The 144179-nt window shown below is 35.7% G+C and overlaps 2 protein-coding genes across 2 annotated transcripts in view; one reads left to right on the forward strand and one right to left on the reverse strand.

Annotated features, from left to right (window-relative positions):
- Nucleotides 1-13253: 13253 nt before the first annotated feature.
- Nucleotides 13254-118992, reverse strand: ARAP2 (ArfGAP with RhoGAP domain, ankyrin repeat and PH domain 2; the record flags this gene model as incomplete). The annotated part of the gene is given in 33 exon segments (XM_084204247.1): nt 13254-13604; nt 16132-16263; nt 20778-20841; nt 21326-21361; nt 22743-22825; nt 27302-27441; nt 32716-32844; nt 37269-37386; nt 38410-38484; nt 40712-40780; nt 41466-41613; nt 43460-43565; nt 45165-45377; nt 46775-46938; nt 54540-54603; nt 56627-56825; nt 57469-57571; nt 59818-59962; nt 63545-63679; nt 65196-65370; nt 67076-67258; nt 67947-68032; nt 68813-69012; nt 70185-70300; nt 93354-93535; nt 96244-96364; nt 102168-102237; nt 104939-105295; nt 106080-106162; nt 110769-110848; nt 111783-111853; nt 118076-118959; nt 118963-118992. Coding segments are annotated over 33 exon segments (5112 nt in total).
- Nucleotides 118993-134048: 15056 nt separating this feature from the next.
- DTHD1 (death domain containing 1) overlaps nt 134049-144179 on the forward strand; it is a gene marked incomplete at both ends in the record, with an annotated part of 14905 nt that continues 4774 nt past the window's right edge. The window contains 10 exon segments of the mRNA XM_084203995.1: nt 134049-134329; nt 135886-135961; nt 137881-138072; nt 139200-139469; nt 139472-139528; nt 140174-140353; nt 141192-141306; nt 141309-141435; nt 142261-142424; nt 143090-143341. Of these exon segments, the coding sequence (XP_084060121.1) occupies nt 134049-134329; nt 135886-135961; nt 137881-138072; nt 139200-139469; nt 139472-139528; nt 140174-140353; nt 141192-141306; nt 141309-141435; nt 142261-142424; nt 143090-143341 (1714 nt within the window).

A 144179-nucleotide genomic window follows, 5' to 3' on the forward strand; every position in this document is an offset into this window, starting at 1 on the left:
ATCCAAGAAGCTATTTTCCACAGGGGTGAGCTAGGATTGATGAGTCACCCTTGCCAGCACACCTAATCATGGTAGGACATCATTATCTCACCTTCATTCATTATTTATAAAGTAAAACTAGATGAAAACCTCTTTGCATGTAAGACTTTGCAAAACACAAATTTCATGCCTGTGATGTATTAAATATGACCATAACCTGAATGCACATTACAATCTGCAGCTGGAAATTTGCACTATAATTGCCTCAAAATATTTTATACACCACTTTCTCTGGTGGTTTACAGACCTTCTTTGCACTTCAGGATTATTTGCCTAATGCATGTGGAATGATGAGACTACCTGTGAAGCAATAGGGTGTTACTATAAATAATGTTTAGGCATATTTTTTCTAAAATATTTTAAACACCTGTGCTATCCATTTTAATATTAGAATATTACACTGTTTTTATACTTACTGTACTTACTGATTTTGTCAAGGGGGAATGGAGTAGGATAATATTACTTAGCTTTGCAATAGCTGAATCACCTCCAGCTCAAAACCTGGCAGAATATCTTGTCCATTAACCATCCATTTTGTGGTGGAGAAATTAAGTAGCTGGGAAAGGTATTTCCTTGTAACAGTGGTGCAGCATTAAAGGAAAAAAACCAGAAAAAGAAAATACTAACTGTTTAGTGTCCAGATTAGCTATGGAAAATGGAGAAATTCTACATTGCTCATATTAGCAGTGGATGAACTCCACTTATCTGCATCTGTTACTGTTTAAATAAGAGCAGAGAAATCTAGGAAATAATCTTCTGCTGTACAGGAGCAGACTGCCAGTATTCCAAGTCTAGATAATATTTCTTGGCTGAAGGTAAGATCAGGACATTCAGCATAAAAGAAAGGAACTGTTTGAAAGCTTAAGTTTCCAAGTGACTCAATTATCCTGAACTATCTGTTGAGAGAGTTGAGAAAATATGTTTTAAAATAGCCCTTCACCATAAAATAAATTGATTCCTGGCAGTAACTACATACAGTGGAAACAACCTTTTGTAACTTTACATAAGCCTTCCTTTAAGGTTATGAATTTGCAGACAAAGTAGAAAATATACATCAGATAAGCAGCACAGAGGAACACGCGTCAGCTTCAGCCCTTCACTTTAATGCCTTCCAAAAGCTAAGTCATTATTTTTTCCCTGCTGAAGTGGTCTTTTCTATCTAGATTGCTCCACATTCAGACCTCACTGGTATTAGGTCACAGCAAGGCACCACAAGAGATGAATGTGTTGTAAAGCAACTCTAATAAAGTAAAAAAATTTTATCGACATTCCATCTTCAAATACTTACCACCAGGTCTCCAAATTACATTGCAGGGATTAAGAAAAAAAGGTTTATCTAGTAATTCCATTCCATTTTTCCCTTGACCTGATTTTAATAGGATGCTCGTAATTTTCTGTAAGTTAAGATACAATTTTTTTTTTGTTGAACTTGAATTTAACACGTATATGTATATAAAAAATGTGATTTCACTTTGGTACATGGTGCTGATACTGGACTTCCATTTAGATTTAAGGTTTGATCTGTGCCAATTTTAATTTTTGAAGAAAATAGCTTGAAAATGAAAATTACTTAAATATTTTTTCCATTAAACTTTAAGCAGTAATTTATAATTCAACAACTACTGAAATAATGCTGTGTTCAACTACTAACTACTGATTAATTGTTCTTCTATAATACCTTAAAACAGGACTTAACACTCCTGGAGAACTGAGACAAATTTTTTTACAATGTTTCATAAGCAATCACTGCTTTTTACAGGCAGGGGAATTTGTGTGGGGGTGGTGGTGTTTCAGTTAATATATTTAGTTCTTCTCCACTACTGCATTAATGATGGTAAACTTTTTTTCCTATCTCCCTGTCACCCACAAATCAACAAAAATCTCTATGGCATGAAAAACATCAGTTGCATCCTTGACTCGTTTTCTGGTGAAGAAATTCAAGAAACTATAAAAAGAAAATGAAGGCACTTGTCTCTCATCTCTGCACTGCTGTTTTAAAAATATCACTAGTGTTTGACACCCATAATGTTCCCACCAATGTTTTGGTTAACTGAGGTGTGTGACCATTTCTCAGTCTGTGTAGAACAGAGAGGTCCTAAAGTAATCTGTCACTAGAAATGTGTCAGTGGGACTGAAGGAAGCTCTCCCCCTGTAATTCTAGGAAGCATGGGTAGGAGGAGCTTGAAGAAAGGGAAAAAATGGAGCCAGAGTAGCAAAGGTCAGGTTGGCATTCCTGGGCAATGCAATCCACTGGGCTTCAACAGCACGCCTGCTATCAGCTTAACCACAAGGCAACAAGAGCAGCTTTGAAATATATTTAATATACACGTGCATAGCAACTCACAGCAGCAGGAGGGGCATCAGCATTAGAGAAAAAAATTGATGAACTGCAAAGAGAAGTGCATGACTAAATATTTTCAATATAATATTCAAACTATTTATACAAAATATTTAGTTATGTAAGCACAAAAGTGTGTGTCCCCAGTCTGCTAAACAACCGTTTTCATAAAGTTTATAGTAGACATACAATAGTGGGCTGCCATTTATTTACACTTACAGACAGCTTTGTTGTAGTCAGGAGCCCAAAAGTTGTCCTCCAATTAAGCTGAATCCATACTTATTTAAGTTTTTCTCTACTTTAAAATTCATTTTTATTTGAATCTGTATGGAAAAATGTATCAAAATAAGACATCCTAGCTGCCAGATTGCTGCATGGACCTAGATTCAACCTTCATGTAATTTCCAGGGGCAGGTGATAAATGAAGGGATGAAAAAAGAGAACTGGTACAGAATTCTGATGAGCAAGCCCTTTCTAACTTCAATCACAAAAAATGAAAACTCTATTTGATTTCCATGAAACAGACTGTATATTATAAGCAGCAGCTGGAAAAGAGCTTATTAAAAACATAACTGTTAAAAGATGACACTTATGGTATCTATTTTCTGTGAGGGCTGAGACTCCCTGACCTGTCTCACTGAAAATTCTTTAAACTCAGTAAAGCTTACAAGGGAAGCAGGATTAAATACAAAATAACAGCAGTAAAATAATAAAGTGAGAAAATCTTTATTTCTTTAATCACAGTTGTCAAATACCATAATACTAAGCCAGCATTTTGCACTGCAAAGTAGAGCCTGGTACAAAAGATTATAAAAAACAAACAGGAATTTTTGATTCTCTAATCTAAATCAAATCTCTGCCTAGTGAACCTGATATTTAGTTTTCTGGAAAATCAGCCCATACTTAAAATTGGAAGAATAAAAATCTCACTTGGTAGAGTCCCTCAATATAAAGTGAACAAGCTATAAAACTTAATGTTTGTGCTTCATAATTTTACTAGATGTTACAAGTATCAACAACTTTTCTCTTGGTAAAAGGTCACAAAGACCATCTGTAAGACATTTGGATATTAAGAACAATCATTTTAGAGATGTATATTTGTAAAACAGTCTAATACAATCAGTTGAAAATCTTGCCATCTATTATTCACTATGGTTTGGTGTGGAAAAAACAAACAAAAAAAAACTACTTGATATCTTTTCTCTGTAGAATTTGTTCATTGTTTCTGGGTTTTATGCTTAAATGAGGTGAGATGCCTGGTAGATTTTTCCCTCACAGCTTCAAGTTAATGCAAAGTTGTGAGATCCAGAGACCACAAGGGGCAAAAATAAGCAACCTATAATAGCTTGCTTACATTATTCAGCATGTGGTATATAAGCACACATTATTTACAAGATTCATTTTACATGCACATTAATTATGGAAAATTAGAGACACCAAGAGAGAGTCATTAAGTGTCGATTAGACACTAAGAACAAGAATGCTGGCAGTGCTAGTAATGAGAAACCTAGATTACTTCCAAAGGGAAGGCAGTTCATTAATATTTTGCTTCTCAACAGTTCAATTATACCATGCCTAATGTGCTGGACATTAGCCTTTGGGGGCCTGAATCAAATTGTAGATCAGGGTGAGATGATGTTACTTGTTTCTTGAAGATGCAGATGCAGCTTCCTGGGGAACTTTTATTGCTGTCAAACCAGTTGTTTGATCGATCACCTTATTCTGAAACCTCTTTAAAGCAACGCACCTTCTTCACCTGTAAATGCTTAGGGCAACACCAAATAAACTGATGAGAAGTTCTTCTCTTCCACCAGAAACTGGAGCTCCACAACTTAAAATAAAGTGGAAACAAATATCAGGGAACACAAGAACAAGCACTTGGTCTTAAAAAGGAACACAAAAAGTGGCAATATGTCTCTTTTTTCAATTGTGTAAAATGTCTGGCACACTGAATGGGGGAGGTGTCAGCCTTCATGGGAAAGCTTTCTGTGGTTCAGTTAATTGCCCATTAAGTTGAGCTAACTGATTGTAAAACAAATTAAAAAATGCTTTTAAAATAGAAATCCAGTTTGTTTCTAGAAATCCACGGCAAAAAGTTCTGATTCAGGGAAAGAAAACAGTTTCTAGTCTACATATTAGTTCAAAAGTTGTTACTGAAAGCAGATGGTGATGTGAACTCTAGTTTCTTCATAAACTACAGTTATTGTCTGAAAATGGAATATATAAATAGCAATGTTCATGAGACATTTTTACTCAGAATAAAGCCTATATAATTTTGCTTGCATTCAGAATTTTTACTCTGGTTGGCCTACTAGACATTTCATCTTGATAATAAAAGTATAGTGGGAGAAAGTAAGTAATTTCTCCAATCCAAGTAGCATATAAACTGGCCTTCTGTTTAAGACCTAATCATAAATACAGCTACATTCTTTCACTGTGCAATTTCTTTTCACAGTTCATTAATTGCAAAGAGATAACTTGAATGGTGAGTTTACAATTTTATAATAGGGTCCTGTAAGGGCATGAGGGAAGGATCCACTTTTATGTGTTCATCTCACTAATGATGCATTAGGGAATAGAAAAGTGAATATCAAGAGCTAAAGCTGAAAACATTTATAAAAAGAGGCAGTATATACCATACTGTACTTTTGGAAGCAACAGACCTGTCTTTAATTTTTACCACTTATTTTTCATCTCCGAACAGCTGACAAGAGGCCAGAAAAGGATTCTCTTCATAATAACAAGGAGCATGAGTGCACCAGAAAAGAATTTGACCACTCTTTATTTAACAAATTTTGAAAAAAAATTAAAGGTGTTGAAAACTGAGGTGTTAGGGTAAAATAACCTATTTACAACAACATTTCTTATCCATTCATTGCTTTTGCTTAGTGCCATCAGGATAAAAGCTGTACCTGCTTAAAAAGCCCAAACAAAAACTTGAAAGTAAAACTTAAATGCCTAATGTTAGTTGATTTGTAAAATATCTATGAATCACTTTTTAATTGTAATGAAATTTTTAGTATGAAAACCAAAGTGATGTAAGAGCATCATCAAAAAAGGTTACCAACAGGTAACACATGGCATGAATTAACACTTTCTGGTTTGTTACCAAACATACCAGTGTTACCTTCAAACATACCAGGTTATGTTTACCAGAGATCCAATATCTGGCTGTATGACGGGCCTAATTTGCCAAAAAAACACCAAATCACATCAAACCTCCAGTATCTGTGAGGATGGAGGTTCTATTTAAGCTAAACATTCAAAAGGAGATTTCACCACTGTTATAGTTAATGAAAATCTGGAAAAAAATCCAAACAAAACACTTTGTCCATTTAAAACATGGCTGCTCATTTCAGAATATATCAAAAAAAGAAATTAGGTTAGTTCCATGAAAAAATAACTATCTATTTGGCTATAGACTTCATTAGTCTCTCTCAAAAAGTCCGTAGTGACAACAAACCCACAAACTGTAAGAAAACCTACTTACTAATAAGATATGCTTTTGATATGGCTCAGGAGTGCAAGTCTCAGGTACAGGTCAGAGCACTTGCTCAAAAGTGGAAAACCACTGTGTTCTGTACAGAACTACAGTGTCCATAGGCTGGAAGAGAATTATAGAGTCCTAAATTCTACCTTAAACCACATCAGGATATCTACAATAACTGAAATAAAAATTTGATGAAACCATGTAGACAACATTCACCTTTGAGGTCCTCAGCAAAACACAGGTGCAACATCTTCCCATTGAATTCTGATCTCAAGTCAAGTACTTTGAAACATTTGCTTGATCACCATAACCCATCTGAAGGAAAAGAATGATTCTAAGGCAAATAGCATCCATCTTCTGCAAAACTGATTTGAATTTCAGCAAGGGTGTCCTCCCTCTGTTTGGATAAATGACTCTCAAAAATAATTCAATAAAGGAAGCTTTTGAAAACACGTTAAAGAGGAAGATTATTTGTTGTAGGTGGTGCGTGGTTTTATTTTTTTGTAATAGAATTTTCAAGAAGAATTTCTGGCTTTACATTTTGAAGTCTAAGCTAGCATCTTTTTTTGAAACCTAAGAAGCCTGGAGAAAGAGGAGATGGCTGCCAGAGACTCAACCGGAAATAAATTAACCACTAACTGCAGAAATATCAGATTTACTGTAACTAATTTCTCATCATTGTCCATAACCAATCAAGGTTGCATTACTAAAGTAAACAACACATTGAGGGCTGTTGAATCTCAACAGCAATATTTTATGTAATACTGTCAGGTTATTTTTACAAACCCCAAAAGTACATGGTAAATAATGTAAACTTGAGTTTTTTATTAATTCAGTCATAGGTGGAAAACTTTTGAATTTTTTTTCATAACTGACATTAAAAAGATCAATGATCATCACAAGATATGCATTTATCCCAGAAATACTATTCAGAGAGAACTAAAGTTAATGCTGCTATAATATAGCTAGCATAAAAGAAAGCAAGGCTTCATACAAGGTCCTTTTAAAAAAATTATCTCTAGTACTTTTTTTGGTACTAGAGATTTATGTTTTGAAAAATAAACAAGATTTATGTTTTGAAAAATAAACTTTCTAAATTAGACTTGGTGACTAATACTGAAAATCCATAGAAAGCTCAAGCTACTGAGAACTTTTCTCTAAAATCTGGAAGGAAAAAACCAGTGAAAACGCATTTGTTATTTAATGAAATAGCAGAAACTTTCTTAACTATTGGTTAGATTTATTGCTATTTTAGAGATGCTTTATTTTTGGCTTTCTGTGTTCTAGTTCTTAGAACAGATCCTATGCAAACATTTTCAAAACTCATTTATCTGGCCAAGCTGCACCATATGAGATACAGGAAGTGACAGAAAGGGAACCAATCCTACTGTCTCCCCATTATGGACAAAGTGTACTCTTGTTCTACTCAGTGATTTAACCAAGACTCAAAGATATATCCTCCTACATCAAAGTTCTGTAATCTCTCATGAAACCTGATTTCCTCTGGAAAGAAAAGCTTGTAAGGATTCTCATGTGAAAAATGTTCTACCTGTAACAGCCTGGGAAGACCACAGAATTGTTATATGCAGTTTAAAATATTTATCATCTAATGAGCTTTAACAGTCCCAATACATAGGATGAATGAGTAAACAGTGGGAAAAAGAGACAATCTGAAAGCAAATGTACGTGCTGAACACAATAAACTAAAGGCTAATGGCTACAATCTATTTGAAGAAATGATATTTTAATCATGCTGTTATTTAAATAGATATATAAAGCCAATACAGTCAAATACAAAGAAATTATCTGCTTTTAAATGAAACATATTGTAAATGTGGACAGGGAGAAAACAATGTAATAAAACTCATACCCAGAGCAAACCTCAACCTATTAGTTCTAAAACTGTCTGCAGTACTGGACAAACCAATGTTAATTAAATTCTGAAAGAAAACACTTTATGTAGCCAAAGGTATAATCTGCAAGAAACTGTTATTACCAGGCACAAGAAATTATTAGAGGATCATTAAAGAACTGAACTAAAATAATTTTAAAAGGCAAAGAGAGTACATTTGCTTTAGCTTGCCTTCTGATTGGCCGAGGAATACAAATGTAAGTATGTAGAAGATTTTCAGAGGCATTTATAGGAATGGGTCACAGAACTTTGGAAGACCTATTGGCCAACATCCAAATCTCTCTCTCTCTCTCTCAGATACTTCAGCAAAATCCTTTTCTTTATGGTGGCACTGAGAACAGCTCTAACAGGACTTAAGAAAAGGGTTAAGGCAACCCTGACATTGTGTCTTGACCGTAATGCACATACTATCTGCAAACAGAGGCAAAAAAATATTCAGAGATGGCATGGGATCTAACCAGAAATGGCTAGAGTTTGAACCAGACATTAGACCAGACTGGGAGCGTGTATATAAGATACCTTAAAGATTAGGATATTCCAGAATCTAAGACACAGAATAGGGTCTAGAGCAAAAAGAGGCAGGGCTCAAGTAAGGTCAGGCAGACTAAGCAAAAGTCTGAACTGCAGTGAAAGAACAGGTAAGCAGGAAGATGCAGTTGTCTGTTTGGCATGAACATCCACATCCTCCTTCCTCATCAGTACAACAGTTCATAATGAATTTGTAGCGAAAAATGAGTGGCAAAGCATAACGGGACTATTCTCAAAGAAATTTCAGCAAAGACAATAATTAAACCATTAAGCTTCAGGAGTGGTAAGAGCTAAAAGAGCAGGATTGGTTTTCCCCTTAACTGAGCTGCAGATGTGTCCCATTTTAATGAAGCCACAACTAAAGCAGTGTAATCTCCAAACTGACCGTGAACCACTGAAAAAAATTTGTGAGGTTTTCTGCCTTTCTACATAGAACAGTCTAATCTCAAGAAACAGTGAGCTGGACAAATACATCATTTTTTTAACAGCACAGAGAATCTCTCCAGTGGTTCAGAAGACGGAATTGGAGAATCCTGACTCCTCCCAGGCAATCTTGCCACATCTTGCTCAGTTTTGCAAGTTGGTACATATTGCAAACAATTCCACTTGGAATACACTCAACCCATCTATCAAGGTAGTCTGTTTCTATACAGTTCAGTCCCAATGTAACTTACTGAATCCACAAATTTCTCTTAAGTAGCCCAAATCAAAATAATTTTTTAGAGCATTCTATGCTCCAAACAGGGACTCAAGTCAGGTTTTTTTTCTTTTTTTTGTTTCCATTTGGACTCAAGCAGAACTGAAGCTGCTCTAGTCCAAATTCAAGTAAAGTCTGATAGCTGACTCTCCCACTGAAACAGACTGCACTGGAAAACAGGATATAAAAATCAGAGAGGTGACATGACAGGATAGGCCTATTACAAAGTATCATAGCCAGTGAGAGATGCACCCCTTACTTCCTTACTCCTGCAGATACCAACCCTGTCCCCAGCAGAGCATGTAAATTATTTCTTAGATTTCTTCATCTGGAATTTGAGCTGTGGAGATGGTGGAAAGCTGGCAGCACTCATAGGAACACAAACTGTGCCAGCACTGTTATCAGGGGAGAGAAAAATCATTGCAGTGAGATAAAATTCCTGTAAATTTTACTCTCAGATAAACCCTCCAGAGCAGTCTAAAACTACCCCAATACATGACAGCAAAAGACACCCCAGGGGTGCCTCTGGCAGACAGAGCTGCAGGCATCCTAACAACTTGCCTTAGGCAGAACAGCCCAGAGCTCTTCCCAAGGAAGAAACAAAAATCAATGATATGGCCAAACCTTCCCCATTAACGGAAGAAATCTTTGGGGATATCCTTTCCCCACTGGACAGATTCTCGGATAACATTTGCAAAACCTTTTAATGCAAAAATTGCATCTCAACCCCAGTAACACAGTAAAGGCAAGGTCTGTATGAATACACAGCGTAGATCCCAGCTGGTGAAACTGATCCCACACTAAGGCAGTCTCTGCTGAGGCACAAAACCTATTAGTCAAACTGCTTTTTGAACTGGCATCCCAAAATAGTACCTCAGAAAGAGATCTGTTTTGAAGAAAAATTCTAAAATAGCAGACAATATCCAGCTCAAGTAAAGAAAAAGAAAATGAAGAATCTAGTTCATATTTCTTCTTGGGTTTTCACTTGTTTCCCTCACCCATCCTGATAAATGTGAAAAAAACCCACACACAAACAGAACACGGGCATCATATTAACAACAAAAACAATGGTTACATGTCAACGTTACACCTACCTATCATAATTATAAAAGTTTAACAAGGCAATGATGAACCTGAGATTTACTAAGATTTATTAAGATATTAATCTTAGTCTTCTAACTGTTATAGGCCCATACATAAAATACCAGTCTCCCATTTAACTTCATTTTGCAGATGAGAAAGTAAGCTCTTACCAGGTTATTCAACAGATTTCATATGGGCAGACCCAGATTATTTTTTTTAACATTCTTACTGTTTTTTTTCTGAAAAAATCCATCACCTAGTTCTGAGAAATAGCATTTATTCAATTACAATTCTCTAAAAATTACGCTTTACCAGTCTTCAACATGGCACAGGAACAATAAAAGATCAGCAGCCATTAAGATATTGCAACAAACCACATTTATTCTGCAGGTCTTAGATCAGTCTGAAACATGTAGTGCAACAACAATGTGTCAGATGTTTTGTTCAAAACTTTGATACCTATTTAAAAGAATTAATTTCAAATTTCATTTCAACTCCCCCAAATAAACTTTACTTGTGTTAACATTGTCACCATTCAGTGTGCTTCTGTGAATGTGCACATAAATGTGTTTGTGTATGAATACATACAACATCAAATTTAAACACATTTTATTAAACATCTTCTTGATTTTTATGGCCTGTTAGCAGCAGTTATACAGATATTTTACCTGTGAGATGGCTTTGAAATAGAACAAATGTTTCTGTAGTCCTTAGACTACAGAATAATAAAAATACACAAACCATTTTCTTTGTGGATATATTCACTCCAATGCACAAAACCCTTCCACTGCTCCATTTATTCCATTAGTGTAGTGGCTTAAATGATGCATGAAGCATCATTTCAGCAGTGAAGTGAATGTCATTCTTAAGGTCCCAATAAAAAGATAAACAATGTAAGACCCATAACTCAATACTGAGAAATATCTGCAAATAAAAATACAACTGTAAATGCTACATTCAAGTCCAGCCTGACAGAAAATAAAGCAATTTCTCCTGCTGGCATTAGTCCCCATTTCAAATCAGCATTTAAGAATGTGTTTATTAACATTAAGCACCAGCTTTAATCAATAAAATTTGAGTTCAGGCTGATATGCTTCCTTGAGACAGAGCCTCAATGATTAGAAGAGGCTCAATTTCAAAGTGAATGTAGCAAAACAGTCAATAGTGCACTGGGAAAATTAAAATCTACAAACTTGTTTCAGTTTTAACAACTGGTCAAATAAGGTAGGTGCAAAGTCTGAAAGACTAGACTTGCTTTGTCAGTGCTACATTCCAGATTAATAAATACTACTATAAAATATTTGAGCTTGATCTCATTTTCTCTGCGCTTCCTAGCAGAGTTTCCAGATTCATTATTTGAGTCACTTGTCTAATTTCTTCAATCAAACAAATTATTTTTCCAATTAAGCTGCTCAATGTAATCAGGAATAGAAGTAAATGATGTGAGAAATGTTAGGGCACCTGTGACTACCAAAAATAGAAGAGGGAGTAAGCGAGCATACTGCTTCTGTGCTTCCTCTCCTACTCTAAGAGATCTGGCCAATTCCAATCAAACACTAAAGGCAACACTAAGTTCTTAAAAGGCTGGTGAAAATCTGTGGCAGTCTGACTAGTCAGACCACAAAAGGGACAGCAGCAAAAACGAGCAGATGCCCTTATTAATGCCTTCCTTGAAGCAAAGTGCCTTGTGAGTTCATGAGAGCTCACGTCTGTCAGTCCTGCTGCTCAACGAGGCAGCATCCACAACACCTGAAAACAGCCTCAGCACAGCAGTGCCTTCTGCCCATCCAGGTGCTATGGGACAAAGTCAAATCAGCAGTCCCAAGGGATATGTGACGATAAAATCTACAAAACAACTGAAAATAATTTCATTCCTTGAATAGGTTTTGTTTTGAAAGGCAATGCTGAATTTTAAATTTAAAGAACTCTGGGCCTAAAAAATCAAAGTAGCTGTACTGTGCCAAATCACTGTCTTCAGGAACTGCTACCTACACCCTCAGCAGGCAGCAAGCGAGGCTGTTCTCTCAACCCTGGGACCAGCCTTCACTCTCAGAAGAGCAGTGGTAAAGTTGTAGGACAAGCATTTGCTAGTCCCTGCAAACAGAATATTATTACCTTTATCCTCATGGTAAAGAGAGGGGTAAATCTCTTCCTCTGTTTAGGATTTGGCACTTCTTAACACTTGGTGTGTTGGTACCATTCTGATTTATTTGTGTGGGCACCGTTTTTTATTTAAGGAATTAATTTCTCATTTAAATACTAAATATTTATGGGAGGTCAGCAACTTTGTTAGCACCGAGCAAGCTCTATCCAAAGAGCAATAGAAAAGCCTGCCTTTGTCACCCTGAGCTGAGCAAGGCCTGTTAAGAAAAGTGCTTCAGCCCTCTGACATAGTGCTTTGCTTCCCATTAGACGTTGCTTTGAAGACTTTTTTTGTCCTCCTCAATAGTCTCATTAATTGGATGTAATAATCCAGTGTACACCCTAGAGACACAGTTTCAAGATCCAAGAATTAATACATTGTCTTATCTAATACATTTCTCTCCCTTTTGATTCCTTCACATGATGCCTTGTCAGAGGACAATTCTATGGAAGCAAATACTAATTTTCTCCTTAAAAAACCCCACAAAGTAAAAAAACCAAACCAACAAAAACAACAAAAAATCAATTTCAAATCAGATGTTACTAATTTTAAAATGTTAGACAATTAAAAATATTGCAGGCCAATTGCATGAATTTCAGAATATATCTTGTCTTTTAAAAATCTCTCCAGTATTTACAAGGTGGTACAGAGTATAAACACCAAAAGCTTTTGGTGTTTATACCAAATCCTTAAAATCCTTGTATCAAACAAAATCTGAAACAAACAACAACAAAATAGGAAAAACCCTGGTGTCCTCACACTGCACAGAAAAACTTCCAAACTTCAGGAGTTTTACATAATCAGTTCTCCCATTTCAGTTGTAAATTATAACATGGGGCATACACATATACAAAATCAATAGCTGCATATAAACAAATCATATTTCCTTATTTCCTCTGCACTGTACAAACTAGATACATCAAAACAGAACGCTTTTGAACAGAAAATACACACACAAATATATATATACACATATATAACACAAGAATATACATATAAGTACTACACTTCAGGCTCAGGAAGTCAGCTGGAGGTTTCATGAAGTGCTCTGTTCTTCTGCAGCACTGTATTTAGTTCCTGAATCACATCTGATGGCAATTTACTATCTTGTTCCAAAGTAGTTTTGTTTGTTTTGTTTTTATTTTTCTTCAGTGTCTTATGTGGTATTTGGTGTAATTCAGTCACTCCTGAGCCTGCATCATCCTCCGAAATCAAGTTTCGATGTGGTTTTGCATGATTTCGCCCTTTCTCCTCCTTTCTTTCCAAACATTGTGCCACAATAGAGGCTTTTTCTTTCAAGTTTTTTCTTTCTTCCAGAAGTTCATTATCATGATGTTCATGAAATCTTGATTTTCCAGCTTGTAGTTCCATATTCTTACCAAACAAGCAAAGAGAAATAAGGTCATTCACACCATATTAAAAAAATGTTTAGATTGCAATTTTTTCTCATTAGTTTCACATAAGTTTTAAAGGAAAAAAATTAATTTTACTCAAGAGCTGAGACAGCAAAGTCAGTTTTAAATTACCACAATTTTCATATTATTATTTAGTAATCATTTTTAGTGAGCAAATTCTTAATTAGCTATACTTCTGAAATTTACATAAATCATGCACCATGCCAATGAAGACATGAAGATTTATTTTCATATAATCACAATTTGATTTTTCATTCTACCACAGCAGACTAAATTTTAGCATTTTACAGCAGATCACTGTACTCTTAAAGACCTAGAATTGTTTGGTGGAATTAATACAATTGTGTATATTACAGTTTTGATAATCTAATGACTGAGCAACATGAATATGAAGATAATTTTAAACAATCACATAAAAATTTTCAGAAGCTTTTAAATACTAACTCATATGTTATAAAGACTGGCTTCTTTTTTAATTTTCATATTGGTGGGCTGTTTTCAAGTTCTTAAGCTGTAGAAAATGAAAGGTAAACCAGATGCAGCATCTAAATTTGGGTTATTGTATTCTGGCTACTCAGGTGGTGCAGCATTAGGTAGAACATTCCTTTTGTGAAAAACCCTGGTAGTTCTAAAGGAAAATTAGGTCCTGGAATACTTTTTCCATGTATGCCATCTTTCTTGACAACCAGAAGGTGGAGAAAACTGAGGGAGACTTTGGGTCTTTTTGTATTTCCTGTGTGAAACTTGTTCAGTTTGACTGCATTTTTTATGGAGTTATTCATCCACAGCATATGAACAACTGGTTCCTTGGAATCTTAATACCTCCTATATGTTAAAACAAACATTAAAAACTACTCAAACACTAGGGAGGAGCTAGTTTAGATACACAGAATTATAGAATGGTTTGGGCCTTTCTTGTATGACCTATTCTAAGTCAGTATGCTATTTGATCGTGCTTGAAAGAAAAGGTTTTTCCTCAGTCCTCAGCCTTCTTGTGTTTTGAAATAAAATCAAATACTTACTGCAGACACACAGCAATATATTTCTATTTCTATTAAATAATTCTATATGAGAAATATGCATATTTCAAATGCATTGTCCACATGTGCAACAAGTGGCATAGAAATAACCAAAATGTTTTGATTCTATTTGTTATTGGGATTCTCAGTTATTGAGCCTTTCAAGCCTTTGGTATTGCACATTTATCTTGCTAACACACAATAAAACTGCTTCCAATGATGAGGAAAAATCAGACATTCAATATAGACATTTTAGCAAAAAATATTAATATTAAACTCAGTTTCTGGGTATCTTTGAGCTTATAGTGGTTTGGATTTTTCACCCCCTCAGTCATCTTTCTCTTTCAAAGATATCATTTTTTTCACTGTTTGGAAAACTTTTAGTCTCTTTTCCTGCCTGTATAAATTGATGACATTTCTACTACATGTTCATTGATCTGTAAGGGACTTTCATTTTCCATAAACCAGCTTACTTCAGAAAATGCTTGTTCCTGGTATTACTTTCTAATGCTTTAAAACTGAGATATTCTTGCATGTTGGAAGAGTACTCAAATTCATGGAAAGACTGAAGGCATGGTCTCCCAATGGTACTTTTTTTTAACCGACTCCGCTGGGGTATAATATATCTTCTTAATAAACTGTATCATATATATACTTTCTACCACTATTTTACTGTTCATTCCAGTTTTAGCTTTCCATGTAAAAAAAGCATTAATTTTTATTTTTCATTATGCATTGTGTTAACCTTCCTAAAGTATGCAAATACCTTTTTCATAAAAAATTCTCTGGATTTAATCATGGCATAAATAATGAAAATGTTGGATTTCTGATTTGAAGTTTAAATGCAGACCTCCTCAGAGTTGCAATGTACAAAACATCACTAGTGCCCTAGTGCAGGAATGTAGTGACAAAGCTCAGTCAATTCAAAGAGTTGTAACTAAAGCCTCTCATTCGTCTTTGAGACTAATAATAGTACAAATTAAATGTCTCAACATTACAACATTAGCTCCATCTGAGCTTTTTTATTATATTCACAGAGTAGATAACTAAAACCATGCAGTTATTTTAGACAGAAGAAAAATATTTTAAGATATGCATGCAGGACAGTTTTCAAGGATCTTATTAAAAATAAAACCCATACTGTAAAAATGTGCATAATATTTCCAGCTAGAAGTCTGATTTACTCCTAATGAACAATCTGTACTCAAAAAAACAAAACCAAGCACAAATAAAAGTCCATTACGATTTACTGAACAGCCAGAGAAGTTATGCAACTTGAGACTACAATAGCTTTTTTAAATTAAATTTTCCTAAATGTTCCTTTAATGACAAAATATTGGAAGAGGCATTGATAATAACAGCACCTGCATTCTATATTAATCCAGCTCAAGGGAGTTCATTATTACTGGACTACTTATTTACAGCATTGTGGTTGAAACTTCTACATCAAGTTTAAACCCCATTTACCTCTGTATTGCCTCGGATTTTACAAGTGTGCTTCTCCTGATGAATGGGAATTAGTGGTAAGCCTCTGATCTTGGGACTTTTAGTTATGGATTGTTTTCTTGCTTTCCCAGCAGGTGGCCATATATCTGCATGCTGAAGAAAAAAATGATTCCTTATTTTCCATGTACAATTTCATAAATACATAAGATTCTTTGGTATGCAAAACTCCCTTGGAAAAAGCAATATACTGCACAATACCATGACCTCCTATTGTGGGAAAAAGGGAAAAACACTAGGATGCTTAAAATTATGTTAATACTTTGTAAGTGCTGCACAATGTTGAGTGGAAAGAACCAAAATGTCTCTACGTAATTGTCATGTATCAAACATCTTCCTTCCTTAATATTATTCTCATTATCCCCAAAAAGTAGAAAATATCATCAAACATGACATACATTTTGAATTGTTTCACAATTTCAAAATTCCACAGAAGCATGCTTTCATGAGTCCCAACAAAAGTTTCTGAAATAAGATAAAATACCTCAATGTGCAAGCGCTTTTAAATGTGTTTCTTGTTGAGGTTCAAGACCAAATTGCAGGGTACAACACTTGGGCCACAACAACCCCAGGCAGTGCTACAGGCTGGGGAAGAGTGGCTGGAATGTGGCCCAGTGGAAAAGGACCTGAGAGTGCTGGCTGAGAGCTGCTGAACCTGAGCCAGTGTGTGCCCAGGTGGCAAAGGAGGCCAATGGCATCCTGACCTGTGTCAGAAATAGGGTGGCCAGCAGGACCAGGGCAGTGATTGCTCCCTTGTACCTGGCACTGGTGAGGCCACACCTCAACTCCTGTGTCCAGTTCTGGGCTCCCGACTGCAAGAAAAACATTGAGGGGCTGGAGCGTGTCCAGAGAAGGGCAAGGGAGCTGGGGAAGGGTCTGGAGCACAGGGCTTGTGGGGAGCAGCTGAGGGAGCTCAGCTGGAGAAAAGGAGGCTCAGGGGAAACTGACTGGTCTCTACGATTGCCTGAAAGGAGGCTGGAGCCAGGTGGGGATGGGCTTCTTCTCCCAGGAACCAGCGACAGAGGGAGAGGAAATAGCCTTAAACTGCACCAGGGGAGTCTGCTGTTGGATATTAGGATGAGTTTCTTCCCAAAAAGGGTGATTAGACATTGGAATGTCATCAGTCACCATGCCTGGAGGTGTTTAAGAAAAGTGTACATGTGACACTCAGTGCCATGGTCTGGTTGACAAGATGGTGTCAGGTCATAGCTTTGACTCATTGATCTCAAAGGTCCTCTCCAAACTAATTGATTCTGTGATTCTCTGAAAATTTGTATTAATAATTTAGAGAAAATAATTGCTTAACATATGATAACGACATGTGTTATCCGAAACACAATCTACAAATATGCAGATCTGGTTTCAACAGTAGTCTGCTTTTGCTCAATGAAGTAGGTCAGTTTTGGGGAAAAATGTGAAGTTCCACTCTGAGTGAAAAACAAGACTGGGAAGAGAAAGGAAGTAAAAAACCATAAATTACTTACTGAACATTTCAAATTTGAGCACATGAGCTCACAGTCCTCAAGTAATGCTAATAAAACCCAGAAAGACAGATTTGAGGACAAGGTATTTCAAGACTATTTTACTGAAAAATCATCAACATGAGATTCTGTGAATCAAAGCAAATATCCAAGGCCGACAGCTAAATCTGCAAAACTTTGAAGGAAACTGGAAAGCCAGGACTGCAAATCCATGAAGCAAGTCTCTTAAAGACTGTATTTAAAAAAACAGTTGTAATCTATGAGGAGCTATGATCATACTTGCACATGATCTGCAAGTAAAAACAGCACTACCATTAAAACCCATCAGAATCAGAGATTACTGACTCATGATGGCTGACTAGAAATTGAAAGCCTTGGTTCCAAATTTAGAAGAAGTATTTTATAGACTCATATCTTGATGGAGTAAAAAATTCTCACACATGGTGTGACCAGAGTGATGCAAAAGTGTGTGATAAGTGTCTCTCCAGTGAAGAGGAGAGTTCTTTCCATTAAGAACACGTTCTTCCAATGAAATGAGAAATTATTATCTGAAAGAACAGCCCTTGCCAAACAAAAACAGTTTATTGTGGATCAAGATACAACAAACAAACACAATCCAGAAAGTGATGGAGAAACTTTAATCAGCTTCTGAAGAAAACTATCTGCCTTAAATCCCAGCAAGCCTAAGGACACCATCCCTGACAGCTAAGCAGCCTGATTTCCCTTTTGTGCCTGCAATTTTTCTTAAAATAGAACTGAGAAAGTATATCAGAAATAGTAGCAATGTATTAGGCCACATAAAAAATGTATTTATTCATAGTTTTGACCCCTCTGTTCAACTGCACCTCATGGTAGTATAATGTGCCTCTAGATGATCAAAGACAAGGAAGAAAACTATTGTGTCCATCTTCCTATGAATTAATTACTTCCAACTGAATTCTATACATGCTCTTAAGAGATTTTGTACAGAACTATTATAGAATTCAAGAATCATGCTTTTCAGGATGGTTTTGCATAGAACTGAAAGAAACATTGGTCCTACTTCAAACACTTATTATGTACCAGTTTGAAATGGAAGATTAATAACCTCTGGGTTAACCTGATTGCCTGTATCAAAGTACTCTTGTACCTAGATTACAGCGGTACCTACACTTTGCTATTTATATACTCTGCACTGTTTATGCTACAGGAATAAACATTATCAGATGCCAGGAAAAAAAACAGTAATAGTACTACCATCTTACTGATATTAATTACTAATAAAACTTGAGTCTGCCCAAGCACTGAGGAATGCAGTAATATTGGTTTATGTTCCTCTTAATTGCACAAGATCATTAAACGCCAATGTCTTTACACTTCAAAACCAATTTTACAGTATTTTTCAATTTCCAATCTAAGTTATTCCACTCACAAAGAAGATGCGCTGCTGGAAGTTTCTCTAACATGTGTGTTCAAATACAGTGACAATATATGCAGTAAAAAAACAAGCTAAAGATGGCCTCAACTTGAAAATTCTAACTAGAAATAATCTCAGTTGACATTTACAGATTTCTGGTTTAGAAATGGGATAATGTGGTAATAACCGTCTGCCGGTGTATGATGCAGGACTTTTTAGAGATCTTACAGCAAACTTTACCAATATAAGGCTTTGCATTCTTAAGGAAACTTTCTCTGTAACGAAGTAGTAGATTGCAATAAGAACAATACACTAAATCTGCATCATTAGCACATAATTTCTCATGTAGTCTATAGACTGACAACTTTACTGATGTCCAGAATGCTTATAAAAAAAGAATCAAATCAAGCCAAACCACATTGCTGTATTCATTCACTGGAAGAAAGTTTTAAAATTAACAGTATGAATTCATAGCAATTTTTTTAATGTACATGAAATTATTTAGTCTTTTTTTTCTGTTAGGAAAATTTATCCTGGACAGTGAGCAATGACTCCCAGTTTTTTATCTATATTGTCAAAGGAACATTGTACATCTGCCTGAGCAGCATTGTAAGACTGTCCTTCATTGTGATTTTATGTCAAAAGGACTTCAACAGTTACCAACCTTGCAAGAGTTACTTCTAAGTTTCCTATATCAATAACCTCTGAGCCTATTTGCTGTGACACTGCTCATGTTATGCCCATGAGATGTATGCCAGCTGTTTCCATAGAAACAACAATTGTCATTTCAGTTAAGAGACCTGAATAAGACGAGAATTTAGAAGTCTTACTTTCAAGGCATGCATTATACTTCTAGCACTACTATCTATGAAAGTCAGATTCTGTTTTAGGAAGTCACTAAGTCTGTATTTCAACAGTCTTGTGCTCGTCCTACTTTATGCAACACAAAGCTCCCAGGTAATCATAAATCTAGCAATGTTTATTCACAGCGATATCCTGCAAAGCTCCTTGAACATCATGGGAAAAAGAAATCTGACACAGACACAAAATCCTGTTAAAACCTTAAACTATGTTCCAGTTTCCTGTCAGGCTAAATTCTTCCCATCTCGCTTACTTCCACTTCTCCAGTGCAAACATTAAACTCCATTTCCAATGAGGTGTTGTATGCCACTCAAACATATACCCTCCTTACAATCTCATAGCCAGCACAAGAGTACTTAATTTAGGGTAAACCCTACCCAACACAACGAATTGTCAGTGTTAACGAAACAAACCTGGATAACGGGGAAATAAAGGCATATTGGCAAGCCCGTCAACTGGGCTAGTTCACACCACTGTGCTTTTAAACATTATACCCGTCTTTCATGACTACTTCAGCAGCATCCAAACTAGTGAGCAGAGAAATAGCACAAGGGTATTGGGGCACACAGACACACCCTTTAGGTCAATGGCCAACATTTCACCCACAAGAGCTTTCTGCAAAGGAAATAATTGTCCTTCTTTACCAAGCTTCTCTACAACACAGTGGGGTGGGATGGGGAGATGATGTCAGAATCTAATGTTCTTACTCTCAGAGCACTCATAGTCTTCATGGACTAAGACACATCTTTTGGCACTTTTATTACATGAAGTATTCCAGAAACTTTGGCACTGAACCTTATATATAACACATACATATTTAATGGGATTTTTATAACAGCAGAATGAGTTACATTTTCTGATCAGATTAGTACCTGTGCCATAAAAATGCTGATCATCCACTCCATCTGCACATCTTGTCCATCACAACATATATACCTACAGCGCAATACATAATTAATATTAAAAACAATGGAGACACCTGTTACAGTTAAACAGATTAAAGAATAGGCTTCTAAACTACATCCAATAGTGCTTAAATTCATTCATACTATCTATATTATTATTAACACTCCCATAAAAAATAAGCATATATAAATACTTCAAATTATCACTTTACCTACTTTGAAGACAATGCCTGTGCTTCATTTTAAGCATGGGCACAGGATTAAAATCTATCATTCTAACTTTCTGACTATTTTTTGGTCTCTGGTCACAGATGGAAGCCAGACACCTAAACCGAAAAGATGAACCAAACATATCAACTAAGAAAGTTTCTTTACTTAAAAAAACAAAAAATAAAATTCGACATGAAAGCCAAACAATACCCATTAGTTTTCAAACACTCTTATTTTGCAATTGAATATTTCAACAAATGTTAGACTGTGAAGTTAAACCAAGCGTGTATTTCATGTTTACCTACCACTGGTGTTTTTCAGAAAATACTGCAAGTCCCCAGCTGAAAGAAAGAAGATTTTCAAAAATTAGTTCCATAAACTGGGACCTTTTCCTCACACTGCAGAGATTAATTACCCTTATATAGTCCTTTTAATTAAAAAAAGATTTTTTTTTTTGCTGTCTAAATGTGTTCTGCAAATCCAGAATAAAGTTGTGGGTTTGAGGATGGATTTTGCTAATTTTCTTACAACTGATTCACAGTTAATGAACCTTCAGTGTTAGACAAAGGGTTATAGCAAAGCACTGCAGATGACAGCTGACTAGTTGCCGCATTTTTTCTGTGGCTGTGCTTTCTAAAAGGAGCTGGAAATAAAACTGTCTGGTAAAGAGTCCACTACAGTGTGGAAGTCAGAGAGAAAGAGCTATGCTTGTACTATAAACAAAAGGAATCACATGATTTTATAGGGATTTAATAATTACTAGGGAAATGAAAAGGGAGTGGGTGCCAAATCAAGCCTCTGAGGTGAAACAGATGCTTCTGGAGATCCAGAAGAGACTTGGTAAACTCTTTTTTTTAAAGTAGACTAAAAATAAACCTCATGGTAAAAAAACCTATAAAGACACATTTACATAATCTTTTTACTCCTATTTTGGAGTAATCTCCTACTCATTCTGCACTTGAATTGAAAAAAAAAAAAAAACCACACCCAAAAAAACCACCAACATTTTCTTTAACATGGCTAAGCTTTGAAATTCACAGACTTTTTTGGGGTGTTTTGATTTGCCAACTGTAAAGGAAAAGTTCAAGCAGATCTGTTTAAAGGCTACAGCCAACCTAGACTCCCTCTGGGATAAGATCCTATGTGCATTGTCTCAGTATCTCAAAGCTTTGACCGAACAAGATCTGGAAACATCTGAGAAAAACAGGTGTCATTTTCCAATGCTCTCTTCCTGAGAGATAGTCACTGATGTTTGTAAAGGGCACTGTAGTCTTCAGCTAGCAGAAACATCAAAATAACAAAGATCCTGAAAAAGGAAAATCCTCTGCTGAACAGGAACTGCCAGTGAGGGCTATGACTAACTGGTTTTCTCTTCTCTTCTGTCTTTTTACTTGGTGCAAGGAAAGTGTGTCCACCAATGCCATGCAGGACATATATCACAAAACTAAGTGAGCCAGGAGCCACCATATCCACAAGAGATAACAAATGCACTTTAGATTACAAAGAGACAATCAATAAAGTAATTTACTAGCACAGATTAGTTAACATGGAACATGAAAACAAATATAGGAACAGAACAAATAATATTACAGGGTATAATTTAATTAAGCATACTGCTATAGGCTTCTTGACTTTTCCTTGTTCCACAATGTTCTATGCTACCCTTTATTGATGATACTACAATACTTTTTACACAGTGTTTATTTTCTTTTCTATTCTTACTTTGTTGGTGGCTTCATTTTCTTTTTCACTCCAAGATAAAGCTTCAGAGAACTGACAGGCAACACTTTTTCAGGTTTGCTAGCCTGCAAATAAAGTAAGATTCTAAGTATTGTATCAGGAATGTGCAAAAGAGAAAATGCCACATGACTGATTTCACTGTTCAGTTTCTTTCATGGAGAGTGCACCCCTCTTTTCTAGCAAATCATTAAAATATTTTATCTTTCTTTGCCATTAATAAAGCGTACCAGTCACTATTACCAGAAGCAGACTGATTGAGAACTTAAGGTTCACATGAAATCACAAAACTGTAACACAATCAGAATAATGAAGATGTGGTGCTGTATAAGAACACAAACTCTTCAAGAGACAGAAAGATAGGAAATGGGATTGGTCGCTGTTAAATAACCTCTTCTATGGAATGGTGAAAATTTTCTTCAAATCAGAGAATGGTTTGGGTTGAAAGGGACTTTAAAGACTATCTAGTTCCAACTCCCCTCCCATGAACAGGAACATCTTTCACTAGACCAGGTTACTCTGAGCCCTATCTAGCCTGATCTTGAACACTTCCAGTGATAGGGCATCCCCAGCTTCTCTGGGTAACCTGTTCCAGTGCCTCACCACCCCCACAGTAAAGAATTTTTCCTAATACTCAATCTAAACATACTCTCAGATTGAAGGCATTCCTGTTGTTCGGCTGCATTATACTCTTCTAAAACATCTGTTACCATCTTTCTTCTAGGCTCCTTTGAGGTACTAGAAGGCCACAACTAGGTCTCTTTTCCAGGCTGACTAAACCCAGGTCTTTCAGCCTTTCTCCACCCCTCTAATCGACCTGGCAGCCTCACTTGGACTTGCTCTAACATACCCATGTCCTTCCTGTGCTAGGGATCAGAGCTGCCTGCAGCACTGCAGGTGGGCTCTCACCAGAGCAGAGCAGAGGGGCAGAATCCCCTCCCTCCCCTGCTGCCCACGGGGCTCTGGATGCAGCCCAGGACACCTTTGGCTCTCTGGGCTGGGAGTGCCCATGGCTGGGTCATGTCCAGCCTCTCATCCACCAGCATCACCAAATCCTCCCTGGCAGGGCTGCTCTGGATCTGTTCATCCCCCAGACTGGGCTGATATCATGAGTTGACCCAAACAAGGCACAACACCTTGCACTTGATCATGTTAAACCTGCTGAGATTCCCATGGGCTTACTTTTCATGCTTGTCCAGGACCTTCTGGATGGCATCCTGTTCCCCAGGTGTATCTACCATACCACCAGCTTGATGTCATCTGCTGAAGATGCACTCAATCCCCCTTTCTGTGTCACTAATGAACATATTAAGTAGCACTAATCTCAGCAAGAACCTCGGAAGGACACCACACGTCAATGATGTCCATCAGGACTCTGAGCCACTGATCACTGCCCTCTGGATGTGACCATCTAACCACTTTCTTATCCATCTAACAGTCCACTCCATTAATTCTATCCCTCTCCAAGGGATGGAAAAGAATATTGTGAGGGACTGTGTCAAAGGCTTTACAGAATTTCAGATAAATGGCACCTGACACTCTTCCCTTGTCCACTGACATAGTCAGTTAATCATAGGAGGCCACTAAGTTGGTCAGGTGGGACTTGCCCTTGGTGAAGCTGTGCTGACTGACTCAAACCCAAATCCCTGGTTTAGACAGTGCTTCATCCATTAGGCCACTGGGGCCACTAAATCAGGATGAAAAAGAAAGCAGATTATGTTTTCGACAACCCACAGAAGTCTCAGGATAACATATCCTGACTTTTATGGGACAGAGGATGGGGAGGGCAGGGCTTTGTTCCTCCTTATATCTTCAGGAAGGGCAGCCCAGTGAGACAGAAGGAATCCACCTGATTTCTGGTGAACACCAGTATTGGGACTTTCAGAGGAACCTACACAGAACAAAGAAATGGAACAACGGGAATCTCATGAAATTTAACAATGATATACAGAAACTCTTGCACAGGTGAAGGAAAAAACTCTTTGAATGACAGAGAGTGGGAGGCAGTTCTGCTGATAGGGACCAGAGCATGCATAAACCAACAGAGTATCCTAACAGCAAAGGTGGTCTCGCTTTCCTGAGCTAGCAGAAGCACAGTGAGGAGGAGGAGGAGAATAATTCTCCCTCTTTCCTTATTACTTGTGTGACTGCATCTTTTGGATCCTTGAGACAAAAAAGAGAATCAGTAATCTGGAGAGGGTTCAGCAGGGGCCCACCAGACCATCTGGGGGCTGGAGCACTTGCTCTGGAAGAGAGGCTGACCTAACAGCAGCCCCTCAGAGCCTACAAGGAAATTTTGAAGCAGACCGAGTGAGGCATTTTGTATTGTGAGAAGACTACATCTAAGTAAGGACAGACAAACTTTCCCCCATGAGGACAGTCAGGTACTGCAACAGGCTGCCCAGAAAGGTTGTGCTTTCTGCCCTCAGGGTTTTCGAAGACTTTACAGATGAAAGCCATGCACAACATGTCCTGACCTCAGCTGCTATCCCTGCTGTGCACAGGAAGCTGGACAAGGATCTCCTGAGGTTCCTTGCTTGCTCCTTCTTGAACAAACTACCTCTAGTCAATCTACAGAAGACATAGACCCACAGGTGTGAGAACTGAATGTTACTGGAAGATGAAGTGCTGAAAGGAAACAATAGATGCACACTATTACAGAGAAAAATATTTAACACAACACAAAAGCATTCCTTTAGTGCTTTTAGGTCAAGTGTTTTAGCTTTCAATGTAGAAAAAACTTCACCAAACAACTTAACAAATCTTATAATCCCAGTACACAAAGCTACTCCCTAGTGTTTACTGTCCCTGGATTCTCAATTTCCCATTCTGCAGCTTTCAATTTCTACCACTCCAGTGTGGGAAAAAAGAGACACTTAAGAGGACTTAAGAAAACAACAAAACACACAACAGTTTTATGGTTGGTATTCTTGTGTAACTTCCTGCTCAAAAGAAGGGTACTGCCAGGATGAAAAAATACCCCTGCAGAACATGCTATTAACTTAAACAACTGCATGCTTCTCACAATAACACACCTTAAGGGAGCCATTTCTTTGTCTGTGAGCTTATCTCTTAGCAACAGAACATTAAAGGGGTAAATTATTTCAGTCAATTAGCACAATATAGCAATTTAGCATACAATTTTCATGGAAACTTTCAATGTTTTTGATAATTGCTCTTGAACAAGAGAAACACTGAACAGAATGTATCTCCACCTGCATATACAAATTTAATTTGCTATTAATGAGAATTTATAAATTAATTAGTACATGTGGCCTTATTAACGACAATTTTCCATCTGCAATGTCAAGCGTTCCTACTATTCATTCCTAAATATGACTAAAATTAAACCAAGATTATTCATGGTTGATTAATATCTCTCAATAAATGTAAGACAAACTCATATACTATTTGATCAAAATGGTATTACCATTTGCATTTAAAAAAAAGTGTTCAAACCGCCTCCTGAGCTGGGGAATTCAATTTTTTATAAATTAGAATGGCTTAAAAGAGGAGATTATAAAGTGGTAAAACAATCCTGTCATAAATTCTTTCCAAGATACTAATTAAGGTTTTATGGGCATATTAATTTATTCTCACATATGTGCCAATTTGAGTTTTAGCACTAAATTTTAAGACACTATTTGTGACATTCTGGGGTCATTCTAATTAAGATTGTATCCAGAGCTTCACAAGAAGACACAGCGCATTAGCTTACGTGAGCAAGGGCTATGTCTTAAAAAAATTACTTTAGGAAGGTCAGTAATATACATCTATATTTTTTGGATGGGAAAAAAACAGTGGTCAGCAAAAATAAAAGCACTTGAAACTTTGATTGTGTTTTTAAACAAGAAATAATTGGTACTAAAACATAGTTCTTTATCAATATTATTTGGCTTTATACTTAAAATACAAGCTGCATACATTCAAACCCACTGTTTTAAGAAAACTCCCATGAAATACTTAAAACTGAATCCTTCCTGCTATTAATCATGACTAAATTCACTTTTATGGAATTCTGAGGTATATGTAACCTCATTCTCATGTATTCTCATGACTGAGAATACATCTGAAAAATGCTGTTGGAAAGCAGGGAAATATTTTCCTAGCGTATTGAGAGTTATTGTTTCCTATAATCTCTTCTATCATGAGAGGTGTATGTATAAGAACCCCGTTGTTTGAATTAAGGGCTTTGTGTGAAATACCAAGAAAAAAATGGCATGTACTCCTTTAAGTTCCATATTACTTCTGCTGCAGCTTTCTACAGCAGATTTCAAATAATTTAATGTCAGCACAAAGCACCCAAACATTATTCTATTTTTAAAGCTTAGAGTAATAAATACAACGGCTAAATGACAAACCCACACAAACTCCTTCTACTAAGACACCTGTGAAACAGCAAGACAAAAATCTGAGACGTCAACCCCAGATTCTAGAAGTTGCCATTTCACATGAGAAATTGCTGATCTGTTTGTTGATCTTTTCTTTTTCAAACAAAAAAGAAAGCTTAAAGCAAAGTTTGTTGGAGAGTTTGTCTGCTGTACCTTCATGTCCTTATACAAAAGCAAGTTTCCTTCCCGTAACACAAAGTAGCGGTCTTGAAATTTGTTTCCAGACAGTAGTTTTGATGGCTCTTCCTTGTACTTCAGATTGCCTGCTTTCACACTACCTTTCTCATTTTTCTCTACCAAGAAAAAAAAGGCATTTTGTTAGAGGATTTTACAACAATGGAAGCTCCTAGTTTTTAAGTATTGCTGCATATCAAAAACTAAAATTACATTGGTAAAATTGATTTTGTATTATGCTACATATATATATAAATAATTATACACACACACATATATATATACACTAAATATTACATTTTAATACATAATGTATTCTACATTCATACATTCTACATTCATTCTTAAATATACACAACATTATTATTTTAATTACTGGTGGGAAAAAAGTCTTCTCTGTTTCACTTGTATGATAACATGCAAAGAATCTACCAACAAACTTTAATTCAAAGAATGTTTTCAGCATACAACATGTAATTAAAACCAAGAGTATGACACCGATACTTTTAATCTCCGTGCTTGAGAGGCAAAACATTTCAATAAAGATCAGATTTTGTCATGAGTCTGTCTGGATTTTCTTGCTTGTGTTAAAATACACACTAACTCACATATATTTGGTAAAATTAATGAAAAACTCAAGCAAAATAACACCTCCCACACAAACCCAAACAGAAACTTTGCAGTCAGCTTTATAAAGCATTTAACTTTGTACTGAGAAAGTTTTTATTTAAAAAGAAAAGTACCAGAGCTATCAAAGGCTTTCAGTGTTAAAGACCAGATTTTTCAGTGCATTCTCAGCAATTTAAAATCCTAAATGAAATAATGCAAAGAAGTATTACTAGTATATATAAACTACTGCAGCACCACTTCTAGGTATTTTCAGGTTTCCTATTCTGCTCAATATCCATATATTTTTCCACTACTTTGTCGGCTTTTCCCAGTAAGTACCCTTCCCTGGCAAAAACTTCTGGGCAATAATTACAGTCATTGCCATGCTGCTATGACTCATGCACATAAAATGAAACTCAAATCAAAATGGCACATTAATAGTTAAAGTGAGGAAAAACAAAGGAAAAGACAGTAATTCCTACTGTCTTTATGACAGAACAGAGAATTCAGCAGAATTCTGAAGTATTCTTTTCTCCCTGAGGTCACAGAATGATACCACTAGCTTTTGCACTATATTACTTTCAGGATAAAATATAAAACTCTGATGTAAAAGGGGTGTGATGTGTATTGAAAATCTCATTCTTACCCAAGTACTCAATTGGCTTTTTTCATTAAAATTACACTTAGACTTTGAACATCTGATATCAAAACTATTATTAAGAAGCAGTACATGATAAAATATCAAAAAATAAGAATCTAAATCCAGAATCAATACATTTGAACAATTAAAATCAGAAATTACTTAGAAGTCCTCAACTGTATGCGCAAATATACGTGCACAGTTAAAAAAAACTGATTCTCTCTTAATATTTATTTCATGTTCAGAATAGACTATGAATCCTTATCTACAAAATCATAACCACTTTTTCTATTTTTTTTAAACTATACAAAATGAGAGTAGCAGAGTACTTAATGAGAGTAGCAGGATTCTTCCACATCTTTTCCAAGGTGGAAGATTTTACATTTCTGCACACATCTTGCAACATGACAAAAACTCATTCTAAACTTCACAGCACTCCTATGGCAGCAAATCTGTAAAACACTTGATACTTACAAAGATATTAGAATAGCCTTAAGGAGGAAAAAAATAATTTGCTAAACTAATGATATTCCATATACTTTAAAAGCCAGCATTTCATTAACTAAATCTAAGACAATAGGGATGTGTCCTAATCAGAATGTATTTTTCAGACATGAACTTTACAAAACATGATAAAATTGCTAAAGCTTTGCAACTAGGAAGTAGGTACACTTAATCCATGGAGGATCGATCCACCTATGGTTTAGAAGCTTGCATTTCAAAGAATATCTCTGAATAAAAGCCCCTGTTCTCAGAAATCAATACTTACCTCTCAAATTATACAACACTGTACTGGAAAAATTTCAAGGACCTATATACACAGAATTTATAGTAAATTTAACAAAAAAATAGTATCCAGTTTTCTAACAAATAAAACTTTAATATGAGAATTTTTTGGATAAGGAGAAGAAAATGGGTCTCAAAATAGAATTAGGCTGTCCTTGAGTATCTCTTATACCAAAATACAGTGCACATCTTGCCCTACTGAGTAACACTTGAAAGAGTGCTCCTACAACAAGCATGAAAAGCTATGGAATTAATTGTCAGGAACTAGCAAGTAAAAACTGTAATAAAATAGAAAACTCATCACAAATTTGCTGAAACATATCAATACAAATAAACTATTTTTTCCTTGAAAAGGAAAGTTGGTTTCTATACAAGAGAAAACATACATCTAGACCTCAGTGTAAGGTTTGGATCAGAACATTCTGAGTCAGGAGGGACCCACCAGGACCCAAGAATCCAACTCTTGGGTGAATTCCCTACACAGGAATCAAATCCACAACCTCGGTGTTATTAGCACCCTGCTCTGAAAAACTGATCTCAGCTGCAGAACATGAGAAAATAGTTTAAAATGGACAAGATGAGAATAAATATCAAAATCAAGAATGTACTATGTATAAGGAACATGGGAAAAGTTGCACTGACAGAGAAGACAATGACAAGTTGCCAGAAGAGCTGTTTCCTTATGCTCACTATTGAACCAGCATTATTTCAAACACATCATAGACTCAGAAAGAAAAAGGAGAAAAGTGCTGAGAATGAAAATCTCTCAATTAATATCAACAGAAAAAAAAAGTCTGGAATATAATAATTAGTCTTTAAGATTACTACATGAATCAGGGAAGCAAGGAATATTCATGGAATTAAATTATAAACATTAAAAGATCACAGTCCTACTAATTTTACTGCAAAGTAGGAGGACAACCATCCACCCAGTTGCACATTTGTGAATCCACTCTTAAAAAACATACTTCAAATCATAGTGGTTGGACATCTGGTCCCAGCCTTATTATTCAGTGACAAGGAGTTTTCCACATATAGAGTGTAAGAGACAGAAAAGATTGAGGTCTCCCCTTCTTCCTTCGAGCTAGCAGTTATTTCTTGTGAACTCTGAGATGGAGAGTCCCACCATAACCATAAGTGCCTTGTACCCTAAACACTGGGAACATCCCTTCCCCAATAACTTTGTTCTATATATTTTCTCATTTTACACTATGTAGTGATGGATTCACAAGATTACTCTGCCACACAGAGTTTGCAGACATCAACACTGTAAGTCCGCAATAAGGCAGAAATTTTCCTTTTCAAACCACTGAGAAAACCAACATAACTTATTTGGTAAGGTTTTAATTATTTTAAAAGAAACATTAAAAAAAATCAATAAATGTAAACAGTCAAAAGACAGTGTCTACAGTAACATCAAACTGAATAGAACTGAAGCAAACAATTACTGTAATAAGCTGGTGGATGCAAAATCTAGGAGACAGGAAGGAGTGCAAATAGCTGCAGATCCTTCCTTTACTACATTTTATAAAATGACATGAGCCTAATCTTTATGTGTTTCTTAGAGCAGTGAGAAACACAATCCTTATGACCCATTCCCTCTCCTGATCTCAACACATACCTAGTGAGGTGATGGGAGTTCATATATCAAGCTTTTAATGAAGTAGGCCATTTCTCTCCATTCATGATCTGCTATCACACATTTATTGACAGTGAAACCCAACCATAAAAGGCATGAACAGCACACTTGTTCAGGTTCATTCACGTTTGTGAAAAATGCTTTTACAGGAATAAAGCATGGTGGAAGAAGGTCATTACTTTAAGAATAAGCACAACACAATAAATTCTACTTCTTGAAATCAAGATGAGATATATAGAATGGAAAGATTAACATTTCCATGTATGGGAAAGAGAGGAAAAGATAGATATATTTGAATGAGTCATTAGATAAAATAAGATGATTAAGCCAGGCATCATGTGTTGCCATCACACATTATACAGTGATAGCACGCAGGATTTCAACTGCTTGAAAACAGGATATAATTTTTGAACTCCCTAACTCTCACTTCTCTCAAAGCAGATAATACATATTACACAGGAGACTCAGAGCCAGGTATTATGTGGGAAAAAAAATAGAATGGGGCAATGTGTAAACTGCATATTTTCACCATATACTCGATCTGTATTTAAGTGTCAGCTCCCTTTTAAAGGCAACATACCCTCCCAATTATTCAATTGCTTGAGAATGTCATTCAAATGAGTATGTCACCTGGGATGGGGCAACCCTGAATGCCTCTGGACAGACTGGGGAACGAGATGTTGGAAAGCAGTGCCACAGAAAGGGACCTGGGGGTCCTTGTCAACAGAAAGCTGAATGTGAGCCAGCAGCCAAGTGGGCCAACCCTCTCCTGGGGTGCATCATGCACAGCATCACCAGCTGGGCAAGGGAGGGGATTGTCCTGCTCTGCACTGGGACAGCCTCACCTCAAGTGCTGGGGGCAGTTTTGGGCACCACAATATAAGAAGGCTACAGAGCTATTAGGGTGTCCAAATGAGGGCAACAAAGATGGTGAAGGGCCTTGAGGGGAAGCCCTCAAGTATAAAGAGTGGCTGAGGTCACTTGGTCTGTTCAGCCTGAAGGAGACTGAGGGGAGACCTTATCACAATTCCCTTGTGAGGAGAAGCAGAGGGGCAGACACTGATCTCTTCTCTGTGGTGCCCAGTGTCAGGATAACAGAATGATCTGAAGTTCTATAAGGGAAGTTCAGGTTGGATATCAGGAAAGCTCCCCCCAGAGGGTGTTTGGGCAATGGAAAAGGTTCCCCAGGGAAGTGGTCACAGCACCAACATGAGAGTTCAAGAAGCATCTGGACAATGCTCTCAGGAACAGTGTTATTCCTGGGGCTGTCCTGTGTAAGGCAAGGAGCTGGACTTTGATGATCCTTCTGGGTTCCTTCCAACTCAGAATATTCTGATTCCGTGAAATTAGCTTTGTAGTTTGGAGGCATCAAATTAGATAATGGAAATTTCTATTAGCATACCATAGTTATATAAATATATTCCCACAGTATGACCTAGATAAGAGCAGTTTCAAGCTTCACAGCAGAAGTTCATAAAGTGTGTACTGACTGCAGAATTTCTGTACACTTTTATATTTCAATGGGAGAGCTTATATTTTGTAGAAACAAACATCCATAATCTCTGTGTTTCCACAGGGAGTCACCACAACCCTCTGTAAATCTGTAATTTTTATGAAGTAGCAGTAATTCAGTTGTTCTGGGACACTTTGATCCACTGAAAACAATTGCCATTCTCATATTTCCATATAAAATATCTAAATTAAAGAGAAATGACATACCATTGTAGAGATTCACCATATCTGCTGTTAGAAACCTCTTTATTATTAGATATGCAGTGCCAGGCTCTGGTAGTGAACTCCAGTGAAGAACTTGTTCTAGTACATTCTCTGTATAATGCAGAGGACGTTCTGAAAAATGCCAAAGAAACAAAACAGAAAAAATACAGAATTAAAATAAAAGAGAAAATCCAACAATATTGGAGGTCCTCACATTTGTCTGTAAACAACAAGGTCTCATTGACTTTGAACTATAGAAGAAAAATACTGCTTTCAAAATAAGACAATTAGGCACTTTACTGACAATACTTTTGCCGGCAGTGCGTGCACAGGTAATGAATATAAAACTAAACAAACAGTAGCCAAATGTTCAGTGACTCTTTTGTAATGTTAAATTTTTAATGTAAAGACACTAAAATACTGCTTTCAAACTAAATACAAAAGTTAGGACCAATTACAGGACATGCTTAAATATGATCAAACAGAACTGAGACCTTCAGCTATACTGTGCCTTATTGGCCTATGCTCAGTATGAAAATGAAACATTATAGCTACCAATTCTCTGCATTCAAAGAACCAAAGAATTTGGAGTGATCACAATGAAAAAAAATGCCTCCAACTGGTATGGATTATACTGTTATTGATCAAAGCAGACTGAAACAGACTCCTGGTTTCATTAGATTCTTTTTACTAGAGGGGAAAAGCCTGTGGTCTTACTAGATCTTCATCCTGTTGCAGTGGCTAGGGAGTATCCAAACTTGCACCTGTGTATTTCAATCTTGCACAAAAAGTACAGCAAGATTAAACTACCACTGAAGGCATGACTAGACTGTATGTGCGCACTGCAAAACTTCAGATGCTCAAACACACATTTTTTGATAGGCATCATCCATCCTAGAAGAGAAACTCTGAGACCCAGCACAGAATTGAAAAAACTGCAGTGATAAGAAAGCCCAGGCAGTACTCCATACAAGCCCCAGTTCACCTACCAAATTAAGGCAGAAAAGATCTTGCAAATCATCCCTAAATCTGCATTACCAGATCCAGCAGAAATCTGAGTGTCACATGAACACATGAGCACAGCCTGATACAACACTGATTTGAGTGGGAGAACACACCCACCCTGAAGGCTTTCACGTGCTCAGCAGCAAGCACATGCTTTAATTCATGAACCCACAAAAGCCTTCACAATGGCTTTGTGGGTCCAAATGTCATTTTATCTCCAAAGAGAGATTTTTCCAATAGATCTGTGCTCCCATTTGCATTCCAATTTATGTGGGTCAGGTCTTGAGAAGAGTGGGGTATGGCTCCTGAAAAGTCACACCTCTACGACACTCTCATGTTGGATCACACAGTCTAGCCATGTCCCCTGAGTACTGAAGAGCAAAGTATGCAGCCATAATATCATTTTTCATTCCTGCTATGGTAGATGAATATGAAATGTCAACAGCTGCTTTGGGACTCTCCAGCACTACAGTCTAGCAGAAGGCATTTTCTAGAACACCTGAACACTAGAGCCTCAGAAAGCAGCAGCCACAAATAACACACTTTTGTGACAGAAAAAAATACTGCTGTTTCGGGATACAAAACTACCTACGCTACCTGTAGAGCTGTGATTCCACCCATATAAAGATTTCATTACTCAGACATGACACCAAAGCAGCCTAACAAGAATATCATTCTGTAGATAGCAGTTCAACCCCTTCTTTATTAACACTACTTCTTCCGGCCCTTTTGTTTTAAATGGTCAAACTTCTGAATTTTTGGGAAACATGGTACTCTGACGTGATAAAGCTTAAACACTTGATGAGAGAAAATCCAATTTAAGGAGAAGAAGTTTACAAATCAGAGGCAAGAGACTGGCAAATCACCACATCTTCCTAGAACACCAGCACTCCCACAGTAAACACCTACTGTTTTATTTATAGTTACATTTAAGACCATCTGTCATCATGGATTACATGGTACATAAATCATCATGCTGAAAACCATTAGCTATTTTACTGGTAACACACCTCATTTACAAACTATCCATCAATCACTTATTATTAAAAAAATTACACACACCCTATTTTGTAAAAGCATATGGTATTAAATATTTTGCATTAGGCTTGATAAAATCATCAATTATTGCAACTTTTCTCTATGCAAATCATTTAGCTGATTTTTTAATACTGCAATTCTAGTATTTTGAACAGCAAGGAGTCAACACATACATTCAATTACCCTTTCTTTCACTTAGGTCATCATATGCTAGTAAATATTCTAAACCAGTCATTTTTGCCTTAAACAACATTAACTATTAGTAGAAACTGACTTTCTATAAAATATGATTCTAATTTTCTTGCTTTCTCCGGGTTTTTTTCCCTGGTAGTATGTATTAAAAAGTAAAATAAAAACTTATAATTCAAAAAATTCAGGGTTGAGTGTAACAAGCAGAATACCACCATGCACTGGACAGGTAGCAGACTGCACCAGGAAAAAATGCAGAAAATTATTTTTTATCAGAAAGACACCATGATTACTGATGTACATTTGAAACAAATATGCAAACTTTTTTTCTGTCTTTAAGTGTCACTATCTGAACTAATTTGTAAATGCATCATGGTGTTTGTCAAATGACACTAGTACAATCAACTTGCAGGAGCAAAGCCTCAAGTAGTCTTTTAGTTCTTCAGTGTCACATTTGGATAAAATATTTTCTAGAACTAATTTTCTCTGTGCTCTCGCCCTTTGCAAGCCTGTTAGGTTCAGCCATAGGATCACAGGAGTCTACCTGTCTCTTACTACAAAATTATTTTTATTTTGAAACAGTAATTCACTTTTTCTGATGCACTGATTCTTCTAGGAAGGGATCCATGAAGAACACATTCCATCAACACAGTCTCTACTGACAGGAGTCAGGTGATGAATTAGGACTTAATTTAGTTTGCTTTTGGGTTGGTTGTTTTGGATTTAAAACCTGGTGTGCCATTTCACTTTGTGTTGGAAACTCTTCTTTCAGTAGGATATACTCTAATGTCCTGCCCATATTTATTGTGTTATATGGGGCCTCTAGGGTCTCACTCTTAGCTTAGTTTTGTTTGTCTTCCATAGTTATTAGTTCAGACAAAATTTCAATACCCCAGTAAAACATTAGTTGTTGCAGCTAAATACCTGAAGCTGTTGTGGTATCTACCTGTTTATTTACTTTAATGTTCTCTTGGCCATATCTAATTTAGTTTTCATGTTCCTGTGTCATATATCAAGTTTAAAAAAATAAAATTCAATTTTTTTCCATTATTCAGTTTAAAGAAATATGATTTGTACTGCACTTGTAGGAACTATCAGGACTCTTCTAAAGATTAGATATGCTAGCATTCTTTGTCAGTTGTCACCCAGATCTGTGAATCTGGAAACAAACTCTGTATGACATCTCTATACAGTATCACCAGCAGACTGTAAGATGCGAAGAGGGCTCAGGATAATTGATTTTCAGCTGAAAGGGAGACTAAACTTGCATCATAGTTTTTGTACTGGCAGGCTCAAGACTGAGGACATAAGTCATATTAGTAAAACTGAAAGAATTATTGTAAGCACATCTGAAAATCAAATACAACAAAACTAACAAAAACATATTAGAACAATATTTAGTAATCTTATTTTGTCCACTTTCTTTTTTTTCTTGACTTGAAAACAGGTATCTTCACTATAGAAATAAACAAGTTCACAGTTCTCCTCTGTAACATGAAAATAGTTAAGATCAGCAACTTACTAGGAAATGCAAATAGATGTTGCATATTTCTGTCTCCATATATTCTTCAAAAAATCCCTAAGATTACCTTAGGGAATATTCACCAAAATATGTTTTAATTAACAAAATCCCAACTACTTTACAGTATTTTAGTTATCTCTAACAATAAAATTCTCCAGCATGTTAAACATGCTCCAGCATGTAAAAAGTATTCCCAATGTTAGAGCCTCTTTACCATTCATGAATATTGTGGCCATGTGACATTTACTTTTGTTGGCAGCAGAACCATATCTCAAACAAAATTGTCAAGATTCTGCTACATAAACCATAATGCTGCTTGCCAAAAACACACTTTGAAGTGTGTACAGGGTTACATACTGTATGCCTCCTTTTTTCACCTATGTACATTAAATATTTGAATTAGCAAAATAGAAAAGATCCTTTCTCCTAAATATGACATGCATTATTGCTTATAAAATCAAGTGCTGACAGTCTTATGAAAATAGGGTTTTCCTCTATGACTTACTGGTAAGACCTACTTTTCTATAGCTGATGATTAATGAACTGCAAAGCACTGTAATATAAAGGACACCTTCTCAGCCCTTAATTTATGAGTAGTTTAAAACAATTCATCACATCATTTCTGGCAAAGTAAAGAAAGAAATTCTGCAGATGCCACAACAACCAAATGTAAAACATTGGCATGAAGGCTATTTTTTGCTTGTTTCCATGAAGCCTTTAACTAAACTTTTGATGATATTAAGTATTGAAAAACTAAAATAATAAAAGCTGATTGACATGCATACATTTAAGTGTCACTAACCTAATTCTCCATTTTCAAGTACTTCAAAAGCAGCCCAGATATCATCTTTGCTGGGAATAATGTTTTTGAGTCCTAAAACATCATTAGTTAATTCCTCTGCTTCCATCAAAGGTGATACCTGTAATATAAATTGAGTCAGTTTATAATACATCTCAATTACTGATTTCTGACACATTTTTTCAAAGGCTGCCTCCCTGCAATTTCCCTAAGGGGGAAAAAAAAAAAAGGAAGGAAAAAAAAAAAACCATTGAGCTGGAAACCCATAAAATATCCATCAGATTCCAGCAGGCTTTCCTTATTCTGTTCCTTGAGATTGAAGTTATATTTTTAAGATGACTATTAACTTGGTAGCTTTAAATTTGTTTTCTCTATCCCAGAAAAACTGGGGGAAAAAAAGCTTTGATATATTTTCCTTGGTGTGGGAAGATAAATATTAGAGAAGCACCATTTTCTTAATCTTAGTGATGCATATTCCTATTTTTATTCCTATTTTAAAAAGCATTTTTATGTGTATATTTCCATCTATGTATATCATACACCCATATATGTACAAACAAAAGTGTTTGAGAGTCATATGCTGAGCAGAACAAAAAAGAAACAAAACCAGAGAGGTGTAATAAAAAATAACACTACATGAAGAGGCAGGTGTTTAAATACACTATTAAACAGAAAGTTTAAAAATCTCTTTTATAGTTAGTAACAAGCTTTGCTTTCTTAACACTCAAAGAAAGAAGAAAGCCACAGACAAAAAGAAAGGAGGAATGTCATTTTAATGGTCGTAACTACTAAATAGAACCAACAATCATTGAGTATTTGTTAATGCTCTCGTGTGTTGCACATGTAGAGTTGGGAGAATTTACACTGTTGCATACTACAGCAAAACTAAAGCAGGACATCTCCACTTTAAAATTGCATAATTTTTCTTAAAATTTTTGTCAAAAAAGCAAAATGCATAATAATCAGTCTTTATATAATTAAGGCAACATAACAAATTTTAAAACAAAATATTTAAAAGAATAGCGATAAACATAAATTCATACTTTCCTTGTGTGCTTACACAAAAACATATATTAAAATAAATGTCATATACTTCAAGAAAAAGTGCTTCATAAAAATTACTGTATCATTTTTATACACTAACCCTGATTATAATACTGCAGTCTGGCTCCTTTCTTTCCACAAAAACTTCAATAAGCAAATCTCCAGCCTGGGAAACCTAAAAAGAAAGAATTAAAAAATTTGATTGTTAAAAATAAACATTTTAATCAAGGAGAATACCATTATTTAACTAGTGTAAGGAAAAAAATACCGATTCACAGATTCAGGAGAAAAATCCAAACCCTAAATAAATCCAACCAAATCATATCAAACAAAAATTAACATTAATTTAGAAATATAGATCCAAGAGCAGGAAAACTAAGGGCAACATGGCATAAGTGAAAATTTTAAATTTACACTTAAGACGACAAAGTCTAAGACATGAGTGTATCACTCTATCCAAAACTGCCAGACCCGTAACTCTTATTTGGAGGTTAGTCAGGTTCACTTCAGAATCAAAACAGATAAATAGAATTTAAAACAATGAAAAAGGACTGTAACCCCAAAATTACTTCGTTAAAAGTGAGATGAAAAAGTACAAATAACAGACTATTTCAGCCACACAGCCATATGTACATATCAAGAAAATAAAAATTCATTACTTCAAATAGTGTATTTCTGATTCTTAATCACAATGAAAACTTGTCATTACCTAATTTAAGAAGGAATTAAAATAAATGCTCTTGATATCAACCTCTGTTAAATATAGCTCTTCAAATTTGTTGGAGAAAAGGCTAGATTTTGCACACAATGCTAATGTGGAATAATCAGATAAAGCAAATTTACGACATATATAAATTTCATATGCTCAAGACTAACAAATGTTGTTTAAGAATGTCTAACAACAAGAAACTCAGAAAGAAATTAGAAAGGTATTAAATCCAACATTTTATGATCATGACGAAAAGTATGATTTATGAGAAGGGATATGTAGTATTTTCCATGGTAACTAGGTTTGCTCATCTATGGTGATAAAATTGTTTTCATGGATGAGAAATTACTTTATTTTTCTAAAGTTAAAAATGTCTCACATTTTGTCTGCTCTAATTCCCTTTTAGTATAGTCATAAGCACCTTCAAAAGATTGCAATTCATCTCAGTCTAGTACCAAAAAATATTTCCTAAAAAACAAGTGATGACCAGAGCACAGGAAGAAAAATTAAGGCAGAAACAGGAACTCACCAGAAGGTATACCATCCTATTAATAGGCAAATATAAAGAATTAATAATCAAATTATCACTAAGATAACAATTTGTGTCTTCATTTTTGAGAATGGTATTGATAGTGATGCTACTTATTTATATACTACAACAAACAGAGGAAAAGGTTAAGAAAAATATATATTCACACATAATTATTGATATATATATAAACAGTTGAGCTTTGGGATACATATTGACCAATTTACAGAAGCGAAGATTACATTTCTATAGAAAAATAACTGGCAGTGTGAATTTTAAAGAACATTCTCATTCTGAAAAACAGCAACTTTTAAGTTAGTTGACTCTTTGAGAATAGAAAACTAATGGAAACATTTGTGAGGAAAAGCATTACAAAGCTACTTTGAAGAAAGCTGCTTAATTATAGTGGCACAGACTCAAAAAGGCTCATTTAGTTATAAAATTTGCTTTTCAGATGATATTACAGAAAAAGGTTGGAAATAAGAATGAAGCTGACACATGATTTCCACTGGGCTCACACAAACAACCGTATGGAGAGAAAATGTGATGTAAATTACTGCAACAGCTGGCATAAGTATATGGTGGACAGAAAATGAAAAGCGACTAATGAAGTGCCACCTGGAACAGAACTTCAGTGACATTTCAGACATGTGAACTTTGAGTAATTCAGCAGAAATTCAGTTTTCTGAACATTCTGCATAACCAGAGATAATAGTACTGTGGTAACCTATATATTCCAAAGTATTAAGTATTTATATCACTGATTTTCCCACAAACATGCACACATTTTGATGCAATTATGTCAAACTATCAGTTGTTAAATGTAAAGAATTCTTACAATTCTTAATTGTAGCTGCTTGAGCCTTAAGTTGCCAATTACCCACGAGGGTTACATGATTGCAGCGCTGCTGTTACATCACTCAGCCGCACCACATCATTAGTTTTAACCCTAACTGGAACCCTGTGGCAAACTGTGGAGAACTGATGAGGGGAGCAAGAAGGTGAGCTGAGACACTTTACCTTGCACCTGGTTCAAGCATGACTAAGCAACTGTGCAGTGCCTGGGGTGATGCTGTCTCAGTGATGAACAGAAGAGCAGCCTCACCTATGTACAGAGATGATATGGCCTCACTCTCTTTTATCCATGCCTAACTGGACACTTACCTGAGTGTCTTTCCATTTTGTAATAAAACTGTTCTCTATGTCCATTTGTTTGACTTGGTCTTCATTTATCTGTATAAATAAATAATTTTGGAGTGATTAATTATGGTAACAACTGCCAATACTGCCAATCATGTTCTCATAGAAGCAGGTATGCAAAATATTCTACCAGTGAGAAACAGCTCTTCATTGATGTGACTCATTATTATAAACTTCATGGAATACATATTGAAACAGAAAGGAATCAATCAATGTTATAGTGGCACAGTCAAATCCAAATCCAAATGGCTAATATGAATTGCTGCTAGTAGTAGCTTTTCTATCCAATTATATTTAACATTATTTCTGGGTCTAAGGAGCAAAACAAATTGTAATCACAGCTCAGAGACTAAGAACACAAAATCCTTCTATGCTTCAGTTTTGATCAGGCCTATAAAATTTGATTAGCAGCACTATTTTTAATAGTCATAATAATAAAATTTTCCTAAATTTAGTAAGCTTTTGACAGCAAGGAGAATAAGCATCATTTTGGAAAACAGTAGCTCACAGCATCCCATAAACAGTCTTTCCTATACAGGTTAAACTAACTGGGAAATAAAATTTTAAACAGGACAAGAAAAACATCCACTGAATTAGAGTTCAAAAACCCTGTAAATCCTCAGATCGTTGGACTAGTAGGAAGACCATTTTAAAGCAGATTTTTCTATTTTTGAATCTCTAACATCTGAGCAGTTAGGATACATATGAAGATACATACATGAAAAAGTTGCACATAATTTTTAATTAGATCTTCAATTACATTGACTTCTTCACTGGTTTGGCCTTTAGTTTGAAATAAGCATGAAGAAAACACCGCGGCTAAATTCTGAGGGTTCATTTGGTTAATTTCAGAACACTTCTGCACCCTGTTGAAGGAAAAATGAACATATTTAGATAGTTTCATTGCTCCCTTGATTGTCTGAGGCTCCTTTACAGAATATGGAGAGTACTTCAAAAAAGGTAACTACATTAAAGGCAATGAAAACATCTACTATTACTTATTTAATATTTTTATACTCTTTTGTTCTCATTACAGAAATGAAAACTTTCTAACTGTATTTCAAGTGATATCAAAACTACTTAGACTAGAAAACAATAAAAACAGGATAGAATACCTGAGTTAGAAGGGACCTAGAATGAGCACCTAGTCCAACTGCTGGATCACTTAAGGGCTGACCAAAAACTAAAGCATGTGCAGTGCTACGGGCACTGTCCAACTGCACTGACAGGCTTGGGTCATCCTCCATCCCTCCAAAAAGACTGTTACAATATTTGACCACCTTTTTAGTAAGAAATCCTTCCTAATGACGAGTTGGTACTTCTCTGGATGCAGTTTTGAATCATTTCCATCCGGATGCCAGGAAGAAGAGATCAGCACCTGCCTCTCCCCTTCTCCTCCTCAGGAAGCCACTCAGAGCAAAGAGGCCAACCCCTCAGCCTCCTTTTCTCTGAAGTAGAAAAGCCCAGAGTCCTCAGCCACTCCCCCACAGGTGATTCCTTCCAGCCCTTTTACCAACATTGTTGCCTTCCTCTGGATGCATTCAAACACCTTAACATCCTTTAACTGCAGACCCCAGAACTGCACCGAGTGCTCCAGGTGAGGCCAAACCAATGCCAAACAGTTTCACTGTATTATGTAACATAAGTATATCCTACAAATTTGAGATCAAAGATCAAACAAAGTGTGGAAAGAAATTAGGTCCTTCTTAGTTCCTATCCCTACGGTAAAGTTTTCCTATCAGTTCTGTTGTTCACACAACATGTCCTCTTTTAGAGGCAAACACTTTAAACTACTACAGAATTTTGGCCATTAAATGCATGAATTCTTATTAATTTCAGAACAGATGCAACATCATATTAATATGTCTAACTGGACATGCTTAGAAACTTCTTAAACACAATATGTAGTATAATCTTTATCCCAAAAATGGCACCAATCAATTTCATAATCACATAAATATTTTTAAATTACACTGGCTATGTACCTGGCTATGTCCCATAATTTCTGAACACAGCATCCTGTAAAGAGAAGTTTCTACACATTCTATACTTACTGCAATTCACTAAAAATATATTTTGACTGGTTCAATAGATGATGTGACATAGACCAGTACTATTCAACCACGACACCTCAGAATCATCCTGTCACATATTTTTACACATTTTCTACATCTTATTTGACTTAGGAATAAGTCATCACCTTTGTTGCTTAAACAAGTTTGTATTTTGGATATTCTCTACTGCTACCTCAGTTGTAAAATGAAGCACTGATAAAAAACAGGAAGGGTAGGAAATTCTCAAAGTTATTATGTGCAAAACAGATTGTGGAGAAGGACATTTTCACTGGAAAAAATATTTTAATTTCAAGAACCATTTGCAACAATCCTCTGGAAGACTAGTAGACTGGAGTAAAATGAAATTGCATAAAGAAGCTACATCAAAAATTACCCTACTTGGACACATACACTGGCAGCCCTCTCTCCCTGTAAGGCTTTTCCAATCCATTGATTTTTATAGATACCTACTGCTAAAAATATAACCAAAGAAAAACCACATTATCAATTAAAGGAATTCAAATGCAATTAATTGCTGCAACTAGATAAGGTTTTGTGATTACTGGTGAATGAAACAAGCTACATTTCATATATTGTAGAGTTATACTGAAAACACATTTTAATAATTTCTCTGCTACAATGCTTTATTTGTAATGACCTGTAAAGATGTTCAATTAAAGCAGCCAAAGTCGCTCTATTGACTGGTGGAAGACTTTGAATAAAAGCTCTGTACTTCCTCACACGCTCCTTTTCATTCTGTGTATCTGCCAGAAAATAATAATTGTTGAGCATTAACAACAATGCACACTAAAAACCAACAAGCAGTTCTCATTAACTATTATCAGCAGCATCTAGTCTTTTAAAATTACTATTTACCAAATCAACTTCTTCTTCATAAAGGCAATGCTGAAAATATACTATTAAAAAAGCCTACTATTGTACACCAGGTCAGGGAAACAGTGATAAAGAAGGACAGTTCTATATTCCAGCACCATTTTTCACTATTTAAGACTAAAGCCCAGAACAGCAATTGCATTTTCTCTCAAAGCATATTTAATCTGTAGTTTGTGCATGTACATGTGTGAGTGCAACTGCGTATGCACAAGTGCAAATGTACTTCTAAGAGTTCCCAGCAAAGAGAAAGGAAAAGACCTTTTCATATTTTAAATATTTACTGGAAAAGTGTCTGAAGGCACAAAGTAGTTTAAGGATCTAAGCATATATAGGACTGACTAGAGGAGAGCAAGGGGAAAGGGCTGGTAAATCAGTTACATATAGCTGAACAATGGCAAGGACAATGGCAGGAATTCCAGTTTTGGGAATGACTATCTGAAACACAACCGCAGCTCTCTACCTTAAGTCTGACTCCCTGTGCTGCCCCCTTATGCTCAGAGCATATACAAAGTTAATGTAGATTTTATTTAGCTAATTAGCTTTTCCCTCTCAGTCCCTTGCTTCTCTCAAGTTTCTGAAAAGAAAGCACAGAAATCTTCTGGCCAATTGATGGTGCTCTCCACTAACTACTGACTGTGTTTTGGTTTCTTTGATAATTGGACGAAAAAGTAAATAACAAAACAACAGTTTAAAGGCCTTCTACTCCATTTTATTAAATGTTTTAGTCTTCCTAGAAGTACCTTCTGTATCCCTTAACAGGACAGGATTTTCTGTTGTAAAGCTGAAGTAGAATTTTAGCCATGTGTACAGATCAGGAAGGGGAATCATTGTAACACTTCAATTAAAAGAGCTGACCAATCTAAACTGCCTCAGAACTTTGTTTTCTGATGCAATTAATCATGTTGTAAGTGAAAAAACTCTTAATACTTTTTCTTCTAGTTTTTGATATTGAGTTTGAAGGTTGAAAATGTATAATATTGATAATATTTTAATTTCCTGAAACTCTTTCATATTAAAGCAACATCCATATATTTGAGCTTAAATAAAATCAAAGAGGAATATGCTTTTAAATCTTTTTATAAAGACAAAACGTGCCACACAGAAATATGTCTATGTGACTCCTACGCATTAAGATAGAAACTAATGTTCTGTCAGCATTTCCCATGCATCTCCTACTGCTGTGCCTGCAATTTTATAGCACAGTTTGGCAGGGAAACCACTTGTTTCTTGCAGCTTGCAAATACTGCAATATAGAAACTTGCATTTTAAAAGAACATTATAAAAATTATCTCTGATTAACATGTGTCTATTGCAGCCAGGCCCCAAATATTTTTTTCTCACTACATTGTTTTGCCAGTTATGAAATAACATAGGTTGACATAGGGTAAGTAAATTAAAAAGCCCCTCAGTCTTGATTCTGAAAATGTACATATAACCTTTGTTATATGGAATGCTATTAAATACTTTACCTAATGCAGAGATCCAGAATGGATAAAGTTCTTTAGTGAGAAGGGCATCATCTATTTGAGAAAGAAAACTTTTCAGTACATCTGTCACATCTTCGAGCTGATGTTTTCCTGCTCTTAGTTTAACATTTCTTGCATCTTTTTTGAAGCTTTCCAGCAGTTCAGCCACATTGGAAGAATCACCATTCTTAAGATAGATTTGCTTGCTACCTAAACCTAAGGCACAAAAATACAGGAAAGAAAAAAAATGAATGTAAAATTAAGTGTTCTTTCAAAAATTTCAGACATCATTATATGAAAATGATATGTGGCTGCCAAACAATTATATGTGGCTGCATCTCCTAACAGTATCTTTCTGACCTTTTACTCATACTCCCTTTCTTAGTGAAAACACTGCCAAGTCTTCTTATATCTAACTAGACCTCTTTGCAAAAATACTCATCATAATAGTAACCAAGCCTGGGATCACTACTTGTATTCTACAGGCATTTCAAATCCCCAAATCTCTTCAGGGTTTTCTAAAACAGTACTTTCGAAAGGCACAGTAAAAAGAAGAAGTTTTGATGATAGGTATTATATTGCACATAAAACACAGCTGTTTTCATGAGAAAACTCCTTTTCTTTTATTACTCTATGGATGAACTCATCTTAAGACTCAAAGTATTATCGCATTCATACAACCTAAAGTATTTTATTCTTAAAAGCCTCAAGTTAGTAGAAAATACCCTTTTTTCTGATTTTTCTGATGTTCTGGAAGACATCAGTCAGCTAATATTCTTATACGCAAAAAAAACCACTAAAGTAAAATTAAAAAAGAAACGTATAGTTTAAAACAAAGTCATGACTGCCTTCATTCACTGCATATGTTATTGAAGTCAAAACTTTTGTTTTTTAAAACTTTTGTTGTATTGCTAATAACTAAAAATAATTTCTCAAAGGCTTTTTTTCCTACTTTTAGGCACCAATACAACTATTTACAATACAGCAGTGTTACCCTATCCAAAGGTTATTTAGTTCAACTTCAATGACTCAAATAGAAATTAGGTGCTCTCATATTGACAGAGGTTACAGACACATTTATACCAAAGACAGATTTGTACAGGGTTGATATGCATGCAGCAAATCTCACAAGAAAACTGATGTATTTGCAGTAGTAAAAGGACACAAACATCATCTGTATATAAGCTAATGCCTTGGAAAGTTATGCTGGCAAAATTTACCTAAATAAATGGTAACCAACTAATCCTTAGGTTATTTCACTGAAAAAACAGCAGCCTGAGACTGAACTCAACTCCACAGTTAATGCCAGCTTCCAAGATGTGTTCAGACCACAGCTTCTCCAGTTTTGCAGAGTTTACTTTATGGGCTGAGTTGTCTGCACTGGGGCAGTGGACCCCGAGGCTGAGTTTCATAAGGCAAACAATGCAATATTTAAAAGAGGAAAGTGTCCATAAAGGGCACTTACCAAGCTGTATTTCCCCAAAATGGCCATTCTCAGCTGTGTGGTAGTATATTGCACCATCTCATTAAAGAATGTCAAGGCTAATGAGGGGCATTTTACTTTAAGTAATACATAAACTGATCTTAGCTTGAATAAAATCCACTCTACTTACCATACTGTGTAACAAATGCTATGCAGCTGTTCACTATAATAGGGACATCATTTTTGCTGAGCTGCTGATCTTGTAGTGCATTACCATCTGTACCTGCTGCTTTTTCAATTGCAGTATACCAGACCATGAAATCCAGCTTTGTATGGCCATGGATGTATAGCGTTCTGAAAATTATAAAAATATTTTGAGTTCAGGAAAGAAATGAAAAACCGAAGTTATTGCACCGTGGCAACAAAGCAGATGTTCAGAAAAGAAAAATATATATATACATATACTTGGAGTAAGACATCAAGGCACCTTCACCACATAAAGCTGTGATCGTGGTCTATTGTTAAAGCATCTTTTTTTTTTCCAAATTCATTTGTATTACCAGTACCATAAAAAATGAAAGAAGATCCACAAACACTGTCACAAGCCTTTGAAAGAACCTGCCAACATTTTAATTACTCTTCTTCGGTCTCGCTCCTACATTATGCATTCATACATCCAAGCCATGGCTAAGAAGGAAACAAATTTAGAGACAACTTTCAACACTGTAAAAAGCTTTCCTTCTTTTGTATTCACACCCCAAAGCACCCCAGACACACACCAACCTCTTCTATGGAGTAGCTGAGACATACTGAACTTCCCTCCTTACACAAGTACCAAAATGATCATCCACTACCACAAAGCTAAGGAACATATATGAAAAAGCTATGAGTTGAGGTGGAATAAGGTAATGCAACACTTTGCCTGTACCTCAAAGCCCAGCCTTGTTCTGACTCTTTTATTTAAGCATGCTACAGTAATCTCCTGTGTGCCACCCTGACGAGCCAGCTTCTAACACAAAATATCAAAATTGAAAAGTTTAAGGGGATATATCCAACCATATGCATGCATGTAATAAACAGCTGTTTAAAGTATTAAAATAGTAAGCAAACCTTTGTACATATGTTGTCTTATCTCCCACTAAAGACATGCAAGGGATCAATTTTCTCTAATGACCATTTATTTGCTAATTAGGATAAGTTAAAATGCTCTACTGAACTTCTAAATAAACAGTTTCATGTAAATAGAAAATACACTTATTTTGATTATTTCATTTTTGGAGGGGAGAAGCATTTTATATGATGAGGGAATACTTAATTTCATTTCTTTTTGTTAATATCTTTCAATTTTACTTTTATAAATGTTTCCATTCTAGCACTCCTATCTTGGTAGGAAGTGGGGATGCAGTCAATGTATTACACACAGCCAGGATCCGAACTTTTCTCAGGATCCACCATACAGACCAAGCCTTACAGCAGCAGAGTAGATGACACTAAAATATTTCATTCCATTGAACCATGTTTTTAAGGAAGTCTTTACTTCATTACTTCAAAAGTCATGTTAACTACCACATATGCCTGTATAGTAGAAACACAGCCTCTCTCTTCCACTGAGAAAAAAAAAATTCAAAAACCTCTCCTATTTTTGCATCAAAATGAGTGAGCCTAATTCAGTGCTGTCCAAAGTTTCCTTAAGACTTGTCAAAAAAGGTAGTTCTCAATCAATACCTTCCAAAGAATACATCACCACATTTTCTGGTATTGCTACTGCCATACATATATAAGGAAAGTAAAAGGTTAGGAGTAGAAAAAAGTTTGACAGTGCAAGATACTCTACTCGTTTCCTACTATTATTCACAGACCAGAAGAGGTTAGGACAATGATTTATAAAAGATTTATGGCGCTTTCCAACACAAGAAATGTACATATATATGCTTATTACTGGGTGCTTATTTCCCCTGCAGAACAGCAGGACTCACATGATGGTATTAAGCAAAAGGATAAATGGAAGTCTCAACAGATTATTTTTTATCCAAAGAATTATGATATATACAGGAAGCACATACTGTAAAGCGAAAATATTATTACTTCTAAACAAGAAAAGGGCAACTCTGCTGCATATGAATGAATTGATACCAGAGGAGGAGAGAAAAAATGCCATACTGAACTTCAAAGGTCACATGAACTTATCAGCATTTTTCATAGAGATACGAAAGTCTAATCATGTGCCTGTCAATCAATTGTTGTGATATATTAAATACCTAAACTATGAGGAAAAGATCACCTTGTATTTTATGGATCTTTCCATCTTCCCCTCAATGCATCACATTAGAAAAAAGATTTCAGAAGTACAAAGTGATGATGTTCTCATTGTTTTCTAAAATTTCAATTCAGTTACAGAGGAAGAGGCTATTAATAATTAGCGAAGAAAATGTGGTATTTGTTTAAGTTGTAGTCCCAAGGGACCAAAACAGGCATGAAAGAGAAGTTGCTGCTAAGAAATATAAATATGAAAATCATACTGCTATCATGGAACCTGGATTGTTCATAGAAGGCAACTAATTATTTATGAAAAAATTATACTTGCCCAGTCAAAAATCTCCAGAGTGTCGGCATCAAAAAGTAAGATAAATCAGAGACACATTTTCATTACAATACCACAAGAGCAAAGAAGGGAGAAAAAAAAAATTTAACTAGTGCCAAACACATTTCAGAACTCAGTCAATTTCCCATGGAAGTCTCTTAAAAAGCTCATCTCAAACCTCAATAATTTTTGGCTGAGAGAGAACACACCTGGAATAAATTTAAATCAGAAAAACATAAAACAATTTAAAAATAAGATGCATAAAACAATTCTTCTCAGTTCAGTCTTTACGGACAATTTTAACAATTTTTTCTCCCCTAAATGGAAATGATTTCTTCATCTCCTTGAACCTGGAAGCAATGAAAAGGAAAGGAGAAATAATTTCCAGCAGAAGAGCAGAACTTTCCTCAAGCACAGTAGAAGTCTTCTAGAGAACTTCATGAAACAATAAAGGTAACTGCAGATTTAACCTCTGTCTTCATCTCTTTCACAGAGTTTTCAGACAAAATTAATAACAAGTACATGCATTTCTCACTGAACTAATTGTCATTATCAAAATATAAATATGCTTAAGACTAAGCATAAACACAGGCTGAAATATACTGATGTCCCATGTAGCACAAAACTGAGGAATTTAAAGAGTTTACAGAAGTAATCATGTTTGAAAGAATTTATACTGTAATGTTTATGAAGAACTACCATGCAGATTACCAACTATTTTTCACAGACTGAAGCAAAATGCATTCCTTCAACACAAATGCACTGCCTTCCATAGTATGTCTACACATGTGCTATTTTTTCAGTTCTAAAAATTGATGAAGATCTCACATTTCATAACAAATAGGTAGCAATAATGACAACATGGTGAAAAATGGCAGAATTTTTGCTATGTTGTGCGAAGCATATACAGTCCATAGCCAAGAACTTAATAATTTAAGTACTCCAACAAACAAGGCAGCCTGCCAATGTAGATTTCTGCCCTAGTGAATTGAGAGAATTGAATTGGCACAAGTGACTGCAGCAGATCAATGAGTCTCAACATTAAGGAAGCTACCATTACCTACACAGCTTTATTGTTGACTACCAGCACATCCTTCCGCCCCAGCAGTCAGACAGACAACAAATGTGACCACACACCATCCACAAGAGTGCAAAGGCTTCTCTTTAACCCATCCTGCAAAGTCCCCTAGCTTCAGTTACAAGCTTTGTTGCACAGCTGTGCAACGGGAAAGCAGTGTAATAGGTGATTTTGGGTAAGGTGGGTGGGGAGAGTGAGAAGCAGACACTGGCACAACTCAGTGCCCTCTGGCAATTCCCACAAGATTCTAATAATTTACCTGTCTGAAAACAGAGGTACTAAGAATGTAAATAACAATATGAAATTGTTTTGCAAAATCAAATAGCAACTGAAGCATGGATATTCCATTAAAAATATTTCTTCAAGTATTACTTAATCAAGGGACCCTTCAAAAGGTCTTACATCCAGCATACCATATTGAAAGCACAAGTCCTTTCATCTGACTATTAAGTTTATATTAATTCTGGATTTTAGAATTTTGTGCCCATAACTGCATTTTATGAGAAAACTTACTGCTATCACCAAAGGGTTAAGAAGAAAGCATTGAATGAACCATCAGCCTAAAGAAATTGTGCCAGTATGTAGGGAAGGTTTATTATACATAATAAGAAAGAGCTAACTACATCAGAAACATAACAGGGAAAAAAAAAAGCACCATCTGGATTACATTATGGTCCCAAAACATTCACTGACACCTAAGAGAGAGCTTAAATTATTTCAGAAAAATGTCAGAATGTTTGAAACTGAAGTACCTATATAACTGTTTCTTTAAAACTTAGCATTACAGATTTTGCATTAAATTCTACATATAGAAGATATATTCAAAATCCACTGTATACAGATGTTTTCAAACAACATCCTTCTTTTCATCATGCAGATCCCTCTGTTGTCCTCTGATGAATTACACAGGAGTAGCTGTTTCCCCACTATGCTATGCAGCTTCTGTTTGGATAGCATATTATAGATAGCAACAGGAGGTCAAGCATCACCAGTCACTTCAAGCATTGTAAAAATACAGAGATCAAGGGAAAAAGTCCAGACTGAATATGGATCAAATCAGAGGACACCTCTGTGACAAAGGGAAGCCTCAAACACAGAAAACCTTAAAATGGTTTGCCACTTCTAGCAAGAAGTCAAGAAGCATTTCAACTACTAAACTAGAATATTTCAGCTATGAAAGTGAAAGCAAGAAGGGGCAAATGGCCATCTGATTAGGGTGTAAAACTGTACACCACAGTGCTGTGAGAAGTCAAGATATCCAGCTGAATTAGATACAATTCTAGCAGTCTGGACAATATGCTCCAATAGAGATGAAAATGTAATAAAATTCCAGTAGATGTTAAAAAAAGAGTGTTCTGTAATTTACTTTAGTGAAGATACACAAACACAAGCATTAACATGTATAAGATCTGAAAATAAAAATAATGTAAAATTAAAAGTAATCTAAAATTATCATGAAAATTTACATTGAGATTCAAAACACTGAGTACATTGAGCTTCAAAAAAGACAACATACTTCAAAAGAGAAGCAGTTGTGTGGTTTCAGAAATCTTTCAGTGTGGTTCAGCCTCTGATGATATGCTATTACCTGGTATGATTGCCACCTCTTATTTTGGAGCTGATAGACATCATCAGCTGAACATGTCATATAGACAATAAATGAACAGCAGGGTGCCAAGCTGAAAGCAGGGTAAAGGAAGAGGCAGCAAAACAAAGAAAAGGTAGGAGTGGATTGTATTAATATCTAAGACATTTAGTGAAAATTCTCACATGACTTTTTTGGTAGTATTGTCTCTGAATTCCTGTATTTTATACAAGCTCTAAAGTACTATGTACGTTATGTCCCAAAATTAATTTTAAATTCTTCTTCTGAGTAGATATGTATCAGATTAATGTTACATTTTTTATCCCAAATATATTATCTTTTTAAGACTCAAGAATTCATAGATTTATTACATTGTAATGATTTCAGCATTAAGACATGATGTTTTTATCGTTTCTGAAAATGTTTACTTCATTATGCAACCATTCTTAAGTGAGAAGTTCATTTGTAACAACTGAAGTCATTCTTTTACCCACAGTAATTCAAAGAAAAGGTGTGAAACAGAAAGATATAATACATGTAAATGTGTGACTTTTCCTAATTAATCAGTCCAAAGACAGACTTGAAACAAAAGGCAAAAGTATTTGTAAGAAATGGAAATTCAGTAGAAAAATACCTCAAGGAATTTTTATATAATTTTCTAATAAAATTTAATGAAACACTTTAAGAAATTCACCGTATTTATTTTTTTATGCAAAGGAGAGTGGCTTTTTTGGTTTGGTTTATGGTTGTTGGGTTGGTTTTTTCTCCTAAACTTTTCCTAATTCTGGAAAAATCTTACTTGTTTAACTTAATTCTTTCAATACTATTCTTTATTTATTTTATACTTTATCCTGCATTTAAGTGACTAACAAATTAACAAGAAAGTCATCAGCTACACAGAGTCTCTGCCAAGTGATCAATCTGTGCCAAAGTTGACATTAGACAAGCACTGATACAAAATAACAGACAGAATAGGAAAACCTAGAGACTTTGACATTTCATTTAGCTGATGCTGATGACATCTCAGGGATATTAATTTATCTAGAGCTTGGAGGAGCACAAGGAAGATTAGCAGCTTTATTTCCATTTACAGTAATTGAGTCTAAAGACAAAGGTGATTTTATATTTAATCATCTTCCACACACACATTAAATTGCTTATCACTTTAAGATGCCATCTCATACAACTGCACTGCACACCTGGATAGTTTTGAAGCAATATCCTAAAAACAATCACCATGCCAAAGCCTATAGACCCATATGGCTTTCAATGCTTAAGATAATATGAAGATTATGCACTTAAAATTTTTATGGCAGACTTCAGTGAAGAAAAATTAAATATATTCATGTCCACCTTAAATCAGCCAATGTCTCTGCTGAAATTATTTTCAAATAGTCCAGAATTTTCCTTAAACTACTAGAGTGGTTCAGGGAAAACCTAGCTTCACTTGAAGGAAATATTCTAATGAATAAATAATGAAATAATGAACCCTGACTTGGAGCTAAAAGTTTTGCTCAGCATTAACACCTATGAAATTATATGCATGGTTTATATCCATCTTTGGACTGCACCTTAACTAGGATACCTCAGGTTCACTGTTTGGTGTATGTAGCTTACTTAACACTGCATATTTCAATTTGCTTTTTTCAAACAAACAAACAAACAAACAAACAAACAAACACAAACCAAAACAAATCAAACCAACAAACAAACAAAAACCCAAAACTAAAGAGAAACCCCCCCCCCCAACAAAAGACAAGAAACAGTATTTCCTTCTAACCTGCGTAGCCTTACTCAGTTCTGAAACTCATATAATATCCCTGAAGGAGTTAAAATTCAGAACACACAAGTTACAATGCATTTCTGACAAGCTATTCCAACTCTGAATAGATGTCAAAGGTATCTATGAAGATTTTTTTATTTGCCAATGAGAAAAACACCCTTTATTTATTAACTTATTATTGGCTGTTCAAAAGACTATATAAATACTGCACCACTTAAGACAGACTCCTGTCCAATAACCTATGATTGAAATAAAAAAAGCCTCAACTTATTAAAAACTAAGAATTATCTTCCACAATTTTTACTTTCATCTTTGAATTTGTACCCATATTTGAGGCAGAAATACCTACCTCACCTCAAGTTCCAACCTCCCCTATCACTATAAATATGACACAGTCACCTCTGCAGAATATTACCTCCTTGGAAGCAGATATGGATCATGTTTTTTTCATAAGTATGCTTTTTCCTAGGCAGTATACTGTTAACTGAGACCAGATATTACAATAAGATTAACCAGAGGACTCATTCATATCCTCTCAAACCTGACCTAGGCAGTTTGAGATACAGAATTCTGAGACATAAGAACAATTAAAAAATCAAGTAGTTTGTGGTAAAAGCTCCAAAGAGGTACTCCTTTTTCACAAGGTAAAAGGAGTTAGTTCCTTTTGAAGAAGTCATTATTGGCAGACTAATCTGGGAATAATTTTCTCAGTGGGAAAACAGTTTTTAATTAAGTAGTGCTTGTTAACATTTTGTGACACAGACATAAAATGTAATTAATGCACAAAGATATCCCCTCCTTTAAAAACTCTGACAATTTACTCTCTTGCTAGCAGCCCTAAGTGAAAAAACTCCAGAACTTATCAACAATAATGCTAAGATATGACTATAAAAACAGATCAAATATTTTTTTCAGATAGGAACCCTACCTTCCTTTTTCAACGAGCAGCAGGACATCTATTCTCTCTCCATTTTGCACCACACTGCTGGTTGCTGAAAACAAAGCACATACACATTCATATGACCTTCATATTTATAGACACATATTTATAGACAAAAACACATATAGCATGCACATACAGACAGACCTGGTTTTTTTCAAAATTATCTCCAGTGGCAAAAGGAGCATGGAATTCCTAAACTTTGCAGATAAAGAATGCTGCTGATAATAGTAACAAAACTCCACAAAATACCACACCATATTTGCATTTAAAAGAAAAACTAACACAAAACATTATCAAGAAAGTTTAAACGTACTTTTTAGTGGGAAAATATGCTACACTGTTTTATTATACTCAGCTTGTAAATACAAGTTGTAGAAGACATAATGATACAGAAGTAAACTGGATTTTGGAATCCATTGACTTTTTGCACCTTAATGGCTGCACATATTTACAGTAAGATAATGCAAGTTATCTGTTTAGCATGAAGATCATTTCCACCCTTCTTTATGTTGCCTTATGTTACCCCTGCTAAAAAAAGCACCCTGTAAAAGACCTACATTGTACATAACACATCAAATACATCTGGATAACTTTCAGTTGCACTGCTTAAAAACTATACCATACACTGTACTAAAACCAGTAAATTAAATGTAACCTGCTTACTAATTTGAAATTCTAAAAACTTAATTTCTCAAAATGCATGTCATATATAATCCACAACTTATTTCAACTAATTCCCAGAGAAAGTCCTAAACATCAATGAAAATTAATAAACACATTGCATGTTACATGATGTTTTTGTATCACACATGAGGCTATAACCTCATCTATAATAACTGAATCAAATATCAAGAAGGTAAGTCAGCATACTTCCACAAATGATTCATTAGTTTTCAAGTTTCATTTACACAAATCAGTATTAATAGTGGAGCAGATATATTCTGGAGAAAGCAGAAATCAAAGAAAAGAGTATGGATATATAATATTTCCAAGAAATACAACTAATATTTAAAAACCCCAAGCAAAACAAATTCTCAACTGAAAGTCAAAAGTGTTTCATTTTTATACATGAGATATAATATACACAGACTTTGCACGCTCTTATGATTCTGGCAGAGGCAATTACAGTTGCATCATCAAAAAAAAATATCAGGAATAGTTCTCCTTATGCCTAATCTTTTAATTCTGAATTAGGATCAAAAGCATTCACAAGTTAAAAGACACCTAGAGGCATAAAAACATTTCTGATTAAAAACCACCTTCATGGTGTTATTTACACCAAATATAAAGTGGCAGTAAATAAACAGTAGAAAACCCAATGGCATTTAGGCAAGCTCCTGCAAAACAGTCCACAATCTGTCAGCATTTATAAAGAGTATCATCAATAAACAGCTAAATTATCTTCTCTATGTTACTTTATTATAAACTTCAAATTATATGTATTTTCTATGTAACATATTGCCTTGTTCAATATAAAAACAAGTAGGGCAGATATGCTTAAAAGAGGATTCAGAGCATAATTACAAACAATGATATAAAATTGGTCATAGAAGACCATTTATACAAATATTCTTATCTCTCCACATCATGATATTGAGCAAATAATATTTTTAGTATAGGAAAAAAGTCTATTAGTCTGTGAAATAGTTTTCCAAGAGAATTATAATTTTCCTGAATGTTTGAGTATTTTAAAACTAGACCTGTCAATCATCTCAAGAATGCGTTCTGCAGTGAGTATTTCTGCCCTGTCAAAAATATGAGACAATAATCCCAAAAGGTTATATATTATTATTCAGTTCTGTACTCTTGTAAGAAATATACTGCTGCAACTGGAACAAAAACTGTCATCATTCATTTTAAAGCTGTGAAAAATTTCTCTGGCATGTGCCAAAAAGTAGGGAAAAACCCCAAGACAGAAATTAACCAACCCCATATTTAGATAAGAGTTGGAAGAACATCTGACTCATGTGAAGGATGAGCTTCCCAATATTTATTACTTTGAAATGTAATAGAAATGTCCTTAACAGTGAATTAATCCCACAGAACACTTTCTGAATACTAGATGTTCTTACTTAGTTCTTGCAACCTCCTTAGATATATGGAATCTTCTTCAGCATCCTCCATTTCAAGACAAAAATAAAGGCTCGACTTCTCTATGGCAAACCAGCCTTTTCTCCACTGATCCAGGTTATGGCAATCTTTGTAGTACAGCTGCCCAATAAGGTCACAGTCTCGCTCTAACAAGGATTCAGCCACCGCGGGGACAAAATGCTACCAAAGAAAATGGGGTGAGTCAGATGAAGAAAAAAACCCTCTGCCCCTAAAAAACAAAATCAAAATATTGCAAATCTACAGGATTCCAGGATTAAGGTCACAGTAAAAAAACCTCAAACTTTGAGATATAAAACCCACACTCACAAGCCCATAGACACACTAAATTTAAAATGCAAAATCAAGTTTAACATTTTTCCCATTCATGCTCTACAATTCAAACATTTTTGCTTTTAAACTACCATGGATTTAATTAGAAATGTGATTATTAACATTTGGAACAGTATAAAATATGGTATTGCCTTATGAATTTCATTTTAGCAAATAAATTTAATAGAACTGCAACCATAAAAAACTTAGCTGAAATATACTCATACAGTCTATGCCTTTATATTGGAGCACGTTTCATGTATTCTTAAGGTCAGCATTCAAATGCTCCTTCAATTCCGTTCACATTTTATTATCTTGTTTCAAACATTAAATCACAAAAGTTATTTCTTCCTGCTGCACAAGAAATCTTTACACACAGGAGAGATCAGTATTCATAAATAATGGCTTCTCAAAGGTTTTAAGCTAACAAGGCCACTTTATTATTTGTGCAAAGGCTCCTGGCCTAACTGAGGAAGATAATTATCAGTATTACCTTAGCTATTGCTGAAGTCCATTTTCTTTGTGAATGTGCAGTTTCAGCTCCAAACAGAAAAACACGTTCTGACAGTAAGTATATTTCAAATGTAAAGATGTCCCTAAAGCAAGTAAGAGAAGAAACACAGCTGTATTTAGTCTCCAAAAGAGTAGACATACTAGTGCTGTTTTATTTCATTATTTTTTCATTATTTCATACATATTGAATGGAACCCATCTGCATTTCTCCTCCAATATCACAAGTAGTGCCTAGCTAATAATAAAGCACTTTACAATACATCAGGATTAAAGTACTTTGCAGGTCAATAATACATACTTAAAGGTCATGGTGTAATAGTTTTTTGAATAATTCCAAAATGCAGTAAAATGTTTACATATAGTCATTAAAAATGCATAGAGAATTTTTTGCTTTCACATGCTCATGTTATTTGATCAAGCACATTTTTGTCATGCATTGAAAAGATTTTTTTGTATGTTTAATATAAGCTGAACAACCAGTTGAATGGGAAGTTGTAAACAAGTTGAAATGTTGGTTCATAGGGACTTTTAGATGTCATTTTGTCTCATGTCCTGTTCAAAGAGGGATTATCACAATGAGAAGCCTTGAAAACAGTCAAGGATGGACAGTACTATTGTCACCAACCTGTTCCTGCCTTCCACCTGCCCTCTTAACTGAAGAGGCTTTTCCTGTCAGACAGCCTGAATCTGCTGGGGTGAAATGTGTGGTCACTGTGTATCACCTGCCATCACCAAGAAGAGTGGGAATACTTTGAAGTTGCTGTAGCTCAAGAAACTCTTAAAAGTTTTCTTAAGAGAGGTTCTTGGGTATCTTTCCTTTTAAAAATTGTACCACTATTTCAGCAGATGAACCATATTTATTCAATTTTTAATGAGAGGAAAATGCCAATCAGTTTATATTGGTGTGGAATTTGGAAAGTAATTATGGTGCTGAAGTTTGGGGCAGTCACTCTTTAAATTACCAATTATGGTTCGTCAATTTATAGTCTGATTTTGTCTGTGACCTCTTGTTGGATGCCAAATAGATGGAGTATGCTTTTTCCTTTCAATGCTGAAGACTGAGATTTGTCTAAATGTGGAGAACTGAGCATGAGTCACTTCTATATTTTCAATAGCCACTTTGAAAATTACATAAACACTTAGTTCTGACTAACAGAATAGGAATTTTTAAGGACCCACTGTCTCACTACATGAAATGTCAAATTTAAGTAAAGTTTCTCATAAAACTCCTCAATCACAGGTAAAGCACAACAGGAAATTAGTTATTTCCAAAGAGTGAAGTATTCAGCCAACATGTTTTTTAATTTAGTTATTAACCTAAAATGGAGCCATCTGGAAATGCAACAAACAATAGGATAGATTTGAACACAGAAGAAAAAAGTTATTTTTTTCTGGGTATCACACAGCTACTGCAGAATAGTGAAGGTCCCTTCTCTGTATTTGATAGCATATTGAGACATCACCATATTTCAGGATTTCTCTCCTTTGTAGCAGTCTAAGTCCTTCATTGCCATTTTCTTTTTCAGAAGCTTATTGAATAGATTATGCTTTCTTTGCAGACCATTTTGTTTTGTAACTAAAAGTATTACAGTATTATACTATAGAAAGTTATTTTTACTTGAGGTGCATATACATAGGTTCAAAAATAAAGTGTTATGGAGTCTGTTAGACAAATACAAAGCATATTCTAAACAAAAATGTTACACTAAAGAAATTGAGTATCACTGTAATCAGAAATTGAGTATCACTGTAATCAGATTCAGGTCACTCTCCATGTGATGTTTTTCATGTACAAATGGGATGTGAGAGAGTTATAAAAGAAAAAACAAGACCTCCCCTTCCCCCCCCCCCCAAAAAAAAAAAAGCTGGTTTCTTCCAATTAAAAATCTTCATCAGTATCACTTCTGTCCTCAGCTACAGAACAAAGAATGGATTTCAAAAACCAAAACCTCTGTGACCAAATCCAGAAACATTGTGAAGAGCTCGAGTCTGCTGCATTAGAAGGAAGAACAAAGTGAGAATTTTGGCTTGCAGCAGAGGTCAGTCCCAGAAAGAAAAATGAGTATTAATTGTTCAATTTTTCATCATGTAACCTTTCAAGCACTGAGAATATTCATTACAGATTTAAAAAGAAACACGTATCTAATGTAATCTGTCCTTTTAAATTACCCTAATATTTTCATTCTATCACCGTAAAAGAAATCCCTAAATATCACACAGCACTAATTTCTTGATGTGAAATAAAACCAGCTTTTTTTCCAAATTGCCTACTCAAAATTCAGGAAAAAATGAACAGTTTGTTTACTGAAATATGAATTCAGGAGCTTACCCTCTATTTAAAAAGATGTTTGACTTGTGTACTACAAGACATATAACTTCATTGATGTCAATCATACCATTAGGAGTGGTAGTTTTATCATTTTCATAGTAGCTCAAAAAGCCACTTTCCAAAGTGCACCATCTTTTGTTGCAATCTGTGATTAAAAAAAAAAAATAGAAAGGTTACATTTTCTTCATTAAGCTTTTTTTTTTTAAATAGGTAAATACAAGATGGAGAAAAAAGTCTGCAAAGCAACTTCAATGAATTATTTGGCATATTTAACTACAGCTAAATATTTACATCCTCTTATGACCTAAAATATGAATACAACACATGACATATCATAGTAATGTCTATTTGCTACTGAAAATAGTCATGAATTCATTCTAGCTTATGTCTAGTTCTTAGAACAAAATCTGAGGTCCATCTGTTTCCACTGCTGGAGAGAAGTACATCATAAAAGAAAATGCTCTTCTTATTTTCCACTGTCTAAAACCTCCTATACAGCTGGCAAAGTACTTCTGAGAATTTGGTAAAAAAAAATCTGGCAAAAAAAATCCACAAAAATCAAGCAAAAAAACCTAGTTGTAATTTGAAATTATTAATTATGTTATTTGATATTTCATGCTTTTTCTGTTTTTTTCTATATGGTTTATATAAGTTTTATAAATATTTTTTACTATTTATTATTATTTCTTTGTATCATGCTATTTGCTACCTAGTACTATCTAGATTCTGTCTAAATACAAATGTTAAGCAGTAAAATAAACATAAGATAAATGGCTTGATAACATACAGGTTTACAGGAGTTGAGCACCAAATTTTAAGGTTTTGAATGTTCAGGGCTTTTTGTCCCCCAGTTTTTCCTCCCCCATCTTCCAAAACCTATTCTACAAAACAGCTCGCTACTTCAATATTCATTAAACTATAAAACTCTCAAGGACAATTTTGGAATATTGAAGTTTTTAAAGGGATCCATAAAACCTTTTACACTAGAAACAAAAGCAAAAATCAAACTTGAGCCCCTGAACCTCTAAGCTTTACTTTTTGATCCACTACATCAGAATAGCACCAACATTTGAGCTCTCTTCCCGCTGATATCAACAGCTGTTAATTAACAACAACTCTCCTCAAAATGCACGCACCCCTGCTGAAAACACTGATGCTGCGATAACGAGAAGCACACACAGAGCTGGCTCTCTCCTGTACTGAGACACACATGATGAAAAATGAGGCTGTATTTCCAGGTGTTCCACCTGGTTGGTACAAAACCTTGGTTAATTCACAGCACTGAATGATTTCTGCAGTGTCCTTTTACCATTAGCACCAAGTCTACAAAAGGGTAACAGTTTTCTATGACAACAAGCAAGCACTTGTATTTTCAGCCCCTGGTGCTGAAGGCAAGGCTGTCAACTGCCTCAGAGATTCCTAACACTGAAGAAGAACTTAATTCTAATGATTAAACAGCTTCACAGGATTCTGAGTTGGACCCCTACCCACACATAGCATAAAAAAAAAAAAAAATTTAAAAAAGGGCCCCTAATTTGTCTGAATGCTGTGAGGAAATGGTGCTCCCCCTGGCCTGCAGAGGCCTCAATTAGTTCATGGCAAGTCAGAACTGCTTCAACAGGAGTTCTCTTCTCTAGAACTAGATAGGTCAGATTTTTCAGGTAACATGGCCTTATCTGAATATATACAGACAGAGGAGGGAACTGAAATTTTCTCCCACATATTAGTACTCTAACCCTCAAATTACTTCCTAAAGAGAATAAGAATGAAAAATAGTATTTCCACTTATTCACAATCATTTGCAATATGAGTATTACTTCATGCTAGCGAGATTTAGAAACGGTTCTGGATGTAGTGAAAGAAGAGAAAAAGAAAGATTGTATATTTTGTGTTTTGAATAGCAAGAAGTACTTCTGTCATACTGCTTCTTAAACATGGCAGAGATAAATTAGAGCCCTAAGGCGAGAGCAGATTCTCATTCAAAGTTGCAGGGTTTTTTTTTTGTTTTTGTTTTTTAAAGGATGTCATTACATCTCCCTCCCTTGTTCCATGTGTCTCTTTGAACTGCAGATGGTCAGGGAAACCTATCTTCCTATGTATCTGTAAAGAGCCCATCCCAGAAATATCAGTCCCGACAAACCCATGGGGAATTGAACATCAATACAAAAATGAAGCAAACAAATGCTCACGCCCAAACAAGGAACATGGAAAAAGCAAAACAAGAACAAGAAAACCAAAGAAATAGAACATCTACCATCTTCAAGACACAATCACAATTTCAGAGAACAAAACCTGACCTTGAGAAATCTGGTTCCTTTCCATTTATTGTATGTTCCCTCAAGCAGTAAGTGCAATTCTAAGCAACAGACTACAAACTTTCAAAGCAGCTTCATTTCTGTCCACTAAAGACTTGAAGACAGTCAAAATTTCTTGTCTGGGGGCTTTCCTCATACATTTTAAGACATCCTACTAACAGCACTCAGTCACAGTCCATCTCCCCCAAAAAGGGCTACAAAAGCCATTCTGTGAGCAATTTCAGCCAAATCTTCAATTTATACAGGTATTTAGAAATATGCCATTTCTAATATGCATCATTGAGCCTTCTATCTGCTCTCCACTTGGCTAAGCACTGACTTCTGGGGTTTTTTATAAACTTCTTTATGAACATATACAGATACCCACAGCATGGAAGATCAGGCCTGAACCTAGAGCAAGTAGTAATGAGGCTTTTAGTTAATACATGGTTTCCCAAATAAACTCAGTGCAATTCCAGAGCAATCCCAGATAAAGTCCTATCCAGCAGCAGTCCTCTATCAAAACAGGCATGTTTGTTAAGAACTGCAAAGCTGCTAGGAAATGCCTGTGATCAGGCATTAGCACAATTATCACCCAATGCTTTCAAGAATTTGGAGCCACGCTAACATACAAAAGAATATTGAAACAGGAGTTACATGCTTTAGCATGCCTTTAATATCCATTAAGAATACTAAAGGCATATGCCATGAGAATATGGGCATAATCCTAGAAAAATATTTATACACCAGTGCAGGATGCCATATAAGGATTTTAGAAGCAATAAATTCAATAATAAATCACCACAGATTTTAAAAATCCATGTCATTTGTTTAGATGGAAAAAAAATATAGGAAGACAAATGGGAAGAAAAAGGGAAAAATTATCTGATAACACCTCTCTCAGTAAAAAAAGAAAAACAGAAGACTGATATTCACAGGGGGTCATGTATATCTACTGTGATATACATGCATTATACCCCCACAAAGCTCAAGTTGTCAGAGTCATTGTAGATGCTCATTTCTACTTGGAAGATTTCGTAAAGTTCTGAGCTTGAGAAATACTCTACTAAAAATTCAGTGCTACTTGTAAATGACTTCTGTAATAGAATCATTTTAGATGAAAATTAATTCTTGGCACTAATCTAAATATAATTAAAGCAAGAAGCGTTTCTGTTTGTTTTTTATCAATTAGTGTGTTAACTGAACAATTTTTCAGAAGTTCAGTTTTCTTCCTCTGTCAACTACTGAATGAAGAGATCAAGACAAACAGTATTTTCTTTATCTGAAAGAGGTCTACTGAATCAAAAGAGGACATTTCTTATCAAAGACATTTCATCTCAAAAAAAGTAATGCAAGAAGTTAAAAAGAATAAAATTAATCAAAATCATACATATTCATGTGTTATTCAAATACATAAATTGAAAGTTAAATACCTTCTTTTAATTTCTTCTCTGTAGGAAGCTTAGCTGCATTAGAAGAAACTTTGTACAAGAATTCACAAAGAAAGGTGAAATGCGAAGTATCTTCAGAGAAGCCACTTTCAGAACAAGGATCATAGTTTGGGAAATCTATTCAAATACAAAGGAGTAAAAAACATACAGATCTTCAGTTATACAAGCTAAAGCCATTTTTCCACATGTCTAAATGCATGTCTGTAAATATGCAGTTGCTCTGCAGTATCTTTACTACAACACTGATAAAACGTACTGGTTTTATTTTTATAATTAGAAAACAGAGTCATTAAAAAACTTGTTCACATTTGTTGCAATGTTGCCATTGTCAGCCACTGCTTGCCAAGGTAATATAAAATACTGTCTCCTGATGTACCAAAGTTTGATTTTCATCCATTGTGTAACATACTTCAACAGAAGGAGATTGCTTCTCTTGAGGGATTATACAGAGTTTACCAGCAACTCTGACAACAGACAGTCAACAATTCTGGGAATCATCACCAACATAGGCTGTCTCCCCTTCCCTAAAGATAAGAACATGACGGTGCTGCCTTGGCTGGAGGGCCAAAAGTAGAAAAGACAGGGCCAAGACAAGCAAACTTCTCTCTCTACAACCTTAGGACCGCTTGAGACCATAGGTAGCAAAGAAACCACTCTAGCTACACGTCTGCACCTGACTGAGCTCCACATCCTATGATCCAGTGCATGGCACCGGCCTGAGCAATACTCAGGCAGAAATTTAGACACTGTCTCTGTCCTTGGAAGCCTTAATTCATTCCTGTGTTTCCAATTAATCCTTTTTTAGTTCAGCTTGAATGTGAATCATTGTCACTTGGCAGAGTGACACAAGCCAAGGGGAAGCTGGTCCAGGACTACATCCACATAGCTTTTTTATTTTTTCAGTGTAGATCTGCACGTGAACTTTCAGCCCCTGATGGTTTCAGATACTGTCCAGCCCTTTTAAAAGAAAAGCTCAGCCACACCCATGCACCTCAATATATTTACTGTTAAGAGCAGCTTTCTGTTTTCAAGAGCCTCACAGCAGCCACACACTGCAAACAGAACTGTTCACTTCCAAGCCAAAGTTTATCATTTGCTCCAAGCTGCAACAGAAACTGTGATGGGAATAAGAGGTTTGTAGGACAGATCATATTGCAGGTTGAAGAGGTGAGTTTTATTTTGGGAGGAGAGTTTGTGAAAAAACAGCTAAGTCTTTTTGCAAAAGAAGTAAATATCAATTTAAATATTCTTTAAGAAAAAGAAAAAGCACTAGATGAATTCTTTAGACATATGTTAAATTTATGTACCCATTTTTTTTCTGGTAAAAGACATAATATTGGCAAGAAGATGATGGGTTTTTTCTATGCTATAACTAAGGGTATGAGATCTATGAGTGGGTATGAGATCTATGACTTATCACTGTGTTGTGTAAGTCCTAAACATGATGTCTGAGCAAAACAGCAAACTTGCCCACAATTGAAATTGTGCACTAATAAAACACAGTTAACGCCATCACAACTGCCCCTCTGATATACAAATATATTTCAAAGCAAAGCCAATTCTGCTTCTGATTTATTTCCTTCTCTTTCTCATAATAAAAAATTAGATCAAAAGTAAAAAAAATGCATCACACCTGAGAACTTATTATGGTACAGGAATTCCATCTGCAGTCTTTGTCCAGCTTTCTTGGCCAATAAGTATGGGGTGCTGTTAACAGGGTCTCCAGTGGCACACATGGCATCAGCCCCACTGAAGAGCAACATCAGAGTTTCTAGCACATCTTGCTTGACTACAGCAGCACACAGGGCCTTATCATAGAGAGGGGAAACAGGAAGTCTGTTTAAATTAGAAAGTTACTGGCAACAAATACATGCAACCTAGATGCAAATCCTTTCAACTCTGATATAGCTGGACCATACATATTGAGAAGTACCAAAGCCGTGAAGTATGGTCTGAATCTAGAAAAATTCAGCAACAAAAATATCCCAAAATATCAACCCAAACCCAGCAAAATGTTGCTTTCACAAATTCCACTTGGGAAGGATAACATGAGTAAATACAATTGGAGGGGAAGCCTGCTGTTTATTTGCATCAAACTACTAAAGAAAGACTCTCGCTGTTTCAGACCTCAGAAGTTCAACAAAAGGATGAGATTAGATTCTTAGACTCTATTCCTGGGAGACATACTGAAATTCCTAGGTAGATTTTTTTAAAACCACCATCTGTGAATAAGGCAAACTACTCTTTTTATTAAGATGTATCATAAGATACATGAAAACAATTAATATATATTAAGGTTTTTTTGCTCTTATTATTAACTTGTGTCTTGATACTTGTTCATCTTCCTTGAAATATAAACATCTCACCACATCCTAAATCATGAGTCTCCTTTTATTTTTGTATACACAAAGACAAACATGATAAACTTATATTTTTCTTTTACAATACTGGTCCAAAACCTTAAAACCAAAAATAGCTACACAATTAGAGCAACCTCTTCCATTAAAATTTATATGACTTAATATTTATTTAAGTTATTTAGTTAATGAATGAGGTTTTCTTAAATGATTAAGGCAAAAGTCACTCAAAATAGGAAGATTATTCCTATAAAATTTAGCTGTTCTAAGAAACATATAAGCACCCAGGACACACAAGATAACAGAGAAGACAGTTCAGTAAAAATTCTAGAATTACTTGGCAATGAATGCCTTATTTCACAGTAATTTCATGTCTCTACAGAGAATTTGATAACTTTTCCCAGTATTTAAATGATTATTTGACATATATCCTTCTCCACAAAAAAAAAAAAACCCACCAAACACAATCTCTGTATATCCTTTGAGACAATTTGATTCATGTAATTGAGTGCATTAAATTGCAGAATGCATTAAAACTCTTCTGTCTTCATCAACCCTGAAAAATCATGACTCAAACCATCAGATCTTAGAATTCAGTCAAATGGACATCAGACTTTACAGAGACATTGAGAATTGAAGTTCTCTGTTTTACAACTCTAAAGAACTTGTTATTTTTGTAAAAGTAGAGAACACATATTTTCCATCACTAATTCCAGCTTTTTCATTTCCAATAAGCTACAAGCTGCTATGTAATTGTGTATGAGCTATTTTCACCATTGATAACAATGAATCATCTACTGCATTTGAATGTTAGATGTCAGACAAACACATAAGGAAGTAATGTAAAGAAGTGAGGTGGAAATTTGCATCCCTAGAGTACAGTTACATTAAAACAAAGATCCATAGTTTGATGGCTAAGGAAAACATAGGAAGAACTACAATAATCTTCTTCAAATAAACTAACAGGAAAAACAACAAACTAGGTAGTTATCCAATGACTACTGCAAAGGCTCCTAAATAACCCTTATTCAAAGGTTATTGTGTCAGAATGTCACCCAGGACACTGAATTAATTTACCAGTTTTACAAGATGACCAAATTGGACACGGATACTATACAATCCAAAACACAGTATTGGCTTAACCGTGCTATATTACCTTATTCAACTGTTCCTTGGTTTTGTAGTGGAAAGGTGTTTTTCTGAATTTTCCCTCTTTGTATTTTTGTGTAATGAATGCTATCCTTTTTTCTGCAGGGTCATCAATATGCAATTCTTCATCTGGAGGAAGATTTCCAGCCCAAAAACTGTTTGCCCTCTTATTTCCAATGACAATAAAGAGCTGGATGAGATGCAGGGAATAAATTAGCAAATTAGTACGAAGGATATGAAGCTAGCCTCTAAACAGATTTCAGCCACTAAAAGTTGAAAAATTATTAAAGAAAAGAAAATTTCCTTCAGGAGACAGCAGCCTCTCTCAGTCACTGCCTATGGTCATCTACAAATGAATAATAAAGCCAGCAGCCATCATTTACCATCAATAGCAGCCAAGTTTTACAAGGTTAAACAGTTATAACACTTCATTATATATTAGAAAATATTAGTTCAAGTTCAAAGGAGACTAGCATGTATTTTAAAGAAAACACTGGTGGCTCCAACCCTCTTTATCAGACCACTTTTTTACCACCACCACTTTTTAACATCCCAAGCAGCTAAGCTGGTAGTGACAAGTCTCCTCTCTTTTCCCCTCTCTTCATCTTAAGTGCTCTCCAAAAGCATTTTATTTCTTTTTCCCCCAAAATATTAAGTACTTGAAGAAATACTAAGAGCAACTGTACATTTTGTTAGTAAAACAAATATTTGGAATTACACAGGGGTACATGATGCACAGAAACATCAAGTTTACTGTAACAGCACCATATTGTTTAGCAGCTGTATGTTCAGTTATCTTGTGAATAAAGCAGTCAATACCTCCCTTTCATGCAGTAGGCTTCAAGATGGAAAAAAAGAGTTAGAATATCACAACATACCTCAATAAGTTCATTGCTCCAAATGCTTGCATCCATTTTTAGACTCCGGACCTTTGAATCTCTTGGTCCTAAAGATCTGTGTTGTCCTGAAAATCCAAGAGTGTTACTTAACTAAGGCACTTAAACAGGGTTTCTCTTCTGCTTAGACAATAAAAAAATGTGATCAAGCCAGATTCATTCTATTTGCTATTTTTAAAATAGGTTGGGTTTGACATTTGAATAATTTAAACAAAAGGATCAAAAATACATATAGTTTTTTTAAAAAAAAGTTTATTTCATTTGATAATGAATAAAAAAATAGGCTGTCTCATGTAGACTATTTCTGAGATAGTTTGGTTTTAAATAAAGCATAGAATTATAAATTATTTCCTTGAATCTACAGCTTAAGCATATATTTCACTATAAAACATGACAACTGTATTTTGAGTAGTATCTAAAAAAGCTATCCCTGTTGGCAGTAAAATGTGTGCAATGTAAAAAAATTAATACCCAAAATTTATACACTGAAAATTGTTATTCTTTGGCATCTAGCCTTGCAAAAGCCATTCTTTTCCCATGAAGTGTTAGTGTGTCTTAATTTTCACTAATTGTGAAGGATGATTCACCTGAGAGTTACCACAGACATGTCATTAATGCATGAAAGTGCTTTAGAATAAGGCTGACCTTGGTATTAAAAAAAAAAAAAAAAAAGTTATGCTCACATTTTGTTTCTCAAAAGTTCTATGAAAATAACACTTCAAAAATTAAAAAAAAAAAAACAAAAACAAAACCCACAAAAAAAAAAAAAGCACCAATTCAAGGACATACATAGATATGCAAATATGACATTTTGTAGCAAACACATAGCTTGTCATTAATTACTCTACCTGCACACTTCTTACAAATGACAACACAGAGATTGATGGATGCCCAGTCAGGACCGGGAGCTTTACAGTCAGCGCAGCTCCTGTTGGACTCATTGAACCAAATCTTCTCAGCTACTTCATAATCAGATAGAGTTTCTGCTATTGATTGCTGGAGTGCTTCAATCCAGTCTTGTTTCTCTCTTTCTGACTCTGCTGTAAAGCTGAAACAATTGACTTTTCTGTGTTATTGATCTTTATTTTAAAGCCCAATTAAACACGGTCTGTAGCCTCTTTATTTATTACATTTACACCCAAAATCACAGTCAAAAGTCTTCCTCCACACAGATAAAAATCCTAAGATGGAATGTATAATTTTGTATTTTTAAATTCAACAAAACTCCCTCTGTTTTAGTCTTGTTTTCAACAAAACCACTACTAGTATAAGGTATGTAGCTTTTGTGACATTCATGTAACATCTCTGAGCTAATTTCAATCCTTTTATGCTATTAATTACCAAACTTAAATACTGAAGTTTAACAAAAGCATAGAATGACATAAGGAAACATGGAGAATTAAATGAGAATTAAAAAAAACTACTGAGAATTAAAAAAAAAAAGAGAGACTTTTAAAAAGAACTTGCTTTTCATTTAAATTTATCTTTTTAAAAATTAAATAGGAAAAAACCATCAACATGATCATGTCTTAAGAAAAAATCAAAGAACTATCTATCTACCAAGTAGCAACAGATCCAAATTGCTGATCAAGACTATTTTACCTGCTAGCTGACTGAGAGTGAAAGTATTTCCTAACATTCAACAATCCCAGGAGAACAAAGAAATTTCCTCCTTCATTACAACATTTCAGTTAAGAAACACTACAACACTTAACAAAAGGCTTTTATTAGCATGTACTTTCATTTTCTTAAAAATCATTACAAGTCTCAGCAATCAGCCAAAGTGAAACTTTCAACTACTTTCATCCAAGGATTTCTACAAGGGATAGCACATGAAAGCTTCTTTTCAAATAAAATGCATAAGACTAAATGGATGCAGCATTATTTCACAATTGAAGTTTATTATTCTTTAGGATGAAGTCAATTTGTGAAAGTGGAGGAATTCATTTCTCTTTTCTTCTCCTTTTGCCCTTGCACAGAATGAACAAAGGCTACATAAAAGTACAAACCTGTGAGAATAATATGCCTAGTCAGGAGCTAACAGATGAAGCACACAACTAAATAAATCAAAGAAAATCCTCCCATTTTTCTAAACATTGCTGAACATCCTTAATAAAAACATTATCTTTTCATCCAAACTAGCTACAATGCTGCAGTATGAAACCCAGTTAGTGCCTTAGTTAATTGCATATTTTGTAAAGCAAATACTCAACTTCTTACCTAAAGCTTTTATAAGGAGTAATTATTTCAAAAGATTGCTTTGCAGCCCGATCCACTTGTTTTACATTTGCCACATTCATAGGGATTAAAGTGATACCAAATCCTGTCTTAAAGTCCTAGGAAAAAGAAAATAAAGGTTTAGGTATAATAAAGGTATCATTCAAGAATAAAACAGGTAAAGAAAAATTATTTCATCATGGTCCAAACAAAACAAGATCAGTAACAGACATCTTTGCCATAACACATAAGCCACTTCTAATTTATTAATGGATAAACAAAACCTCCACTAAATTTTGTCCAACCAATAAGTTTCCAACTGCTAGAATGACCTTACTTCATTGTTGGTAGGAGTAAAAATGCATGCTCAAACAATTAATAAAGGAAAGAATTTTTTAAAAAGTGTAAACAATAGATTGCATCAAAATGGGAATGCAAACTTCCGGAAGGATCTAGCTTAAATCATGCTTTAGTGTCTAAATAAATTTTATAAATCTAAATCCTTCTAACTGAGAGCAGCTTTTCTTGCTTTAAGACTGCTGCTTTAGGAATTTGCTTTAACAAACTAGATATGTGTAGAATTCTTTCTTAAACCTTTGGTTCCTCATGCTTCTGATGTAGAACATGAACTAAACATCTCCTTGAAAAAAGGTCCTACACAGCAGCTAAAAGAGTTAGTTACAATTCAGTTATAAGAAAGTATTTTTATCTTAAGTGAACAAGTGAAACAAGTGAAATTGTTTGGGTTTTTTTTAATACATGGAAAAATGTACTAAAAAAATTACTTTTGCATTGACAGAATTAGGAAATAAAATGTGAGTTCACACTGAGCTGTGAGGGCCTCTCAAAATGTATGGATTTTGCAAAATCAGGTGAATACATGCATTATTTCTTTTCTATTTGGAATACCATCAGCATTTCCTTCTTTAAATTTATTTACATGTTCATCTCAAGGCAGTCACTTCCACAAGTTTAATTTTGGGAAATATTAGCATACTTCTTGAGAATAGTAAATAAATCAGAAACAAAACCAAGCTATATCACCCAAGCAAAGAGCCAAACTGACATATCTTACCATTTGCATGTTCACTGTTACCTCTCACATAACAAGTGTTTGGGTACAGACTGATAAAAATAAAAGCACTGAAGGGTAAAAACTTCAGAGTTGCCTGCCTCTTAAGAGAGGATTCTTTTTCTAATTAATACACATTTCAACCTGCATCACGGACCAGTTTCTCTTTGTAAGAGAAATCTTTGTAAGATTCACAGATTTTTGAGCGCTACGACCTACATGGAGAACATACTTCACAAAACTTTTATTTCCCTATTTCAGGTATGAGCAAATAAAACTATCATTATAGCCAGGCTTGCTAAGGCTAAATCTGACAGAAGACACATGTGTGTGTGTGTGTCTGTGCACAAGCAGAAGTATCAATTGTATCACACGAGGCACTGAATAGATTAATGCCCCAAAAAGCACAATAACATCCATTAAAAGATGATATTTTTCGAACAACAGAATTCCTACTATTTAAATAAACTGTGAGATAGGTTAGCTAATGTTTCCTTACCAGACTTCTTATTAAGAATTTTTGGGTGTTTTCTATATGCCATTACCTTTGACAGCAGCAGTGGGGAACTAGGTGTGAATTTCAACACAAATCTTTATAAAATGTAGAAGCTTTTCAATAACTAACCTATCTTAGCCACTCCTCATATAATTTATTTTAGAAAATAGATAAAAAATAGAAATATTTTTAAATATTTCCCCTTGTGTTCTACCCTCTTAATCTGTAACCTAAATATTTTTATTCTCTCCCCTCATCTTCAGCCCCCGCTCCATTTGCCTATAAATCAAGGGGTTCCATACTGACACACCTGCCTCAGAAGACAGCAGAGAATTCTGTTAAGCCTACACAATCCCTAATTCACTCTCTATGGGAAAAGAGTGGGCAGAAAAACTTCCTTTTGAGTGTGAACTTGACAGCATCCTCTGTAGCAGTGAAGCATTCTTAACTTGACATCACCAGTGAGAAAAAGCAGAGCATGAAATAGTAAAAAAAAAAAGGATAGAAAAATAAAAAACCTTAATTTCTATCAGTGAAATGAAAAAGAAACCTAACCAAAACAACCCAAAACCATTTGTAGAATTAAATGGTTTATGCTTCTGAGATGTAAATTGGTTGCAAATTTCATTTATTGATTCAAGTATTTCAAATTATTTAAAATAATTTGCCTTAAGAAATCCTGATTCTCAAATGAGCAGTAATAAGCCCATCCTTGAACCTGCACAGTGAAATGCATTTTTTGTTTACTAAATGACAGCTGAAAAACCACCAGAAGCCATGATTAAAAGGTGTTCAATACCCTTCTAGGTGCAGATTAAAGTTCACTGAAGGTAAATGATTAATAAAGACAGCCAAAATAATAACTACCTTATTGAGCCTGATCAAAGTTCCCCTGTAGAGTAGCTTCCCTTTAGGCACTTCCTACTGGTGATGGTCATAAAAATAATGCAAATAAGAAAAGGCACATGCTCATCTTCCTAAAAACACTTCCATCAATCTGAGCACTTAAAAGTCCTTAAGAAGCAGTTGCAGCACAGAAAATTATACTTACTAGCCACTGACAGACACATTCTCAAAGAATTAAAATGCCCAACAACAACAACATGTTTTGAGGTCTCCACAGGATCTTACTTCATAGATTTCCCAAATACTGGTTGTCAAAAAAGGAAGGCCTTCAGTATATGCATATTGCCACCTGATAACTGAGAATTTTCAATTTTTTGCCTGACAACTGAAAATTTCCTCTTATGTTCATTACATAACATAAGAGGAAAGAAACGCTAACTAAATTTCATTCACCTACTTATTCCATAATGTTCCTTCTTGAAAATAATTTATTCTATATTCCTTTCAGACACTTTCTTATGCCTTCAAACAGCTGGTTGCACCTCCTTTCCTTGGAGCAAAACAGAGCAAGCTGCATGGATGCAACCTGCCACACAAAGATCACACAAACATATTTACGTCTGTGAAAACAGACACCAAACTTTGTTGTACTACATTCAACAGTACAGAACCAAGAAAGCACTCTATAAACAAGTGCATTAATTTAAAAGTCTTTACCTTTAGGTGCAGCACCAACCCTTCAAAATTTGCACAAGTGCCCAGTATCTGAACAATCCCATTAAAGAAAGAATAACTCACTATGCTTTACATTCAGCAAGGGCATGAGAACTTACAATACTGAATTCCAGTGTGAGGAATGTCAGAAATGTTAAGAAATTTGAATCTACTTTTCAGAACAGAATATGTGGCGAATTAAGCAATTTCATTGGTACATTAGAGTGAAGTTATTTCCATAATGGTCCAAACAAACTCCTTAGGGTAACTCACAACGCTTGGCATAAACCTGGCTTTGTGAGTGACAGGCACACTAGAATCTAATTTTCAGTGCTCAGAATTGTATCCTTTCAGGAGTGCAGTCTTCTTCTCTACTTCAGAAACAGAAGTGGGAATTGGTACAGGGAAGAAAGAAGTGCTCCACTTTGAAAGATGAATTCATTCACTTTGAGTGCACAGAAGGACAATAGGGCTATTCAAGAACTTTACAAAAAATATCGACAGCAAAAGCAAGCAGTATCTTTTCAGAATAAGAATTGTCTTGCTTCTACCCACTGAAAGCTCATTGTTTCAGATACAGTGAACTGCACTACGCTTTCTGACAAAGGAAGAAAAGTTTAAGATTCAAAAATGCACAGAGAAAGATGAGGGTTGGGGTTTTTTTGTTTTTTTTTTTTTTTTTATTCAAATATAGATATGACTAAAGTGTCTATAGTTATACTATCTGTATGAATTCTTAGAAAAGTTGAAAATGAGTTGACAATAAGAGCTTTAAAAAAAACCCTAAACATTCTTTATAGTTATAATAATAGACCAAAAGTATTCACTAAACAGCACAGTTAAATGAAGGCTAAAAATACTAAGATGAGTACTGGCTTTCTGATTAGCTGTTGTTCTTTCCTGAAGGGTGAATTATTATAATGTGGGAGTGTTGCTGTCATTATCACCCCTGTCTGAAAAAGACATAACCTATGAAAGCCTGTCATTTGTATATAAAACATGAACTTATTTAACTTTTATTTTTAAACATACCTTTAACACGTATCTATAAAGTGTGTCTCGGTGTACAAAACTGCCCTCTTTATTATGCATTGTCTTTTCATAGGCAAAGGCTGCCCCATGACAGGCTTTACTAACATTTCTTCAATTATATTTTGGATGAAATTCATGGAGATTCAAAATTTGTCTCATACCTTTTCTAACATGCCACCACTGTTTTACAGACACAGAAATAATTATCAAGGCTAAAGAACACTAAAGTATATATGTATTAAGTATATATGTATAATCATGCAACTACACCTGAACAAGTGAAATTTTCAGAGCTGTTGGATGCCTAGCTTTCAGTATGTTGTCTTTCTGCATGCAAGTCATAAATAAATTTATAATCAGAGGCTGAACCTTGTGGCTCTCAGTGAACACAATTTATCCGCAAAACAGCACTTCTAAAAATTCTCTTCTGCTACCTAGAAATGATAATTATTTTTCTTTCTATTTTTTCCCTTCCACTTGGTTTTGTTCCAGTAACACTAGGGCTGGCATTCTTAATGGTTTAGTCAAACCAAAATTCATCTGAACACAGGAGTTCTAGAGATGCTGCTTGTGTTCCTCAACATTTACTGTTTCAGGAGTTATTACCATGTCTTTGCATGCACTGTCTTTCATGGATCTAACATTAGCTCCCCAATGTATGAAGTTGATTAAAAAAAAAATCTTTGCATCAGGAAAACATCTCAGAGAAATGAAACCAAAAAAATGTGGCCACATTTATAGCTTTACCCATACTCCTCACATAAAAATAAAAAGTTAACTAACTTAAAATACTGAAATAAAATAAATACTGAAAATAAAATGTTAACTAACTTCTTCTTTCATATTAGAAATATCAATCCATATTTTTATCTCTTTCATTTTTGGTAGAGGACTAACTGGATAACAGCAACAGCAGAGAAAAAGGAAAATTGCTGACATGAGTTCAAGAGACTATGTCTCTACATACTCACACACGCATATACACACATAAGTATATACCTTAATATATAAATGTATGTTTGTAGCTTATTTTGAAGTAAAAAGAATACAGAAGTACAGAACTCTGAAGTACAGAAATAGTGCTGAAATATGTTGGGAACACAGCACATTTGGAAATTCTACATCAACTGAGTATTCTCACTGCACATCAGTTTTCTTCCTGTGTATTATGAGATCAAGGTGCATTTGCTTTTTGTGTCTTTGGCTGTCAGATCTTGAGGACATGCAATATTTAAGAGTGTGCATGCAGAGAGACAGATTAATATCTAACAGTGATAAGAGGTAACAAATCAAGAACATTATATTACATATAAAAATATATTTACACACAAAATTGTATATGTATGTGTTTATAAATGCACACCTTTTGGTTCCTTTTTAACAGCTATCTTTCATGCTACCTTATCACGCATTTATAAAAATATTACTCATATTTCTAAAACTACTCTTGTCCTCCTACCCACAGGACCTTACGTGGTTCCTTGAATTTACCATTTCATTTGCAATATCTCTTTAGATTTACCTTGGGGAAGTTACCACGAAGTTTGTGACAACTCCACTACTCCTGCAAGATCTGAAAATTCCCTTAACAATTTAGAATGATTTAGTCTTTTCCTTCCTTCTTACCCCATGGTATTTAAATCCTTCCAAACAACCAAATTATTCCAGAGAGAGTAAACGCCAGTAACTAGAATCCTTCAAATGAAGCATTCACAGTTTCTTTCCTCTCCTCATTATTTGGAGACATTACACTTCAGCCTTCCCAGCTATTAAGGAGGGCTAATTTCTGCAACAGAAATATGGGAAAAAACTGGCTTCCACATTAATGAAAAATTAAGGCCTTTTTAAAGAGTTTAAGAAAGAGTGACTTGTAATGCAAATTGCTTTGACGATATTAAGTTTACACAAGTTTATATTGATTTCCTCTCCTTCAATATGTCCTGAGCTTAGTGCCCCCATTTATTTTTCATCAGGCTTCTCTACATCCCTCATCACAGCCCAAAACCTTTTAATATAGATTTCCAGTGACAGTTATATATTGTGGATTGCAATACAAACCCCACATAGGTACTCTGTCTTACAGTCTTCTAATGAGGTCCCAAAATACAACCACAGTGAAGCATACAGTATATAATTACACACTGAAAAAATAATGTTAAAAGAACATGAAGGTTGCTAACTCAAGCCCTGATGAGCAAGGAGATGCTAGAATTCCAGTGGTCTCTGCATGTTAGCTCTGTAGCTGCATGCTCATCTGCTATGATATGTGAGATAGTCACATCATCAGTTTTAAGTTCTTCACTTAACTAAGAAAAATTCTTTCCCCCTTTAGAGAATGAAAAAGATTCATGCTATTTTTGAAAAAAAAAATTGTAACGACAACCTGGCATTCAAAATTTTGGAGGTTACAGAGAAGGAAGATAGCAAAAGACAAGAAGCGCCACTTAGACTACTCTAGTCAGTGCCATGTAAGATTGCCTGCAGTGGAGTACTTTGGACATACTGCTGGAATGCATCCCTCTCTGAATCATTCCACATCATTATTTTATAAAAAAATGTAATACCTGTACTTTGAGATAGCTTTATGATGAAAGCCAGTACATAAGAAGTGGGAATAACTAAGAGATTACTTTAAAAAATGTATTCTTGATGAACACTCTAAGGCAGTTACAACCTTAGATGTTACTTCTCATTTAAGTTAGAGATCTCTCTATTCACTTACTACAGGAGCAATTCAGAATCCTCACTTCAGCAGTTATGTGTATGTATTTTGCAATATCAATACAATTTTATATTGCTTGATTATGCACCATCAGGCCCATGCCTTGCTTGTTGTATGGGATGGATCTAGGACACATGAAGATGAAAGCTCCCTTCCTTTATGGGCTGCAAAATACAAAAGAAAAGATGAGGAGGATCACATAATTGAAGTGACTGAATACTATACTGGAGAGTTAGCTCTTATCTTTGCCTTTTCCAGTTTCTACTCAGTGTAAATCAAAGCCTTAGCATACAGTCATTTCACTGTACGTTTTTCATTTCCTAGTATCTGACTTTATGCTCTAGGGTTTGATTTGCAGAACTGCTGAGCAATTGGAACTCCAGCCAAGACCTATGAAAGCAGTATTTTAAGCAGGTATAGTTTGACAGAGAACTATTCCCTCCCAACCACCCATAAAAGACTGGAAAAACAGAGAATGCTAAATACAGGGATATTTGAATCCTTCATTCTGTTTCTCAGAACTGTGTGGTCACATGGAAGAGACAATTATGTTCCTTTAACTTACAGGCACTTATGAAAAATAAATTCCTCATTGCTCCTCAAAGAACATTTCTTTATCAGTGAAGGAATAAAGTGAATATAAAGCACTTTTCAACAGTGTTCTACAAAAAAGGCATGGGTACACCATGAAAAGAAATTAAAATTACTAAATAGACAATGCACTGAAAGAGGCAGTGGTCCAGTAGAAGGAAATAGCATATTATAGTATCTACTGCACAATATTATATTTGGGTGAAATTAAGGTCTTACAAATAAGACCAGTTTTCCCATTATTAGAGAGGTGCACAAATTTGTAACTGAGGTAATGTTACCAAAGGTTTTCAGCTGAGTTCTTCAAAAAAATTAAGTTTAAATAACACAGGAGCATCTGTCTCCCCAAGTAAGCTCTTACTCTAGATAGATCCTTGGCTTCGATCAACATCAACATAATAGCAGCAAATGAATCTTCAGGTCTTAGCAAGACTTAAGGAAAGTAGGTCAGAACAGGGAACACAGAGTCTACATTTCCCCACTTCTTTACTGCCCAGTCCCATAGGAAAAGGCTTTAGTGTACGGTCACAGTGAATTGAGACAAGATGATGCAATCTGTAAGGGGATGTTCAAAGTCACCAGCCACAAATATAAAAAAATAAAAGCTTCTATTTCTTAATCCTCAAAAATAAAGAGAGAATAAGACAACAGAGAGTAGAGAAAAGAGCATAATTCCAAATATATATACGTTTCTCACTTGTGCTGAAACATGCTAAAAGGGAAGAAACCATCCATGCTTCAACCATGCCATTACAAATAATTTGTATGTATGCAAATTATGTACTTCAGAAACAACATGTGCAAGTTCAATATAAGAATCTGAATTCTACATAAAGATGTACATTTTGACAAAAAGCAGTCTAAAGTTATTAGTGCAAAGTAGATTTCTTGACTTAAAGGTCATTTGCATTCCCGCTTTAGAAATATATCGAAGGACCTGAATTCTTCAACTATTCCACAATGCAGAGCTCAGCTTTCTGAATCATAGAAAGTGTGATTCAGACCATATTCCATTCTTCAGACACATGCCTTCTTTTACTTGTCACTCAACATACTAGGAAAGCGAGAGTCTCACATCTGAGGCACACGATAAAACCAAGCATCAAAAGCAAGCTGGTAATACTACACACAAAACCTTCCTTGCTGTCTTCCCAAACACCCTGACAGGTAGCCAAGCAAAAGAGATAAACCTGCTTTCTGTGTTATGTCCCCCTCTCCCCCACCACACACATAGAAGACAAGTAAAGACAAAGTTCCAGTTTGAACAACTACAGTAACTCTCTTCCAGCAGGGCTTCTCTGCAGCTTGGAGCTCATTCAGAAATCAGCACCTTGTTAGCTACAGAGGCTGAAGCCACTGCAGCTGCCTGGGCTATGATCTTCACTTTTGCTGCTTCATGAAAATCATGAGACGACATAAAGATGGTACAGCTAAATAAACATGTAAATAAAAGTCAAAGCCTGTCAGGAGCAAGTATATTCAAGGCTTTCACCTCTAATTCCAATAGCTATTCATAACATCATCTTTTAAGCGGCAATCATGTTCCTTAAGATGCACAACTTCTGACACATAGAAACTCATTCCATTTTAGAGCCCATTTCTTGCTACTCAATTCACATCTTTTTCATCCCAAAGGGATACCAGTTTAATATATGCAAAATCTAAAATTATGTGGAAATCCCTCAATTTGCCTCAATTTTAGTATTTGAGCCCTTCCACAGTTTTTTGGGTTTTTTTTTCATTTAGCTGAAACAGCTATCCTTATAGTCACCATCTCAAATTCACACACCATTTAAAACACTTTCCTGCAATAAGCACCCAGAGCAACTCCTGTTCATACAAGGACATTTTTAAACATAGATATTACTATTACAGTTTTAAGTAGCCATCTGGACTCTTCTTTGGAAGTGCTTCACAAATGGAAACCTTCTTAGATTTAGCAAGACTGTTCTCTGGAGACCAGAAGGATCAGTGAATTTTAAGATAGCACATATAGCTGATTTTCTGAATTCATATCTTTATAATCTTCTTGCCAAAGCTTTTACATTCACTCCAAAGATCTTGTTATGTATTCATAATCCAGAAAAACTACTAAAAAAAGTGTTTGAACTCTTACAGGATGGACAGATTGGGACCATTTTTGCACTACTTTAAAATCTACAACCGCTGTCATGCAAAAATAACAAATTTTTGACTGGCCTTTTAGTACAGTAGTCACAAGAGAGAAAACTGTTATGACATCCCCATTGGCAAAATTCCCCTAATGAACCAAAAAATTCTCCAAATAATGGAGTGTCTGCTTTCCTCCAAAATTTGCCCATGATGATAAACAAATATGAAATTGACAAAAAAAGTAGCAATGACCAAGCGCAGTGCTTTTACTTACTGACTACCAACAGCAAGGTGTTAAGACAGACAGTCCTCACAGTAAATATCAAGACTTCTTATTTTATTTACTACCTCATTCTTCAATAAATTGAAATTTAATTCTATCATGTGACATTTCATAAGTAGAAATAATTAATAACTAACATAACTCACAATATTTCAATAACCACAAACAAAAATAGCATTTCCTGATGGAGAAAGTTTTCCAAAGTTTGGTTCCTTTGTAGCATACTGATTCCACCTGTCTACTACATTAATTTCACTTCTCCAGTCTCTCACTCATGCCCAAATCCTTACAAGCAAGAAATAAATCTCACTCACCTGAATTTAATGAGAAACTGAAAAAACCAAAACTTGTCAACAGCAATGTTAACTCGTGCCTCAGAGTGCATTCTTAGGTGGGGGCAACAGGCCTAGACTACAACTTTTTTCTTTCCCAGATGTTGTGCTAGAATAGCCTTCAAAAACACACAGTGATAAAAAAAAATAATAATTTCTGAAACACATATTGCTATGTTCAGATTAGTCAAGGTGCCTTTTACAAACAGTGTTTAGTGAAGAGCAGCGCCTGTAGTGAATTTGTTCATGGAAAGTGACCAAAGCAAACAGGGAAGTGCTGATTTACAGGCTGATCATACAGCAACATCCTGACCTACAGAGCAGCACACTGAACCCACTTCATGCCATGGGGAAGCATGATGATAAAAACACTGTTCTGGCTCATAACAGAAACTATGCAGATGCATCTCAGCACACACAAGTTGCATCAAAATTGCAATGACTCGACCAAGGTAAAACATAAAAGAGAATGTCACAAACAGTAAAAATAGAACTAGGATTACAAAATCACTCCAATTTAGGATATTCAGAAACCCAGCAGCAGTATTTTGAACCATTTGTGGGTGAGGAGGGTTGTAACATGCTACAATGATTTTTAAGAACAGGAAATCTACCAAAAACCCCTTCTATATTAGTAGGAATGGGCAGCTGCAATCTGGAAACACACTGAACTTACAAGAAGGTATATTTTCTCAGCATGAACGTGTCATTTAAGAAACTAGGATGAAGAAGAATTCAGAAATGAAACAAAATACTGCACTAAAGTGAAAAACTGGCAATTGACATGAATGGCAAAGCTCCAACTGACATTCAAAGAGATGGAAATTCACCCCAGGTATCTGTGTATAGATCCTAGAAGAAACAGCTTTCCTTATACAGCCCCATAAATACTGAAAATGCAATGCATCTTTAACTTTTCTATTTAAAAAGACAAGCAGAGCTACAACAAAATCTGCACATGCCTCTTCAGGTTCATTTTAAAATAGATCTACATGCAGTATAGGGGAATGAAATTTAGGTGTGAGGATAAAAGACCTGCACAAGTAGAAGACCTGAAGCGCACCACAGAATCAGACAGAACTGTGATCACCTCCTCTGGTTTTGTATCTACAATGCACTCTATTAACCTTTACTTTTTCTTCTCCCTGTAAAACTCCCCTACATCTCCACTCGTACGTATTAAGAAATATGTTTCTGATATTCCATCAGTGAGAGAAGATGAAGATGAAGAAACAGTTTGTTTCTTCTGAAACACAGAAGTTACATCTACACAGTTTGTCAAGCTATTATTTCTACATTAGCATTTATTGCTGATTGTACATATTTAACATAAGCAAGTACCTAAGGATCATTACTGTCAACATCAACACATTGCTGTTTAATTAAACAAGTTGTAGATCATCCCCCTTTTAGCTGCAGCACACATGAAAAACCAACTGATGCACTTATTCAGGCCGAAATAAACTCTTTCTAGCTAAGTCCCATAAAGAGGTTCCTGCCTTCTGCTGTGTGGTTGGTTTGTTTCATACAAAAAAAAGATGAAAGATCGTAGAATCACCCTTGCTTCTCTTTGTGAAAAAAAAAAAAAAAAAAGAAGTGCAAGGTGAAACAAACCAAGCTGGAAGTCAGAATCCATCTCGCACATGGGCATCGGTGATGACCAGTCACAGCAGTCTCCTCTTCTCTTACAACTACTCAGGACTAATGAATTTTGCCTTGATCTGTTTCTCAACTTTTGTTATGACCCCCATCTCCTGTCGCATCAGTTTTCTTGCAGCCCACTAAACTGGCAGCTGCTCAGTTCCTTCAGGGGAAAGAAGCGACAGCCAATTATAATAATGGGCTGCAATTACTCCTGTGTTGCAGGAACTGAGCTGCTGTTGCTGACTGCTGTCATTTTATCTGCCTTTGAACTTCTTTATGACCCCATGGCAAGGAATAACAGTCCTTGGCTGGAAAAAGCATCATACATACAACATCCTGCAGAGCCTCTCAAATAAGTGCCAGAGAGGCTGATTGTGAACCAGGACGCAGGACACAAAGCCACGTTTATTATACCAATGCAGCCACTCTGCTTCAAATCTTTTTTAACCTCCCTCTCATATCTCTAACACAGGTCTGCATACTGGTCTTAAACCACAGATAAGGATAAATGTTGGCAAATGCAGTGGATAGAGATTCCTCTCTGTCTGCAGAGCATAGAAACCTCTACCGTTTGGAAACATTGGCTGGTATAAGACAAACAATTTTGCGATAACTGAAATAGAGACATATCCACAGACAGCAGCAGGAGGGTTTGTTTACTATTTTTTAATAGCCTAACTCACCTTAAACAAGAACTGGACATAAAAATCTATGTAATGTAATAATTAAATACTGCATACAAGAATCCCCAAAAGGATAAGCAAAGTCAACCATGGAAGTGTTTATCTCCATGAGTAAAACACACTCCTCAGCCATTGTATTATTTGGGTCAGTTTTTTTTTTTTTTCCAAAGTAATTTTATTGAGAATGCCAAGGAGGTACAATAAAAAGGTCTACCAAGAGGAAAAAAAGAACCAAGAAAAACAAGGCAAACGAAATAAAAGTTGTTTGAAATACTCAAAACACTCAAACCATCACTAGGCATGACTCACAACACAAGCAAGATTATTTCTACATTTATTTCCTGAATCATAGCTTTCCATATATTTTCCTGAATATATTTTTCTTTCAACCATTGTCCAGGCCTGTTCAAATAGTTCACTGGATGCCCACAGCCAAGTGTTTTGACAACCTTCCATCCTAAGTGAAGGTAACAAAACTTGATTTTTTTCTGCTCTTCAGTGCATGTAAGATTTTTCACCTGTATCTTTAAAAGCATTAGATATCAATCAATCAATCAATCAATCAATCAATCAATCAATCAATCAATCATTCTGATGGATCTCTGATGGAAGTAGCTTTTGAGTGAAGTTTTCTGGAAATATTTCTGAGATAGTGATTTTTAATGAATGAGATCTAAACATGCCATCCCTAAAAAGGTGCTACTTTGTATGCAAAATATCTAAGAGAGAGAATTTAATTTAATAACCACAACATTGAAGTGCTTCATGTAGTAAGACTTCAGTCTGAGTTGATTAAGTTCAAATTTGTTGGCCTAGCAATTTATTAACTAGGGACAGAAATTACTGCTGAGAAAGCACACTGGGGTATTCCCCACATTCACACCAAGCTGTAAATGAAAAATTCTCTTCCTTTGCTAGAAGGATGGTTCATTTATTTAGAATAAAATTTGTAGATATAAGATAGTGGAGTATCAAAAATAATGTTTCTTACCTAAACAATACCACACTGCACCAAACAACATAAACCAGCATAGACTAAGAAAAATAGAATATTTATGGCCAAAAATAATTAAAATGTCACTTGAGCTACAATGATATTAAGGATCTTAGTATTTTTAGGATCATCTCTATAATTCTTATTTTAAACCACTCACTTTGAAAAACTAACAAAAACTCCAATGACCTAATTATTTCAGTAGTCCAATAGCAACTCTAACTCTCTGCACTGCCATCAAAGCTACTGTTCCCATTTCAAGCCCAAGCTGTGCAGAAAAGAACAGTTTTGGAGCAAGTGTCTATTGCTGAATTAAGCACTTGTACAAAAAGGGGTGGAAGCTGAAAAAAGTATGAAGAGAAAAAAAGGGAGGGGGTACTACAAATTCTGGTTATTTTCAAAAAGTTATAATGGTCCTTACTCTGATGATCTCCAACAGAGATTGAAGTAAAACCACCCAATCTCAAAAATCACCACTGAATAACTACAGAAATCCATGAATGCCAAAACTGTTTTCTTTATAAACACTGTGCATTTCCTGCACGATCGGCTATTGCAAGCTACATGCATTATGATCAATCACTTGTTTTTAAGTGCTTGGAGTTCTAAACATTACAGTGTCAGCTACAAGGCTTATTAATGAATTGCAGACATGCTCTTTGGTCTCCTGCTGGTGCACACTAATCCATTTTATTTAGTTTTGCAACCAAGAAGAAAACTTTAATCATCATAAAGTGACTGCCAATGCTCATCTGATGATACTTGTAATAGATTAGGCAAATCCTAGTCTTCAGCAATATTGCTTTTCCCCTTCAGTCTGGACAAAAGAATTACCCCACCTTGCACAGAAGGATATCCATACAACTTAGTTCTTTATCATATAGGCAATGTACCATAAAAGAAAAACATCCTTCTGTGGCATTACTTGTCTGAGCTCTGCCACAGGAAATATAGACTGAATTCAGAAACCACATCTACTTGAGTGGTGATGGATTTCAAACCTGGCAAATTTGTAAAAGAATTTATATACTAAACAAAAATTTGCAATAGCTTATTACGGTACTTTTAACTAATTATGACATGGAATTCCCATGTGCTATGAAGGAAGTCTGGTGACAACAGATGAGGAGAAGATTGAGACTTGAGACAGCCAGCTTGCCCTCATCAAGGGAAAGTCTTGCCTAAGTAATCTAGTGGCCTTCCATGATGGTATGACTACATCGGTGGACAAGAGGAATGTCACAGATGTCATTTTTCTGAGTTTCTGTAAAGCCTTTGACACAGTCTCTCACAACACCTCTTCTCTAAATTCCAGGGACCCTGATTTGATGAGCGTAGTGTTCAGTGGATAAGGAACTGGTTGGAAAGGCACATTGAGAGGGCACTGGTCAATGGCTCAGACACACACTGGACATCAGTGACAAGTGCTGCCCCTCAGGGATCTGCACTGGGACCAGTGTTACTTAATATCTTCATCAATGACATAGATGAAGGGATCAAATACACCCTCGGCAAATTTGAGGATGACAGCAAGTTGAGTGGTGCAGTTGAAACTTCCAAGAGACAGGATGGTCTCCAGAGGGGTCTGGACAAACTTGAGAAGTGAGCACATGGGATTCGTATGAGATTTAATGAGATCAAGTGTAGGGTGCTAATCTGGGTCAGGACAACTCTCAGTATCAGCACAGGCTGGGGGATGAACAGATCCAGAGCAGGTGAGAAGGATTTGGGGGTCCTGGTGGATGAGAGGCTGGACATGACCCAGCCATGGGCACTCCCAGCCCAGAGAGCCAAAGGTGTCCTGGGCTGCATCCAGAGCCCCGTGGGCAGCAGGGGAGGGAGGGGATTCTGCCCCTCTGCTCTGCTCTGGTGAGAGCCCACCTGCAGTGCTGCAGGCAGCTCTGGGGGCCCAGCACAGGAAGGACATGGACCTGTTAGAGGAGGGCCACCAAGATGATTAGAGAGATGGAGCACCTCTCCTATGAGGAAAGGCTGAGAGAACTGAGTTTGTTTAGCCTGAAGAAGAGAAGGCTCTAGGATGACCCTAGCTGCAGCCTTTCAGTACCTAAAGAAGGATGGAGAAGGACTTTTTATAATAGCATGTAGTGACAGAACAAGGGGGAATGGATCCAAACTGAAAGAGAGTAGGTTTACATTAGATATTAGAAAGAAATTCTTTATTGTGAAAGTGGTGAGGCAGGTTGCCCAGAGAAGCTGTGGATGTCCTATCCCTGAAAGCCTTCAAGGCTGTGTTGGTTGGTTGGGTCTTTGGGCACCCTGGTCTAGAGGGTGTCATCCCTGTCCAGGGCAGGGAGGCTGGAACTAGGTGACCCTTGAGGTTCCTTCCAACCCAAGCGATCCTAGCATATGTTTGTACCTAAGTTTGTGGAACAAATATTTCTATGAAGATATGTTGTCTACACTGCCTCAGAAATTCTCTGGTCTTCACTGCTGTAACAGCCATGTAATTTTATGTAGGTATAAATATTTTAGCTATGCTAATTAGTTTAATAGTTGAAATAAAGTATAGGAAAAAAAGGCTGAGGAAAGAAAGTAACCAGTAAACTAAGCCAAATGTGGCAAATGCAAAGAAACAACAGAGGAATGGGGAAAATTTGTTTTACACTGCCTTCAATTTAGAAGAGAAAAAGCAAACCAAAGCTACTGACTAGTTTTTCAGTACATTTCCTATGAGAGATGACTAATATGATTACAATTAAACAGAAATCAAATAATGTTCTAGCTGCATCTAATTCAACAGTATACCAAACTATTGAAAGGAGACCCAAGTGCTCTTGAAAAACACTTTCTTTTTCAGTTTCATTGTTGCCTCAAACCTTCTTGTTGCACACACATACAAAAAAGAAGACTTTGTTATTTAAGTGCCTATATATACAGATATATGCTGATTATACAACCTTCCAGATTATCTGAATGCAGAAATAAATTTCTCATGTGATTTAAAATAAAAAGATAAATGCAAAGCCAGTCTACAGTTATAAAAGGAAGTTCCCATAACCATGCTCTGGTTCCTCTATTTAGGGCTTTTGATCCAATATTTTACCATGGGATTCAAAGCCAAGCTGGCAGTTCTTAAAAATGAGCAACATATATAGTGATGGACAATGGTCTTGGGAAATTTCAGCACTCTTAGAAGTAAATGGATTTCCCCAACATTGCATTAATTGTGTTATAGCCTTATGGCAAGTAGACCTGAAACCTTCTTCTACTGCGTATGCGTGTCCTCTGCCACTATGTAAAATCTTCAGGATATTCAAACAAATCCAACTTTTCTTCACTGTTAGTTTTTAAGTGAGTAAGGTAGCCAGCTATATATGTATTAGTCATCCATAAAGCTTGATGAAGCATTACTGAAAACTGACAACTTTACTCCAAACCAGATTAATCAGGAAGCTTTTTATCATTATGGAAGCATTAGGCTTTTTACTATGTTTCATGACTGCTTTAGGTGCACTTACATCTCAACAAGATCTTAGCATAGAAACAAATGAGCAGGAAAAAATCTTCAAAGTTTAGCTGCACATAGAAGAACCTAACACTAACTCTTACTCTTTTTTTTTTTCTGATAGAAGTCCTGTTTATGCCCTTCTCTGTGTCCTTTAATATTTTCCACAACCTAGAACATCACACAAAACAATTTTTGAATGTAAAATGCAGATCTTCCCTATAATGGTGGTCATTGACACATTTTTCTTCTCTGATTGAGCCACTTTAGCAGCATATTATTTAAAATCTATTTTTTAACCCTTTTTAAAGTAGGGGTGCAATTAGTTTAAAACTGAAGAAGTAATTGTCATAAAAACAACAAACCTTTTCCCCACTCAACACAATTTATTATAATCATTAATTTTGCATTATAACAAGCAAGAACAAAAGATTTAAAGCTTTCTTACACCATTCAAGTTATTTCCTGTTCAGTTGTTTCTTATGTCATGCACAGTAATTGATCATTGCTATGTTTTTGAGCGTGGAAAATCTGAAAGAATTCTTTGCAAGGAACTGCTAGAAAATTAGGGATGTGACCTTAATCTATCATCCCAACTACAGGTTGATGCAAACAATTATATTTAAAAGAGGCTGGATCATTCAATTCCACTACAAGTCACCAATGTATCAGTGTATTTTGACTTAAAACACTTCATATTAGTGTTTCTCCCTCCAATGCACTTGGTATATTTTTGGGTTGTTCCATTTTTGCTTTTTAACATTTGCTACAGATTTGTGTTGTTATGAAGGGAGAGAAAAGCTGGAATGAATCAAAAAACAAAGAGCAAATGTTCGTTTGCTTTTCTGTTACCTCCACCTATTTAAGGCATTCCAGGACAAGCTCAGTTGTATGTTTGTAACCATGTTTGATCATGGTCTGCACTAGCAATCAAGTACATCACAGTTTCTTTAGAGTTTCCCAGTTATTACAAACAACACTTTTTCATCATAAAATCTCAAAAAGCACACATATTCTTGGGGCAAGGAAGATGAGGATGTGGGATAAGAATGGGGAACAGAAGAAATACAATTACAAGGATTGCGCTTCTTCTTGTCTCATTCTCAATAATTCCTCCTTCCACTGCCACACCCCATACACACCAGGCACTTCTCTCTCCTTCTCTATCAGCCATCTAAACAGTCTTGTTCCTCCTCCTGCTTCCTTTTCTTGCCTTTACTCCCCTATCTTTTTCCCTAGCATCTTTTTCAGAACTGAGTTGCTTTTCTCAGGTTCCTCATTAGATCTCAAACTTGTAAGTATTTTCCTTGCTGCTCAACTTGTAGTCAACTCCTCCCCCCAATTTTCTCTTATATTGCTGTTTCCATCACCTTGTACTCATTATATTCACAAATATAATCATGAACACACCAAAGAATCTACATACATTAAAAAGAATTTCTCATGATGCTTTAGCATGACAACCAATCATTATTACTCATCTTCAGGACTTCATTTAAGTGTTCTTCTTTGGTAATCTTCCATTGCTAAACATTTTTGACTGTTCTTAAGAGATACTTTTTTTTTTAAAGGATTTCTCTCACATTCATCATGTTCTTGATTATTAATCAGGAAATCATTTTCTCCAGGTAAAACCAGAACATTTCCTAATAAACAATCCTCTTTGCAGAGTATAATTTTAAATTCCCATTGTTGTATACCAAAAGACTTCCAAGTCAGCCCCTGAACCCCAACCATAATGTCTCTGGCAATGTATGTGTGTATTTCAATATGTATTTCATAGTATCACAGAATGGTTCAGATAAGAGGGGACCTTTAAAGATTATCTAACGCAACCCCCCTGAAACATGTGTCCAACGGGGGCATCTTTCACTAGATCAGGTTGCTCAAAAATGCTCCCTTTTAAGCCTGTATTTCTTAACAGAGATAAGGACATATCTCTGCTCTTATGCAGAGATTCATGCACACATCCCTTCTGCTTCCTTCCAGTGATATTCACATCACTTCCTCTCTTTCAAGATGCCAATCTCAAGCATCAGCTTTGGCTGGTCCTTTCAGCTGTCTTTGTATAAGTTCTCTACATTATCCCTCCCTGACATTTCCTGCCTATTTACTATTCTTTCTCGTAATACATCCTTTGGTATTGTCCAGTTTTGCTTTAAATGCACCATTAGCATTACAGAAGAAATTAAAATTACTAGGCACCCTTACTAGTTCATTCAACATGAATAAACATTTCCATCTGCCACAGAGTAAATCATTTAAATCTTTCACAAAACAAAACACCCTCTGAAATTAATGGGAACATTAAGCCAAAAAGAAACAAGTGGTTTTTAATAAGTAATATATATTATTGCTCATACATCACAGAGAGAATACTCATTACCATTGTAGCTTTAACATGGAGTCAGGCATGGAGAAAACATGTCACAAATTATTACAGCACAGAGCCATACCAGTCCCCCATATTAATATTTGGCAAAGTTTCCTAAAATATTCCAGCTAAATACATCTAACCACCCAAAGCAGTAACAAGATTATCCTGATTTCTCTTTTCAAAGCCAAATTCTAGCACAAACACTATGACACTTAGGCTCTCCCTGATGTTAGATACCAGTAAATCTTAAATATAGCCTTACAAAGGGGATATATTCAAGCAGACCAGACAAGCATTTGTCAGACCCTTCTGATGGTAACCAAGGCTGGCACTGCCACTGCAGACTGACATTTCAAGCCAATGTTTGAACTGCCATGAACGATAAGATTACGTTATTTTATTTAAGCACGAATGAAACAGAAATGGAATTTCAGCAAGCTGCAGGTTGAACAAATTGATCCAGTACGATTTACTTTTCACTTCTGCTCAAGAGAGGAAGTTTAAGAAATTTACACTACATGAGTCAAAGAAATTGATGGTTTCGTACAGCACTATATCACTGCCACAAGTTCAAGCTAAACCAATCACTTTTTAACTAGAAAGAGGCCTGAGACATGATGTTCTGATCTCAATCTGAACTTCACAAAGTTCATGGCAGTAAAGTTACAATTTGGCATTTGGCTTAGGATCTTCTCCACTTTTAACACTGAAGAATTTTTTTTTAAAGTAACAGCAGACTCTCCTCTATCAAGTTTATTAGAAATCAATGAATAAGCTCGATCCAATCTCATTTCAACATTGTAAGAAGTCTAAATAGGTGTCTTTTAGCACTGCAGTTATAATAAACCCCTCTAAGGCTCTCCAGGAGCCTAGTATGGATGTGAATTCCAATATGAGCAGGATTTGAGGACATCCCTGGACAGATTTGCCTAATAATTACTAGCTCAACTGCAGACTTGAGGCAGGGAAGGATTTTTAGATCAACAGCGCTCTCTAATGGATCAGTGCTGTATTGTGATGGTTTTCTTCAGTACTGCAGTAAAAATCATTCTGTTTTCCAACTTGAAATTAAAACACGAGAGGTGGCCAAAGAATTGCAGACTTTGAAAGCCTGAAGACAGAAGGTATTTCTTCTGATTCACAAACATCCAGAAATTGCATGAAGAAAGGATACTGTTCAAATGCAGAATCTGCAAAAAATGTTTTACGACCATTTGAATTTTCTGGGGGTTAGATAAGTAGGCTTTGGGAAGAAGATGGTTTTGCACCATTGTTTACAATATTCATACACACAGGAGGAGTTAACAGGCTGGCAGCACTTCTAACCATTCTGTTTCAGGGCTTGATTTTGGTTTGCCTTCTGCTGCACTGCAGTCAGTGATCTTTGCAGAGCATCCATGTAGTAGAAGGGAATAAATATCTAGCAAAAGGGCTGTATAAGGATGTGCTTTCATGATCAGATAAAGCAATTCTGAAATGCATGATGTTGAAAGGGCAGAGCAGATACAACCTGCCACACAACAGCACAAGCAATAGAACCAACGCACATATGTACACACAAAAAAAAAATTTTAAAACTCTGTAGAAACAGAAAGTGATAGGAGAGGGGAGCAGTCTTAGGGTATCTGAATCACACAATCTGCACTCTGAAAATGCAGAAAAGAGCAATCAAGAACCCTTCAAAAATAAATGCCTCTGTTTTGTATCAACATACAGTCAGAAAACTGACTCAGCACAGTGGGCAGAGCTGGGAGTGCCCCATGTCAACAGAGGAAGTTTAAAGCACCACTGGAGGCAAGAAAGATGCTCCCAACAGTTATATTCAAAAAGAGTAAGAACAAAGTGAAAAAGCAAAAGTTGATGCCTGGTACTGCAACATTTAAGAGGGACATAACTAATTTCAAATGACCTATCACTCTGGAGGAGAAATTCCTCCACAAGTCAGGATATCTTTACTCCTCAATCAAAAAAGCTCAAAACATTCACAAGGACCACTCAAAAATATTCAGGGGTATAAGACTGAAAAAGCATTAAGTCCTGAAAGGAAAAGTAGCTCATTAACAATGAACTGTGAACTTAAATAGGTCACCTATTCATTACAATAATCAGGCCTAAAGATTTCAGTATATATGAAGAGTACTGTGTTCAGCTATGAAGACCAATTTCTCTCCCTGATGATCATTCAGCAGAACCTATGCTGCAGGTTTAAATTCAAATGACACACAGCAAATACACTTTTGGTATCGTATTACATATCTAAATAATTTATGGAGGTTTTTTATAGTTACAGAACAGCAGAAATCCATAAACTGTACCACATTTGTGGTGGGTTGACCCTGGATGGAAGATGCCCACCAAAGTTGCTCTATCACTCCCCCTCTCCCTCAACTGGACAGGGGAGAGAAAATACAATGCAAGTATTGAGGGACGAGGTAAGGACAGGGTAGGATCACTCACCAATTACTGTCACGGGCAAAGCAGACTCAACTTGGAGAAATCAGTTTAACCTTTATTTTATATTACCCATCCAACCAGAGTAGGACAATGAGAAATAAAATGAAATCTTAATATACCTTTCCCCCACCCCTCCCTTCTTAATGGTCTTAACTTTGGTCCTGATTTTCACTACCTCCTCCCCACTCAGCACCTTAGGGGGATGGGGAATGGGGGATTGTAGTCAGTTCATCACACTTTTTCTCTGCTGGTCCTCCCTCCTCAGGTTTGCCATGCAAACCCAATTACAACATTCTTGATTTGTTGGCTGTTGACTGACCTCAAAGAATGTACCTAACAACTAAAACTTCCTTGAAGTACAGTAAGTAGAAAGAAAAACAGGTCTTTCTCAGTCTCTAATTTCCTTCCATAGTCTGGGAAAGAATGCTAAGATTTTATATCAAATATTACGTGGACCCTCAAGCACACCTAAATAATTTCACACAGAGGACAACAGGAGAGGAAGTGAGATCAACTCCAAGAGAGACATTTGAGACAGGGATTTGCCTGTAGACAACTTTGAAAGAACAAGGCATGAATGTAAAAACACCTCCCCCAGTGCCATCCCAGGTTCCAGGTACTTGAAGGTAATCAATTGCCTCACAAAGAAATAGCACCTGCCATTTAATGTTAATAGATTTTTCTTCCACTAGTTCAATTATTCATTGAACCCAACTATCCCCATTTATTCCCTGCCTATGGCACCCTAGAGAATTCCACTTCATATTATCATATAGTCATGCCCAAAACAAAACTAAAAGCCGTAGATTTTGGAAGTTGAAAAGATAGGCCTACTTCACATTTTTTAATACTGTATTTGTTTAAAATATTACAGTGCACAACAGAATCTGCCCAGTCTCTATTCTTGGAAACAAAAAGAACATAATTTCTGAACATTTCCCTGAAGTATCAGTTAAATACCACTATGTATTTCTGTACAGCACATTTTTCAGGGCAGTGTATTATAAAACACTGAAACCACTGCACAAAATAAGCCTTCTGATTAAGTTGAGTGCTTATGGTCCACATTTTAAGAGTGAATTAATCCCAGCCCTGACACTAACATGTTTTGACACTCAGAGCTTTTCACTTCACCTCACTATATATTCACTTTTTTTCTATTGTACAACAGACATAATGATTCTTTGCCTGCTTTGTGAAGCCTTCTGAGAATTTCAGCAATAAAGCACTACATATAAAGAGATATGCATTTATATTGAAATGCACCTATTCACAAAGAGCCATCAATTTCCAACTCACTAGTTAAACCATTTTTATAAGCTTTCATTCACAAAAAAGCACATGAAAAATTTACCTGCTCATTTTTGCAGATCCATACAGTACTCCCCTGAAGTAGAATAAAGATTTTGGTTTTGTATCCTTTCAGCTCAAGATATCCACTTTTCTCAGGGGTGACAGAAGTTCGAGACTGAGAGTTATTATCAGACAGCAATTTCAAGGCATTGAGCATTGTATTAACCCAGTCATTTCTTTCTTCTAAACAAGAAAAAAAAGTCAATCAAAGACAGTTAAGCAGCAGTTTCATTCTTCTCTGCACATTGGTTTTCCCAGCTTTGTTGCTATGTTGGTTGATGGTACAGCTATGCCAAATAAGAGAGAACATCCACACTGATGAGGAGGTGTAAATAAAAATAATGAGAATCTTTATCAGCAGAGGTTTTAGAAGGACAGACATCTAATTAACTCCCAACAATCAAAACACCAATCCAAACAAACTGATGATTGAGATTCTTCAAATCATGACTGCTAGTTCTGAGACACTTTATTCCAGACAGCTTAAAGACTGAGGCAGCAGACAGGTGGCACGTTCACCTTCTGGAAGCCAGATCAATGGGAAAGAATTACAGCAGTTATGTGAGCAGAAACCAGAGAGCCCAAATATGATCTGTTACTGAGGAGGGGCAAATCATCACCAGTGCTATTCCGTGCTTGGCCATGCTTTAAAGAAAAAATACTTGGTAATTTACGATCTATTCCATTAAGGTGTGGAAATACTTGGTAATTTACGATCTATTCCATTAAGGTGTGGTGTTTAAGCTTGACATTGTCAAGGGTACGGAGTAATTAAGAAAATCTGTGTTTGAGCATCTTTACATGCATTATTAATGTAACATCTTACAAATACATGAACACAAGGATGTGAAGTAATAAAGTTTCTCTCAGTCTCATTCACTATGTTCAGACATTTGACTGGACTAAGATCAATATACTTTAACGCTGAGTTGTCCGAATGAATTAGGTTTGCCTTATGCAATTGGAATATCATTAATATTTCAACTGTTTGCTCTGAAAGAGCCAGATCACAAAATATATTTGGGGCAGGGGGGAGGTTGAGGGGGGAAGGGAGGGATTGGAACTTCTATTCACAGTATGCATGAAGCTGGCAAAATTAACTTGGAAGACTGCAGGGAGCACCATTGAAATAATAATGTACTTACTTCATAAATGGTATGTGTGCAACATACAGCAACAAATACACTAATTTAGGTATTATAAAATACTTCATAGAAAAGAAAGATAGCAGCCTGACAGATTAGCACAGGGAATGTGATCCAAGTGTTCCTGTGAAAAATTTTGCTTTAAAATACATATATGCTGTCTGAAAATATTACTGGAGTATTTCAAAAGCACTTTAGTATAGCTGAGGGCATCAAATTACTCTAGAAGTGTCTTTTTTCAATGGTATTTCACTCTGGTGAAACAAAATCTCACTGCATCTGAGCAAGTTATGCTCTAATTCACCGCTATCCCTTGTTTGGTTATTTATTTTGCCCCCAAAAGCCCCTAAACTTTCCAAACCATTACATATAGTGCTTTTTCCTCTAGATATTTAAATCCATCCAAAAGTAATGCATATCTGATATTTCAAAACACATGTAAAAGTCTCCATGTCAAAATCTTTGAAAGAAGTTGAGTACCCTTTGAATAGTGCCAGAACAATTCCTAAACACAAATCCACAGAAGTAATAGCATCAGGTAACAGTTTTTGTTTTTGCACATAGAAATTGAGCAGGGTTATTTACATACTTTACTGGGAATACATAATCCAGTTCTGGGCCACATTCCTTATACAATAGGCATTTCTAACCTTAAGTGAACAGCTTTACAGACAGCTTACTATGTCCAAAGATGGTTATGTACTATATGAAAATGGAATTTCATGTATAACAAGTGGTGGCTCTGAATATATTTTACAAGTCAGCCTAAGCTTTTAACATTTTTATAGTATCCAAGGCAAAGGTCTACAAAAAAAATTGCAGCCCCCCAAAATGTATTGCACCAAGATGGTTATATTATAATTTATGAAAAAAAATTAAAATAAATATAGAAAAAAATGCAATAATAAAGAAATACATATTTTTAAACTCAGCTAAGAGCACAAAAATGACTGGAATTATTTGAGCCAAACCTGATAAGAAGGATTTGTTCATTGATGCTGCACTCCTGTTACAGCCTGCAGCAAATGTTTACTACCAACTATAACCCATAAAAATGGGATTTGATAATGGAAATGCTGAGAGACCCCAGAGCTATAATGGCTCTGGCATGTACTGCTGTAAATACATATTGCGCAATTCCTTTTTTCCTAGGTATTCATTTTTATTTGATTGTTTCCATAAATAAATCATACCTGCACAGATATTGATTCCACATATTACAGCTGTAGGTTGATAAAACATTCAATTAGAAGGCATACTAACTTCCTTGCTACAATTTACATTTGTAATCTCTATCAATACCTAGCTGAAAATACTGTATAGGACAGAAAACTTTGGATTTCCTTCGATCACAGCATCATATCCCAGGCATCATTCATTGCCTCTTTGTCCATTTTTTTATCAAGTGGTGACTCAGAGATGTCTGAAAGCACACAGGCTGTAAGAGCTGCTAGTGAGACTTGAGAAATGTTCAGACAAATTAATCTTTGGGAAGGATAGGGGAAGGAGACAGAAGAGTCAGGAAAATCATCTTCTCATTTTGATATTTTAAAAAGCCATTGCCCAGCTATTTCCACTGTTCTTACAAAGTTTAGAGTTATCTCCAGTTTCACTTTATGAGCTTAAGCCAACTGGATTCCAGAAATATTTCTCATAATAACACAAGCTATACTTCACAAATAGAATTTGTCAACAGTGATTACACGGCTTTTTGGCAGTTTCTAGAAACACACATCATCTACTTACCTTCCTTATCCACACGGAAAACAAAAGTCCTATGGGATGTGACAACTTCAAACTTATTCTCTCCGTGAGCTCTTACTGTTGCTATTGCAGAGAGCAGTATTATTCCTTTTGAGAACACTTCCTGTAACAAAAAGGCAGTCAAAATATTTAATTCTCATAGAATTTTAAATTCCTCTGATGTAACATTACTTCTCATGATGTTTAGGGAGTTCACCACACTTAATGTAACTGAATAAGTGAACCCCTTCACTACTTACCTATCACCTACTTCATCGTTCTGGATCTATGCACATCTACTACCTTCTAAAATAGAATAAAATCCCATTATGAGATAGATTGTGAATATCTAATATTCAGCTTCATAAATTATCTCATGGCATTAATATTACAAAACATCACACTTTAATTTACAATTTTATGCCAAAGTAAATTACATTTACTATCTCAAAGAATAATAATTTGAAAATATATAATTATTATACTTGTGTGATAGTTTAATATTTTTCCCATGTCAGATTCCTTCTCCAGGCAGAGAATTCCAAACAGTTTTGCTGTTCTCCCCCACACCATGTCACTTCAGTGGGTAGCCAATAAGAAAAGTAAATTCACTGATTTTATCCCTAAGTTTCAACATAAACAAGGGCATCACACTGGAAAAATACACTGTCCTGTCAGTGCTAACAAGAATGCTGTAGCTTGGATCAGGTACGTGCTTTTCTGCTCTATGTGTGTGCTGGTTTTGGCTGGCATACAGATAATTCCCTTCACAGTAGCTAGTATGGGGCTATGTTTTATGGCAGAAAGAGGGTTCACAGCACAGGGATGTTCCAGCTATTGCTTTGCAGTGCTGAGACAGAATCAAAGCCTTTTCTGCTCCTCGTCCCACCCCACCCCTGAGGAGGCTGGAGGTGCACAAGAAGATGGGAGGTGATACAGCCTGGACAGCTGACCCCAGCAGACCTGAGGGATATCCATTCCACATGGGAGCATGGTCAGTATGTAAAGCTGGGGGATGTTCACAGTGATGGAGAGTGTCTTCTCAAGTAACCATTAAGCAGAATAAGAGTCTTGCTCTCCTGGGGATGGCCAAACACCTGCCTGCCCATGAGAAGTGGTGGATGAACTCCTTGGTTTGCTTGTGCTCAGCTTTTGCTTTACCTTCTAAAGCGTCTCTAGCTCAACTCACAAGTTCTCATGTTTATTCTTCTGATTATCTCCCCATCCTAGATGTGAGAGGAGCGAGTGGATGTGGGGTGTGGTTGCTGGCTGAGGTTAAACCACAATAATTTGGGGTCAGCACAAATTTCTCCAATATTTTCAGATTTCCAACTAGGTATTAGGACAACTGAATGGAACACAATTGCAAGATAGGAAAAAGGAACTGCTGCAAGTACTTCCTTCAAGTAGCTCATCTTTTAAACTAACTAACCTAAGGGTTTGGGGTTGACAGGAAGGAAAGCTGAAGCAGAAGTGCATTTCAGAAATACATCTGCATTATTTCTGGATTCCAGAGTTAATGCTGCTCTTGTCTCCACTACACTTTCACCAATTAATTTTCTGACCAAGACAACTCAGATATACTGATAAAATTCATGATTCAGATGCAGTAATAGTCCAAGTCAGCTCCCCACAAAGAAATTGTTCTGTAATAACTTCCCTCACAAAGTATTATAACAGACTTCATACAAGCACTCAAGGAACATTGTGAATGTGGAGCAGAAAGGATACACTGGATCATTTTTTTGTTTACTGAGTTTAATATACTAATGTTGTTTCACTTTGAGGTACCAATATATGTCAGCAGAGGTACTTTAGCTGATAAATAAACAGAAATATTGAAACATAGCAGAAGCAAGCATGTTACTATAGTTACACACAAGGAATAGTCAGAATGACCATAGACAGAATTGCATAGCTGTTTTCATTAGGGCTATATTTGTTAAAAGAATGATTTTAACATATTTTTAATGAGGTTGGATATTAAGTTAACTACTGATCCCTCCATGGTAAAAAATAAAAACATTTTTGTTTCTCTAGGTGTTCAGTTACAAATATCTTATGGTGTTTGCAGGCATCTACTGGCTGTGTTCGGTACTACTGCGAGAGAATAACAGACTGCTGCAAGTTACAAGTATTTTATTTCATTTGCTAAAAAAAAAAAAAAGTCAATTTCCTTTTAAGCTGAGCATAGTTTTGCTTTGCTATTTAAACAATCATCCATCATCCTTTTTAAAGCTTTGTTCTCCAAGGCATACATATTTTCAAATATAGTTTAAACCATAATAATTTATCAATCTTTCTTGTGCAGCAGCTTTTCTTTCATGTGCAAAAAAATGCCTGTTAAAAAGCTCTTGTAGATCAAGATACAATAACTCTCTTTGAAATACTCCAGACTAGAAATTAGGTGAATTATTTAAGTATATAAAAAACAAACCAAAACAAACACAGCCAAGAACTTCACAGCTATTTATTCTGTTACTGAGTGGTGTAAACTAGTTTTAGAGCTGCTAAGAATTCTCTGACAAAAAATTTTCCAGCACGAAAAGCAAAATATTTGGGTTTTTTTATATCAGCTGTTTGGCAGAAACTTTAATTTTCAAATAAAGCCCCACATCACTCCCTGGCAGTTATGATTCAAAGATGAGCTAATGGATCCTGGAAAATACCATTTTGGACTACTTTTTTTTGTTTTACTCCTACAACAGATTAAGTATGACCTACTTCAAGAATGACAGTGATTCATCAGTTTTGCAGTGAATTTTGCTCTTTGTAATGTTCACTTGTACTGTGACACAACAAAATATTGAAGTTCTCCACTTGAAGAGTGAAATCTTTTTCCTAAATGACTAATATATTTGCCAGGGATGCATAGCTGTTTTAAATAAAAACTTTCAACATAACCAGAAGTTTTTGCCTTACTATAAAGTGCATGGTAAAACACCAGATTTCTGCCAAAAGTAGGAAGAAATTTGAAGCTTGTGCATATAGGGTAGCTGAAAAAAACCCTCAAATTCTACCCTCCCCTTCTCAGTTAACCATACTGTCTTGAGATTAAGCTACATGGGATGTTGCTGTGATTGCATCAGCTTTCTCAGGACCAGGAACACAGAAGAAATGAGAGCAACATAGATTCAACCCAAAACTTTCCCTAGGTTTAAAGTTTGTTAGAAGTTGAATCATTTTTTCCTGTATGCAGATACAAAGTAAAGAAGAGACCTCTATCAAGTAGAAGTTGATACACAACTAAAACAATGTCAGAAAAATATGTATAAAATTGGTGTTTAAGTCATTCAAAGAAGTATTCATACGGGCATTTTCAGGAATAATATTTTCTGTCTTCCCCCTGTAGTGCCTGGTTATTTCACTCTTCATTAGCCATGTAGTACACTTCCCCTTCTCAAGAACCTCACTCCTCTCTAGCTCCTAATTTGAATGACAAATAGAGCTATTTAATATTGGTAGTGTTTCTGGGTAAAATAAACAGTTCCATTCCACTGAGTCTAACCTTCTCTGCTCAAAATAAGAAGAAAAAAATCAAGTATGGATTGGTTTCCTTCTGAGAACTACTTTTAATTGATACATGAAATCGCAAGTATAATTTCTTTATAACATTCTTGTCTGTGTAGGAACTTCCTAAGACAAATGCAGACTAGAACAGACAGAACTTGCCATTAAGTTCTAAAATTAAAACAACAACTTCTCCATTTAAATATATAAATGACCAGCTATTTAGTAGAAAAGGGGACATGCAAGGCCTTGCAAGGAGCTGCACACAGGTCTTGATGGGTCTGCAAATAGTTGTTTATCATGTCAAGGTAACAACACACAAGCAACAGCAGGAAAATGCTGATATCCATCTTGCATGAAATACGAACACCCTAGGTGTGGAGATACTGATCCAGCAGAGACCACTGCAACAAAATCTCATTTTTTTGAGTGACACCACTGCTCATTCAGCACAATCCCATTGGGCACTAAGAAATACTGGTACCCAACTATGTTTTCCTCCTACCTGCAAACTATTTTGAGTTTCACCAAATCCTCAGTTCCCAGAATTTTGCTTCAGGCCTTGCAGTTCTCAGATATAACATTTCTTCAGGCATATGATTCACCAAGTTAGAAAGTCAGACACACAGATTTGGAGAAACTATACACAGAGACCAAGCAGCATCTCCTTCAATACCGAGAGTGAGGCTTGGACTCAGATTCCAGCAAAAGTGAGACAAAGAGGCTTCAATGCAAGTGCTTGTCAAGCTGCTGATAGCCTAACCTACCACACAGACCTTTTAAATAGAGGATGCAGAGTTGGTAGCTTCCTATGCATCATGTGACACACTAAACATTCATTTCTGCAGAAGGGAATATTTCTGGAATCTCTTATGACAAACTGATATGTAACAAGTGCTATTCTAGCACAACTGACCTCCAAGTAACACCTTCAGTGACTTTCAAAAGGAAGAAAAAAAATAAAAATAAATTCCCAGCGCAGATAAAAGACTAAGTTCTTTATTAGCATTTCTTTCCCTAATTATGATACAGATAGTGTTAAGGAAATCCCATTTCTCTATCTTTTCAAGTCTTTCTTAATGATCAACCCTGCTTTTCTGCTCCTCTGAAGTAGTGGGATCAATACTGTGAAGGGGTACTATTTTTTGTCACTGTAATGCAAACATTATTCTCTTTATTTTATTGTTCCCTTCATCTACAAAATCATGTCTTCTACTGTAAGTGAAGCAAAGTAGGCAAGTAAAAACAATTGTTTCAAATTTGCAATCAGTGAGAAAAAAGACCAACGTAAATATTTTTTGAGCTTTTTCTTAGTTCCCCAGCCCCTCAGAAAATAAACAGTCTCATCCTTCTTCAGTTCTTACATCCTCACTGCATCATAAGGCATCTATAGATCTCTTACCCCCAATCAGCATACTGTTTCAGAACTTTTACCTGAAACTGTGTTTTCTTTCTAATGTAATATGCATCTTCAACAGGAAATGGTTTCCAGCATTTAAAATAACACACGTGCATGTGGATGGGAACCTCAACTTCCTTTAACAGGCATATTGTAAAATCATCTATCACTTTTAAGTCTAAGAACGTCTTCACTACTTCCAAGAGGAAAAATTAATTAGTAAATCACAGAGCAAAAGAGAAATAATTTTGTAGTGCTCTGAAGGGTAATCACATGGAATTCCAAGAGAATTACAAGGCATATACTCTTTGCTGAAAACTATGATTTACAAATGCATTTTTGTATCACACATAAATGAACTACTTTAATCTACTACTTTAAAAACTACTTTAAAAGCAGTTCACAAGTCTGCAAATGTTTCAGCAAGATTCAATCCTCAGTACAGAAACAAAACCAGCCATATACACTGTAGAACTGTTTTTGAACATTCCCATTCAAACCTAACCTAGTTCTATAACATGCAATTATGCCTAGAAGGCAAAGAGGAAAAAACCATTTTTAATCAAAGAGTCAACAAGAGTATAGGTTTGGATTGGTTTTTCTTAAATGGTCTTCCATGCTACTTTTAATTGTGCTCTCACAATCTCCAGCATGCTAGGGTTCCATGACAAGACACTCTGCAAACACCATCAAAATAACATCTCTCTCAAAAGTGTTTACCATGATGCTGTTCTGTTCCAAAAACAGCAGCAGTGTCAGTCTCTCACTAAAGCAAAAACAAATCTGATATCTACCTGGAAAGGTGAGTAATACAAGCCTTTCTAGGAAACAAAAGGATGAACAACACATGAAGACAGGGACACCTTAAAATACTTAATTACATCTCACCCTAGTATTTTAGAATTGAAAATTCACCTAGGATGGATATTCATTTCTAATTATTCAGATTCTAATTATAGTACTTTGTGTCTTACACAGATGCATTTTGTTCCAAACATGACCAAAACTTGTCTCTTACCTTTTCATTGTTGTAATAAGAAATGCTCTCTCCATCAAATTTAACCCAGCGCTTCTGAAACACACGTTTGCTGTGAATCAAAAATTAACACAATTAATATACAGCTAACACTGGTTTTAAGAATGTCTCAATCACAAATTATAGAGAGGTTACATTTCTGTTCAAATGAATATTCTGAACATAGAGCATAACTTTAGTTGCCACAAGCTCTAGTAAGATACTTTCCAAAAATGAAAGCTGAGAACCTCAAATGACCATCTCACTGTTGTGCTTATGACAAGGACATCTCTGTTTACAAGCTATGGTACCTCCAGTCATTCCATGTCAACACATCTCCCCAGGACTCTGTTTTCTGGCCAATGAATAGATAGCAGACCATCCTATCTCCCAACAAGTACAACATGAAATTTAATTTTTACTGTGTGTTATCAAATGGACACCATTAATGGGAAACTTCCAGTGTGCCATTAACTCACACTTTATAAAGACCTTCTAAAAATATATTTTTACATGAACCTGAAGTAGTCCATTACACTCACTAAAAATGTTGACAGCTTGTTAGTTATCACCTAAAAATGTCTCCATTCTAAAATCTATTAAACAAGTTAATTAAGCAAGAACAAGACCCCACTAATGTATTTTCCCAACATTATTTCCTTTCCTTTTAAATGAGTACTCTGCTTTAGGATTAGTAGACTGTGATAGCTTATCAAAACTTTAATCAAATAGCAGCTCTGGCTTAATTAACTTGCATTATATGACTACAATAAATCATCATTTTTCATAACCTGGAAAGGCCAATGTACCATCTATTTTGCATTAAAATGTCAATAAACTTCAAGATTATACAGGGACGAGTGAACCTAAGTACCACATACAATGTGAGCAAACTGGAAAGCTGTACAATTTATTGTGAATTAACTAAAAAAAGAGAGCCTGTACTTTAATTGCATGATTTCTAGCAATTTAAGAAAACAGCATATATTCTTTTCCCCAAGGAGCCACAAAATGCTGGGTGTAAATTGGAGCTTTATAAAAAGAATGGGAGGCGTATAACAGAAGGAAATATTGTGTTGATGGGCAGTGAAATAAAATACGACAGTGCTTCAATAGTTTGGAAAAAACTATTTGGTTGGGTTTTTTTTAAATTCTTCAGATGTTTGAGAGATGGTATTGTAAATAAAAGAAACAAAAATGTATCATTCACTGAACCACCCCTGAGACAAAGTCCTTGAAATGTAGCTGTGGACTGTCACTGAATCAAGGCTAATGACCATGCAACTCTTCTACTCGGTACTAACCACTACTAATTTTGTGGTCAATTCATTATCTTTTCCAAATAATATATTCTCACATGGCACTTTCCTGAAGTTTTCATAACTTGTTCTCAACTCTATCCCTTCAAATAGAGCAAGACAAGCCAGCTGGAATCAAGAATTATACTTTTCATCACTCTGCTAGCTAACTGCCAAAAGTGTTGAAAAAAAAATCCTGAAAGTAAAATAAAACAAAAGCTACAGCTAACTGCAGCCCTCCAAGAGTTCATATCCCAGTAATTCTGGAAAAAAAAAAAAAGTGGAAAACTCTGTGGATAATTGTTCTTTGATTATTTAATAAAGGTGAACAATGGCAATCCATAAATGTGGACAAAACTTTCAAAACAAGTTAAAAAGGAAAGAAAATAGTTTTGAGCACACTGAAATTCTGTGATGGCAAAAAAGTTTTATTAAACCTATTATTCCATCTTATTAATGACCTTCAACAATGTATCACTGCATCAACACAAAAATAAAAAAACGATATAATGTCAAATCAGATTCCCTAGAAAGGAACAAGAAAAAAATGGAAATCGCTGTACAACAGAGCTTCTTCCAGTGAGTTCAAATAAGGTTTTATTCCAAAACAATAACATAATAACAAACTTCTCACTAAAAAAAATAATTATATATTATATATACTGATTTCTATTGCTGATGATTATTATGGCAACAAATAATCAAAGGAAGGGCCAAACACTTTAATACCTTTCAGCACACCTCAATATACTGTCCTAACAACAAGGAATGCAGATGTATTAAGGCTTGAACAAAGTTAAAAAAAAACAAAGAACTTATAACAGAAATCAAATATAAGATATGTTGTTGTTGTTGTTATTGTTGTTGTCGCCATCTAACTCCCAAATGTGACAGAGAGAATTCATTTTCTATTGTGGCACCTTCTCTTCATTATTTGTAATCTTAAGACTTGAGCTCAAATTCCTACCATCAAAATTTAGGCTCAAAAAATAAATTAAATAGGAGGAATTCAGCCCACATGAATTCTAAACTCAAAGCTCAAGTAACACAGACAGAAAATAACAGGGCTTCCAGTCACTCTAATTATTAAATTACAATCCACAGCAAAATTAGTAAAATAGTATTTCAGAATCAGAGTTTGCTTTCGCTTACTTTGTGGCCCACAGAAGATCAGCAAAAATGTAGCAACTGGAAATACTGGCAAAACTTAATTCGGTATTTTTCCACTATAGCTCATGAGTAGAGATCAACAATTTTAAGAAAAATATTTTCCCTGAGTACATCTCCTAAAAAAACTTTAGCAGAAGTAACATCACTAAAAACTTTTAAATTCACAAAAGCTTGGTGCTCTTTCAAGGAAAACAATCCCCTTTCCCCTTCCACTACAAATATTAAGCAGCGACTAAATACAAACCTAATATCTCTCATGCAAAAAACATTGTCACAATTACACAATAACCACTGCAAATACCATACCCTTGAGGGGATAATTTATCCAGCCATCCTGCTTTAACCTTCTTTACTGATGGTCCATAAAAGCAAGCATATGGTGTTATTGATCCATTTCCAGTCAAAGCCTGATCTCCACCCAATTGACAAAAATTCATTTGTTCACTGGCCAAGCGATCAGAATCTCCACTTTGTATCTTATTGCAAGATGCTGAGTGTGTTTTGGTTTTATTTTTCCTTTTTTTTAAAGACAAAGTATGCTGTTCCACAGTAGAATATACAGATTCACTTTCAGATTCTTCTGGTGTTAATGATGGGTCTTCCTGTGACAAGGATTCATTTTTTGCACTTTCTTTTGTCTTCTCCTTCTGATTACTAAAGTAACTGGAAAGAAAAATTGAATTTTTCTCTTAAAATGTGTTACTACAATGCACAAGTACATAAAATTAGTAATTAGAACAAATACTGGTAAAGTATATTATGTTTATAACTAGTATAATCACAGCTAACCACTGACCTGCTAACACAACCTATCTTATAACTATGACCATCCTGAATCCTACTTTCCCCATTCAACAAGAAAAGTACCAAGATAACACTCCTTTGGAAGCCTGAACAGAAATTTAAAAGTAAATTCTCCCTCCTCAGAAAACTAGCTTTGCTCTTTTGAATACTTTTGACGACTTTCAGTATCACCTCCCTCTTCCCCCTCCCACCTCAACAGGAGCCTGGTGCAGACTGGATAACTAAGAAGCACATTAGCTCCCACTTCATCAAGCCACTGTCTCAGGACAGGAGTGGAGAATGTGTTTTAGTTTTGTGCTTGTTTGGATGGGTTGGTTTTTTTCCTAATGACAAAGTAAATTATACGAGCACTCAGACACAGCTAGCTGTGAGATATACAAAAATGGAACTTGGTCTTCCTTATTCTGACTGGGGAAATCCGGGGCACTCTCCAAATTCACAAGAGATTCTGAAACCTAGTTTAAAGAGTCTCAGAAAAGCCACAGTGCCCAGATTTGCCTCATATAGGAAGGAGTAAAGCCTCAAACAGAAGAAAAAAAAATATAGTTATGGTTGTGCCCTCAGAGCTAGCGATCCACTTGTGCCATCCGTAAATAGCATTTTCTTCTTTACACTGAGTTTCTCAGGAATTCTTATTTAATACCATAGATTCTTAGAAGAATGTTCTTCATTCATTCCTAGATCCAATTTATTTTCACAAGCCAGGAATTCATTTCCATGAAGTTCCTAGAAAAGAAATATATTGTAACCAACATTTGTAACTGAAGGGGTGATATTTAAGTTACTGTAGATACAAATCACACACAAACAGCCTAGCTAGCAGTACTGTTCTTTCCCCCATCTTCAAACATGCACTTGAAAGCTGATTTTTGTATTCTAAGAAATGTTATTTCCAACATCTAAGCATGGCCCAAAAACCTGATACAAACAAATAAGATATTCAGTGTATAGAAATAACACTGCTCGAATTTTTCTCAAGGCACCACTGACATCCTGGTTTTGGCAGGGACAGAGTCTATTTTCTTCCCAGCAGCTGGCACAGGGCTATGCTTTGCATTTGACAATGAGGATAATGTTGATAACACACTGATGTTGCTGGGTACAGCTTACTCTAAGTCAAGGACTTTATAGTTTCCCATGCTCTGCCGGCGAGCACAGGAGCAGGAAGCCAGGAGGGTGCATGGCCAGGACAGCTGAGCCAACTGGCCAAAGGGATGTTCCATAGCACAGAGCATCGTGCTTTCCACTAGAGTTACTATCAGCATTGGTATTATTATTACATTTTGCTTTGTAGAAATTATTAAACTGGTCTTATTCCACCACCTAAGAGGTTCCTTGTTTTCCAGGTCTCCACACTGCAGTGGGAGCAAGCAAGCAGCTGTGTTCTAGTTACCAGCTGGGGTTAAACCACAAAAACTGAATATTTTTTAAGCTCAAGAACCACATGTTACATGCAGCTTAAGTACCATTTATGATTTGCCACTGCTAGCAAATCTTTCATAACAATATTTCTTCTTAGAATAAATGCACAGCCTTCACAGAACACTAAAGATAAAATAATGGCAAATTCAAAATCCTAAAGCAAAACTGAACTCAGACACACTGAATGCATCTCATTGGGGTCTCTTGGGTTGTTTCTTGCCAAGAACTTCTTCCTAAAAGGCTCATCTATTAACTTTTGCTTAGAAATCTCTATCACACTGCTTTGTAAACTGCTTGCAGTGTACAAAATGTCAAGGTTAACACTGCTCATGAACATTACATTTCACACTTCCTAAACTTAATCTGACAATCATATTGCACTACCAGGCTTTTCAATGTGCCTTTTTTCCTTTAAAAAAACCTAAATTTAACATCTCCATGCTTTCTGGCAAAAGTGTTTTAATTAACTCATTTAAGCTTTTATGTGTACGTAACAAAGCTGAACAACAGCAGAAACAAAGTGGATAAGCTTCCACAGCACTGCCATTTGTTTTCTGAGTGGCAGCTCCTAATCTTGTACTTGAGGACTGTACCTTGGCAACATGGTAAGGCAAGACAAAAAAAAAAAGACATAGTTCAAAGCAGAGGAAGTGTACAGCAAAAATGCAGAAATCAGTCTGATGCTAGGATAAATCTAGGTGAACTCTGTCTTCCTCTGCCAACCAGACCCATTATAAAAATAAAAACACACCCACACATCGCAGTACTATGCTGTAGCTAAAGGGGCTAAAGGGGCTAAAAAAAAAGAAAAACCAACAAAAATCCCAAACAATACAAACTCCCCCACACATCAATAAAACCAACCAAACAAACCCTACAAAAAACTAGGCAAAAAGCATCAATATAGCTTGTAAACAAATTAAATAGAAAACTCAAAAGCAATCTATCCACTGTTTATCAAGTATTTGCATTGCCTGGAATCTCCCAAAAGAAGGGGAAACGGCCACATTTCTGCACAAGAGTTAAAAGGCTAATATCATGGTGCATGAGGCATCTTCAGAGTAAAAATAGTCAGTGTCCTTTATCTTCATTTGTTTATTAGGACACAACTGAAATCCATTCCCACTGAAGCTACATGGCAGTTCTTCTTCCTGCCTGCCATGAACCACTGCAAGTTTGATGTCCTGCTTGTGCTCACCCCATAATCTTCAGTACTTGAGCAAGTGAATTCAGAGAGCCAGATAACTTCCAAGCTATAACTAATAAATGGTTTCTATTGTCAGTAGAATTTAAAATGTAAAAGTCCACAAATGAAGACTGGTTGTGGGTAAAGGAAGTTCTATTTGCTTGCAAAAATCTATTTCAAACAAATCAAAACCCAAGCATTTGCATTGTCCTGTTTACAGAAATATCCTGCAAGATGCTCAGGCTCAATACAAGACAAAATTCTCACCTCCTTCAAGTCTCTGAGATATTACACAAAGCATTTTTTCATGAAATGCAATGCAGCCAGCCTTCCACAGTATCCAAATACTCAGCTCACACAATTTACTGAGCTCAGATTGCATGTTTAATTTAGTCTGTCTACAGCAAGAAACAAAGCCAGTATTTCACTCATGAGTCCTAAACTCACTAGAATTCAGTCTTCCTTTGGAAAAATTCTAACATACTTGACTCTTTTAGTTAGATACAAGAATAAAATGTCAGTAAAACACTTGAATTTTTGTGTTGTTTTTAAATCAGCATTTAAAAAAAACCCAGTTCCTTCTTCAGGTTGCCCTTCAGAGGTTTCTCTTTATACTTATCTTTCTTCCTGACCCAAACCAAAGGCATATTTTCTTTATAACCTTCACTCCTGTTCTCTCATGCTCACTTACTTCCAGTCTGTAGTGACTCATTACTTATTTCTACAGTCACTCCCTTCACAAAAGCCTACAGAAGCCTTTTCTTTACACCAATGAAAGAGAAAGAAGGGCGATGGCTAACTTACAAGCCCTTAGAACAAATTTCAGTCTTAAGTATAACAACCTGACACCTTTTATTCAAGATGGACAAACTATACTCTCATGACTTAAGATGAAGGAGCAGCAACAAGCTCTAAAATCTCAGATACTTCACAGTGTTATCTAAATATTCTTATGTGTTCCTAGGATATTTGCTTCTGCTGAAAAAAATCTGAAAGTGAAATATATCTCAAGATGTTTGTTACATAGTTCTTCTTGATGACCTTTGTCCACAATGAAGTGCTAATGGAACTAAAAGCAGTTATGAAGTTTCCAACAGGCATGTGATAAACATAATGCAAGAAACTGTTCACATACATGGAAGTGATATTAAAATCCAAATCTTCACATCAGGTAAAGGATGTCATAATATAATGCATTAATCATGATTCTACAACCAGCAAAACAGCAATTTAGTTTCAAGCAGTTAATCCAGTTTAGCAGCATGATAGTTTTGAACTTTGTGCCTCTGTAAGATAAGAAAGAGTGCTGATGACCTTTCTGGTATTCCTTTTCCTAAACAACCAGTTCAATGAAATGTACAGAATAATGCTAATAAGTAACAAGAGGGCTAGAAAATCTAGCTTAGACCATTGAAACAATTACAAAGAAGTTAAATTTTGAGTTTTTAAAGACACTGGTGCAGACAACAATAACTAGCACAGACAAGGCATTGCATTCAAGGAAAGAAAATGAGCACTCAAAAGTCAGCTTTGACTGCACATAACAAGAACAAGTAGGAAAGGCAAGGTATGATTTTGTGCAGTGTGTTGAAAGGTCAACAGCAAAAAAAAAGTATAATATACACCCAAAACAAAGTATGCATCAAAAAGAGATTACTTTCATTCCTATAAAACTACTCTCGTTAGAAGATGAAATTTGAACCATTTACTTTTATTGATCAATTCTAAAGAAATTAGAATGGGAGAAGGAAAAACTCTAGACATCCATTTGAGTATTTATTTTAGGCAATAGTTTTCAACAGTTTAAAAATGAAACATTAGACTGAAGACCAGGACAGAAGAATTTTCTGTTTTCTTTAATTCTGTGGCTTGAGACTGGCTGGGGAAAGTATAAGTAATCACAGAACCAACAACTTCTGGTCTGCCTCCTGCTGAGACAGAAGCAGGAGCTGGAAATTAATGGCATTTGGCAGATGCCTCACTAAGCTAATTTACCTCCCATATCTCCCTCCCCATGATTCAGAAGTCTGTCCACGTGTCATCTGTGGCATTCACACCAACTACTGACCCCAACAAAAACGCTCACTTCAGAGTATCCTAAAAGTGATTTTCCAGGTATACAGCTGGAAAGTTTAGGAGATGCATGAAAAATATCATGCAAGAACTAAGAAGTCCTGAGAACTTTCATATACAAGGATTGAAAAAGGGCATGGCCAAATGTGACCATCATATCACCTAACCCAATGTGCAAGCTGCTTTCACAGGATATGCAAAAGTCTGTGCAGAGATAACCAGTTTTGATCTGCAATTCTCAGATGAGAAAAAAAACACTTTTAGCATTCTTAGTAAATTCTAACAGTTTCAAATTTCAACAGCTTACCCTCAATTATGAACAAAGAACTGTACATAAATACAGCAGCTCTGGCCAATGGCGGTTAAAAAAAAATCAGTTACCTGTCCTACATTGGTTAAAAAAAAAAAAAAAGAAACATACACTGGCGCTTCTTATTACTACTGAACATAAAAGTGTTTCTTGGTATTAACAAAAGTCATTAGTCCTCATTTATTTACATCCTAAACCCTTTATATATACCTAAAATGACAGAAATCAAGAACTGGCAACTAAAAGAGGACAAAAAAAAAAAAAATTAAGGCCAGTATGAAATACCCAGCATGAAGATTAAAATGAAGACAGACTATATACATTCAGGCTTCTCAACTTACATTAACATCTTTAGCGTTGTCACAAATAAAGGTTTCCCCATATGGAGAGATAATGGGTGGCTTTTCTTCCACGGAAGTATCTTAAAGCAAATAAATGAATAATAAATAAATAGATACAGTCACATGGTGCTCTACTGTGAGTCATAAATGCTCTGCTAAAGTCATAATAAAAATCAACAAGGGACACAGATTTTGCAGCTTGCAATTTCTCTGTCCTTCCCAGGAAAACCTTTGAGGTACAAGATACAATGTCCTATTTCTACATGACCTCCAGATACCTTCTTCTCACCGTAGACATTAACACTACTATTTTGTAATTTGAATATAACTGGCATACAGGCATTGTCTTCTTTCCTACCCTGCATCGAGTTAAAATAGAAAAACCTTCAGTTATCTAGTCTGAGAAGCAATAGCTCCAAAGCTCTTTATTGGGACTTTTTAAAAAAATCAAAAATAAACCACCACAAAACTCTTTTGTACACCATCTTCATTTTGTCACCAAGTATTTGCTTAAAATAAACACATATACCTTCAAAAAGACATATTTTTCAAATATGAAAGAAGTTTCCAGCTGACTGCACAAGACTTTGAAACACTTCAGTAAACTATTTAATACAATAAATTTCCTGTTCTTTCCAGGAGCTATGAGCACTCATAAACAAATTAAGCAGCATTAGTCAGGAATACACTCCTTACATCTCTCAAGGAATTAACTCTCCTTAAAAAAATCTGGATCTAATATTAGAAACTTAAAACACTAGTCTAAAAAATATATATCTTAAAATAAATGGGCTTAAGGAGTAGATTTTCTAATTTTTACTTTATTTGGACATATTGAAAAAGTAAGTAAAAATGCAGAACTGATAAAATATTCTGCTATCACACAAATCAATTCTTCTAAACCTTTGAGATGCCCAATATATGTCAAAATATGCAATACTTATTTTAGACAACCAGTCCAAGGTTTCTTTTTCCTTAATATTCAAGATGTAAATATCAGCATGCTTAACTCACTGTTTTGTGAAATCTGCCTCCCAGTGCAAGAAATATTTGCAAGGCCCATATTTCTTCTTCTCTGAAGGGAACTTGAATAAAACAAAGCACAGAATGAAAAAATTAATTGAAATTTCCCAGAAAACAAGCAAAACCATCTCATGCAGTTAAACAATTAAAATTATACACAAATATAGAAACAATAGATTTTAAATCTTGGGAAATTTTCTGATTTTTTTTTCAAAGTCACACAACAATATGTTTTCCTCCCCTTATGACACTGAATACTTTTCTGATCCTAGCAGACATCCCAAATTCAGGGTTTTTTTTTGTTGTTCTGAATTGACATTAAAAACATTCAGACTACTTGAAGAATGGAGATCCCAGAGTTTTCCCCAACTTTTTCCTTCCCTTCTCCTTCACAATAACTACCAATGACGGAATTTAGAAAAGAATGTACTATGAAAATCTACTTTAACATTAAACTCATAAGGGGCCTGAGAATCTAGCCTGAACATGCTCCCAGACACTGAAAAAAAAATTGTTGCAAAGTTTAGATTTCCTTAAGTGAATTATTTCCCTCTACAAAGTTTTAAAACCAAGAGGTAAATGGCACTGCATTTTAACTGCCAGTGACAAGCCCTACACATTTTGCACATGGGTAAGAAGGTATCTCCACACACAGCAGAAAAGTTATTTTTTTAGTGGCATGCTGGCCCCATGCATTTCAGTAATTTCAAGTACAGTGCAATATTACTGCTACTATTAATATTTCAGGCCAAGACAGTTTATTATCAAAACATAGGAAGAAAAAAGTGTGAATTAGAAAATTTCTACTCCTTTCACTAGTCCAGTAGTCTGTATTATACAGGCCTTTTCATTCAAGCTTTGAATTCTTCCATTAACATAATTATCAATTTTTCCTCTTACTTTCATTTTCTCTGCTTAAAATAAGAGTACTGAAGGTTTTCATGCATCCTTATAGAATATTCTGAGGCTTATAAATGCCATGTAAGATCCTTATCAGTTTTCCTAACAGTTTGTGGGTCCTCCATCATTTAAAGCCAGTCAATTACCTCCTACTAAAAATATCAATCATCTCCTAACTTCTGTTTCCCCTTGTAACATATTAAGAAATTTTATTATTTGAAGATAAGCTACATTTAGGACTTTAGACCTACTGTCCCATGAAGTTCAACTTGAATTACTCGTAACTACAAAATTATGTTTCTTTATGACAGAAGGCAGGCGTTCATGAACTACTATTTCACATAATTTTTACTCCACACCTAAATCTGCCTCAAAAATTTTATTAGATTAAATTTAAGATGGAAGCCATACCTTATAAACTTACTTGACATTTCAAATGCTATCCAGGTTACATAAACTATGTTCCCCAATGATTACTTTATAAAATCCTGGGTTTAGAAAACACAGGGTGAGTTGGGCCAGTGAAAGTGGACCATAGCCTAGTTCCCAAATAGAATTGCCAACTCTCCTGAGTCATAATTACAATAACTACACAGCAAATACTTTAAAAGTCAGTGTTTCATCATACATTTTACTAAAATTCATCTAATTACACTTTTTGAAGCTCCATCAGCAAACTAACTTCATGTGTTTGTGCAAACTTAATATGCTTAAAAAAAACCCCAAAAGCTAACCTAATGTATTTCAACACAGATCAGATTTTTTGTTGGTAGGTTGGTATCTTTTGAAGGGTATTAGAACTATTAAACTAAATTAAGACTTAAAGACAAACAGCTTTGACTTGAAGAGCCTTTAAAATTATGGAGGCTTTCCTTGTGTAAAACAGTGAGTCATTTGCTTAGTTTCAGGGTGGATGGATAATTTCACCAGGTACTGAAAAATAACAAGTCAGCTTAAAAAACAAACAAACAAAAAAAATCACACACACACACAAAATACCCCACACTTTTTTTTAAATCCATATACTTTTCAGGACTTGTGTATTCTTTTGATCATGCACCTACATTTATGTATACATGGCATAAAATCCTGCTGAAAAACCAACTATAGTCTTTTTTTCCAGCATTCCAAAAATACACCTCCTTGTCATTTTTGGAAAGCAAATTTCTAACTTATGTAAGTTAAAAACTGTCTGAAGATATAAAATAAATGAAATGAGCTTACTTTCAATATCTGCTTGAAAGATTATGTGTCAAAAAAACCCAACAGTGCAAGCTATATAATGATAACAATTTGTGAATGCTTAATAGAATAGTAAGCTACCTGTTGTACAGATTAAATACCTGGATTAAAAGAGAGAAAAATACTGAAGACATCTGTTGGAGGAAAAAAAATTGAAAAAAATCTTATGACTGTATCAATTTGCAACTTTTTCTTAGCTATTTCAGAAAGTGACTACCTTTTCTCTCGAATTTTTTCAATTCAAAAACTGAGTACCTCAAACAAGATTGTTGATATTCTTTATTTTGCTCGTTAACGGAAGGTTAGTGCAAGCAGTCTGCCAAATCATGAAGTGCACCAATTTTTCAAAGATATAATAATAATTTCAATTAGTTTTCAATGTTGACTTTGTTCCAGCTGTGGTGATTAAGACTCCCTGTTTTCATGTATTAAGAGGTACCGGATGCAGCTCAGGCTGCTCACACTTCTCTAGCACCCTATATTATGCATAAACAGGATGAAAGGATGTGATGAGGCAGTGACTGGTCTTGCTAAATGCTGAAAGGCTGGAAAGCTCAAACTTTGCACAGAACTTTGCACCAAGCTGGTTTATTCAATATACTCCTGCCACCTTGAAAAAAAGTGAGGGAAGGAGGTCAGTGCAAGCAGTCAGTGCCTCAAAGTCTTTACTTGGCATTCATCTGCTGAGTGTTTTAAATGAAAGAAGCTTTTGTTTTCAAATTCATTCAAGACATGTTTTTTTTTCTATCTATCTCAAGACCTAACCCTCCCATAATGCAAACACATCAAAACTGCTCTAGCATGCTGTGTAAAACTTTACCTCTCCTAGACTGCTAGGAGAGGTAAAGTAATAATAACACTTTACTATAGGAAAATAGAGGGAGCAGCTTCTCTCTTCTAAAAAATTTATTTTGCGTGGCAGAACACAGTAGAGATAGACAGCAACACCAGCCTGTCACCTCATTAGCAATCTTGAGTACTTGAATGCTAAGAAATGGAGTCTAAAGGATATCAGCACCAAGCAAGAAATTCCAACTATAGGATCTGCCAACTGCAGAACACAAATGGCCAAGCACCAGTGTCTATTTTACTTATTTATATCTTCCCCAATATGGAGGATATTGCCCAGAATTTTGGTCTAGTTTTTCTTGTTTCTCTTCATGAAGATTCAGAACAACCCCACTACTGCACAACACAAGTAACAAAGATGGGAGACATGAAAAACTCTAAAAAATTATAAAATTCATCACTCTGAAATTTTATCTGCATGTTATTCTGTATAAAAATCATATCTACCATGTTATAATTCTGCTTCAGCTTTTTGCTTGAACAGATTGCTTCCAAGAATGATGCAATGGTAACTATTTCACAGAAGAGTGACTGCTAGTTGACATTATCCAAAGTATCCAAAGCCTCTAAAACTATTTCAAAACTAATTATGTTTAATTTTGTCTTAAAGACACATTAATGGTTAGTTTCACCCATTGCAATATTTTGTCTTACAAAAACCTTCAATTTTTCACTTTATGGTTTTAAACACCTTTTGACCAATCTTTAATTATTCTCTAACAAGAGAGAGCTCAAAATGATACAATAAGGAAAAGTCCAGCTGAAAATAATCCAGTATAACTACACATCAATACTGGGTAACAAAAACCAGTACTAAAATCTGCACAGTAACTCCATTATTAAGGAAAATGTGTAATTGTCACTTTTTCTTTTTTTTTTTTTTTAATAATTCTGCATCCCCCCTCAATATTATAGTGCTGCCACACTGTAGTGCCATAATTCAAAAAAAGAAATAAACCCAAAGTATTTTCAACTTCTAAAATGCTATGGTGTCTTTCCAGATGCCAGCATGCTTTGTTATAGGCAAGAGCACCGAGCAGAAGTGAGGCACAGGGAGGTAGATAAAATTGGAAGGGAGGTAAGTGCATTATTAGTAATAAAAAATGACATTGTTACAGCCCTACTATGGGGACAAGGAGACCCACTGTAAGAACCTTCTGTGCTAAAGGCACACAGGAGGTGATGAGAAAAGTATTCCTTGCATAAAAATTTAATGACACGTCCACGAATGACAAGAAGGAAATGCTGAGTTTACCAGATTTCAGCAGGATTTCTCAGCCTCTACAGAACAGCCTTTATACAATGTAATAAGGATGAAACCAGCATCTGTCAATAAGGCCACTTGAGGCTGTTTGCCTATGCAAGTTTTGAGAAAGATACAATCCTTCCCGAGGTTAAAGATGTTTGCACAATGCCATTCTAAAGTTCTCTGTATTAGTATTAGCTCTCTGCCCCTACGAAAAGGTTGTCAGAAAGGTCATCAAGAGAGTTCCTGCACGTTTAAGTTCTGCTGTGAAGTTCTTGTTTAGCCTCAATCTTTGGCAGACAGACTGGTCCCTCAGGATTTCCATATTATTATAACTAGAGCATAAAGACCAAGAAAAGATTGACTTGGAGCTCACAAGTCAAAATGGTGGGAAATGAAGTTAGTGCCCCAGTCACACATCAATCACTAACAGACTGGGAATTGGAGGATTTACTCCAGTGGTGGGAAGACTACTATATATTCTCTCAACTGGATGACTGTTTCTCAAAGACAGTGAGAATACTCTTTTAGTATGGAGCTGTTTTTTGGGTTAAAAATCCTATTTTGTCTCAGCATGAATAGCTTTATTAAATGAAGTAGGGATAATCACTCTACAAAAGTTAACATAAATCTGCTCCCCACTGGAGCAGTATACCTCACTGCATGGGTATACTTAAGTTTCAATGAGCACAATTTCTTTGTCATTTAGAAGACACCAATGAAGCAGTTTTTAAGGCACACCAAAAAAAATCACTAATTGTTGCAAAGAAAGTTTGCCTCTCCACCTGTTCAAACAATTGTATTACAAGATTAATTTTGACATTGCTGAGTAATCTAAAAACTTATAAATGCTGGGAAACCCCTGCATTTAGAGCATGTATAAACTCGATGATGTTTCTAGCTGCTGAGATATGCAGATGAAAAACTCAAGATAAATATAAAACATTCTCACACATGTCCCTTCCAGGCATAGCTTCTGGTTCAAAAAAAAATTGGAAAAAGAAAAAAATGCAACCTAATGGTCTGGATATGGCTACACCAACAAAACTTTGCATATGCCTCTGCATTAATTTTTCTTCTGTTTAAGATGCTTAGCCAGCATGACAACTAAAATTTACTCAACAGATCCAACAATATTACAAATTTGGCTGTGTGGAGATATTTTTTGCCTAAAGACTACAATATTGTATTGTGATTGACTACATATTCAGTGCCTATTATTTTTAACATTCCAACAATTATACTTTTATTAAGACAGGTCTTAAATTAAGTCCCAACAGCAGGTATTATTCTCAATATTCTATCATATTTTTCCAAGACAAGCTATAACAACTAATGCTTATTCAAGAAATAAGTGCCACTCAGTAATTTCTGACTTCCAAATATGAACTCAACCATTTTGAAGGAAGAAAAATACACGGTCACATCACCTGAATACTTAGAAACAAATTAAAAGATTCCATAAACTCTGAAAAACCATCCATAGCTATTGTCTTTTTTTTCCTCCTTTTTCTACTGCTGTTTTCCCTTGCTGGAATGTCTCGGAAATATTTTTATGCTGGAAACATCATTAAAAGCTAAGGTTTTGCTGTTGTGAAACCACCAGCAAAAGCCAACACATAATATGAATAAATGGCTGCCTTCATTCTCCAAAGTTAACAATTAAATGACTACCAGTTCAGAAATTAACCCAAAAGCCATCCTGAAGTTTTTGCTTACACTTTATAGTTTTTTAGGAATTATATCTAAAGCAATGAAGATTGCTTTATTTGTTAATATGTAGATGCAGGGAAAATTGGGGAGGTTTTAAGAACACACTGTTCTAAAATTTCTCTTTACACTCTCAGTTTTGCTTTTAAAGAACATTGAAGCTTAATCCTTCTTCAGTTAATATGGCAACATTCATATCAGATTCAGTGTATTCACAGGGCATATTTAAAAAATCACACCAAAAAAAAATAGACATAAGAAAAAAAAAAATCAAGAAACTCCAAACTGTACGTTCTACCATGATAGCAATTTCTCATTAGTAATGAAGAGCAATTACCTTGATGAAGGTTGAACTTTACTTGATTCAGGAATTTCTGGTACAGGTCGATGCCTTAAGATAAAAGATCGGCTTGCTCTTGGAAATACTTTCATGCAGTTTAGCGCACAGGAATCATATAAGTCATTGTCTATCATTTCTCCTTTAAACTTATAGAATGGAGAATCTGTTTTTCTGTCAGATATATCACCCTCATCTGCAAACCTCTGCTGTTTGTTTTCCTTGCATTTTGCCTCACATGAACGAACAAATGAAGGAGGATCACGGAACACCAAAGGGCCAATCAAGTGCTCATCAGCTTGGTATGCAGCAGCTTCTGTCAGTGATGCGTCTTGCTGAGTATTCGTGTTGGTATTTCTGTTTTGACTGACAGCTTTTAGTATGCTGTCTGAATTCTGGTATAAACTAGAAATATCCAAATTTGTAAAGCTATCATCATTTGCCTCCATTGAGTTTTGCTCTGCAAGTTCAACCTTTTCCTTATTGAGGCAAGATTTTTTAAGAAGTTGTTCTGATGACGTTACAGGTATCAAGCCAGTTCGATCTACACTTGAATTGCTTACAGGAGACTCCTGATCTGAGGATGAATATTGCTTCTCTTCCAAACCTTTTAAGTCTTTGAACTTTAAATTTTGATGGAAAAGAGAATTCCCTTGAGTTTCCAAAAGATTGTCTAACTGCTTAAGAATCCTTCTGCGATGCCCTGTAGGCAACACTCCCATTTGCTGAAGCACGCTGTTATTGATTCCCACACAATCTGTCACAGTGTTATAGCCATATTTTTTAAAGTTAGGAAGATACTGTGTAAGGTTAATGTTGACCAAAAATTCTTCAATATCAGAGCCATTGCCTGTGGATGACATGACTTCATTCCGTATATTGCCTCACACAGCCATGTAAAAATAGTTAGGTTGCATGCATGTTCACTAGCAAGAAAACCTTCTTGAATTTGGTGTCCACCAGCCAGCAGAAAATATTTGTTTCCTCACGACACCTCTTCAAGTTTCTTCAGTTCAAACTGTTCTTTTATTTTAAGACTGCAAACATATGGAAAAGAAAAAGGACATTAAAAGAAATTCTCACCTGAACCTCACAATCACCTTGAATAAAATTGTGAAAGACTCCCAGTCAGTGGAACAGTAATATTTTTTAATTGTTTGTATACAATAATTTCAACAAGTGTAAACCCATCCTTTTATCTTAGTCTATATAAAGAAAATAGCAAAATCAAAGTCTCAGCACAAGTACTACAGACTTAAAACACATACTCTTAGTAGTTAAACATTAAGATGAACAGTTAAAAGATGAACCACTTATCTACACACACACTCTTACTACACAGTACTTGCCTATCAGGGGGAGAGAAAGAGTTATCCAAGACCACAACTGGATCCTAAAACCTATTTCCACACTAGCACCAATTAATTATGGAATAGGGCTTCTACTCCCTTATCTTCCAATCTCAAAATCCTTTTAACATAGAAACACACCTGCAATGGAACAAAGGAAAAATGACTGTCTAGCAGGAACACAGGAAACAGGTAACCACCAGCATCTCAACTCTGACAAGGAAGCAGTTTTCCCTTGGCCACAAAGAGAACAGGCATGACCCCATAGGCAAGTTCTGCCTGTCCAAGAGTTTTTCCTTAGTACTTTCCAACTCAGCTCTCACACTCCAGATTTCATCTGCTTGAATTATTCTTTCTTTCAGGGCCATATCTAAATTCACAATTTACAAAACCCAGATGCTACTGTTCTGAAGGTGTTCAAACAAACTGAAAAAATATTTCTTCAAAGAAAGTTTAAAATCAGCAACACTCAACAGGTTTTTCATCTCTCTCCTTCTGTATAAAGAGTAATTTGGCTTTGGGGAAACCTGCTGACTGTAACACCTGTCCTGGCATGCAGGTACTAGCCTTAAGCAGCCTGGAAAAGAAAGAACAGCTTCAGTGGAAGAGCATCAAGATTTAAGTAGCATTTAGAAAGAGGAGAAATCTTATGAACAGAATTTGTCTGTGGTAATAGGCATCGACATCTAATTCTTCAAAGTGTTTCATGACAAAAAATGCAGCACTTATGATCTAGAATTTAAGCTTAAAACACTGCCTACATTTTTATTGTACCAATTGCTATAAATGTTCATTTATTTAAAATAGATCATTGGATTCTCTCTAGTCTCTAGCTTTATATTTCTGGATATATTTTTATCAGTTTCGATCACTACCCACAATTCTCAGAAGCGACTTACCTTGAATATTAAATTGATACCATTAAAACCTTTTAGACAGACAGTTCTATAGGTCAATCAGATATCAGCCTCTCAAGAGAGATTAACTTTATTACAGAGGTAACCCTCAATTAAAGATTCCCAAGTCATTTAAATTCAAAAAGCCTTGGATGGATCTAAACAGATTAACAATCCACTTTTGTATTTACCTTTGTAAATACAAAAATTTACCCATCCTAACCTGCAGGCTTATATAAACCTCCATCATTCCTTTAAAAGTTTGAAAACTCAGCATTTTCTCAAAATTTTCATGGCAGCCTCCAGTCATAAGGGATAAAATTCAACAGCATGGCCTCCACCATCTCTAAACCCTGAAAAATGCAAATGCATATCCTCTTAACTAGATGAGTATATATTCTCAGATTCTGACTACAGAATGAAGAAAAAATAGCACAGAAATTAATTTTGGGGGAAAAAAATACCAGACAGGTATTGTTTGGGACAGAAAATAGTCTTACAGATACCAAGTAATTAAATAAAAAGCACAATCAAACAGACTACAAACAATAGGGGGAAAAAAAGGAAAAAACAAACAAAAACACCAAAAATCAACAACAAAAGCACACACATATTCAAGTATATAAAACCCCTACAGCATTAGCATATCAGTCTAAGGCTTTTAAAGTTGCTGTTGCAGCTGGTTATGTCAGCCATTTCCACCTTCCTGGGTTTCATGATAGCTTTTGGCTACTTTTTCCCTAAGGTGTTAAGTGTTCATTTTCAGACAGTATCATCTTCTCAATCCTTCCACCTTTCATAATAGCAAAAAATGCACCAGGGAGAGTAGCTTTAGCTATATATTTATAAATAAGTATACATCTGTTATAAACAAAAATATTTATATCCACACATTCTCTCTTCTCCATCATAATAGTCTTTTTTCTACATTCAATAGCTTTGCCTACACCTTATTCCAGAACATCTCCAGTATTGTTACTTCAGGAACTCAAACAGCCATGTGTTATCAGCTGTTTGGACTCTAACCCATCTTTGTATAAACCACATACCAATGCAAAGGGACACCTAGCAGGGAACAAACTGTGTGTCCAAATCTGTAAGGATGATTATGTTTTGCTGTGTATTTTATGAAGAAAGCAGAGGAAGGAAGGAACTGCTTGCTGAGAAGACATTTTGACCTCAAAATGCCAACAGTGCTGCAAGATAAAGCCCAAGCCACTTTCTGTTTCTGTAGTTGTCTATGGCAGAAGCTATCAGTGCATCCATCAAGATTTCTGAAGACATGCTATAGATCTGGCCTAGCTATGCAACTGGTTAAATAACACTAAGATTACATATTATTTTGTGGGTTTAAGCAAAGGGTTATACTGACAACTGGTTTGGTTTCACTACTTACACAAAGATTAATGTAACAAACAGCTAAACAAATCTACACACACTGGTGAGCATTTTGCAGGCTAGAACATAAATATGCGATCACTTCTTAAAATGTTTTATAAGGTTTGAACGCAAGAATGCAAAACTCAAGGACCACATTACTCTATTTTAATATTATTATCAATTTAAAAAACAATTTAATCTTCTCCTTAGCTTTGATTGCCAAGTAATTTATAATAAACCCTGAAGAATGTACAGTATTAGAAATGGAGTGGCACATACACATTTGTACAAATACATTCATTCTCTTTCACATCCATATTTCTACCACCACAAATTCAGCATTTGTAAACAACATTAGTGCATACGGCTGCATACACTCCATAAAACAAATCTCCTCTCAGAGGCAAGGCAAAACAGATTTTTCTTACTTATAAATAAATAGAAAAAAAAAAAAAAAAGAACCCCAAAAAAAAACAAAGAAACAAACAAACAAAAAAACACAAGAGGAATTTGAACTTGCTTAAATAAAATTTACTCTTGTTGCAATATTATATTCTCTTAAGTAGCATAACCAAGACAAAAATCACCATTCTCAACATGGTTACTAAAAAATAGGAAAATGCTATAATGGCTATTAAAAAAAAAAAAGAAAAACATCAGACTTCTTGGAAGATGCTTTCCATTTTATCAAAATAGGGATAAAACACCTAAACTACTAAGTGAAAAAAGCAATACAAAGAAAACCATTTGGGCTCTTCTTCTAAGAAAAAAGTTTCAGCAGTGGATGAATTGCAATGTGTGTTGCACATCTCAAGCATTTCACAGAATCATCCAACTTTCTTTCATGGAAGATGTTTTTCATACTCCTTACAAACTGATGGTCAATTTCTTCCTTTTCCCATCTTATGGAAGGGACCTAGACAAGGAGTGGCAAAACAACTCAAGAGTGGCCTAACAGGTCTTCTCTTTTACTAAAAGTGACAGCTAAATAGCATCAAATAAAAATGGCAATTCTAATTCTCAGAACCCTTCCTCACATGGAGGGCAAGCACCTGTGTCTAGCATTCTGGAAAGCTAAGCTACTAATTTTAAAATTCTTTAATTGTGATTTTTCAAGTTGAAAAGTCTTGAAGACAAAATTGACTGGGAGATAGACAAATCTTTGTTGAAGCAGGCAAGCAACCGAAATTTTAACAATTAAATGTGTGAACAGTAGGTTACAGGTGAACACAGAAACACTCAAGTGGGACTAGGCTTTTTTTCCCTTTTTTAATATCAATAGAGATACAAGCCTGAAGAAACTGTCAAACCTTTAAAAGTACATGGCAAGACAATCACACTGTAAGCAATCAGTTCAACAGACACAAGCAAGTTCAGGCTTGCTTCCAACTTCTGCTAAACAACATACTAGATTAAGATCCTAATAAATATGCTAAAAAAAAAAAAAAAGCCAAACAAAAAAAACCCCACCCAACAAACAGTGCAAAAAGTCTTACCATGGAGCAGAACAAAATCTGCAAGTAGTAAATTTCATCCTCGCTTTGCAATTGACTCCATAAAGACTGACAAGATTAACATAGAAACATTGTAGAATAAAAGTCTTTCCCAAAACCTAAATTATACAATCCGCATATAGATTGCTTTAAAAAAAAAAAACTGATTGCAACAATTGCGATAGAACTATTGCCTCAACCAATACAAGGAAGTTACTAAGCATAGGTCAACCTAGAGGATAATTACAAAATAACTTTAATCACATCCTCTGTCAAACTGTTTCTTTGTTCGTCTTTTTTTTATATATGTCAGAGCACTTGCCTTCTAGAAATAGGTTCAGCAACTTTCGTTACCTCGGAGTCAAACCTCATACTGCAAGAAATTCCAGTGGAACAACTTGCAGAGTCGCTGGAGTAAGGAACGGCATGGCATGAATAAGCAAAACTCAGGGTGGAATTGGAACTTTGGGAAGTTTGCAGCGGCAACAGTAGGGTGCTGTACCCTTCATTCGTATTCTCCATCCATTACATACTACAGCTTCTCTGCTTTCTTAAGTTTTCTGATAAAATTTCAAGGTATATAATGGCAGCTAATGAGGTCTGCTCATGTCTGCCTTCACAAAAACGACTCACAGAGTAAATGAACACACAACAGTAAAGAGCACTGTTCTTTAGCATGACATTTACATTCAAATAGTTGAAACAATTGAAGCTACAAAGAAAGCAAGCAGCAATACACGCCTCTTCTACCTACCTACCTGCTATATCCAGTCCGATCCCAACTTCGGTAAGTGTCGCTCATCTGGGACATGCCCCGTCCCCGGACACCGGGCACTCTCGGGCAGCTTGCCCGGGAGGGCGCAGAGCAGCAGCAGCAGCAGCGCGGGGCTCGCTGCGGGCGGCACCGGCAGCCGCAGCATCACCCCCGGCAGCGCCGGCCCGGCCCGGCAGCGGCCAGAGCCTGCCCAAACCCCGCACTCCCCGCGCCCCTAGCCCGCCTTACCTCTGCCAAAAGCCAGCAGCTCACGGGGACTGCGAGGCAGAAGAAGGAAGCGCAGGGCTTTAGAGTGCTTCAACTTTCAGTTCTCCCTCCGGCTCCCCGCTCGCTCACTTTCTTGCTCGCTTTCTCTCCTTCCTTCCTGCCTGCCTGCCTGGCTGGCTCCACACCCCACCCCACCCCCGCGCTGCTCCCCAGCAGGCCGCGCCCGCGGAGCTCCTTCCCTCCGTCCCTCCCTCCCTCCCTCCGGCCCTCCCTGCCGCGGGAGGGGCCGCACCTGGGCACGCCGGCAGCGCCCGCCGCCCTCCGCGCCCGGCTCAGGGCGTTCTGGCCGGGCCGCATATTTCCGGAGGAGTCACTCGGAAACCCGCGGGCAGGCTGCGGCCCCGGGGTGCCGTGTGCCTCGGCGCGTCGCTCCACGGGCCTCCCGTGCAGCCCAGGCCGGGCAGGCCCGGCGGCGAGCGTCCCTTCCCGCCGGGGCAGTGAGCGAAGGGCTCCCGGCGCCACCTCTGACACCGCGCGGAGGGCAGCGCTCCGGCTGCGTGGAACAGGACAGCCTGCCAGTAACGACACAGCACTTGCTGCAAAAACAACAAACAACAACAAACAACCCAAAAAAAAAAAAAGAAAGAAAAAACAAAACAAAAAAAACACCCTAAAGGTACTGAGTTTACAGTAATTTCCAAGAATTCTCCGATTCTCGGAACTCACCCGTGTGTGAAAAACTGTCAGATGAAACCAGCATTTTGTTACACAAAATGATACAGAAAGTACTTTAGTTCATTGGTGGACGTACACGTCTTCTTCTTGACACTTCAATTAACACTTCAATTCTCGTCTGAATTCAAGGAGGTTTCAGAGGGTTTACAGTGTTGCAGCTCAAGTCTCAGATCTACCACTCACCCTACCGGAGCAAAACAGAAGCAAAGAGATACAGAGATAAAGAGGCCAATTATACAGGTGCTAATTTAGCAGCAAGTAAACCTGGATTCTTTTTAAGACTGTTTCCTACACACTAAATATAGCCTTACTAGTAGGGGAACTGTTAAAAACTGTTGGTGCCATGGTACTACAGTGAGGTTTCAGGATCACAATTTTGAATGCAAACAGCTTTTTCACTCTCCAGAATTTCCATATTAGACGTTTGCATTTCAGTATTACAGCACCAATTCCACCAGTGCCCAAGAACTTTTGAACATCCAGCTGCAAGTTCTAATTAATAGATACGTAATTATCTGTGTACAAAAAAAAGGCAGTTAATTTTACCTCCTAAACTTTTAATTTGCAAGCAAATATTTGGATTTGCCTTTTTTTTTGACAATCTAAAGAAATTTATTGTTTACTTGCTTGTCCTTTTATTAATGGTTTTGCAGCCTCTATCTCAGACAAGGAATTGTCATTCCCAATTATTTGCTAAGGGGCTGATATGTTTCCAAACCAAGGGAGTGCACAGTTGTGATTCAGGTAAGTATACTGACACCCTTTTTTGTCATAGCCTTTCTGGATTGTAACCTAATGACTCACAGAGTCATCTGATCACAAATTTGCCTAACATTTCCAGCTAAGCCTAGCTTCCTTTTAGAACAGTAGGAATGCCAATGAATACTGACTTTGAAAAGGAATTTTAACCACAGTAACTTAAACTATTTGAAAGATTCAGGACCTGTAAGCAACAAAAGATTGGCCTCCTTTCCAAGGCTTACCTCACCATGCAAAAATTCAGTTAATTAGCAGTTTATGGTGGGCTAGACTTTCTTTCTCCTCAACTCTAAGGGTATGGTCATTGATTAATACCCTTGAGCTCTTCTCTCTTCTCTGTCAAGAAGTTCCCAAGTCCTTCTATAAAGCCTACTTTTCTTCCTCTTCCAGGGACCCATGTGATTTACCCATGTCACTGGGCCAGTGGCAGAGACTATAGATAACAGTCTGCTCAGCATTTCTCTTTAAAAATTGGGTGTCAGACCCTTACATGGAACTCACTGGAAGAGATTGCCCTCAGCACATTTATTTATACCTGCACAGTAGTGGTATCTTCCCTCGGAGGACAGCATGGCACTGCACCCTGACACACTGTGTCTCAGCCAGTCTTACTGACTTAGTTTCCTAGACCACAATACTAGATGACATCACATCATTATCCCTGAGATCATTTTTTTCAGTGTGTTTTTTTGGGAAAAGGCAAGGAATGGGAGAAATGAGCATTAAACATATACCTAGTTGTGCTTACTTCTTTCTGTTTGCATTATGTCCAGAAAAATTGCAGTATACACAAGATCATTTTAAGTCATGTTGTGCTATTAGGGGTTTAGGGGTTTTCTTGACATGTTTTGTATGTCTAAATTACATTATTGATACCACACAAACCCATATGATGTTTTTTTCTTTGTTAGAAATAAAGTAGTATAATTTGATATATGGTGTACTCTGTTAGTAATCAAGTAACATAATATATCTTGTTTTAAGAAAGCTCTCAAGTCTCTAATTTATCTACAGCATATAGTTCTCTGATGAACAGGGAATGGCAGCTTTCTACCACTACTGTAAAAAAGAAGTCTTACAAAAATCTGCAGCTTTCTACCACTACTGTAAAAAAGAAGTCTTACAAAAATCTAACAGGAAATTGCATCTTACTAATTTTGGAACAATTCAGATATGACATAAGGCAGAGTATTACTCTAAGACTTGTTGATAAGACTGAGTTTTGAAAAATCTGCTGATAGGCCTGAAAACTGCAGAGGTTTTGTTATCTGATAATTTCCTCTTCCTTTGAGTTTCTGTGTTGCTGTCATGCATAAGTGATAGGTAGGCAGGTTTTTTAGTAGGTCAAGACAAAATTTCAGTTTATAAATTAATTATAAATATGAGCTGCATGACTTCTGCTATATTCTCTAAAAGACATTAGGGCTTTTGTATCCTGAAATACAAATACCATGTAAAAAGGTCATTCATAGTAAACATGCTAAGAACACCTTCCAGTTCATACTTTTCATTACAAAACCCTCTAAAAAGCCTGTTTTCCAGTGATTGATAATGACCTGATTTTTTTCTTTTTTTGGTTTTGTTTTTAATATCAGTCTATAAGAATAACCCCGAAAGTCTGTGTTTAAGCAAAGATGGAATAATATCATCAAACTGTACAGGAACTAATCCTTAGGGGTTAAATATATCCCAGATTTCCACACTCTGTGCAGTTTGTCAAATGTCAGAATAGATCTCTGCCACTCTTCTAATTGTTCATTAAGCTTATAATGAAACTGATTCAAACTACTCAGACATTTTCCAAATTCAAATATTGTCATTTTTAGATGTGTATATTTTTAAAACTAGAGATCAATTCCACTTGCTACATATTTATTCTATTTAAGAACTCCAAATCCAGATGCACAAACAGCCAATTGGTAATATAAAATAGCAGAAACAACTTCTACTCCTTCCTTTATGGATGGCTTACAAGTAGCTCTGATATTTACAAGAAGTTTGTCTACCAAAAAGCTACCAAAAAATGCACAGGAGACCTGAGTTTATTTGTGAGAGTTGATTTCTTTTGAGGAGACTATTTCTCCTAGAGAAAAGCCAAACAACCCACATATTTGTATTGAACCCAGTCCAAGCAAGGTCTGAGTTCTAAACTTGGTCTTCTGTGATTGGTTCAGTCTCATTTGCTCCTCTTCAAAGAAAAGGTAATAAAATCCATCCACCAGTCTCCTCAAGGTGTTGAGAAGGTTAAATATTTAGATTTTGGAGTTTGTGAAGCATCATAAGAAATGAAATGTTAGCTACACCTCATCAACCAGCAGGGGAATACCTAGGGCTTTTACAATTTGAACTTCACTATTATTGTTATAATATAACATTGATATTATTGTTAATAAAATATCAGGAAAACTAACCTTGGAAAGTAAATAATGCATTACAATTTTCATAGGCAGAGTTCTATCATGAGGTAACATATTTCACTCAGGGTAAGGCAAAATGACACAAAGCTTCAGAAAAATTATAGGACTGCAGATAAGAATAAGCACTAGAGTTAAATCCAGTTTTTGCATTTTTATCAACTGTTTATATGTCCTTGGGATTCCTCTCAGCCACTTACTCAATGTAGTATAAGTCAGTTATTTTTGTGTGTGGTACTGAATACCAGCCCCATTTTTAACTCAGACCTGTTAGCCAGTTTGACCCATACCCATATTTTAATGTAATTAATAGCCAGTTTGATTTCCAGGAAGCTTTGTAAGATAGTTCCCTGTACCATCTCATAGGTTTTGAGACTATCATTTTATAAGCTATTAATGTAATTTTATACAGGTACGATAACACAATGATATTCAGTTTTGCCATCTTCTTTTAATGGCTGTAAGTTTTTGTTAAAATTACTGATGGACTCATGAAGTAGTCCCTTTAGCTATTTTGATATTGATTTATGACTTTTGAAATAAATGTGTAAAAGTGATCCCACAGAGTACTGCTTACTAATGACTTTTACTATGTATTGATGGCTTTCTTTCCTGTACCAATTCTGATGACAATGAAGTCTGAATGAACTTTTTTGGCTTACATATTGTATTCAACACTCAACTGCCCATGCAAAATTCTCTCAAGAAGTTATTAGATTAATTGACATACTCTTAATTATCACAAAACTACTTGTAAACCAACAGTAAAATTTACTCTAATTAGCAACCACTCATATAGTGGTGATGAGGGAATTAGAAACATTGAACTTGACTTCACTTTAAACACAAGTCTGCAAAGATAGAAATTCAAAATATATTCCCTGGGACAGCATGAGGTTCCAGGAAGTTGAGAAGGCTCTATCTGCTGTCTTGTGCCAAAGCACACAATACTGGACAGACACTTGCCTGGACTAACCCATTCCAAGTCCTATCCCTGGCCTGCACCCAAACCTCTGGATACAGCCTTATGGGGTGGGGATCCCCCACTTCCCTAGGAATTGGCACATTGGTTTTAACCTACAGACAAGCTGAGAGTCTTCTCTGCAGTACTGCTTTATTGAATTCACAAGCCTAGAAATGAAAGCAGACATTTTATTCTAGCAGTGCAAGGGAGTTAAGCTCCTGCTGTAAAGGAAAGGTTTCTAGTTGCTGACTAGGGTTTCTCCAAGAAATCTGTTATAGAGAAAATTTAAATCTAGAGTCTTTAATACTTTTTCTTAGAGTACCTGTGTTCCAAGTGGGACCTTATTCTAGCTCTTCTGTCTCTCATTTATATTTAAAAGTTTTCAAGTTGGTTTTGAATACAAATGCATCTTCAAAGCATGTGGCATGTTCAGAGGTTTTTTTATTTCTTTGCCATTGCTCTCATTCAGGAGATTTGGTTACCTTGACGTAGTTTTCTGTCACGTTTGAGAAGTTTAATGGAGCATTCTTTACCTTATTTGAAAATAAATCCCTTTGAGAAAATTTCCTGCATACCAAAGTGCTAATTTTTTTTTCCATATTTATCTTTTGCACAGTTCATTGAATTGTAATGAATCACACATCATTAAGATTTTATCTCCACAGCACTGCTTATTTGAACTCAGCAGAAACCACATTTGACACTTTTAACGATGCTATTAGATTTAAAGGTCACCATTTCAGGAACTTGCTTCTCTCTTTCATTTTACTTGTTGCTTAAGCAAATTTGTCATGGAAAGTAATGAAATACAATAGACATCACAGAACAATTTCTAGAGGAAAAATATTCCGTACTACAATCACAATTGAAATTGTCTATAGTTAAATACAATTTCACACTGTTATTTAGGTCTGATGAAACACATTATCATAGAATCACAGAATTGTAGAATGGTCTGAGTTGGAAGGGACTTCAAAGATCATCTAGTCCTAGCTCCTTTCTGTGGGCAGGAGCACCTTTCACTAGACCAGGCTGCTCAGAGCTCCATCCAAACTGGACTTGAACATTTCCAGAGATAGTCCTCTCTGGAATAATTTCTCTGGACAACCTGTTCTCTCTCTTGTTTTCTCTTTTCCTCACTGCTCCCTGCCCAGCCAAAGAAAGCAACTCACGATAGCTGACTCACTTCCCAATATTCTCATGCTATCAAAGGTGCTAAACTGGAAGCTTACTGTATATACAAATCACACTTGAATAGAAAACTCAAAGTGAAGATACCCCATCTGTCCATGAATAATTTCTTGTAAAGTTACTAGGTTAAGTTAGAAGCTGAGTGGTGTCAAGTCTTTGATGTTTTACTGTATACATCCCATTTCACAAACAGTTTCCTTGGTTTTCTGTCTCTTTTCTCAATAGCAAATTCAGCAACAGCCTCAAAGGCAAAATGCCAGCTATTTAAAGCAGACAAGCTACCTGGGTAGTACCAGGTGGTACTGAAGCTACCAGTAACCTTTGTTATTTTAGATAAACAAATGATGGCATAAGTATTCTGCCTACAATTTGGAATTCAATTGACATTCAAGAAATCTCATTCAAATACTCAGCTTATGTTACAAACTCGACTGAAGTGATGACAGCACAACATTCAATACCTAGATAGTTCTTTCTATCTTTTTCACCTTAACCTGCACAGAAAATGTCATGCTTCCTTCAAACATTTCTTTGTACCAAAGGTTCTCCTAAGAGCAATGAAGGTCTAACTCCAGTATTGAGGACAGCACTATAATGGACTGGGACTTTCTCATTAAAGGAAGAAACACTGTCAAGTGTAAATGACACTTTCATGTAATATTTCAACAACCTCTCCCTTTCTAAAATTTAATTAAGATTGCAATTAATTAAGTATTATTTCAATATTGGATAGAAAAGCCTACAGTTTTTCTATGTTTAATAACTACAAAATACTATTGCTGATCACATGAAAAAGGCATGTTTCTTCCAAGAATTAGTTTTTCCTAAAGCTTATAATTACGATATTACTTATGCATTTTACAGTTCAAGAGGGATTTCAGGCAGAGTAGATTTTCAGATGGATTTCCAAGATTCTTTCCTGTAGAAGACTGTAAATAGGATAATGCAGTTTATGGATTTGAGAGTATGTACTGATACTTTTATCTTCTCTTTCATTCTCCCTATATTTTGTAAGTAGCTCAGATTTCCTTCCCTCCTTAACTCTGCAGTTTTGCTTTTCCTAATGTGAAGCTGTTCAACACCTGATTTGTAGTTAAGATTGCTGAAAGTCAAGTCCCATGACTGCACTCAAAGATACCTTAATTGCTTCATAGTTATGTATTTCAAAGGGATTATGTCAGTGACCAGCACTGGTCACTGTAATAGAATGCTAAATGAAGTATTTACGTGAACATATGATAAAAATTCTATGGTGCAGTGCATCTGTATCACTTTCTTAGTTTTTCTTATCTACTATTGCTTTTTAACTTGGGCCTTAGAATACCAGAGATGGGAAGAATAACCATTGCACATATTTTCAATCTTGAATAGATCAATAAACACACCAAAATACATTCATTGTCATAAACTGAACTTTGAATTATATGCAGAGTATTTAGACAGAACTTATTGGATCTGCACCATACACTCTAATCTCTTTTCCTAGCAGAACAAAGTCCACTTCCTTTGTTATCAGCTATGCAGCACTTCTAAGATATTCTGAAAAGAACATGGATATCTGCTAAAGGGCAATTTAATTTGAATGTATGATTTGATCCCTATTTTTCTAAATTGGATATTTTGTTCTTCCTATATCCAAGGCTATTATTTAATATGGATGAAAAAGCTCTTTTTTAAAAGGACTTTTCAAATACTTAAAAGATATAGCTAAATGTGAATGTAACCCAGAAATAGGAATTGTTTTAAAACAAAATCAAGCACAGAGCTAATTTTTCCAATTTGGTGGCTTGGTTTTTTTTTTCTGCTGATGTAGCTTTGCTGAAGACCACTCTTTTAAAAATGAAATTTCAGTGGATAACCAAACTTTGAGACTGAATGCACAGGTCTTTTGTTATTAGTTCTTTCACATGAAATAAATACATAAATAAATAAATATATAAATAACATTGCAAGACCTGAAAGACACAAAATCTAGTAACAATTCTATATTTATCACTATTGATTTTGCACTTTTATTTCTTACATATATGATATTGAAATAATATTCCTTTTCTTTGTTTTGCATTACATTACCCCCTGGACATAGGGCCCTACTGTAACAATAGTGTTGCTGGACACCTATGTCTCTTTTCTTGTGAGTCTGTTGTTTTAATAGTAATTAACTCCTGTACATGGACAGTGGATGACATGACAGCTTGTGTCTTCATCCTACCACTGTGGGTGGGATTCCTTCTCCATTAAAGGATGTATTTCAGGCAGGGATTTCCAGAGAGGCTGAGATCCAGCAGTGGCCAAATTCTAGAAAGATAGATCAGATATCCCTGGACTGGTGTTGTGTCTCTTTGTACCCGTGTCTTTTTCCCCTCTGCTCAGATTTTCTGCAGTAAAGGCTGAAAGATCCTTTAACTATAGTTTCACTGTTAAACTTGACTGCTGGAGAATTGAGTAATACTGTGCTTATCAAGTCTGCTTATTCCTAAAGTCTCAACATCCTCATTGTAACTGGTGAGCTGCACAGTACACCATCTCAGTAACTAATCCAGGCTGAATTAACTTCACAAAAGTACAAGATTAAAGTGACTCCAGCATTTACTGTATGATATAATTTTTATTCTGTCTAAATAACCTTTATGCTAAATTCTTTATCATATTGTATTAAATTCACATGTTAATATTACAATATTATTTTCTTGAGAGTATACTATATATTATAGGCAGTCATATATTTTCAGAGGATGTACTACATCAGAATAAATTTTTTCCTACTTTATTTACCCTTCCTGTCTTCCAATTATAATATACTATTTGCAGCAACATATTCTTTTGCAATCTGTAGTGTTCAGAAACCTTCAGAGTGTATCATAACTGATCACCTGCACTCACCAGGTGAGGCTGATCTGGACCATGAGACCCCACAGAGACATGCAGAGTCCTGAAAGCTACTACTGTACAGCACCAACTGTATCCTTTTGGGCAAGAGTTTATGTGAAATAAAAACCACATGACTGTTCCCAAAGACTATAGTTACATTATCTAATACCTGTCACTTCTGAAAGGTGGCTGTTGTCAGGTGGGGGTTTGTGTCTCTCTCCAGGCAGCAAGGGACAGAACCAGAGGACACAGTCTTAAGGTGCACCAAGGGAAATATAGGTTGCATATTAGGAAAAAGATTTTTACTGAAAGAGCGATAAAGTACTGGAATGGCCTGCCTGGGGAGGTGGTAGAGTCACCATCCCTAGAAGTGTTTAAAAAAAGACTGGATGTGGTGCTTGGTGCCATGGTTTATTTGAGGTGTTAGGGCATGGGTTGGACTCGATGACCTTAGAGGTCTCTTCCACCCTAGTGATTCTGTGTGTCTGTGTTTATTGTTGGCAAGTATAATTGTATATAGTTGTAAATAACCAATTAAACTTGATTTCGTAAGTACTGACCATTTGTAGCCACCAAAGTAAGATGTTGCTCAGATATCCTGAAATTTTAAGTCACAGCTATGTAACTGAGTTACATAACCTGCCTTAAAGGTGCATGGAGTACAATGGCAATCCTGGCAATCCTTGCCCATGGTTACAGAACAGCCACTCCTTCCTGTCACCTAGTAACTTTCTAATAGTTAACATCAACTCAGAGTTTCTCAGCTAGAATTTGGTTTTAGATTTGGTTTAATTCCAAATTAGAATTTGGAATACAGTACTTTTAAAAATTCTGTTTAGGCTAGAAATGCTAAAAAGTGTAGTAGCCTGAACCAAGGAAAACAACTTGTGGAAGAGTTTGAGCGAAAAAAATATTGTAGTAGCATATTCTGAACATAAAATGGATGTAGCTGAAAGTAAGATTATACCTGCAGGGAAATCGGGACAAGTCCTAGGAAAAATCTCTTACCTGAACTTTCTAGCAAGAGATGTTCTTCTGAAAAGTGATCTGGATAAAGGAGGTTTGGAGGAGCATGTGCTTGGACTGGCCTCTTTAGCAAAAGACCCGAGCAGATCTCTCAGCCAGCTGCTGGAGAATGTTACGGAAATTACTCAAGACACCTGCCACTTGCTGAGTACTCTCCGTGATAAACACAAGGAATTGACTGGAAGTCCAGGCAAGTATGGAAAGACTTCTCTGTAAGCAGACACAGTGGGTATATTAGATGCTGTCTGACGATGCTGGGGGACCTTAATTTTCATTTGTTAGTATTTCAGTACTTGGTAGTTCATTAGACCAAATTAACTCATATTCCCACAGTTGTATCACATGGATTTTGAGTCCATTTCATGAGATTCAACATGAGACTCATAATTCTCATTATGCAACCAAAAATATTATTGAAGTAAAATTAACTAAACAGAATTGGTCAAACTTTTATGTACACTGTACTTTAGTTGGATTATCTTGGCCAGACACCAGATGCTGACCCAGTAACTTACTAATCCTTCTTCAACAGGAAAAGGAAAGAAAATAAGAGAGAAAAAAATCCTGAGTTGATATAAAGAAAATCACTTGAAATTACCATCATGGGCAAAATAGACTTAATTTACGGAACAAATTAATTTAACTTATTGTCATTTTAAATAGGTTTGGATAGTGAGAAGCAAAGGCAAAATTTAAATAGATTTGGATAGTGAGAAGCAAAGGCAAAACATTGAAACAAGACCTTTTCTCCACTCCTTCTTTTTTCCATGCTCAACTTCATTCCTTCATTCCCAATTCCTTTACCTCCTCACCTTCCTGAGGAGGGCAGGGCAATGGCAAATGAGGGCAGCAGTCTGTCCGTAACAGTTCCCTCTACACTCCTTCCTGCTTATTCTTTTCCATGCCCCCCTTTGGTCCTTCCCATGGTCTGCAGTTCCTGTCAGGAAAAACAGGCTTCTAAACAAAGGGAGGTGATTCTCCCTCTCTACTCCACCCTTGTGAGCCTCACCTGAAGAACTGCATGAAGGTCTGGAGTCTCCAGCACAAGGATATGGACCTGTTGGAGCAGGTCCAGAGGAAGGCCATGAAAATTAACAGAGGGATCAGGGCATCTGTCCTTTTAGGAGAGGTTGAGAGAGTTGGGGTTGTTCAGGCTGAAGAAGAGAAGGCTCCGGTGATGTCTTATTGCATCCTCCTAATTCCTTAAAAAGGGCTTTTAAAAAAGAGGAAGAGTGATTTTTTTTTACATGGACACTATCACATATAGTGCTAGAATAGGAGGAAACAGTTATAAACTAAAAGAAGAGAGATTTAGAATAGATGTTAGGAAGAAGTTCTTTACTTAAAGAGTAATGAGACACAGGAAGAGGGAGAGGTAGAAAGAAAGAAAACTTACGTTATGGATGCCCCATTCCTGAAAGTGTTCAAGGCCAGGCTGGATGAGGCTTTGAGCAACCTGAAGGTGCCTCTGCTCATGACAGGAAGGCAAACTGGAATGAACCTTAAAGAACATCTCATTCCAATCCAAACCATTCTATCATTCTGCAATGATCCTATGATGCAAAGAGAGAGAAATAAAAAGATTATAGACAGAAATGTTTAGCTATACTTGTGTTTCTGAGTCTTAACCTATGGATTTATAAAGTCTATAATAATAACAAAACATTTGAGTTTAAAAAGGCTCCTTCTAGGCTCCAAGCAAGCTAACTGTCCTATTTGCCTCATGGTTTTTAAAAAATTCTTTTGTCAGGTTTCCAAGAATCATTCTCTTCCAAAAAGCTGCTATTCCTCACCTGAAAAAATCCATTTCAACACTCAGCAAAGAGGTTTGGAGACAGTTGCATATAAACTACCTCTTTATTCTAAAGCTGTGTTATCAAACATCAGAAACAGCACAGAAAACAAATTGTTAGAAAATAAATGGGGAAGGGGAAAACCACAAAAGAAGATTTATTTCATGTTAACCTTGTAATTGAATGGAAAAAGGGTCTTCCCATGTGACACAATTGGATAGTATACGGTTACAAGGCCATATCTTTTCTTGCCCATATTAGAAAAGTCACATTTAAAACATAGGAAAATGAGATTGTTTTGAATTATCCTCTTATCTTCAAATTTGATTTTAGGGAAGTTTAAAGGGCTGTAAAATTTGTTTGAGGATTTTTTTTGTTTTGTTTAGAAAATGCAAAATTCAGGGGGGGAAATGTAAATTTTGACAGTTTTGCCTAAGCTTGACCTTTACCTTACAGTGAAACTGGGAAGTGGTCTTTTACAACCTCTTCTGCAAACAAAGCTCTTTTATTTCCAATCCTTTTCTTTTATTTCTCAGTCCTGTTAAACTGTCAAGAATTTCCTCATTACTGTAAAAGTGCCTGTGGAAAAACAGTAAAATAGTATTTCTTTTTTGAAACTACCAGTGTAAACAATACTTTAAAAATGTATTTGCTTCCTTTTTTCTTTGGTTTTTTTTTTCCAAAAGTAATCAAAGTCTAATAAGTCACTTGGAAACTGAGGAAGTGTTAGAAAGGAATATTTTTTAGACCAAGTTAAATAGGAAAAATCTATTCTGACCTCTACTTTTTGTAGGTTTAAATTACTCAGATGTAAATAGACATGAGAGACCTATCTAGATCACATTGATATGTGATGGCATTCTTAATAAAATTATTTTCCAAGCTGAAAATCTTGAGGTATTCTTTACTTCATATGACATTGTTAAAAAAGTGAAGGTTAAGTCAAAGGCTTCCTGTAGGGCTTGTATCAGCCCTTTCTGTTTTCCTTTCCTTGTATCTGTACATTGGAAGGGGAGAGCACACCATACTGTGTCTTGTGTCTATTGTCTTATTTGTATTGACTTTCATAAGGTTTAACCTGCCAAAAGAAAATATCCAGGATCTCATGCAGCACACAGAAATAAAATTTTCCAAGGTTTCCAATATATCTAACTAGGGAAGATACCTCTACAGTTATAGGGGCTGACAGCATAAGATGCAGGAAGAGCTCTAATTTTAAATCCTGGGAGAGAATATCTGGAATAATTTCTAAGAAAAGGTTCGAGATAAGAAAAATAAGGGATCATAAAATACATAAGTTAAAATCTTACATGAATGGTGCATAGTGGTTGTGTGCTTTTTGTGCATTCTTCTTCACAAAGTGGTTTTAATTACATGCAAGGGCAACCTTCACCATTCCTGTAACTGGATATTACAAACTACTGAGCTTGTATTTTATGTGAGCTGGAGGTTTTGTGTTATCATCTATTCTTCATAGCAAAAATTTGGAGCTTCTAGGGTCTGAATTTAAAATTAGGTCCCTGTATAACAGCCTTGCTAGAGACCTATGCATTAGAGACTTACTGGATTCAATTTTAGGAAATATAATGTTTGATTTTAAAGACCTTCCCAAATTGATTTGACTATATTTTATCAAGACCATGCTTTGGATTGATTGTCATTAAGAATTTAGCTAGGGTCTGGTCATTAAAAAAGCGTTCATTAGAGTTGCCAGAGTAAAATTTTGACAAATACACGCACAGTTGTTCTTAGACAAGTTTAAAAATGTACTTGTCTATATTCAGTTCTTAGAAATTGACTTCTGGATTTGACTGAATAGCAATATATGCAAAAACATTAAATGGAAGCCAGGAAATGGAGTGTTCTTCATGTATTGTATGGTACTATGGGATTATATGGAATTCAATAAATATGTGTATAATAGTTTTCACATTTTTTTCTAGCTTTCATAGCAAAATGTAATTTTTTTTTTTTTTGCCTCAGAATATAATGGAATTATAGATTATTTGCAGAAGGTGAAGGAGTATTTGATAAATACAATCTCACACCTTCAAGAGGCAGAAAATAAATTTTATGCTGCAAACTGCAGACAAGATGGTGATTCTCAGAACCAGATTGGTGAAAATGCTTTTGGAGAAACAGATGTGCGTTGTTCAGAAGGAGAAGCAACAGGCTGTGCAAGCATCTTCCAGTTCCATTCAGCAATTCCAAAGAATTCTTTTTCGGAACAAGACAGAAAATCAAAATGTCAATCAAACCCACACAAGTGAAATTAAAACTGTGGGGAAAATTGCATCCTTAGCTGAAAACAAATCTGCTCAAGAACCAGACACCAGAGAATCTCCAATGAAAAAGGAAGATGGTGAACACCAACTACTGATTGTCTCTTTCACAGAGAAAAAAGAGTGCAATGGAAAGGATAAACTCCCTGGAGGTAGCTTGGTTACTGAAGAGCCAGGAGGCTTTTCAGGATGCTCTTACAAGCAGTGAGGAAGACATTCTGTCTGGGACATTGAAGGACATTTATGACAGAAGCATCACCTATCGTTTCCAACAGAAGAAAAAGGAAGTAGTCAGGGACAATTTAAAAGGGCTAAAAAGTGAAGACCACAAACTGACAGGGAAAATGGAAGACAGTAAAATAAAAAAAAATAATGAGATCATTAGAAATTACCTAAGTACCTTCACATCTCCAGCACAAACTTATGATCTTCCTCATGTGAATCCTTCTGTGAGTGATTCAGAAGAAGTACAAAAATCTAGATACTGGATGAACAAAGAGTAAGCACATATTCTTCTTTTTCTTAGGGACAGATGTACATAATTATTGCTCATTAACTTATAAACATGTGTGGGTGCAGAAAGTCAATATACATGTACTGAACAGATGCTGGTTGTGCACATAACAGCAGTTTACAATTTGAACATGTGCAATGAAGATCTTTCACTTTGGTCTAAAGTAAACCCTAAGTTGCTATTTGCATATTTTTTTTTATGCCAAAAAGGGACTGAGTCACAGCCAGTAAAGTCAACAATCCTTAAATTGTCAGAAATTAGTAGGAAAGGATCACAATTCATCAGTTTTGCAGTAATTTTTAAGCTGTTCTGAAACAGGCTAAACATAAAATTTTTCAGGATTTTCTCATTTATTCTTAAAAATATGTTTCTGAATTATCTTCTTATGCTTCATTATAGCACATCATTACATTGAAGTATTTATTAAAAATACAAAATGCTACCCCACTCAAAATAGAAATAATTTTTTTTACAGATTTCTAGTCAAAGGGAGTGGGAAAACCCCCAGAAAATAACTTGTTTTATTAAAGTGCCTGTAACTGTCCTGGAGAATCTGAAGTGTAATATACTCAATGACACTAGTTCCTTGGTGGTGGATGATTCTGAGGAGCTGGTCAGCAAAGTCATCAGTATCAAATGTTATGATTATGAAAAACTACCTTTCCCTATCAACATTGCAATCCCATTTACATCATGCTTCAGAGGGAATTATTGGGAGATTGTGGTGAAGGTGACTGATACCAACTTTTCCAATCAAACTACTTAACTCTTATTTCTTTGCAAGGATACCAAGGAAACCATAAGGTGAGTACCTCTCATCAAAGGATTGCAAAATCATCATTTGAGCTTCCCAGTTAAGTCTCTTTCAAGTAAAGTTGTCATTGTTAAATCATATTGCCTACTATGTGTGGTTAAACAGAACTTTTCTTCCTACTTTCTCAAGCATTAATTCTATTTGAAAACTAGTGTTTACTAACATTCTTTTTTTCACTTACAATGCTAAGCAAATGCTTGATCCCACAATATTAATGGTTGAGTAATGTTTCATGATTATTGTAAATAAGTACAATGCATTGCATTATTCAATAAAAGCAAAATTTAGGGGGAATTACTGTGCTTTTAGATCACAACAAAGTAACATAGTTCCATGAATACAAATAAGTACAAACTATATCAAATGAACACAGTTTCTAAATGCAGAAGTGTTGTTTTGGACCAGATTAATCACCCAGTTTATAAATTTATTTCATTTCACCCCAATCATACACTGGAATATGAATAACATCACATGATGACTAGAGATCACCAGGTACTTGGGCATGCAGGGGGAAATAATATTCAATTTATTTTCATTTCATAATTCGCTCTATAAAGAATGTTACCCTCTCAAACTGTGAAACACAGCTTCCTTTCCCTCCAATACCCTAACCTCACATTCTCTTTATTCAGGAAAGTTTTGCAGAAGTGAAAATTTATCATCTGTGTGTTTTTGCTGTGTTGTTATGCTTAAAGAAGGAAACATTTACTGTTCCAAAGGTAGGACTCTTACAGAAGATGAACGTGGATTCTAGAATCTCTTTCTGCTACCACCCAGAAACATTCAGTTCTCTGGCACCTATGGAGTTAAAGGCAAGCTTGAAATATGTGGTACTTGTTCCATAAGCCTGTTATCTGATCAGTTCTGAAGTGAGCATGCTAATGATGTATAAGTGCAATCTCTTCCAATATCAGAAGTCTACAAAAAGTGGTTGCAGCTTCACATCCTGTACATGCAGATTTCCTGTCAGCTTTGTTAAAACCACATGTCAGGGATGTCTTTAGCTAAAAAAGACCAATCTACCCTTGTTTGATATAGTTCAGAAAATATAGTCATTTTCAATTAAGATGTGTCAACTCAAAACTTTAATTGCTTGGCCCAGTGATCAAATTAATGGAACCATTTCTCTCACCTGATTCATTTCTCTCACCATTTCTCTCCTTGGTGCCAGCAAGTGCAACAAAAGTTTTTTATTGTGTATTAGTCCTAGGCTAAGTATAGTCACAAATTATGCTTCAGTTATGTTTCTCCCTTTCCCCATTAAAATGTTAATTTGAAAGTATGGAGATATTAAAATTATGAAAAATACAGATTAGAAAAATCTCAGAAATTTTTCAAAATCAGAGGAAGCTCATGAGTTTTATAACTTGAACTCAAATCAGGAACAAAACAATATAAATATTTTAAGCAATAAAAGTTCCAGGTTTTGATGACTTTCAAGCATTTTTCTGGGCTTTGTATAAAGTGCTATTACTTGGGTAAGGCTGTTCTTGGGTTAAAGAGAGGAGTCTGATTCTTCTGTGATAGCCTAGCAAACTCCAAAAGATAAACCAATTTTGTAAAACCAATTTTTGTAAAAAATTCCAGGCATGTAATGGAAGATTTTTTTTTTTTTTGTGAGTTGGTTTTACAATTGCTTTCTATATTTAGATTCAGCCAATTGAGCCATTATTGGTTTCAGCATTGAAAGTAAGACGTGATATGTTTCACTCAGTGATATCTACTAGTGCACTGGTTCATGTCCACTATCCTTCATCCCAACCTTTCACAGCTCAGTCACTCTTACTCTACCTTGTCCTCCAAACCCAGACAAAAAAAGACAAGGAGATGAGACAGAACATGCAAGAGCCATTAGTGCTACAGTAAAGAGGGTTGCTGCAGCATGCCATCCTCAGTAAGACCCTCACTTCAAATTCACCATCTTTTAAAACATCAAAATCAATGAATTTTAACAGTTTTTGGTTTATGGTTTCTTGTATTAAAACTATGTTTGTTCTTTAATATAGACTGCAATACCTATGGGCTTTGTTAGAAACACTAGAGCAAGCCTTCAAAATTTTCATGCTATAGTTTCAGCAGAAAAATTAGTAAAGTTGCTTATTCTTTAAATATGGTGACCACTAGCAGGAGTCAGAATGACAACTGTATGAAGTTTTTTCACCAAGAAATATTCAGAAATGTTCACCAGAGTAAAAATTGAACACAAAGAATAGACATTACTCAAAGCTGCTGTGTTCATAACACACCAAGTTGCTTTGAGTCTGACCTTTGAATTTTTTTCATCTCTACTTCTGCATATTTCAATGGTTGCCTGAATCAAAATGCATGGAACAATGGTTTATAGTAGGTCAACTTATGCACTAGATAAAAGTCCAGATTTTTCCAAAGTATGCAGTAGCAATATTTCTAAAACTTTTAAGACATGTTTTTTTAAAACATGTCTTAAAAAAGCAGTAAAACATGGAGACTCCTAAAAAAAAAAAAAAATAGATGATCTTTATGTTTCAGCAGTTTCTGGAGAATTGAAGAAAAAAATCTCTAAATAATTATATCATTCTCGTACTCTGAAGTATCTTTCCAGATACAGATTTTAAGCAAGGTGGGTAAACCAGAAAAAGTCATCAAGGACAGCAGAGGGGAAAATGGCTACAAACACAAGCTTACTGTTTCTGCAGAACTATTTTTATGTTATGTTTTCTATAAGAATTTGGTTCTCCAGGGCTGTGAGCACTTCTGTGAGAAAAAGTGGGGACAACCTCAGTGACACTTTGAGATTATTAGGTCATAGAAACAAAGAAGAGGGGGAGAAGATGTTTGGTGATGTTATTATCCAGAATGCACAGAATGGGCTTGTATCTTTTGAACTAAATGAGCATTTAGAAAGTAATGTATGAATAATTTTATTCCCTGAAAAAAAATTTTATTCCCTGAAATACTTAGTTCTGTGTTTACAAATAAGTGAAAATGAGTAGTGTTAAGAAATCATCCATTTTTAACCATTAACTTGCTCCTAGATTTGTTCATAATCACAAAAAAACCCCACCTTTTTCGTTTATAGAATATACACAAGGTAGTACATAGAACCTTAAAAAAGGAAATGCAGATATCAGTCTTAATTTGCAAATGTGATTTAGCTCTCTAACTAAAAAGTCTTTTTTTTTTTGAATTCTTATTATGAAATATTATCTTATTTTCATGTAAAATTCCTGTGTATTTGAAATCATACCTACATAGTCAATATACTTTACACTACAAACACCAGCAAATTTCCACCTTTTCAGGTGTTGGAAACAAGGATGAAAAGAAGTTAGCAAAAGTTTCCTTGGAGAATAAGCCCCATATTGTTTTTAGGAAAAAACTATTAGCAGTTGATGAATTATTTAAAATAAAGCTCTTCATAAAGCTCTTTAATTTTCTTTTTCTTTTTCTTTTTCTTTTTCTTTTTCTTTTTCTTTTTCTTTTTCTTTTTCTTTTTCTTTTTCTTTTTCTTTTTCTTTACCTCACTGCAGTTTTGTGGTCATTTGCCTTTAATTCCTTTTGGAAAACAGGTTATCTTCTCCTCTTTGCTCGGGGTCTGGAAGAAGCTCTCCATAGCAGGATGGCTGATGTGATACTGTATCAAAAAAGAGAAAACCCATATAAAATAGTAGTTTTGCTGTCTGCATCCAGAGAATTGACCAATGAACTTCAAAATATCCATGAGGAGGGTTATTTTGGTCCTCCAGAACCTACACAGCAGTTCCCATTAAGACAAGGAGAGCAGATTCAGTTTAGATTTAGAGGAAATATTTCTCCTTCAGGTAAGGCAGTTGATTCATGCAACTGTATGAACATTATCAATTACCTCAGTTATTAAAAAATGCTGTATGGGAGCACATGTAGATTGAAGTTACTCACAGTACATTTAGTGTGTAATGTTAGTTTATTTCAGTTCTCTGAATGTGGAGCTTAATGAGAAACTGCTCCAGCTGTAAAGAACATGTATGACCTGAACAAGCTTCTGAGCAATGTGCTCTCAGTGACCCTGCTTTGAGCAGGAGAGTTGGACAAGATGATCTTCAGAGATCTCTTAAAACCCTCTGAATTCTGTGAAACCTGGTTCCTCATAAACAGAGGGTATTTTAAGATTTATTTTTAAAGGACAGGTTTCTGTCTGCTGCTTTGTCCAAGTAAATTCACTTAGACTGAGCAAAAAACCAAGGCAAAACTTTGCCTCTTGTAAGTTACACTGTGAACTGAGGTGATGAGAGAGCAGCCTAGAAAATTCCATGTAGTGGCTGCCACCATTCAGACTTGCTTACAGGGAAAAGAGAAGAAGCCTCTGAAAGGTTTTCATCCTAAATTGCATATAGTCTCTTCTGTCTGTCTTGGATTGAACATATAAATATGAATTTGGCCCTCTGAACATTTTGTACATAAACTCTCCTATTGAAACCTCATGTACTCTAAAGAAAGGAATATCCTTCAAAAAGAGAAGTCTCCAACCCATGAGAAATGTCTGCTTATATACACAAAGGACAGTGTCAGTAGATGTATCAAATAAATGGATTTAGAAAACCTAAAAATGCATCTACCCTTCTGCTGCCATTCATTTTGTTGTTACACATAGCTATCCATCCTGAGTAACCAGAAAGCATA

The sequence above is a fragment of the Fringilla coelebs genome (assembly GCF_963513975.1).
Source record: "Fringilla coelebs genome assembly, chromosome: 4".
Lineage (NCBI taxonomy): Eukaryota > Metazoa > Chordata > Aves > Passeriformes > Fringillidae > Fringilla > Fringilla coelebs.